The 143,513-nt window shown below is 45.8% G+C and overlaps 4 protein-coding genes across 6 annotated transcripts; 2 read left to right on the forward strand and 2 right to left on the reverse strand.

Moving 5' to 3' along the window:
• Nucleotides 1-2,877: 2,877 nt before the first annotated feature.
• CMPK2 (cytidine/uridine monophosphate kinase 2) lies at nt 2,878-10,813 on the reverse strand. Of its 2 annotated transcripts, XM_035110611.3 has the most exons (5): nt 9,924-10,813; nt 8,909-9,023; nt 7,354-7,555; nt 6,234-6,467; nt 2,878-4,742 (listed from the first exon to the last, which is right to left on the reverse strand). In XM_035110611.3, the coding sequence occupies exons 1-5, from the start codon at nt 10,572-10,574 to the stop codon at nt 4,619-4,621; spliced, it is 1,326 nt and encodes a 441-aa protein (XP_034966502.3). In that variant the 5' UTR covers nt 10,575-10,813; the 3' UTR covers nt 2,878-4,618. The 2 variants fall into 2 exon arrangements, with proteins under 2 accessions (XP_034966502.3, XP_088521829.1); XM_088665703.1 differs by lacking the exon at nt 6,234-6,467 and having other exon boundaries at nt 9,924-10,787.
• Nucleotides 10,814-11,897: 1,084 nt separating this feature from the next.
• Nucleotides 11,898-21,173, forward strand: RSAD2 (radical S-adenosyl methionine domain containing 2). Its single transcript, XM_088665704.1, has 6 exons — nt 11,898-12,338; nt 13,305-13,466; nt 14,564-14,793; nt 16,108-16,257; nt 17,374-17,406; nt 19,403-21,173. The coding sequence occupies exons 1-6, from the start codon at nt 12,041-12,043 to the stop codon at nt 19,565-19,567; spliced, it is 1,038 nt and encodes a 345-aa protein (XP_088521830.1). The 5' UTR covers nt 11,898-12,040; the 3' UTR covers nt 19,568-21,173.
• A 5,085-nt stretch (nt 21,174-26,258) lies between these two features.
• RNF144A (ring finger protein 144A) lies at nt 26,259-75,765 on the forward strand. 2 transcript variants are annotated; one of them, XM_035109891.3, is made up of 8 exons: nt 26,259-26,679; nt 60,563-60,708; nt 68,856-68,960; nt 69,155-69,215; nt 69,968-70,175; nt 71,618-71,765; nt 73,581-73,670; nt 75,178-75,765. In XM_035109891.3, exons 2-8 carry the CDS (start codon nt 60,574-60,576, stop codon nt 75,307-75,309), a joined length of 879 nt encoding a protein of 292 aa, XP_034965782.1. In that variant the 5' UTR covers nt 26,259-26,679; nt 60,563-60,573; the 3' UTR covers nt 75,310-75,765. The 2 variants fall into 2 exon arrangements, with proteins under 2 accessions (XP_034965782.1, XP_088521831.1); XM_088665705.1 differs by lacking the exon at nt 26,259-26,679 and adding an exon at nt 41,786-41,849.
• Nucleotides 75,766-130,867: 55,102 nt separating this feature from the next.
• Nucleotides 130,868-138,438, reverse strand: LOC148686190 (uncharacterized). The gene is made up of 2 exons (XM_088665700.1): nt 136,154-138,438; nt 130,868-133,192 (listed from the first exon to the last, which is right to left on the reverse strand). Exons 1-2 carry the CDS (start codon nt 136,962-136,964, stop codon nt 132,618-132,620), a joined length of 1,386 nt encoding a protein of 461 aa, XP_088521826.1. The 5' UTR covers nt 136,965-138,438; the 3' UTR covers nt 130,868-132,617.
• Nucleotides 138,439-143,513: the final 5,075 nt, after the last annotated feature.

Genomic DNA, 143,513 nt, shown 5'->3' on the forward strand with positions numbered 1-143,513 from the left:
TATTTAAAATGCATCTCTGGGTTATTTGTGGGGCCTGCCTGGTGTTTTTACATGAGTAGAATGTGTGCTTTTATTTAAAATGCATCTCTGGGTTATTTGTGGGGCATAGGAATTCATTATTATTTTTCAAAATATAGTTCAGCTCCCCACAAGGTCTGAGGGTCAGTGAACCGGCCCCAGGATATTCCAAGGGGGCCACAGGTGAAAATGCATAAATGGGGGGCCACAGCACGTGGATAGACTGCCACAGAGGGAAGTGATAAGTGAAGAAAATATATATTATTATTATTTTAAAAAAATCCTGATTGGCTGGCTATCCTCTTGGCCAATGAAAAGCAAGTAAGGGGGCAGCCCACAAGGGCCCAACACTATTTGCCATGTGCATTTTCTTGGAGCAGTCCTGGCTTGTTTCCGGTGGGAGAGGGCAATCGCTCAGGCTCCTGTTTCAACTGTTAGAGCCTGCGATCCTGAACCCCGAGGTCAGGTAAGTGTGGTGGTGGGGCGGCAATGGGAAAGGCTGGGTGAGCTGGAGCTGCTTTTTGCTGCTACCAGTGCTGGGCCCGGTGGTAGCCTGGGCCTGACTCTGCAAGGCGCAGGGTGCAATCCACTCCAGTGGATCAGGGCCTTCAGATGTTGCCTTTGAATGTTGTGTCTGCCCGGCTCCGCAAGTTCACAGGTTAAAATCCACCCCAGCGCATAGCCAAGGGGTGCTGCAGACTTGCATCTAGTAAATAACGGTCTACTCAGAAGAAAGCCGCCTTACTCCCAGGTAAGGGTGTGCGGGGCTAGTGTTTTATCTAGGCAGCCAGCTTTCCTCTGGAGGACAATATCTTTTTGCAACAGGTCAGTGAGGACCACTTGCTTTTTATGATTCTCCAATATATACAGAACTCCCTTTTGGACTGCATCTGTAGGTTTCCTCCTCTGTGTCAAATAACTTGGGTCAAATAAGTGTTTACTTTTTAATAATCCATGGAAGATGGATCTCCCTCGGGAGGTTCTGGTCTCTCCTTCCCTGGAGGTTTCTAAGCAGAGATTGGATAGCCATCCGTCATAGATGCTTTAGCTGAGTTTCCTATGTTGCAGGGGGTTGCACTAGAAAGATGACCCCTGGGGTCCCTTCCAGCTCCATGATTCTGTTTTTCAGCTTCCACAACATTTCATTATGTTCCCGAGAGCCAGTGTGGTGTAGTGGTTAAGAGTGGTAGACTCATAATCTGGTGAATCTGGTTTGCGTCTCTGCTCCTCCACATGCAGCTGCTGGGTGACCTTGGGCTAGTCACACTTCTCTGAAGTCTCTCAGCCCCACTCACCTCACAGAGTGTTTGTTGTGGGGGAGGAAGGGAAAGGAGAATGTTAGCCACTTTGAGACTCCTTCGGGTAGTGATAAAGCAGGGTATCCAATCCAAACTCTTCTTCTATCATTTTGTGTAATTGCATTGTGGATAAATTATGAAAATTATAAAACCTGTTCTATTTGAAAACAAAACATTTAAATAGCTACCTTTCTACCGATAGAACAGGGGGGCATGAGCGTAGCCAGGATTTTTGTCAGAGGAGGCAGGCTTTTGTTGGGGGAGGGCAGAACCTCAGATTTGTATTGATTTTTACCTATTTGGGGAGCAGCTGTCCCCCTTGGCTACGCCCATGGGGGAGCCACAGGAAGGAAACAAGGTTGGAAGGGGGCCACAGTCGGAAAAATGTTGGGACACACTGCTTTAGTCCCATTTAAAACAGTGGGGCTAATTTAAGTCCCAATGAGACTGAAGTTTGACTGTCTGGATCCAACCCACAGTATGAACTTTTGGGAAGGGGCATCTATACCACTCAGGAGCAGTGTGCAATTGGCTCCTTTGTGTGTAATTTAGAAAATTTAAGTACTGTGCGGAACTACAGGCTAAGAATTTTATGAGTTACCTTGTGCCCAGATGTAATGGGAGATCGGGGAACAAGCTACTCAGAAACAGGAGATATCAAATCACATTACTCCTTACACAGCTAAACTTTAGGTGTTAGCTTCTTGAGGGAACATTAGGATACTACTAGCTATTAAAATTTGGTTTGAGAAAATCTGGTTCTTGTTTATCCTGGACAAAATTCTGTGATCAGATGCATTCTAATGGCTTCCTGGTCAACTGTTAGCCTTTCGTTACCTTTGCCAAAAGTGAAGGAGTTATTGTCATTATTATTTATTGAATTTATATACTGCCCTATACCCGCAGGTCTCAGGATAAAATCAGAATATAAAACCACAAAGCACACAATCAAAATAAAAACAACAGCCCAATAACCCTCCCCCTCAACCCATTTTAAAAGCGCATAGGACGTCAATCAAATCAACCAAAGGCCTGGTTAAAGAGGAACACATTTTTGCCTGATGCCTAAAGGTGTATAATGAAGGCACCAGGCGAACTTCCCTGGGGAGAGCATTCCACAGATGGGGAGCCACTGCAGAAAAGGCCCGTTCTAATGTTGCCACCCTCCAGACCTCTCGAGGAGGCACAAAAAGGCAACCGTAAATGGTTATGGTTGCACAACAGTAAATGGTTAAACATAAACTTCAAATTGGGTGCTATATCCCGGCTATGTTATCTTGCTTCCTAATTTTTTTCTTCAGTTCTGTTTCTTAAGCTTCTCCTTAGAGTATTCATCTTATTTTTGCTCTTAAATTTTAGTGAATTGAAATATGCATTAAAATCGCAAAAATCCGCTGGTTGACATTTTGAGGCTTTCTTTCAATTTACAGCACCAAGCCATTTGAAATAGGACCATTCCTCTTTGTGGAAATGCAATAACAAACATCTATTAGTGACTACTAATAGTCATGTTGGCAACTACACAGAGTTCTTCTTAGGCTCTCATGTTGTCTGCCCTGGATGAGTAGTCTGGTTTATTTTATATGCACACGCATAACCACCTAGACAACAGGTGCACAGCCAAAGTTTTGCAAGAGAAATGACAATTTTAATCCATGTAAGATACATTACTTCTCCTGTAGGACAGTGACAAATTCAGCTGATTAAAACACAAGAAGTGGGAGAGTAAACTGGCCCATTTAAGTGAAAGCTAGAGACCCCTCGGCTCTACCCACTACAAGTCAAAGTTTTGGATTACTTTCCTACCTAGAGTTTGCTTGAAGAGACATGAATCTTCTTCATTTGCAATTGTTCAGGTATCAGCCACTCCAAATGACCATTGGTAATATAGGCCAAAACTAAAAGTTTACATCTAAACAATATTCCTTATGATCTTTTGCTGAAGCCAAAACCCAGCCCAGCGGGCTACGCATAAATATTCCTGTTTCCCCAACTTCTCTTTTTAAAACAGTGAGCTGCTGCACCTCTCTTTGCTGCCACATGAGTGTGCCAAAAAAAAGGAAGGAAGGAAGGAAGGAAAAACGAAGTGGAGCGGTGTGAATTACTTTGTAAGCCACAGAAGAGCAGCAGTGTGGCACGAAAGGACTTGCACATCCACCATTCCGTGCTGCCCCCCAGGGCAGAATTATATCTCTAATTATCAGAGGAATCAGCTCTCAGGACATCATTTTACATTTTTATGGACTATGACTCATTGGGCAGATCGACTCTACAAAAACGCATTAGTGTTATAATGGCTTAATTGTCATAGCCTCCCTGCAAAGAATTGTAACTGAAGTTTGGTGAGAGTTGGGAATTAGGATGATGCCAAATTGTACGTGTGTGTGTGTGTGTGTGTGTGTGTGTGTAATTCATGATCACCACCTCTTTACCTTTTTGGTGTACCACTTTGCAACTTTTCAGAGCTTCTGTCTTCCCTAACCCACAGTTCCAGCTCCGTATTTTTTTATTAAATGGGCTAGCAAAGCAGAAATCATGTAGGCAGCATAATGAGTTTGCTAAATTAAGTAACCCATCAGGTTTGGCCCTGTGATATTGTCACAAAGCCAAGTCAGAGAAAGAGCAGGAAGTAGTGCCCTCCCTCTTACCTTGCAGTCCCCTGAAAGACTGGGGAAAACGAGAGGGAGGGCAACAAATCCCCTGATTTGCCTCTGGTTCTACTGAGATTTCTGCTACAAATCCCTGGTGCTCTTCAGCAAACTATAATTGACAGGATTTTTGGCTAACCCACGACAATGTGGCATCTCCCCCTATAATCCAATATGCTTCTCACTCTTTGAGGAAAATGAAGTTGTTAACACTCCTACTCAACACTTACAGGTAAAACTCGGAAAATTAGAATATTGTCGAAAAGTGCATTTATTTCAGTAATGCGACTTTTTATTTTTCATTTTTCTTTTAATTTTTACAAATGCTTTCTTTTGAAAATTCCACAGTAATAAATAGTTACAATAATACAAAAATAAACATCGCTATTACATTTCATGAATTACATTCCATTTATAATTGACCTGCCTAACGACAAATAATTACAATTACAGCAAATAAAGGCTTGACATATCTTGCTTTGCATGTCATGCATCTATCTCATATATTGGTTTCACCTTTTAAGTTGCATTACTGAAATAAATGCACTTTTTGACGATACTCTAATTTTCCGAGTTTCACCTGCATCTGCTGGGAAGTTTGGGGTCAACCCCTTATATGCCAAAGCAGCCTGGCACTACTACATTCGCAACCAATTATGGTAAACGACACTGTTTTTTAACCAGGTGCAGAACAGCTTTGAGAACCTCTTCTCTAGAGGGACTGGCGTCAACTGGTTGACACGTCGGATTCTCCATCCTTCTGTAAGATTCTTCAACTCTATCAGAAAAGAGTAAGCAAGATTTCAAATTTAACCCACACCTAGAAGTCAGTCACAATGTTTCCATTGCAATGCTACTCAGTTCGGTCCTTAGGAACTTACTCCCCAAACAATGTATTTAGGATTGACTCCTGTAACAGATTTCAGCTATCCACTGATATGTTTATATAGTACTATCCTCCCAGGGTGGTGGCACAGTCGGAGCCATGTAAGTGCACCAGCGGGGATGCCTGATTGGCTCTGCCACTGTGTTTCTTCAGCTCCAACCTCACTAACCCCACTGTGCCACTCTCACACCATCCCAGTAACCAGCAACAGTGTTAATGTCAAATGGGTGGCTCCATGGCGCCACCCCACCTGTGTTTACCCAACATGAATCACACCAAGCTGAACAGGCCTTTCACACTAGAAAGTTTGTTTGGGGATTGTAGCCTTAATTGAGCTGTTTTAGATGCATCTCTCCCACTTTCCAACTGGAGTCAAAGGACTTCACGACACATCTGAAGTACAGCCACAATTAAAACATCAAAAGAAATGGATTCCTAAGGAGAACTAAGGGACGGTGTGGCAGGGTGGAGAGAGGAGGGTGAAAAACAGCTCATAAAATGGGCAGGGGGTGTAATTGTCAGGTTGGTGGAGGGGTCAAGTGATCTGGTTCAAGAGCAAATGGGTAGCAGGATCTTTACCTGCCTGCCTCCTTCTCCAGGCTACCTCGCCTGGAGCAGATGGCCTTATCCAAGTCTTTAAACATGCCACATGGTGTAAGCCATGGGTAAGCAAACTAAGGCCCATGGGCCGGATCCATCCCAATCACCTTCTAAATCCAGCCCGCGGACAGTCCGGGAATCAGCATGTTTTTACATGAGTAGAATGTGTCCTTTTATTTAAAATGAATCTCCAGGTTATTTGTGGGGCATAAGAATTTGTTCATCTCCCCCCCGCAATATTGTCCAGCCCCCCCCCCGCAAGGTCTGAGGGACAGTGGACCGGCCCCCTGCTGAAAAAGCTTGCTGGCCCCTGGTGTAAGCCATGAAGTGGGAACTTATGACCCTCCAGATGTTGTTGGACTACAACTCCCATCATCCCTGAATATTTGCCGCACTGGCTGGGGCTGATGGGAATTGCAGCCCAACAACTTCTGGAGAGCCACAGTTAAAACAACTCTCTTTAAAAAAATGTACAGCTCAATTCTTCCCTTCTTCCTTCTCTGTACAGGGTGTGGGTCCCCTCTGACAGCTATGCTTTCTCTATACAGGCATTCCTCCTCAACCAACACCTAAGCCTTCTTCAGCCATCTTGGTTCCCATGGCAACATATCATCAGGCTGTTGACCTAAGAAAGCAATATGCCGGGATAGAGCTGACCGACTGGTTTGTCCATTTCAGCAGTACCTTACAAACATAGAATCAAGAGTTGAAAGGGGCCCTTGAGTTCATTCACTCCAATTCTCTGCCCACGCTTGCAACAATATTATGGGTAGCAATACATACTTTTGACGGAAAAAAGTATTAGCTTCTAGCTCAGTCTCCTCCTCTGTTTTCTCCATCCCTCGTCCCTGCAGTCTCCGGATTCTTTCCTCAGGACTAACAGTTAGCAGTAGAACAACATCTGGTTTTAGGAGGTCTTCGGGCCAGTGGTATACTTCGTGATGCAGCGGAGGGAGATTTTGCACTTTCCCGCTTATTTCGGTGGCAACTGCATACGCGGCAGTGCTATGCCAATACCTATCAAATTATGGGTGTGAGCGAAACTCGAGGCATTTGAAATTCAGGTTTCAAGAAAATTCAACACTAGGTGTATAGAATGAGCTGTGCACATAGGCGACTCTGCATCTAACAAAAATCCGTTTTGTGGCCTCCATGCTCATTTTGGACCACATCTCTTCTCAAGAGGCATTTAAAGCAGTCTATACGAAGGGCCAGCCTCACAAGAACCATGTGTGAGGTAGGTTAGTTTAAGGGATGGTGACATTGGTCACATCTATGCCATGCACATTTAAAATACGTCTATACAGTGGTACCTCTACTTATGAATTTAATGCGTTCCAAATGCACATTCGTAAGTCAAAAAAAAAATGTAAGTCAAATCCCATAGGAATGCTTTGGGAGAAAAAAATCCTAAGTCAAAGCAACCCTATCTAAAAATTCGTAAGTAGAAAAAATCCTATCTAAACCGCATCCAAGATGGCGGACGGAGCTCTGTTTGTAAGTAGAAACATTCGTAAGTAGAGTTATTCGTAAGTAGAGGTACCACTGTACCACTTTTACAGTCATGGCTTCCTCCAGAGAATCCTGGAAAGGGTAGCTGCTGTTGGAGAAACACATGTTCCATCTTCCTTGAGTGCAAGCAACAAGTTCTCTGGATTCAGGCCTGTTAACTTCGGGTAAGAGTGAGATCCAGCCAATCAAAACAAGGGGTGATTGACTGGTTACATTATACATGCTTCTGCTTTCTAAGATTCTAAAGCAGAACAATGGCAATTAGGGCAAAAGCAATGCCAATGGTGGGCCCATACAGGAAACAGGTAATGTAATTATATACAGACAGAAAAGGGGCTCCCAAGTTCTTTTTGATAATGTGCAATGAAGGGGATATTTCGTTTTTACCAACCTGTCTATGATCACTGGTGACTTAGATGATGCTTTCGCTATTTCGGAAGCAAGGATGTAGTTGGTCAGAGCATAAAATGCCCTCCGTATGAGCGTTGGTTCATCATCAAATATCTTTCTCCACTGGCTGACGCTAGGCGGAGGAGACTTCAAGAGAGCAGCATTTAGTGAATCCTTCACAGCTTGAGTCAATGTTGTTTTGCCTATACAAGGAACAGCATGTCCTTTATTCATGGCACTTGGAGTTCCTCTAAGAAGTTCAACAGAAACAAAAGCATCCTCTGAAAGCCTCTTGAATTTTGTAGCAGCTGCATAAGTACTTAAAAAATGCATAATGTTCAGCCAAAAATTGCAGGATGCAATGTATTATTATCATCATCATCATCATCATCATCATTTGATTGATTAAATTTGTATACCACCCTTCTTCCAAAGATTCCAGGGTGGTTTACAACAGAGAAATACAAAATGAGAAGACAAAATACATAACATAACAAATCCAACCAATAAGTCCCCTCCCACAGACACATTTAAAAAGCCACAGAATGCCTGGTTGGAGAGAAACGTTTTTGCCTGGTGCCTAAGAATATGTAAAGAAGAAGCCAGGTGAGCTTCCCTGGGTAAAGCATTCTACAGATGGTAAAGGGACACAGGTGGCGCTGTGGTCTAAACCACTGAGCCTCGTGGGCTTGCCGATCAAAAGGTCAGCGGTTCGAATCCCTGCGACGGGGTGAGCTCCCGTTGCTCGGTCCCAGCTCCTGCGAACCTAGCAGTTTGAAAGCGCGCCAGTGCAAATATATAAATAGGTGCCGCTGTGACGGGAAGGTAAATGGCATTTCCGTGCGCTCTGGTTTCTGTCACGGTGCTCCATTGTGCCAGAAGTGGTTTGTCATACTGGCCACATGACCCGTTTGTCTGTGGACAAACACCGGCTCCCTTGGCCTGAAAGCGAGATGAGCACCACAACCCTACAGTCACTTTTGACTGGACTTAACCATCCAGGGGTCCCTGACCTTTACCTTTTTACCTCTACAGATGGGGAACTACCGCAGAAAAGGCCCGTTCTTGTCTTGCCACTGTCCAGACTTCTCATGGGAGAGGGACATAATGAAAATGTGCCTGAGGAATTTAACGGCCTGTTTGTCCCTCCTTCCTGACACTTCTTTTGGCGAGAGGAAGACACCAGTTGTCTCCCACCCTACTGTGATTCCCTTCCTTCACCCTCAAGACATGTTTTGTGGCCTGTGCTCTTGCTGCTCTTCTCCCACCCCTGACAGGTTAGGGTCATCCTGAACTGTCAGTGTGTGAATAGGATTGCAGGATTAGCATCATCACCAGAGAGACCCAACCTTCTTGGAGCAGCCCTATTAAGGGGGAGCCCCAAGAACCGTCCAATGAAGACCAAATGTGCTCAGTGGCCACTGAAAGTTGACTATTGGGGATGGACAGAAACTTGGGTGGAGCGGCTAAAGCCCTGAAACACTTCTCACTGCAACATCCTGTTGCAGAGCTCACAGGTTTATTCACGCCTTTTGAGTTTTGCCTTAAACTCTTACCTGTTGCGTCCAGACCCTCGATAACTATCACTGGGAAATCACCCTTCTTTGGATGCTGAGGGCACTGATCCACCAGATCAAGGACTGCTTTGGCCTCAGGAATGAGAGAAGTGCACTGTAAGGAAAGCATGTATTTACTAAAGAAAAAGTTGCTTATCAGTAACTCGGGGGCTGAAGCCTCAGCAATGTCTATGGGGGAACATTTAAAGGGCTGTCACAAAAGCCTTGCGAGAACTCTGAAAGGTAGCATTTGTTTCCTGGGGTTCTTTGAAAAGCCCCAATGGCAGTCTGCCCAGTCCCCTTGCTGGGAGGCCAAGATATGTTTGAATTCCCTGAAAAGGGGCCAGTGCAGAGAGAGATTCATTTGGGCATTCAAGGAAACAGAGAGGGAAGAAAAAATGCTACTATAGTAGCTTCTGGATAGCTCTGTTAGCAAAGCATGAGACTCTTAATAATCTCAGGGTTGTGGGTTCAAGCCCCATGTTGGGCCAAAGTATTCCTCCATTGCAGGGGGTTGGACTAGATGGCCCTCGGGGTGCCTTCCAACTCTTTGATTCTATACTTTTCCAGCAGGTGAAGACCTTGTTCCAACAGGCATTTTGGACCTGACTGCTTTTAACGAGGGAGGTGGTGCCATGCTGCTTTTGTTGTGATTGTGATAGATAGAGAAAGAGAGGGGGATTCAATTCTATGAATTCAATTGTGTGTGTGTTTTTTAAAAAAACTGATTGATTTCTTTCTATGCTTTTCAGCTGTTTTTAGCTGTATGCTGACTTGTGCCCCTCTTGGGGGGGGGGGGAGATACTGTAAACAAATGCACAACAGTGATGGGTGTTTTCAGGGGGTACTCAAAGGTACGCAGTACAGGCACCTCTTTTTGTTGTTGTTAAAAAGTGTGGCATTTATTGTAGCAACGTGATGGTTTGTGCCGGCACCTGAAGGCTGCCCATTCTGTAAATCCTGGGAGTTATTTCATTCGCCTGAGCAACAGATGCACATGAGAAGCAACACTCACCTCCTCCAGGACCATCCGGGCAGCTCCCCGAGAGCGGAACACGGCGTCGTCCAGGAGGTGCGCGACGGCGGGATGCAGCGCCGGCTCCTCCTCGGCGACCACGCGCGCCCTGCGCACCAGCTGCCTGCCCTGCGCCGCCCCGTCAAGGCGCCACAGTGCGCAGCGCACCTCGCCGCCTTCCGCCACCTCGTATACCGCGAGGTGGACCGGTGCCGGCAGCAGGTGGCGAAGCAGCTCTTCGACGGAGCGCTCGGTCTCGGGAGCCCGCCGCTCGTCCCGCACAAGGAAGCCTCTCTCGAGCGCAGCCTCGCGGCGGGGGCTGTAGGAGAGGAGCGCCAGCGCTGCGCTCCCGGCCCCGAAGGGCTGCTCCTGGCTCAGCCTCCGCTGCAGAAGCCGGTGCAGCCGGGCAGCCCGGACTCGCTCCCGGGGGCTCCCCGCCGCCGGGAGGCAGAAGGAGTAGCATCTCCCCGGACGGGGCGGGAAGGACCGAGGAGGCGCACGGTTGTTGTTGTTGTCGTCGTCGTCGCTAAGGGAGAAATGGACCAGCTCCGAGCCCGCGAGTTCCACCACGAAGCGGCGATCGGGAGGCGTCGCCATGGCGGAGTGGCGTCTGAGCGGCACCAGCAGAGCGAGGGCGCCCCGTCGCAGCATCGCTTCGCCACAGAGAATCGAAACTTACCGAGCGGGGCGCGCAACAGGCAGGGGAGCGAAAGTGATCGAGGAGGAGTGGGGGCGGTTTCCGCCAGGCGGCGCATGCGCTCTCTCTATAGTGCCTTTGCTCGGGGGGGACGAGTTGCTTTCTATTTCTTTTCATTGGGCTTCTTTCAAAAAGCAGGTTCGCTTCATCATCAGCCGCTCTTGCAGAGGGAGAAACGAACCTGAACTTTGGCAGGGAGCGTTTTGCATGTCACGATTGGGCGGGAGCTGAGGAAAGGGGGCGGGTGTGCCCAGGCAGCACTGATTTGCCAAGCGGAGCAAGAATCAGATTCAGAAAACGGAATGGAAACTGACGCAAAGGGAAAGTGAAGCCGACCCTTCCCCTGGGCATTCTCAATTGCTGGGGCGACACAGCCATAATAATAATGATGAAGGCGCTTTCGCAGATACATTTTGGAATAAGCTTTCATCAGCTCACATTCGCGGGTAGGCTATAAGGAAAACGGAAGCGAGGACCCCACAAAGACCCCCAAATTCTAGGAGGGAAGCCTGAGACGTTTCTAATACAAAGCTCAAAAGTGGAACGGAGCGGCCGTTCCCTGCGTTGGTTATTGATGTTTACACGAACTTCCTAATATCATGACTTGATCGAAGTTGTTGTTTTTCAAGTGTGTAATTGGTGACAAAATATGGAATTGGTGTGGGGATTAATGTGCGCTTGGTAAGAGGATACTGTAATACGCAGTTTTAAAAATGGGGGCGGGTGGTTTGAGCATTCAAATGACAGGCAGTATCAGCAGGGGCACAAACTATTTGAGGGTGGAATGTGCTCCATTTCTATACTGTACTTCCAAATCATAATAAACACCAGCTTCACTTTCGCAGTCGGGACAGGTAACATTCCGCATGAAAAGTTAGGGCCCTCCCTCTACCTTTTGCACAGAAGTAGAGTCATGAATGAATCACGGCTGTATACTAGCTAAGAACTAAAGAACTAGGTGTGTTCTCTCTCTCTCTCTCTCTCCCCCCCCCTCTCTCTCTCTGTGTGTGTCTAGTTACAGGTAGGTCTGCCGTAGTCGAAACAAAATAATAAAAAATCCTTCCAGTAGCACCTTAGAGACCAACTTAGTTGCGCTCTCTCTCTCTCTCTCTCTCTCTCTCTCTCTCTCTCTCTCTCTCTCTCTCTCTCTCTCTCTCTCTCTCTCTTTGTGTGTGTGTGTGTGTGTGTGTGTGTGTGTTGTGTGTGCGGGGGGCTGCTAGTGGGTGCGCCTTTGCATAGGCAGCCGAGCGAGTACTCGCGCCCTTGGCAACCCCGGGCCAATTTTAGTTTCTCGGGAAATGGAAACCGAAACTCTCCTCCTCCTCGCGGCCCCGCCGTCCCGTTATCTGCTCGCTAAAAAGCCGCCGGCTCGCTCTCCGCCGCGCACTGAAGCCTCGGAGAGGAGCGCTTGTCCGTAACGATGATGATGATGCTCTCTCCTCCCCGCCACCTGCTCAGCCTCCTGCTCCGCGCTCTGGCCGCGCTCTGGAGCAGCCTGGCGCCCCTCTGGCACTGGGGGGCTCCCGGACGCCGCCAATGCCGCCTGCCCGCCCCGGAGAAAGGGCGCCCCTCCGGGACGCCGGTGCCGCTCAGCGTCAACTACCACTTCACCCGGCAGTGCAACTACAAGTGCGGCTTCTGCTTCCACACAGCCAAGACCTCCTTCGTGTTGCCCCTGCAGGAAGCCAAGAGAGGGCTCAGCTTGCTCAAGCAGGCAGGTGAGTGAGTGGCCCGAGGCTGTCTGGCTAGCTAATAGGGCTGCCAACTGGAATAATATAAGAAGTAAGTAAGCCAAGTCATAATCGATTACAAGATGCTGGGTGCGCACACTATTTGAATAGCAATGCCCATCAACTTTAGACGGGGTGGGTGGGTGAGCAGACATCTCAAATATTTTATGGGGGACTGGAAGGGACCTTGGCCCCTAGGAGTTGGCTCCTATACTGGCTAGATAGCTGGTGCTTTTCCTCCAGGAGGGAGTCGTGCCGTTTGTTGTTTAGGCAGACGGTAGTTCAACCATGCAAAGCGGCAGCAGTGGTGGGACCTCTTGATGTTTGCCTCCCTGGCAAGTTCAAGTGAATTTATCCCAGTGTGAATATGTATAAGATTGCAACCTAGATTAATTGTGCACAGTCTTTCGTTTGTAATAATTAAGACAATACAATTGCATTCCAAGACTCCAACCTTTTTTTTTGTGTATAAAATTTTATTAAGCTTTCTGTTTTTCAATTTAAAATTGTACTCATTTTACCTTTACATTTACCTTAAGATAACAGTGACTTCTTTTCTTCTCTTTCCGTGGTTCATTTTACATATCACAAATCCCTGCATATTTTACAAAAACTGTACCATTCAGTATTCAATTATTGCATCCATCAAAACATGTTTACACTGTTGAATGTATCTTAATCCTGCCAACGTTTTTTAGCTGTACACATTTATTTTCCATATATTCAATAAACGTTTTCCAATCTTGTTTAAACACGCGTTCTTCTTGTTCTCTTATTCTATATGTTAAGTCTGTGAGTTGCGCATATGCACGACTCCGGCCTCTTCTTAACCTGCAGGGGCCCCGCACTTTCCTGTGAGCCCTTGTGACAATACACACACACACTCTGCATGTGCAATTGTTAGAATATACTTTTGACTTTCTCTCTCCCCGCCCTCCTTATTCTGCATCCTAGGCATGGAGAAAATAAACTTTTCAGGAGGGGAGCCATTTCTGCACGAGAGAGGAGAATTTGTTGGGAAGCTGGTCCAGTTCTGCAAGGAAGACCTTCAGCTGCCAAGCGTTAGCATTGTGAGCAACGGCAGTATGATTAAGGAAAGATGGTTCAGATGCTATGGTAAGAGAGAGCTCTGCAGGAGAATCTTAGAGTTGGAAGGGACCATTAGGGTATCTAGACCAACCCCCCCTGCTGGGCAGGAATCTTTCTCCTAACGTAGGGCTCGAACCCACAACCCTGTACCTACTGAGCTATCCGGCCATTCCGGTATGGATGCTTTACTTGAAGCCTCATGAGGAAACAAGTAAAATAAATAATCTCCCATTTACCACAAAATGATAAACACTAATACTAATAGGGACCTTGTTCTCTGAATGTAAATGGAGCCAATGGAAACAGTCTATCCACGCACAACAGGGCAATGACCTATCCCCCTACAACAGCTTATGAATCAGTATGGCTAACCTGACCCAACAACCTACCCCCACCTCCACCCCCTGGAAATATTTTTTCCAGTGATCATATTTTTTATGATTGTAAGATTGCAATACTGTATGGTGGTACCTCCGGTGACTGACGGGATCCTTTCTGGAGCTCCAGTTGGATCCCGAGGTTTCCACAACCGGAGGGACGGCTTCTGCACAACCCGAAGTTTACGTTACCCGTAAGCCAAGGTGCTACTGTATGTATATACACTGATGGAGATTGGATCTGTAAACGGGTGTTTTATGCTAGCTACTCCATCTGCTTTTGCTCAATAGCATTTGATGCTGAATACACGACTACTCCCATAAGTTGAATTTTCAGTGCAGCCTTTCCGTGCACGTTTTGGTTTTTTTGTGTGCATTTTGGTAGTCAAGACATTAATTGGTAGTTGTTGGAAGAATGAGCTCATTCATTGAATAGGATATGAGTCATTGGCCCATAGTGTGGATCAAGACATTTTGCTACTTGAGGCAGACCCCAAAGTAGCCCCAGGAAACAAGGGGTGAGGGAAAGCTCTACATCATGAACAAGGAGGGAAGAAAGATCAATACCAGGAACTGCTACCCTGGTGGATCCTGCTGCCTGAGGCAGTCACCTCACCTTGCCTCATGGGTGGGCCAGCCCTGAAGAAAGATCTACATTGGGATCTGCTGCCCCTGGGGCTCTGGCTACCTGGGGCTCTTGCCTCACCTTGCCTCATGGTGTTCATGGGTGAACGTTGTCTCTTTCAGGGAAATACTTAGACATACTTGCAGTGTCTTGTGATAGCTTCTGCGAGGAAGTCAATGTTTTGATTGGCCGTGGGCAAGGGAGGAAAAGCCATGTTGAGAACCTCCAAAAACTGAAGAAGTGGTGTCAAGATTATGGTGTGGCTTTCAAAATAAACTCCGTGATTAACAGATTCAACATGGAAGAGGATATGAATGAGCACATTAAAGCTCTGGATCCTGTCCGTTGGAAGGTAAGAACCTCTTCTTTTCAGCAAAATGCTTTCATTTCATTATAAGATTTCTTACTTGCCCTTCACTATAAGGTCCCAGGGCACATTAGAACATAATGGCTGTGTTTTATCTCCACTGTTTGAGGCAGCATATCCCTAAATACCAGCTGCTGTGAATCCTGCAGAAGCAAAAATAATACATGGTATATACAGACCAAAAGTAAAGTAGGAAGAAAGGATAATGTGCTCAGTGGCAGGTTTATATCTCCCTGTCTCTGAGCACCGACCTTGAGTTCTCGCATGACTCAAAGGAGAAAAACACCAGCTGCGGTCATGTTAGCCTAGAAAGTGCAAGAATGTGCTCAAATGTTCTAGTCTAGTGAATCCAGGAAGATTCTGCACCTATAAAACTCCATCCCAGACAGGATTGCTCCAATGCACTCAGGTTCTGCTTACAAGCTTCCTATAAGCATCTGGTTGACGACTGAGAGCAGAGTTCTGGGCTAAATGAAAGTTTGACCTGACCCAGTCTTCTTTTTCTAGAAAAATAGCACTGGTTGTGCGGCTCCTCCCAGTTCTGGGCCAGGAGCTTCCATTGAGAAAGCAGACTCATTGCTTCAGAATTTACGCCCGACACAGTGGTGATGATGAGGCTGGACATGCAATTGCACAGCCTCTTTCACCACATTCATCCTCTTCACACGAATAATCCCTGAAGAGACTAGTGATTCTCTATTGCTGCTCTAGGAGGATAATGGACCTACTGGCTGGTGGGACAAAATGCTGTGGGTGCATTTTCTCATAGTTGACAGCAAGTGAGCCTCCAGTCACTATCATATTGTTTAAAGGTAAAGGTAAAGGGACCCCTGACCATTAGGTCCAGTCGTGGCCAACTCTGGGGTTGCAGCGCTCACCTCGCGTTATTGGCCGAGGGAGCCGGCGTATAGCTTCCAGGTCATGTGGCCAGCATGACAAAGCCACTTCTGGCGAACCAGAGCAGCACATGGAAACGCCGTTTACCTTCCCACCAGAGTGGTACCTATTTATCTACTTGCACTTTGACATGCTTTCGAATTGCTAGGTTGGCAGGAGCAGGGACCGAGCAACAGGAGCTCACCCCGCCGCGGGGATTCGAACCACCGACCTCCTGAACAGCAAGCCCTAGGCTCTGTGGTTTAACCCACAGCACCACCCGCGTCCCATATAGTTTACCCGCGGTCTATTACTGTGTAAAAAGAAACTACCGAGAGTCTCTCCATCAGATCATTGTTTTGCCATGGTGGTTGTGTGACTGACAAGCAGCCTCTCTTAATCATACACTTGGATGTCTCACAGGTATTTCAGTGCCTGCTCATCGAAGGAGAAAACACAGGGGAAGAGGCTCTGAGAGAAGCGGAGAGATTTGTCATCAGCGACGAAGATTTTGAACGATTCCTGCATCGTCATAAAGATGTCTCGTGCTTAGTGCCCGAATCTAATGAAAAGGTAAAGTTCTTTTAATGCGGACTATTCATCAACTCTGAGAAAAGACCTTTTTATCTTGAAAACTAGAAATGCTGTTTGGTTTTGTATTTTGAAAGGAGCTTGCTAGCAGAAAAACGCAGGCACAAGGTTTCTTGCTTTCCCTGGTTGGAAATGGGGGCCACGTTGGCTAGAATTCTTGTAAGCTTGCAGCGCTGTATGATAAGCACTCCAGATGGATAGGGCTTGGACTGATAGGTCTATCAGTGGAAAACATTAAGCCATAACATTATGCTGGCATTGCAGCAGTGTTAAAGCAGCTTCTGAAGCAGTGTTTCATCAGAGAGGGTAAAAGGTAAAGGAACCCTGGACGGTTAAGTCCAGTGGAATTCAACTATGGGGTGCAGTGCTCATCTCCGTTTTCAGGGAGCCAGCATTTGTCCGCAGCCAGCTTTTCCAGGCCATGTGGCCAGCATGACTAAACCGCTTCTGGTGCATGGAGCCCTGTGATGAGTGCCAGAGCACACGGAAACACCATTTAACTTCCTGCTGCAGCGGTACCTATTTATCTACTTGCGCCGGTGTGCTTTCGAACTGCTAGGTTGGCAGAGGGGGTAGCTTTGTTGGTTTACTCACTTCCTAAACATTAGCTCATTTGTTTCAAAATAGTTAAGAAGACAAAATTGTGGTAGTAATAGAGCTGTTGCTGATGAATGCTCTCACCAGGGCCATGTGCTGTATTATTTTATTATATTATTGTGAGGTGTAAGAGAATAAACTGGGATTGGGTATAGAATTCGGCATTCTGTAAATCTTAGGGGGTTCACCCCCTCACTTAATGTTTGAAGATAGACCATCCCCTTTATCTGTTTCCTCTCTGTTGAATTTTAGATTGAAAGCACTTTAAGACAGAGAGCTGTCCTCTTATACCCAATGAAGTTGTTTTTGTCTTAAAGCATAGATCAGTTCTATGTAATTTATATACAGGTTTAAGTTAGTAGAAAACCAACAATCCTAAAACTATAACAATTTCTTAGGTAAAATATTCATTATTACTGTTAACCAATCTTCAAACCTACAGATATATTTTAATATTATTATTTTTTTCTCCACCCCCCTCCATTTTTCTCCATTTAACAGATGAGAGATTCATACTTAATTCTGGATGAATATGTAAGTTGTTTTCTTTTGTTGTTTTATTTACCCCACAACCACAACTTGAAATGTCCATTCAATCTATGGGGCACAATGCCAGCCTTTGCCCTACACTTACTTGGCTGGCCGAGTCTCACTTTTAAATCAGTGGGGATTGTTCTTTCACAGCCCCATATTTACCGGTCCCACATCTGATGTCACATATGGAATCTGTGGTGTGGTCTGGGGAAAACTGCCTCACAGGCCAAATTAGGAGACCCACCCCGCCACTGTTCAAGATTAACCACATTTTAGGGTTTGAACAGAACAGTAAACTGTGCTTAATCCAAAACAGAAGTGAAAGCTTTTGATCTTCTTGTGACCATTCTGGTGGAGAGGAGAGGTAGGCTTACTGAAGCTTATCCCTGTAATGTGTGAATGGCACCGATGTAAGCAAGTATTTACAATTCTAGTTTATATTTCATTATGAGAAAAGTAAAGGAAAAAAGAGGGAATGCTACATCCTGTGGAGGAACCTAAGGAAGTGCAGCGCCCCAGTGAAACAAAGCAAAACAATATTAGGATACTGCACAAATACCCACCATGTTTCCCCCCACACACTTGGATACCAGAAGTATTTATTTATTTATTTATTTATTTAATTTATATCCCATCATTTCTCTGTGGAGTTCAAGATGGCTTATATAGTTCCCCCGATCCTCATTTAATCCCCACAAGAACCCTATGAGGTAGGTTAGGCCAGTGTGGTATAGTGGTTAAGAGTGGTAGATTCATAATCTGGGGAACTGGGTTCGCGTCTCCGCTCCTCCACATGCAGCTGCTGGGTGACCTTGGGCTAGTCACACTTCTCTGAAGTCTCTCAGCCCCCCTCACCTTACAGAGTGTTTGTTGTGGGGGAGGAAGGGAAAGGAGAATGTTAGCCGCTTTGAGACTCCTTCGGGTAGTGATAAAGCGGAATATCAAATCCAAACTACTCTTCTTCTTCTTCTTCTTCTTCTTCTTCTTCTTCTTCTTCTTCTTCTTCTTCTTCTTCTTCTTCTTCTTCTTCTTGGCTTGGAGGGAGTGACTGGCCCAAGGTCACCCAGCGAGCTTCATGATTGAGTGGGGAATCAAACCCTGGGGTCTCCCAGCTCCTAGTCCAACATTCTAACCATTGCACCACCAGCTTTTAGATGGGCTTCGTGAACAGATGACTCTGCTTGGCTGTGCAGTTCTGGAATATAAATTGATTCAGCTTGAGCCTTCCTGTACAGTGGAACCTCAGTTTACGCCTACCTCTGTGTATGAACGCCTACGTTTATGAACGCCGCGGACCCGGAAGTGTTTACATCTGGGTTCCGCGGCGCTTGGATGTGCAGAAGCGCTCTATCAGCGCTTCGTGCATGCACAGAAGTGTGCCTTCGGCGAGCGAACACCTCCGCGAGCGAACGCTTCCGCGGAACGGATTGCGTTCGCAAACCGAGGCACCACCGTATTTTGATGGAATACAACACCTATACCTGAGAGGATGGGTAGATCCCCTGTCCCTGAACATTTCCTGGTGTGTGTCTAGTGGTTGAGATTTGTACTGTCAGCATCTTGAGGTTTTAATTCCTGACCACACAAATGTATCAATTCGTTGTTGTTGTTGTTAAATGTATCAATTCGTTGTTGTTGTTGTTGTTGTTGTTTACCCTACCTAGGAAACCTGCAGCCCAAACTGCTCAACCATAAATGCTTTCTGAAAGTGTGTTTTACATTTCTATTACCTGTTCTATTTCACCTGCACACTTGTAGTGCAAACAGGTCTCAAAGTGGTGTGCAAAAATACAGTGTGGCAGGCTAGGAAATGCATTTATTTAAAATGTTCCTGTGTGGATCTTCACTGCATACTTTACAAACATTTGGAGTTAGGCACCAGGGGTTGTCCCAACAACTTGAATCTCAAGTGATTGGGATGTGGGTATTTGTTGTGTGGGATCTGCTATACAGTATATGTTCTTAATTCTCCTCTCTGTCCGCCGCCCGCCCCCAGATGCGGTTTCTAAACTGTGCAAATGGCCGGAAAGAGCCTTCCCGATCTATCCTGGATGTAGGTGTAGAAGATGCAATAAAATTCAGTGGATTTGATGAAAATATGTTTTTCAAGCGAGGAGGAAAATACATCTGGAGCAAAGCAGATATGGCACTAGAATGGTGACCCAACCTGCCTATTTACACATGTGCACTGAAACCATGAACAGTATCCATTTCTTCCACCCTCGAGAGAGAACGATATGATTTTCTTTTTTAAAAAAGAAAATTTCCTGCATTTTAGCTTCTTTGGGTGTTTGGCAGGATTTTAATGACTGTGGACTGCTGCAAGCAAAATAGATGTACATTTCCCCACAAGTGGGAATTGGCTTTCAGTCACTGTATATTTAAATAATGGCTTGCACCAGCAACAAAAGCTGTGTATACATTGACTTGGATAAAACATCTCCCCAAAGACTCAAACCCAGAAGAAGATTTGAACTGCCACACCAAGTCTTCCTAAGCCTTTGGGTTTGTGGAGGACGACTACATATTAACCAGCAATACCTAACGTCGGTGAGGCTTAAATGTATAAAGAGGAAGGCCCATGGTGTCAAGGACACAAGCGCTCAGGTACTTTTTTACATGCACGCAGGCAGCTGTCATCAATAAGTTCAGATAAATGCTGTTAAGCAAATCGAAGATATAGCCGGGCATCAAGCAGAGACAGACATCACTGGAGCATTACTAAATTACCAAGAGTGAAAAGACTGTCTTCGGCGAAGACTTTAGCAATACGGTACATATGAAACTAAATGTGCTACCGCCAAAAAACGGGGAAACTCTCAAACGGACTAATGGCCCAACAGTGGCTAATGTGGCATTGGAACTCAACAGAACAAATAAAATGGCACAATCTTTTTAAATATATATATATATAGGTGTGATCGCCATTTATTTAATACACCAGCAACGATCCGTTAACTCTGGCTGGACACACAGAGCTTTATTATTTTGTAAAAGGAAACAAAAATTCATAGAATTGTAGAGTTGGAAAGGACCCTGGGGGGTCGTCTAGTTCAACCCCCTGCAAATTCAGGAATAGGCAGCTGTCCCATGCAGGGATCGAACCTGCCACGTTGGTGTCATCACTGCCATCCTGAGCTATCTGGTAACTTCCAGATTATAGCTCCAGCTATTGAGAACACAGAAGCTAGACTACTGATGGGGGCAGAGTGTGCTGGCAGTGTGTGACTACGCTGCTAGATCACCTGCACTGGCTGCCCAGGTTCAAGTCTCTCATATTAATATACAAAGCCTTTGAACTACTGTACTTGTGTTCAGGATACCTTAAGTGCTCCCTGAGTCCATTCATCCCAGCTCCATCACTGAGATCATGTGGAGGAGCAAGATTTGTCCCTTGTGTTTCAGAGATCCAAGTGGCGTCGGCTTGAAGTCGGGTGTTTAGTGATGCTAAATGTGTGGGATTTTTTTTTGGGGGGGGGGCTATAGAGTTGTTTTTATTTCTATTATGTATTTTGTGGTTTTATATCTTGATTTTATTCTGTGTACAGCCCTGAGACCCCCGGGTATAGGGCGGTATATAAATTCAATAAATAACAATAATAGATGCTATGGAAGTTTTATTAAGGTTAGGCAGGCACCTTGAAGATTATTTTGTCTTGTTTTGTTCTGTATATATTGTTGTACACCACCTTGATGTTTCTGATGTGACATATAAATACTTTTGTAAACTAATACAGGTGAATGGTCATAAAACTGGAAAAACCATTGCTTGTTTCTAGTGCTTATGTATTTTTTGTGTGTGTTTTTATATTGTGATTTTATGTTGAAACCACCCTGAGAACTGTGGGTATAGAGCAGTATACAAATGTAATAATAATAATAATAAAAAAACAAGTACAGTCATACCTCGGTTTAAATATGCCTCGGTTTGAGTACTTTCAGTTTAAGTACTCAGCGGACCTGTATGGAATGGAATAATCCATTTTCCATTACGTTCAATGGGAAAGTTTGCTTCAGGTTAAGTACAGACTTCCAGAACCAATTACATTCATACCTCGGGTTAAGTAAGCTTCAGGCTGAGTACTCCGCGGACCCGTCTGGAACAGAATAATCCACTTTCCATTACTTTCAATGGGAAAGTTCGCCTCAGGTTAAGTACGCTTCAGGTTAAGTACAGACTTCCGGAACCAATTGTGTTTGTAAACCAAGGTACCACTGTAGTGTTGTTGTTTTTAATAAGATGGGGGATTACATGCGCTTGTATGTGTGTGTGTGAGGGATGGAAGTAAAAGCAATAAATAAAAATGGCTGTTAAAAGAGAAGGTGGTGCCATGTGCCTTGCTAAAGCATAATAAATCTCCTTGCGCAACATAATATTCCCTCCCCCTCACCCCACCACCCCTAAACCAAGGAAGGAGAGTCCACCCCAGAATAGATGCCAAGCACCTCCACACTCATGCTTAGAAACAACCTTAGAGGGTTGCAGGAAGGTTCAATGCTTAGAGGGATGCAGGAAGGTTCCTTATACTGAGACAAACCATTGGTGCACCTAGTTCAGGATTCCTAACGCTGGATAACAGTGGCTCTCCAGGGTTTCAGGTAGGGACATCTCCCATCCCTACCTGGAGATGTCGGGGACTGAACCTGGGACCTTCTGCATTCAAAGCAGATGCTGTACCATTGAGCTACGGCCTTTCCCTCCTCCCCACAAATGCCCCATGTCCCCTCTACTTCCATACCATTGGCGAACTAGCTTGGAGACAGGACTTTGCCAAAATGATGCAACAGATGGTAGCCCCAGTTCATCTGGGTGGGAGAACTGGATGCCTACAAGACCAGGGACTCGAAGAACACTGGGAGGCTGATGCTCCTCTGCACTATTTCCATCCAAGAACTAGGGCTGGGCGATATCTGGTTTTCAACATTGCAATATGTATCACCATTTAAACATTGCAATATACCCGATATAACACAATGTCCAAAATAAGGATGGAGCTGATTTTCAACATTGCAATGTATCGCTAGCCAAACATCACAATATACTGATATATCACAATGTCTGAAACAAGGATGGAGCTATGTAACGGCATCTGCTGGCTTCATAGTTGCCCCCACATTGTTATTTTTGCATAACACACACACACACACACACACACACACACCATGACTGTAATATGTTGCCAGGTCAAAAATCATGAAAGCAACATCATGATATGGACTTCAAACCAGTTTTGGTTGATATATCGCCCAGCCCTAACACATATCCCGATTCACGATATATTGCCAGGTCAAAAACTATGAAACAGATATCACAATATGGAGTTCAAATTGATTATTTTGAACGATATACCGGTAGCGATATAGCGCCCAGTCCTACCCAGGACAAACATCATGACAAGGGGGAGACAGGGCCGTCTTAAGCACCTCTGGCGCCGTGGTGCGACGGATCCCTCCGCCGCCCCGTTTTCCTGCGCGGCGGGCGGGCTCAGCGCGCAGCGCGGTCGCCGAGGGTGCTGCTGCACGACGGGCGGTCGGCCTTGCTGCACGGGGGAGTGGCCGGCGGGTGGGCAGGCGTGGCTGCGTGGCGCCCCCCCCCCCGGCGGGCCGGCACCGTGACACCCTGCGCCACCCAGCCTGGCCGTAGAGCCGGCCCTGGGGGAGACCAGCTTGGCCCTCGCCCATTAGTCAGTGAAGGAGCCGCTGTAGGGAGCTTGCTCCCCTCCTCTCCCACCACCAGAAAGAACACTGGACTCTCCTTCCTTGAGATTCTTGCATTGCAGGGGGTGGACTAGATGACCCTTGGAGGTACCTTCCCACTCTATAATTCTATGATTCTATGGATAGCAACTGCCGGAGACCATGGGATTGCAGGCTCTGACCATCAACAGGGCTGTTGGCCTGCATGTGAGTTTTTGGAGCTTGTTATCGCTGCTGTCAACAACTTGTAAGATGCCATGAGAATAACTGCATTTCAAAGACAGGCTTAAAATCCTCAAAATAAATGAAGAAATAATAAATACTCCAAATGACAATGAACCTAGGCAGGTACTGTAATGCACTGTTATGCAACAATCGCTTTCATTTGAGAGGGATTTTATTTTGTCCATTTAACCACACAGCCTTGTAATATTTTGAAAGATGAATTTTAAGTTGGTTACGACGTCCTGCGTTACATCGGCAGGACACCAGTTTAGACCAAAGCCACAGGCTCTATATAAAGATGTATCGTTTGCTGCCGGGACAAAATAAATATATATATAAAAGAACTACTTAAATGGTAATTCTCTGAATCACTATTTTTATTGCCATAACCATAATCATATACAACAAAGTGTGTCCAGAAATTCTCCCATCCTTATTATTTCTTTTATATAGGCCTTTGACATTAGTTTCCCCCCTCCCCGCCTTCAAAATATGTAAGAAGCAATTATGGGGCTTGATTCCACAGCAGTTTAGCCAAATCTGCCCTCTCTTCAGATGGAATCTTGCCTAAATAAAGTTTGCAAGTCTACACCCAAACCACATATCTTTCATTATGGATTGCATTGAGCCTTAAAACCTCAAAGCCACCAGCACACATGTTGCAAGAAGCGTGATGGCATCTGTTCCAGCCTTACTACTGTAGCAATGCTACTCTACCATTACAACCGCTGCCTGCTGTTCATCCAGAATATCTGCTACTTAGCAGCTGAATGTATTACAGCCTGTAGAACTGAATCTCCTAGCTGAGTTAGTCAGCAATGTACGGTAGTTTTCCTGGGCAATTCTGCACGGATATTCTTCCTGATGCCCCAGAGAATGATCTAATTAGTGTGTTGATCTTGCACATAATTAGAAAAAAAATAATTCTTTTTTTTTTAAGCTATACACTTTGAAACTGCCAGGCTTCCATTTGCAACTGGCATTCATGGTTATGAACAGATAACCCACTCATGTCATCACCAGACAGTTAAAAAATGCTGCCCACTTGATTGTGCTTGATGGGAGTGTGAGGGGAGAGGTAGTACCTCTGGTGGGGGAGACGTTGTGGTCCTTCTGGAGTAGTTTGTCCACTTTTGGTCCCCCCCCTGCACTCAGCTGCTGTCACCTGTGGCTCCTATAAGCTGTCAGAATGTGACAGCAGCCATACCCAGGGAATGGCTTCAACTGGCTGGCTAAACCAAGCGAGGGCAGCTGATTGGTATCAAACCCTTAATGAGTGAAGGCAAGCTCTGGAGGATTGAGCAGACAGACCAAAAGTGGGTCCAACAGCCGAGAACACGGTTTCTGCACATGCTGTAGAGCAGCCCCCCCCAACTTGCAGCCCTCCAGATGTTTGGGCCTACAACTCCCATGATCCCTAGCTAACAGGACCAGTGGTCAGGGATGATGGGAATTGTAGTCCAAAACATCTGGAGGGCCGAAGGTTGGGGATGCCTGCTGTAGAGGGAAGAGAGGAGCAGATATGGGTCATCAACTTGGGAAGGTAGCCCATCTAGAAGAAACGCCTGTAAACCTGAACTGCCTCAGGAGAAGAAAAGGCTACACAAATCCAGAGTGGAGTCCCTAAGGCGGTTGGATGGCACTTTGTACGCCTCCTTCCGGCAACTCCTGCAGCCAAACTGGTGCTAAATGTATTGCTCTGCTTTCCTTCGAACCACATCAGTGAGGCTTGGTTACAGGTAGGTAGCCGTGTTGGTCTGGGTTGAAGTAAAATAAAAAAATTCCTTCAGTAGCACCTTAAAGACCAACTAAGTTTTTATTTTGGTATGAGCTTTCGTGTGCATGCACACTTCTTCAGATACAGTGAAATAGAAGTCCCCAGGCACTTATGTAGAGAAGGGGTGGGGAGGGGTGGGGATGGGGAGGGGAGGGGGGATCACTCAGAAGGGTGGTGGAAGTGGGTGATTGACTGACTGATAGCTGTTGATGACCGAAAACGACTGCAAATGGTTTTGCATGAAAAAGCAAGGGTTGAGATGGCTGAAGATCGCTTATCATGTATAATGAGATAAGAATCCGATATCTCTGTTCAAACCAGGTCCCTCCATGGTTTTGAGCTTGGTGATAAGTTGTAATTCAGCAACTTCTCTTTCCAGTCTATTTCTGAAATTCTTTTGTAGTAAGACAGCTACTTTGAGATCTTGTATAGAATGTCCTGGGAGATTGAAGTGTTCTCCTACTGGTTTTTCTGTCTTCTGGTTCCTGATGTCAGATTTATGTCCATTTATCCTTTAGCGTAGGGTTTGGCCTGTTTGTCCAATATAGAGAGCTGAAGGGCACTGTTGGCATTTGATGGCATACACAATGTTAGAAGATGGGCAATTAAATAGTCCTGAGATGGTATGTCAGTGAGGCTTGTCATCTGGGCAGCCCGGGTGCTCCATACACGCTGCCCAGGTGAAGCAATGAATGTGCCTATTACCTTTCTCCATCTCGGATTCCTAGATGATGTTGTACTACAACCCTCACCCATCCCTAGCCAGCAGGGACCAGAAGACAGAGATGACGGGAGTTGTAGTCCAACCCCACCTGTGTACGTACTTACAGTACTTAGGCTAGTTTTTACTCACACTCATCTTACCTATATTGGCCAGGGAGGACACAATCTCTCCTCGCTTTCTGTCACGGGTCGACGGCAGGCATTCGCACACAGCCGCACAACCCACCCAGAGGCGCTTTTTCGCAATGGGTGAAGAAACCGCCCTCCAGCTCCTGGAGCCCTCTTCCCCGGAGGCGCTTCTCTTTCCCAAGCCGGAGAAAGGAGACCCCGCACCACGCCAAGCCTCCGCCCCGTCTGAGCCAGGCGCGAACTGGAGCGTCCGCCGCGGGCCGGCAGGGGGCGCCTCCTCCCCGCTCGCGCGCCGCGCCCCGACTTAAGCGGCGCGCTTCAAAGCCCAGCCGCCGCGGCTGCAAAGCCGCCGGAGCTTAATGGCGTCCTTGCGCTCAGATTAGCTGCTCCCTTTTCCTTCCTTCCTCCCCTCTCCTCCTCCCTTCCTTCGGGGAGGCGGGCGGCGGGCAGGAGGAGAAGAAGAAAAGGAGCGGCGGCGGGAGAGGGAGAGTCAGAAGCTCCCAGGCGCGCGGGCAAGACTTCGCCGTGAAAGCAGCGCGGGCGGAGGCAGCCGCACACAATGCGCCAAGAGGCAACACCCGGGCAAGGCAGCGCGGGAGACTGAGGCGCAGCGGTCCAGGCGAGCGGGCGGAGGAGGAGGAGGAGAAGCAGCAGCAGCAGCGCAGGAGGGAAGAGGCAGCGGCGTCCACAGTCCCACCTTCTCCCCGCGCGACGGCAGGAGGGTAAGGCGGCGCGGCGCGCTCGGCTTTGTGTCTGCTTGCATCCGACGGGGATGGCGCGCTCGCTAGGCCGCTGGCTCGGGGAGAGGCGAGAGGCGGCTCCTTCTCCGAGGCGTCCGCACCGACGCGCGCCTTGCCCGCGCTGCCTCTCGCGCTTTGTGTTTCCTTCCCGGTGACGAAGATGCGGGCATAGGAGCCCCTTCCTAGGGCCGAGGTCTCCCCTTCGCTCCCCTCTCCCAATAAAATATTGGAGGGGGCTGCCCCTTCCCCCCCAGTTTATGGACATTGCCATTCAAATGGCGTGTGCGCACCGCCACGTCTTGTGATGGATTACGCGGGGCGGAGCTTACCTGGTCCCCCATTCCCAATATTTTGTTCAAGTTGGCACCCCTGTGCAGGGTTAGATTTTAGCCCCCCCCCCCCCAAAAGAGGCTGAGGCGGTGGCGCCTTGGAGAAGTTCACTTTGCCCTCCCGGGGCGGCTGGGAATGCGGATTCCAGATTCTCGCCTGTCCCTCCGGCTGGGTCGGTGGGTGTGCATGCACTCTGAAGGGTCCTCTGCCTCTTGGGTGATGGGCATCATTGGCTATTCTCCTCACTCTTTTCCGCCAGGCAAATGAGCGTAGGAAATTGGATCGGGCTGCCTCTTAAAGCTTCTTGATTTCTAAAGTGCTATATAGATAGCATCTCCCTGGGGGGGGGGGGGGAACCACGCAAGTCCTTGATCGCCAAGAGGCACAAATTGGTTTTGTGTTGGTTATTTATCTCTCTTGGAATTGGTTTTAATGTCGGTTATTTATTTCCGTTAGCTGGCCTGCACACTGGCCAATAAATGAGGGTGTATGGGGGAAAAACCTGCTTGATTGGCACCCGTGGCAGGTACTGATGGCTGTGGAAGTACTTTATTGGATAGCTTTTTGGCATCATGTGGCACAATGGGTCATTGCATCTGGCTGCTGACCTCGAACCTTGGTGGTCCGAGCCTACCAAGGCACGGCTGTGCGCAGGATTCCTGTATAGCAGGGGGTTGGACTAGATGACCCTTGGGGTCCCTTCCGACTCTATGATTCTTTGTACGCACACAATTTAATATAATCATGGGCTTCTCTCCTGCTGTCCACCTACCGCATTTGGCATCCATCCTGACATTACCCTCCATTTATAAAGCCCTCTGTGCCCATGGGGCAATTTTTTTCTTTTGCTTAGTTTCCCCCACCCTGCCCCAGCCAAGAAGCAGGTTTGTAGAGACAGTACAAAAAGGCAGGGGGATGCAGCCAGCATCCACAGCCTCCACCGACACTAATACTCAGGCAGCCTTGGAATCCCTTCAGATGGAGAAGCAGCAGCAGGGAGAGCAATCTCCCAACTTAATCCTTTCCACTGGCAGATTTTCTGCAGGGGGGAAAAAGGGCGAGATCTGACAACCTTTGGCCGCACTTGAAGGTCTGAGTATGTGGGGAGGGCTGCCAGAACAGAGGGGAAAGCGTTGGGAGAGTATTTAAGAAGCTTTCCGAGGATTTAGGCCTGGGATGGTGCTACGTGTGGATGGGTGGATGGATATGATTATAACGCCGAGAGATTCCCCTTTGCTGGTTCTCTGATTTGTTGAGACTGGATAATATTATGTCCCTCGGGAACGTCAAGGCTGTAAGGCTGTGATGGGGAACCTGTGGTTGTTGAACCCCCAGATGGTTTTTTTTTTAAGGACTCCTAACTCCCATCATTTGAGAGCATTGGCCATTCTGCCTGGGGCTGATGGGAGTTGGATTCCAACAGCATCAGGAAGGCGGTAGGTTCCCCATCCCTGCTGTTGGGTAATTGACTTATACCTGTGGACATTTTCAGATGAACTTGCCTCTTCAGAATACATTGTTGGGAGCAGCTGCACCTGTTGTCATTTCATCCATCTCACACTTATGGGTTCTGCTTTGTGATGCAAGAGTGCTATCCAGCCACGTCCATCCCCTGTTCGAAAGCCATTTGATCCAGTGGAGGCTTCCATTAGAGCAGGGTTCCCCAAACTTGGCTCTCCAGCTGCTTTTGGGCTACACTTCCCATTATCCCTGACCAGTGGTCCTGCTACCTAGGGATGATGGGAGTGGTAGTCCAAAAGCAGCTGGAGACAGCCAAGTTTGGGAAGCACTGGTTTACACACCCTGGCTTCCACCCCTTTCCTGAACCCATGCTTGCCGCTTCTTGTTATGGGGATCTTGTGTGTGAAACCCCCAATCGCTCCGGCTAGAAAAGCATTGGCATTGCTGCTGGCTATTGCTGCCTGAAGCCACTGTGGATCTGTTGTCTGTGCAACCCTTATAACCAGGGAAGCCTTGGGTGAGGCCGCTTGAGAGATGGGTGGGGAAGAGAAAGTGGCCGGCTCGCATGTGTGAACCACTTCCTTGTGATCATAAGGAACCAGATGGCGGAGCTTGCCTGGACCAATTAATGGACAACATAAGGGGGCATTCTGGTTTATGGAGTACCTGGTTCACAATCTGGGAACGCTTTGTACCTCCTGTTCACATGTTTAGCAAACATCCTGATACAACAAACAACAACAACAATTCTTTTGCAATACATTCTTTGGGCACTTCACAAGTGGGTTTTTCAAAATGCAAGTGTGGAAGTGTTGAGGCTTAGAGTGCAAGCCCCTTTTCCCCATTCCCTCTGTCCGCTGGAGGAGCCAGAGTTACGTGAATGTCAAGTCTCTCTCTCTCTCTCTCTCTCTCTCTCTCTCTCTCTCTCTCTCTCTCTCTCGTGTTGCTACTGGCAGATGCCTTGCTCTTGGAAGTTCAGATCTGCTAAAATGGCTGAAAGGTGGCGTGTGCCTAAAATTAGCCTCAGAAGAAGCAGCAGAATTGTGCAAATACCAAGTGTAGGAGGAACTGGTATGTTGCATCCTACCACCTCGAGACCACAGAACTGCACAGAGGCCCCCTGACGTGTTCTCTAAAGGAGCTCCGGCCATCTCATCCATAGGCTGGCCTGGCGAATATTCCACTCCCTCCAACTCTGCTTGCCTGGAGAGGCTCATATGCTATTCTTGGTATGTTTTTTAAAGCGAGCCTTGCTGAAGCTTCTGGCAAGAAACCCACACAAATTGACTCAGGATACTCATCATTTGCTGCAGGGAAACATAAAGTAGATAGATGGGGGCAGGGAGGAGGAATGGTACCCTCAAGTATGCTGTCAACGCAGCAGCGCCGGGCATTTATCCATAACCTTGCTTCCCGTAAAGAGGCGAAGAGGGAGATCGAAGTGTAAGAAATAGAACACGGAGAAAGAAAGGCAATAAGTATTGCTTGGCCAAGTCGTCGTTCAGAATTGCTGTATGCAAGCTTTCAGGCGACACAGGTTCCTTCCCTGCGTAAATCAAAATTTAGGAATATATGTGCATGTGTTGCATCGTGTCTGGGCTGTACTTATTTACTTATAAACTTATTTATCGGCTGCCTTTATGGGCATAGTCCTTACAAGGTGGCTTACCTATCATAAAAACACAATACAGTACCATTTAAAGCCAAACTAGACCATTTTAAATGCTAGCAGCGCAAAATTACCCGAATCATAGACCAGTTAAAAATAAATGGAACAGCAGCATGAATTCCAGAAGCTAAAAAAGCTATGCATTCCAAAACAGCTATTTAATTTTAGCTCCTAAAGTAAAGGCCTAAATTTAAAACTGGTTGTGTGTTTTCTTAAGCCTGTAGATTTTAAAATCTGCAAAGTTGAAGCCACCTGCAGTTGGGGATGAAATCTGGAATTTTAATTTTTGAGTATCTGTAACGGATGAATTAACTGGGTGGCTTATCATGAGGGAGTCCATCCTTTGCTAGCTAAACACTGACAGCATGAAAACTTCTTAGTTGTTGCTGTTTTGCCTGCATTTTCCATAATTTGATGGAGTTCTCTGCGTCCTTTCCATCTTGGCTTATATTTTGGGGCAGATTTCATTAATGTCATGATTCACCCCAGGCTATTTCAAATCTAGTTACATCATAGGAATCTTATTTTATTCCAGGAGATCTTCCGGTCTAATTATATGAGCCTCCCTCGCTGACTTTTGACCTCTTCACATCCTTCAGAATTCTTGTTCTCTTTTGCTTCCCAGCCATTTCTTATCTGTAGCAGCACACCAAGCCTTTATGGGGAGTAATGAGGATCCTATAGTTTCTCTTCAAGAGATCTCTCCATCCTCTTAGCTTTTTTGCTTGTCAGTTTAAATGTGAGTATCTACTGAGGGTTTCCTTATTATCTATAAGAGGGGAAATAACAACAAACAACAACAACAAAATTATTATTATTATTTATACCCCACCCATCTGGCTGGGTTTCCCCAGAAACAGAAGGTGGGGGGAGTTGGGTGAGATGGAAGGAACATTGCTGTAAATATTTACAGCACCATGAAGTTAAATCTGCAAAAGAAGGAACTTGCTTGTGGCCTTTTGTGCAAAATTATCTGCAGCTTCTCAGCACAACGGTGGAATAGCTATACCTTTCAGCACAGGGGTTGAAACAGCTCTTTTATATGAGAGAGAGAAGGCAGTGTAAGCTGATTAAAAATAAAGGCTACCAACTTTCTCTTCTTTTTCTTTTGCTCTGGCCGGTTCCTTTGCCTTTTAACAGCTGTCTGACAGGCAGAAATATAGCAGATGAAGCTTCTCCTGCCATGAAGATGAATGGATGGCTAAAGCTGCACCTGCTACATTTCTGCACGCCAGGTACCGTATATTCCGGCATATAAGACAACTGGGCATATAAGACGACCCCCAACTTTTCCAGTTAAAATATAGTTTGGGATATACTCGCTGTATAAGAAATACGACCCAGCGTATAAGACGACCCCCAACTTTTGAGAAGATTTCCCTGGGTTAAAAAGTAGTCTTATACGCAGGAATATACACTAGGTATTAAAGACCCAGAAGTCCTATCAGGAAACATTTGGCAACCTTGGCTGGGGGGTAGGGGTGGGAATAGAATTAATTGTACTGCTCACTCGCTAATCGCTTATGCTGGTGTGATCTCAGTGTCTTTTTTATTTCTTTTAATGGGGCGCCAGTGTTTGGTTAATTGTACCCTTAGGTATAGTGTCCATTTCATCATCAGCCCTCAACTGCACACTGTACTTCTGAATCACAAGGGAGAAACTGGCTATTTTGAGGGGGTTGGGAACAGTGTTAGAATCTCAGATATATTAGCTAGGCACTAAATGGCTCCTTAAACCAGGGTTGCAGTCGCCAAAACAGAATGTTCATTTGCCATTTTGGGGCAAGATAGCTCTAAAGTCTTATTTTCCAAATGATGGACTGACTCTGATTGATTATATCAGTTAAACATCGGGCTAGTGCAGAAGCCAACCTTGAGCTTGGTTAAGAACTTTGAGAGTAAAAGTCACTTGATCCAGCGACAGTCCACATAGATATTGGCCTATTCCTACCTCTTTTTTCTTAATGGTGACATGGACCATTCATAACATAAGAATAGTCTTCACAACTGTGAGCAGGGCAGTGGGGTGGGGTAAGTGGAGACAAGCTACAACAATTAACTATGTCGTCATTCACTGCACAGCAAAAGCCAAGTTTGGTTCCTGAAATTCGTTCCGATTGTGCAGATAAAATAAAACTGATAGAATTCTGCAGGATGTGAAATTAGTGTGTGGAAACAGTCAAGATCCAATGATCCCCAGGCAGGCACCTCCAAATGATGGAGATGTCAGGCGCCATCTTGGCAACCAGGAATCTTCACTTGGTCACAAGTGGCCGATAGCCAGGTGCAAAAAGCACCTGGCACCTGCCTGATGTTGAACACTGGTTGGAAAGGCCTTCCCAACACTCAAGTAGGCATCTGCTGAGCAGTAGTTACTTTCTTCTGTTTTAGGGACCACATTATCTCTACCTTCAACACCACCCACCATGCAGATAAGCAGCTAGCATAAAGCACAGCATGGGCATGGCTTTATAGAAAAGGCTGCTGGTACTCCTGCCTCACCAATTTTTCAGAATTCTTTGACACTGTCAGCAAACATGGAGGAAGTCACCCATTGGACTTCCAAAAAGGTTTCAACATTTCTCTTCATTAGCTCTTGGGGAAATTTAGAAGACTTGGGGGGAGAGGGTGGATTCTCGCACGGTTCAGGAACGGATTAAAGAAAGCAAAGAATCTATGCGACATTTTAACAAATAGCAAGTTTACCGTGGCATTAGCTTGCATGGACTGGAGTCTACTTCATAAGATGGGGGAAAGGGTTATCTTAAGAGGCACATTTATACATGGGTGGAAGAAACAGTGGGGGTCAGATGGCAGCGGAATGGATAGTGGAAGGCAATTTAATGAGTAAGCTAAGGGAAGGAATCACAACAACAGTAGCGAGTGAAAACGAAATAATCTTAGATTTTCTAGGTTGCTTGGCACTAAATTTGTAAGCTTTTGAACTAAGGAGATCCATTCTTAAAAATTCCTGGAAGTTAATTGTTTTGAGAATGCTTGGCCACATGTTTCTGTCCAGGGTAACTCCAACAGCAGAGGTGTCAGCGGATGATATCAAGCGTGTGGCTATCCCTCCAAATATTTTAGGGAAATGTTTTAAAGGACCATCGTCTGACACCTTTCCCCAGCTGGTACAGAGGATGACTTCTTGCTGTTGGTGTCTGTTGGTGTTGCTTGGGCAGGCTGACAGAATGAGGCTGTTTGTTCAGAGTTCCACTCAGCACCAGGGGCCTGTGCCCCCATCCTTAAATTTAAGGAAGGTGGAAAGTTGTTTCAGCCTAACTGAGTTGTCCTTCGATGCCGTCACTTGCCATCCTGTGTAATATAGAACATACATACATCTTTGTTTTGGCTACTCATACTTCTGGACTGCCCGTTAAATGCAGAGGCCAGCTTCTCCAGAATAATTTGGTTCCATAAAAAGACTGACCTATGCCTCTGAGAACACCTGAGTAGTGTTTCAGAAATGCTGCTCTAAATTGTGCTTTTTATGGAAGGTATTTGGCATTTTTGCTTTGCAGTACTTTTGGGGAAAATGCTCACGTGCCACCAATTATTATTGGATTTTCCGAAATTAACTGGTTTGAAAATTCTATCTGTTTACTAGAACCTACAGTACAGTATCATTCCTAGATTTTTATAGGGAGGTAAAAAGAAGCAGCAGTCAGGGTTCTTTTTATCTATTTAGGTCTTTTGGCGCATTATGTTCCAGACATTTCAAAAACAATTGTAACCATAAAGGGCTCAGTTGCTCCCTCGAAAGCCTCTAGATAATGTCTCATTCAGGAGCTGCCCATGTAATCCATTCTTGCTGTCTTCTCCAGAAGTATGTGAAAGAAGAAGAAATAAAGCAGCATATTAGCAGGATATTTCCAAGCTCCAGTACACTAAAAGCAGAACACTGGGTCTTTTGGGGTCCAGACTTTTGAGAAATAGGAACTCCAGCCCAGGTAGACATTTAGCTAATATTTTGAAAGGGTAGCTTTTGGAGGTTTGGAGTTTTCAACAGAAAACTGCACTCAAAATAATATCCTTTAAATTCTGCTGCAATTTCTAGATAGCTTTGCTACCGCCTCTCATGCGGGAATTCTTTGAACCTGAGGTGCAAAATTCTCATCTGAGGCCTGTTTCACGCATGATTCACATGCATCCTTGATCTTTCTGTCAGCTCTTATTTGATTGACTGTTAAATGTGTCAGCTACTAAAAAGCCCTCTGTTGGTGATGGCAACTCTTTGCTGCCTGTGGTGATGGTCCATTATGAAGTCTGACAGTCATGAAGTAGGGAAGAGCATGCATGCATGCATGTATGTATGTATGGATCAGCCTGGAGATAGTTGTGACTCCAGCTAGATATCCAACTTTTAGAAAATACTTCTGTCTCAGCTACTTAGCTCCTGGCTGTCACATATGTCTATGGGTTAGACTCAATCTGGTTCTCTGTGTTGGGAGCAACTCCAACTGTGGCTTGCTTGGAGTATCTTCCCACAGCTGTGGTTGTACTGCTCTAGCACATTTTTGTTTGCTTGTAGGTTCGGACTCCTGGCTTTGACTCCTGGGTTAAGTGTCTCCCTCGCCCCACTAAAAAACACCCCCCAGCTGACCACTTTCTCACTCCATGACCCTATTACTGACATCTGGTTCCCATCTCCTGATTTCCCTCTGATATCTGGTTGTGGCTTAGCTCTGATACAGAGCTGGTTCCTAACACACACACTGAGAACTAAGTATTTCCAGAGCCATACTTGACCTTGGAGAAGCAGGCAGCACAGATGAACATTGAATTGGGTACCACACAGCAAGGGGGTCTTGGGCAAACTGTGTACAGCAGCTTGCAAGTGATGTGCAGGTGTCCTGGCATGTGCTTTCTCTACCATTAAAGGCTTTCCCTGGGCTGGACAGAGGCAGGAAGTTATTTGTAGCCCATCTGAGGTGCCAGCCTCCCAACAAAGCCATGGAACTCCCCACCCGAGAAGCACTTGTAGCTGCCTTGGAAGAAGCAGAGGTGAAGTACCACCAACAAGCTTCTTCCCGTCTGGAGAGAACTGTGGCTCCTGGGAGCTGCTACTAGACTGCACCTGTGCCCTCCGAGGCACCATGAGATGTGATGTCAGGGTGATCCTTATCCCTGGATCTCTAAACCTTTGTTCGTGGGCACCTAATCCTAGCCGTAAGGGCCCACTTTGTGTACTCCCAGTGCTGCCGACAACTGAATGTTATTCAAGCTGGGAGCAGAACAACAATCCCCTTGGGATGGTGTGAACTAGTCACCGTCTCCTCCAGTGATTCGGTAGGGGAGGGAGCGGGAGGCAAAGGAAACAAACACATCAACATAGAAAAAGAAAGCATCGTTTATTATTTAGAGGGACTCGAGATGTTTGGAGATGCTGGGAAATGGTACAAAAGTGACTTGCACTTTCTGTTCCTGCACTTCCTCAGTGCACCCAAAGTGGAACTTTTGCATCTTTCCACACACTAAGATGCTCAAGAAGATGCCTTTCTATTCTGTGGGGAGATTGATCATCCTGAATCTTTGTGTTATCCGAAGGTGATTTCTTTATAATTTTTTTAAAAAATTAGGATTTATAAAGAAAAATACAAAGATTATTATCAAATAGCTTTTTTTTTGTCCAAACTAAAACAATAATCTAAGGGGGGGGGGAAGAAAAAGAAAGGAAAGGGGATGAAGGAAAAAAGAAAGAGGGAGAGATAGAGAAAAAGGAAATGAAAAAGATTTCAGAGAGAGAAGTAAAGAAGCTAAACAACTTCTGATTCTTCATCTGACTTCTATATATAATTATTTACTTCATCCATTCCAGTAAAATTTCAGTTTTTGTCTCATTTCATTCTGTTTGAAATCCATAGCCCAATTCAGTCATACAATTTCTCCCCCCATTTTCATGCATGCTGGATACATTTGAGGAGGACTGATCAGGCCCGATAGCTCTGTCTCCCAAACTTTTTGTGTTCAGTGCAAACATGGAAAGGGGTTTTTCTACGTGCATACAGCTGTACATACATTGGCTTCTCCAAATGGTTGGACACCCAGATTTCATGAAGAACCTTTGTTAGCCTCCAGATGTTGCTAAACTACAACTTGCATCATCCATGGCCATTGGCCATGCTTGCTGGGGCTGATGGAAGCTGTAGTTCAGCAACATCTGGAGCGCCAAAGGTTGTCACCCCTGGCAAGGCACACAGATCTCCTTTCAACTTGCACAGAACCATGGAAATCTGATGGATACATATAGTTTGTGAGAGAATAAGTGAAGCACTAATACTTGCTGTCAGTGATATCCTGTTGGAACAGATGAGACTTCCCATTTGAAGAAGTCTGAAGCTCATTATGTGTGGTGTCTCCTGTGCTGGACAAGGAAGAGCATTTCAGAGGGTCGGTAATACCACAGAAGAGACCCACATCTGAGAAATTGTTAAACAACAGTTTGCCAATGATGGTATGGTTAGCGATGCCCCCTCTGAAGATCTTACAGTTCAGCTGGGTATACAACAGAGTGGCCATGTTTTATAACTTCTGAGAAACTTCTGTTGTGTTTTTCTTTCTCGTATCTCCCTTTTAATTTTGCGTTAACAAGCTTTTATGGCCCTAGATCATCTGCTTGGTCCACTAACACTTAGTGTTTTGAAACACGGGGAATTTGAAGTAAATGGCATTTTGACAGGTGTGGTCTCGTTTTATCTAGTAGAGTACTTCTTGTGGTTTTCATTATGCTCAAGATGAGATGAATGGGATACTGTTTTAATGTGCCTCGGAACACTTATTTCTGAACTGTCAATGCCAGATGCTTTCTGCAGCCTTGGATGGATGCAGACCAAAGTTGGTGTGTGTGTGTGTGTGTGTGTGTGTGTGTGTGTGTGTGCGCGTGTGTACAGGAAGCTTTCCAGTACAAATGATTCAGTGCCAAACTGCTCTACACAGTTTGTTTTTAAAAGTGATTTGACTTCAGTGAATTGATAAAATCTCAAGTATGTTTTGAGCACCTACATCTGAGGCCCTCCGGATTTTGATGAGCTACAACTCATCATCAGCTCTGACCATTGACCATGCTGCTTGAGGCTGATGGGAGCTGGAGTACATTAACATATGAGGGTCACAGGTTCCCAGACCCACGCATACACACTAACTTTTACACATATGCTGGTGGCTTTTGGGAATCGGTGTGGCCAGCCCCACGTAGACAGCACATAGCGGATTTCGAAATAAATCTAATCCGGGACAAAGAAAGGTGGAATTCCAGACTGTTAGAGCCACACCCCATAGCTGAACATTTTGGGGGGTCATTCACATGCAGGTTGAAGTCAGCTCATTTCTGCATACAGTAACTGCCATGTTATTGGAAGAATCTTCACAAAGTTACTTCTCATGGGGTGAATATTTCATTTGAATATGCCTGTTTATGATTGAGAGCAAATATTTGCACCATGTGGGGAGCGGGGGGGGGGGGAGCCAAACAAAAAATGATTTGCCCTGATAGGTAAGCGCCAACCTTTGCCAACGAACAGGGCATACAAACAAAATATGTTCAGGGAAGCTTTTAATGTCTGATGGATTTCTGTATTTTGACATTTTGTTGGAAGCCGCCCAGAGTGGCTGGGGGAACCCGGCCAGGTGGGCGGGGTATAAATAATAAATTATTATTATTATTATTATTATTATTATTATTATTATTATTATTAACCCCAAATATGGTAAAATTGCTGTATGTTGACCTTTCTGTGTCAAAACAATGGGTGGAACTGGGCGTTGTTTTAAGACCATTGAGAAACATGAAGAGCCCATCATTCCGCCAGGGGTTGTTGATCCTCTCCTGATTTCATCCTCTAATTTCAGTAGAAGAGCTAAAAGCATGCATGGACGAAAAAATGAATAGCGAATCACGAAAGCAGAAATACATACAGTGGTACCTCGGTTTATGAACACAATTGGTTCCGAAAGTCTGTTCATAAACTGAAGCGTTCATAAACTGAAGCGAACTTTCCCATTGAAAGTAATGAAAAGTGGATGAATCTGTTCCAGACGGTCTGCGGAGTACTTAAACTGAAGCGTTCATAAACTGAAGCGAACTTTCCCATTGAAAGTAATGGAAAGTGGATTAATCCGTTCCAGAAGGGTCCGCGGAGTACTCAACCTGAAGCGTACTTAACCCGAAGCATGGGTGTAATTGGTTTCAGAAGTCTGTTCATAAACTGAAGCGAACTTTCCCATTGAAAGTAATGGAAAGTGAATTAATCCGTTCCAGATGGGTCTGCGGCGTTCGTAAACCGAAAATTCATAAACTGAGGTGTTCATAAACCAAGGTTCCACTGTATGTTGCTGATAAGGAGAGGAGCTGCTATTTGGCAAACTGTACAAGACTAGGTAAATAAAAAGGTTTTCAATTGGTGCCTGAAACCTAACCATGTGGGAGACAGACACGCCTGAGTCGAGGCCACCCCACAGAGAAGGCTGCCCTGTGTATCCCCTCACCCTGAATCTTGGCAGGGTCTGCAAGCAGATTTAGTTGTCTGGTATTGCAGAGATTTGGGTCCCAAGCTGTTTAGGACTTGTATGTGTCACTAGCACTTTAAATCAGATCTTGAATCGGAAGCCTTGAATTGAGGTTAGAATAATATACATGGCAACTGTTGCCTCAGCAGCTCAAGGAAACCGGCATGGGTATAGCCAGCTAATCTTCTCTGTCCTGCTGTTCCCCGGAATCATTTTTTTTAAAAAAATTTTATTACTGAGGAAAACAACTGGCTTAAATTTGACACAGTTCCTCCCTCCCCACCAACAGTGCACTCTGGAATCATTGGGTCTGTTTCCTCAGATTAATCCTGCTACAACAGAACATCAGCTTCCCTCTCTGGTTTCTAGCAAACCTTTTATTGATTTTTACGAAAGCTGTGCAGCAGAATAGTACTGTGCTATAGGATCTGCTTAGTTTTCAGTAGAGATAGTAGGAAGAATGGTGAGTCTTCTACCTAGCCTGGAACGTCCTTGTATCTTTGTTGGCTGAGGAAGGATGAACTTGTTGCACTGCTGAACATTGGAGTGTTAGGCCTTCCATGTTGTAATGCCCCCCCCTTCAGTCTGACGATTTCCCAGCATTGGAAAGTGAGACAGGCTTGCAGGTATGTTTCTACTAGCCCACAAGACATCTACAACTACCTCACTCTTCCTCTGAGGAGGTTACGGTCAGGCACCGTATATTCCGGCGTATAAGACAACTGGGCGTATAAGACGACCCCCAACTTTCCCAGTTAAAATATAGAGTTTGGGATATACTCGCCGCATAAGAAATACGACCCGGCGTATAAGACGACCCCCGACTTTTGAGAAGATTTTCCTGGGTTGAAAAGTAGTCTTATATGCAGGAATATACAGTGTATATATAGTTCAGAGCAGCCCCTCTGAGGCTGAGAGGTGGTGATTTGCCCAGGGTCACCCAGTGAGCATATCCTCGCCCATTTATGTTAGCTAATTACCTGTGGCACATGGATGACTTGAAAGGGCGGGGGAACTGTTTTTACTCATCAAATACAACCAGAATAATAGCTCTTAATAAGGCTGAAGAGAGAAGTGGATTTTGATATGGAATACTCTTGCAAAAAAAGAGGCAAGGAATTTTAAACGCTTGACACCCCATGATGGGGTCCATTTGTCCTGGAGTTGTTGTTTCCTGGCAGGGTGGTTGTTTAGTTGCTGTTTTGCCATTATTGTGATAACAAGTGGCTATCAAGTGAGGTAGTTTCTGATCTCAGAAGCTGACAAATCTAAAACCAGCCAGGGCAAGTTTAGGACAGTGGTATCTTGTGGTGGCGATCTGTTGGGTTGAGACAGGCACCTCCAAGCTTTGGCCCTCCAGATGTTTTGGACTACAATTCCCATCATCCCTGACCACTGGTCCTCTTCGCTAGGGATCATGGGAGTTGTAGGCCAAAATATCTGGAGGGCCGCAGTTTGGGGATGCCTGGGTTAAGATCTGTGTTTTCTCACTTGACATCCAGTCTGGTGGGCTAGCTAATAACTGCACATGGCAAAGTGCCCAGTTCTGATCTGCTTTGAACTTGCACAGTAGGTACATTTCCCTTCTTAGCCTCTAAAATAGACTTTCATTCTTCCTGTCTTTCTTCCTGGCTTGTATTGCATTTTCCCGAGGTAGCTGTCATAAACTGAAGCAAACTTTCCCATTAAAAGTAATGGAAAGTGAATTAATCCGTTCCAGATGGGTCCGCGGCGTTCATAAACCGAAAATTCATAAACCGAGGTGTTCATAAACCGAGGTTCCACTGTATATGCAGAAGTTCATTCAGCAGTAATGTAAAGATAGAGCTTGGTATTTTTGTCATTTATTTTAACCTTGCACCTGCAACACACAAGTGCTTCTGGGTTGAGAGAAGACAGTTACAAACAATACAAGTACAAATAGGTACAAATAATAACATTGCTGTTGTTGTTTATTGATGTTGTTGTTATCATCTCAAGTCCAATAAAACGACTGCCTAGCTGATAAAATACAACAGATAAAGATATTTAAAACTGTGTCTACTCAGAGGTAGGGATGGGGGACAAATTAGATTTAATTCACATTGAAAGGCAAACCTACCTAATTACAAAACATCACACAAACTGAAATTCAGGCATCGTTTGAATTCACACTTCTTCAATTTTTTGTTGCGGTTCTCCAGCCAAGCAGTGTGTACTAACACACACTTATTATGTACTTATTAGTGGAAGCAACATTGGAAAGGCATTGAATTAGGGGAAATTGATTTACAAAATGTGTAGATTATGCAAAACAGCATAAAAAGCCTATATAGTAGGATAAATTTGCTGATGAATTTTCACGAGGACTTAAAACAATACAGTGGAACCTCGGTTTATGAACACCTCGGTTTATGAATTTTCGGTTTATGAACACCGCGGACCCATCTGGAACGGATTAATTCACTTTCCATTACTTTTAATGGGAAAGTTCGCTTCAGTTTATGAACGCTTCAGTTTATGAACAGACTTCCGGAACCAATTACACCCATGTTTCAGTTTATGAACGCTTCAGTTTAAGTACTTCGCGGACCTGTCTGGAACGGATTAATCCACTTTCCATTACTTTCAATGGAAAAGTTCGCTTCAGTTTATGAACGCTTCAGTTTATGAACAGACTTCCGGAACCAATTGTGTTCATAAACCGAGGTACCACTGTAATCACCAACTTATGTGAGAATGTGGAGAACTGAACTAAACATTAGAAAAATGAGAAACTGAATTTGACCGAATTGCCAGTCCCTACTCAGAAATCAACTCCATACTTTCAGGCCAGTAGGTATATAATTGCAGCTTATATTCCTGGCAGAGATTTTGTGCCCCCTCCAAGTTTTCTCCAACAGGCCCCTGGGGTTAAAACCCTGGGGTTAAAACCCAGAGTCCTGCCTGCTTCAAGATAGGACTGTCACCTAGATCCAGCTTTTCAGTCTGCCCCTGCAGCTATGCCTTTTCATAGCTGCACAAAAGGCAAGAATTAGCCGGCGAAACTTTTCTCCTGTATGGAGATGAACATTATCATATGCAAATTGCAATAGATCACACTGTCGGTGTTTTGTTTTTTTTTAAATCATCCTTACAGGTGCTAGTCGCAAAGTTGGCTGCCTTAGACAGACAGGATCTGGCAACCCTCCAGCTGGGTTTCATAACTGTAAGTGATGATTTGCAGCCACTTTATAAAAATTGAGGCTTTTTATTTATCCAGGTTTATAACGGGCTCATAATTGCTACCCTTTGCTGGGTTAGGATTTTTTATTTATTTTTTGCCAGGATACTGAGGTTTGCAGAGGTTTTTATTATAATAATAATTATTATTATTCCAGAGATCTAGAACCTGGATGTTGGGCAGGGGAGGAGGATAGAGGAGAAGAGACTGACTTGCAGTCTTGGGATGGGGCTGTATTAGGTGTTCCCTCTCTTGCCTTTTTGTTACTTTGTTTGATCTAATTTTAACGACATGTACTGGGTTGCGCAAACACTGTCGTTTGACATTTTTGTTGGTTATTTTCATGCACTGCTAATTGTTCCTTAAAACCAAGGAATCTTCGCTGTTTTTACACACACACACACACAGAGAGAGAGAGAGAGAGACACTCCTCTGCTAGAGTTGCCAATCCTTTTCCTGGCAGACATTCCATGCCTTTAAATAGCTCCTTGGCTTTTAGAAATTTAGCAGGGGAAGCTTTTTCCCATGACTTCTTCTCCAGGCCTAGAAAAATTTCCTCTGCGGAAATGCTGTACACCAGGCAGTCCTCCCTTAAAGGCAGAGGATCATTGCCACCCATGCAGAACTTCGTGCTCCCTCCCTCTTTCCTGCCCAAACAAATGCCTTAGATTTATTCCTACAATTGCCAGCTTCTCCTTGCAGGTGTCAGGTGCCTTGAGAAATGCGTGGCAAGCAAGCTTTCAGCTAATGCAGCTTTTCCAGATTAGAGGAGCAGCGATAGCAGAAAGTTTTGCTTCCTGCACACATGCCGACCATGCAGCTGCAGGCATTGGAGTGCTTTCAGAAAACATGGTTGCAAGCAGGGGCCCTTGTTGCATTGGTGGGAGCACTTGCAGTTTGCTTGTCTCAATATCCTATAACAGGCACCCCCAACCTGCGGCACTCCAGATGTTTTGGCACTACAACTCCCATGAACCCTAGCTAACAGGACCAGTGGTCAGGGATGATGGGAATTGTAGTCCAAAACATCTGGAGGGCCGAAGGTTGGGGATGCCTGTCCTATATGTTGTTACGGGTTTTCTCTACCTGTGTTGTAACACATCTAATATAGAAATGTGAAACATCCCGTCTCCCTATACATATGCACTCACATTTAATGCCTTATTTGTAAATAAATAAGTAAATAAATGGGCAGTTCCATGCAGATTGTTTCCATTGTCTCATCTGTGTGTACAGGCAACCCCTGATTTGTGTAGGGGGTCACAAGGCTGGTCATCATGTGTGACGGCCACTTCCAAGTCACCACGATGCCTGTGGGGGCATCAATTAGACGTGCATAAATCTGTCATTGCCTCTATGGAAAAAGGGAGGCAGCACAATACCTACTAGCACTCAAAATCTGTCAGCCAAATCAGGCTGCTTGCACAGTTTCTTCCCGTTTAACCCCCGTCTTTTGTTTCAAGGTGGGGGCTCCATTTTAGAACTCCCAATGTGGAAGACAGATTTCACACGGAAGAGAAAATTAATGTTAACTGCAGTTTGTGTTAGAGGTTTATCTTGAAACGAGGCTTTGACAAAATACCTCAAAGACTTGCAGAATCAAAGCACTTGGATGTCTCTTTGCAGACTGTCAGCTGGTGCTAAAATATTTTCACCAGCCATTTCACATTTCATTTAAATCATCAAACAGCTCCAGTTCACAGTTGCACATAAAGCCTAACACTTCCCTCTTGTTCCTTACTTTTGATCATGTATTAGCCCTGGTTGTATTGCCACTGCAAAGTTTTCACCCGGTGTTGCTGTTTAATTGTTTTTTAATTGCCTATCTCTCTAACTACCAGACAGTTGCTCTTTTGAAATAGTGCAGGCTGCTCTTCCTTTTATTCATCTGCCCTGTTCTTTGCTAAGACTGTTTCATGCTGAACAATTCACTTCAATTTTTGCCAAGTGTTCCAATTTTTTTTTAGCTCCTATTATTGCTAACCCTAACCCTAAGGATGGTTATGAGTTTGAGATTGGGGAGGAAGCAAGCTGTATTTGAGATCCTTAACCTCTGGATCCACCTAATTCCAAAGGAAGAATACAATTACAAGATAATATATGAATAATCGTAGAAAGTTTTAAAAAGAATGAGTGGCGTAAAATATATTCCATATTGAAATACACGGTTTATATTTGTACCAAATATTCATGAATGTTGCCAAATAAAACCGTATTTAGTTGTAATGTGCCAAGCCAAACTCTATTTTAAAGGCTTTCCTCCCCTCTGCCAGGCTTAGGTCAGCTCAGCCAGCGCTTGTGATGTAGCAGAGTTTGTCTTTTCTGAAAATGCATCACATATGCAGGGGGCATAAATGCAAAAAGGAACGGCTTCAGGGTAGTCTCTCTCAAGGCACAGAGGAATGATGGCAAGCCATGCATGCAGAGAACCCATGTTCCTTATCAAAGTCGCAAGGATTTGACAGACATATAAATAGAAACCCCCTTTAAAAAAAAAGACTTGCAGAAAGCAAAAAATGCTTAATGACAGGCAGGCTGTGACTTTTGATAGGTAGTCTTTCTCTCAATGCATGGCACCAGAGGGCGTCCACCATTGCTTATGGTGAGAGCTGATTCCTGCAAAATTGCTTTTAGATGCTTTGTTTATACTGTATGCTAGAACTCAGCATAACCTGCTTTGGCAGAACCAGGAGGTATGTGGGAGAAGAGAGATGGAGGAAGACATCAATGTGTTCATCCATATTAGCTTGAATGGGCACTACTAGCATTCCTGGTGAAGGCATGCATTTCTTGAATTTCTTCAGTAATACAAAATACCTGCGTTTTAAAAAATCGAAATATTAAAAGTATATTTACTAATAGTTAAATGGTGGTACATTGCTCGGTTATGGGGAGAAGGGAGGTGTGTGTGTGTCTCTTTTTCTAAGTATACTTGCAAAGTGATGTAAAAATTCAGCTCTTTAAGAAATGAAGCATTTCTTCCAATGGGGAAAAAAGTGGTGGTACGTTAAGAAAACAGAGATAGCAACACAGTAAGTTTCTGGTTAATAGCAAAGCCACATTTTGTCCACAGGGGCACCTGATGACTTCGCCCTGGTTTTGACAAGCCTCAGATCATGCGATAAAAGCTGTTCCTGGCTCTGTTATTTGGACTAGCAGCAGAGGATTTGCATGTTTGAATGTGTGTGTGTGTTTTTTGAGGGGGGGAATAGCGTGCCAGAGTGAATGCTAGGCTGGAACCCTTTTCCTCGACCTCCAGTTCTTTATGAGTAGAGAGTTTCTTTAAATACAGGAAAATTCAGTCGGGCTGCTGCAGCCTTTTGATAGCTCAGTCGGTAGAGCGCGAGATTCTTCATCTTAGAGTTGTGTGTTCAAGTCCCGCCTTGGGCCAAAGATTCCTGCATTGGAGGGGGTTGGACAAAATGACCCTCGTGGTCCATTCCAACTCTTATGATTCTATTATCTGTGGAGAAGGTGCTGCCCATGTGATTTGTTCTTTGCCCACGTGACCCTGTCATCAGCACTGCATATTCGCCAGTTAGGGCCAAACCGAGATGTAGCTGCAGCATAGCCAGATGCTTTAAAACCTGGATTTGCCCGAACTGCATATAAAGGGGTGGGGAATATGGTTTGGAAAAGAGGTGTGGGGTGTTGCACCACTTGCCAACTCCAGCAATAGGAAACAAGTCATAGAATCATAGAGTTGGAAAGAGACCCTGAGGATCATCTATTCCAATTCCCATCACCCTTGACCATCACTCGTCCTGCTAGCTAGGGATGATGGGAGTTTTAGTCCAAAAACAGCTGGAGACCCAAGGGCACATTCTACTCATGTAAAAACACACTGTTTCCCAGACCGTCTGCGGGCCGGATTTAGAAGGCGGTTGGGCCGCATCCGGCCCCCGTGCCTTAGTTTGGCCACCCATGCATACAGGGAACGAACCTGTGACCTTAGCATGATGAGTACCACACTCTAACCAACTGAGCTATTTCCTCAATCCTCAATGGTATGAATGAGGGCTGAGGTGGGCAGAGAACAGCCATTGCTTCCGAAGTTCAGATTATGCCCAGAGGGACAAATCCAGAGCCTTGAGGTTTCAGCGTTAAGAGTTAACTTTGGGTCTTTCCTGATAGCAGCGTGCACAGCCTAGTTCCATTTCCACCTAATGTATTCAGTGGCAGCAGACAGTTGCCCTTTCTTCCCATTCAAAAGCAGCTTGCTATTCAGAAAACCTGCGACAGCTCATTTAGCTCTTTGGTTACCAGCCTCATAAAGCCCGAGGTATAAGAGAGTGACCCTTCAGACACGAATAATGGTGGTTCCACGACTCAATGCTTTTTGTGCCTCTGTTTTAGTTTAGTAATCTAGATAAGGTTTGGTCCTCCAACTAGTTCTTCTGTTAGATATTTGGCTCACAGTATTCTAACGTTCCCCCTGCTGCCCTTCTTGTGGGATCGACAGTGCAGACAAAAGGGACATTGTTGTGCTGGACCTTGCATTAGCTGTCTTGACAACGGTTGGCCTCTGCACACAGTTTTCGCTTTTTATCCTTTTATTGTCGTCCGGTGCGAAGAAGAACATTTTACTGTTCTTAAAAATAAAAATAAAAATTATGGCAAGTTCCTTTGAACGAATCTGAGATACAGTACAACTTTCTATTTATGTATCTACCAACCATGAAAATAATTCAATTGCTTTTTTTAAAAAAAAGAACCGGAAAGATGTATATGATAAAATGAGTGCTCATTACTAAACTCTTGGCAACAAATCTCAGCTCAAAAGAAAGGACAGAGTTGACAAGATTTTTGGCAGTTTGCTAAACAGGACCAGGGTAAATTGCTTTTAAAAGTGATTTTGGGTTGCTTTTTGTCATTTTAGCTGGAATTCCCCCCCCCTGTGTAAAATGCTTAGATTGATGTACTTTATCAGTTTAATATATTATTTTAGTGTTGCATGAGAAATGCATTTTCAGTTTTAAATACCGCGAGAATGGCTGCTATCCAAATAATGAATTAGTGAAGCAAAATGTCAAATTTCCTTTCATACTGGAGAAGCTCTGTACATTATATCATTAAAAGAGAATCCTATATTGCAGTGATTCCCAGTTTGCTAAGCAAGGCAGGCCTGCTTGTTTTTCAAAAGCCAAAGCATGGACCTCCTACTTTGGAAAATTTTGATACCTCTGTGGTAGTTTTTGTTACATTTGAATGGTGCCACAGACCCCCTGGGTGGGTTACGTGGAGTTTCCAAATTAAAACTCAACTCCTTCAGCACTCCAGTTCAGCTGTACTTTGAGCAAGAGAATAAATCTGTAAGGTCAGCTAGTGTGTTCCTTCTTTCTACATACAAAGTAGACCTAAGTTGTGCCACCGTGCCAGAGATAAATAAATGTCCTTTCTGGGAGCTTCATAATTAGCCACAGTATGCTTCAGGTCTATTAAGTGATGAAATAAGATTATATTGTGTAGACTAGGGTTCTAACAGCAAGCCTAGGGTCTGTTCTTGTCTGAATTTGCCTATGGCCAGATTACAGGTGCCAAATTGCTGCCTACCTTTCCCGACCCTATTGAGTCCCACGAGCAGATTTGTGTGTTAAGTTCAGTAGATCAGTTGAGTTCAGAAGACAGTATTGCAGAGTACTCTCAAAAGCACTGCACCACACAAAATGGCTGCAAGTGCATTGAACATGGGCAGATAAACATGGGTTGAGTTAATAAGGGGCACGTACTAAATCAGTGTTATAACCCCTTAGAGCAGCTTAGAAAGCTAATTTCCTGGATTCTGAATCACAAAAGGAGACTCTGTGAGTGCAGGGTGCTCCTAACTTCAGAAGTTCACCACCCAGTTTGCGGAGCAGGGTGGTGACAGAGGGGAATGTTCTCCCTCTCAAGATGGTACTCGTGTAGCGGGCTGTAACGCCTATAGAGGCCTAATCAAATCGCCCGGTGCCCAAACTCAGATGCCCTTGACCTAAACATTTGTGACCAACTCCACTTAGGGTCACATGAATTGGCCACAGCTCCCTCTTGTTTCACCTTTTGAGTTTTCCTTCACAGTTAGATTTGGCCAGTGTCGGAGGCAACTGCATAACTCATTCCTTTCACCCAAACGGACTCGTGCTTCCAAAACCGCAGCCTTCCCTGCCATCCCATGACTGTGCCAAATGGCTTTTAAAAATGAGCAATTTATGATATAGCCCAGGCGGAGGTTGCTCTAAGTATGACTGACAACTAAACAGTAGCTTCTTGGATCCTGGCCGTTTCGTGTGCCATGCTCTCTCCCTTTTCTGCTCACATTTCTGGTGCAATTGTGATGAATGTGCCATTTGTTGCTACTTTGTCGTAGTTAGACGGAGCCATTTCTTTCAACGCAGAGAGGGCCGCTATAACAATAGTTTTCCACGAGGGCAAGCGTAACCTTGCCTACACAGGTCAAGCGGTTGTTTGTTTTCTTTAAACTGCCTCTAAAGGGAAGGAAGAGCTCTATCATAGGAATGTGGTGAAGGCTAAAGTACATTTTAATTGTGTTCTGTGGTCGGGAATGGGCAAATTTAGAACTGTCCGCAGCAGGTCTCCCACTGATAAAAAAACCCCGGGACTTGGGTGGGTGGTATCGGGACAATGCAGAGCTAACTTCATTTCCAGTTATGCAAGGTCTGAGAACCATCAGCCCTTTGGTTTTCTGGCATGGTGCTGCAGCCGAAGCCAGTTCCAGGAAGTTGTATTGAAATAATATGGACTAAATTTCTAGTAATTAATTGGGTTTGGGTGTCAAGCAAATACAGTATTTTCCGGCGTATAAGATGACTGGGCATATAAGACGACCCCCAACTTTTCCAGTTAAAATATAGAGTTTGGGATACGCTCACCGTATAAGACTACCCCTCTTCCTACAATCGTCTGTGGGCTGGACATGCCCGCGCTGCCCATATCCAAAATGTCCGCAGAACCAGAAATCGCTTCTGCACATGTTTGGGATCCGAAAATCACGTCTGGACATGCACAGAAGCGATTTCCGGCGCTGTGCTGCCCATTTCCAAAATGTCCGCAGCGCCAGAAATCGCTTCTGCGGCTGCATATAAGACGACCTAGCGTATAAGACGACCCCCGACTTTTGAGAAGATTTTCCTGGGTTAAAAAGTCGCCTTATACGCCGGAAAATACGGTACTAATGTGGGACGTTGTGACTCATGGCTTTGAAAGTCCTGACCTGTAAAATCCTAAACGTTGCCAGGTGCATTGAGAAGAATGGATCACATTGCTGATTTGATCCTCATTTGGAAGGTTTCATCAAGTCATGGTTCACAGGTTTAGACGTAAAGGCGTTTCTGTTTTATTCTTTGTGTAAACTGCCCTGCGAATACAACTGAAGGATGGTAACAGAAATACTTACAATGCATAATATACGAAGCTGGAAGCAGACAGAGAATGTGCAGACATAGGGCTTGTTCCAGATCGTCCAAACCAGGACACCTGAATCTCACCAACGGGAACTGAATCTCACCAACGGGAATTAAGCCAACTTGCAACTGAGATTGGTTTCATTGATTTTGGTGTGACTTCATAGCTCAGTGCCAGCCATGTTTGCTCAGCGGACATAAGTCCTATTGAATTCAGTTGGACTTACTCCCAGGTCAGTAGGGTTAGAACTGCAGCCTTAGTCATGACTGACGACTTTTGATGTATTAGTGACTCACACTCATGTTTTTGCCTCAAGAAGAGTTCCTTGGCCAATTCTCTCTCTCTCTCTCTCTCTCCCTCTCTCTCTCTTATGTGTCTTTGTCTTTTACAGGACAGAATATTTCCGCACTATGGACAGTCAGGGATGGAGAACCTTTGGCCTCCAGATATTGCTGGCTCCAATCATTCCTGACCATAGGCTATCCTGGTTAGAGCCAATGGGAGCCAGAGTCCAACAACATCTGCAGAGCCTTGGATTTCCCATCTCTGAAATACTGTTTTTTGTTTTTAAATACATGTACAGAAGAATAGGGAGGAAATCGGGTGATTCCTGGGTAGAAAGAGACGTTGTTTTCCTCATGGGCAAATAACATTCAGAATGGGTGGGATTCACCTAACCAGCCCCATCAACGGAAACCCCGTGCAAGTACTGCACAGCAAGGACCCCCCTCTCCATATTGGCTCAAGGGGCTGTCAGGAGAACCCCAGAACAGCAGGGGGAGGGGTAATTTTTTAAATAAAAAAATACACCTGGCAATCTGGAATGCTTGCACAAGTAGAACCATTGGGAAAGCGCAATGTTGAATTCCACTCAGGACCACTTTTAAGAGCATTTTTCTGCAAGGCTCCTCTTCAAGGCTGAGATGTGCTATTCCAAAATGTTTGATCCTAGCGAGCAACCAGCCCAGCCCAGCTAGATAGTATAACCGACCAAGGGTGTGGGGCTGTTCCTTTGGAGGCCTACATTTCAGTTCCCTATTTGCAGTTATTCCTATTCTCCCCACCTCGACCTCCACCAAAGGCCAAAATACTCTTAAGTATTTTCTGTTTTCATTTTCTTCCTATCTGAGGACTGCATTTGGTTAGTACAAGTGTTGTCATAGAACAGGCATCCCCAAACTTCGGCCCTCCAGATGTTTTGGACTACAATTCCCATCTTCCCCAATCACTGGTCCTGTTAGCTATCTGGAGGGCCGCAGTTTGGGGATGCCTGTCATAGAATCATAGGGCTGTAGAGTTGGGAGGGACCCGAGGATCGTCTAACCAGTCCAACCCCCGATTGAACCCACAACCTTGGTGTTATTGGCACCAAGCTCTAACCAACTGAGCTATTCAAGCTCTGGATTTATACATTCTGCTCAAGCGCAGACCTCCTTGGTGCTACTGCATGTGAAACAACAACAAAAAACAACCTCCCCTGAAAAAAGGAGAAAGTTTATGACTTATTAAGATTTAATCTGCTGCTGGAAATGTCCGAGAACAGCTTGGACGTCCTAATTTAAGCATTCCGGTGTAATTTAGGGTGTACAGTTTTAAAATAGGAAAACCCGAGGTAGTGCCCTCTTAGAACCCAGATCCTATTTTTGTATCTGAGATGGTAATTCTGGACTATAAGGCTGCCCTTAAGGAAAGAGCGGTCATTAAAGTAAATAGGAAAGGACAATAATGAAAGAGAGTGACCCAGAAAAAGATTCACTGTTGGAACAGTGGTATTGCTTTAAATAGACATGTATGTCCCAGGAGCCGATTTTCTTTTACCACATGACTCAACTGGGCTACTGTGGAGGAATCTTCATCTATGATTGTCCCAGGAGCTTGAACAGAGGACAGGGCCCTGTGGGTTTTGGACTGGTTTGATCTCTGTCAGCATAAGTTCAGTTTTGAGATTCCTACCTTCTAAAATATTCAACAAACACTCTCTTTTGGAAACTTTAGAACAGGCTTCTTCCTCTTTAATCACAGTCTCTTTAGTAATAACTTGATTTTTCCACCAAAGCTTTTTATAAGAATTTATTTGAAGCGTTTACTTTTTGTGCATGAGGTCTTCTAAGTGTATCCCAAGAAGAACTCTTTGAGAGAACAGTTTGCAGAGCAAAGTCCGATTCAAGCTGTTTTTAACCGCCATAGTTAAATGGATCATATTACTGCAAGGATAAAGATTATTGCAAGAATACAAAATGCTTATTTATAAAATTGGTGTCAAGGGAAAGGGGGGGGTCTGCACTTTTCATTTAATTTTAAATTTATATACTGTTTTTCATCATCACTGTACACAAGGCAGTTTTTCAATTGATAAATGGGTATGCATTAGATTTGTTTAGTATTCTGCAGGGCAGTATTCTGAATTGGCAAATCCCCCCCCCCAATTTTACCCAAGTCCTGCTTTGGGTATACAGTGGCACCTCAGTTTAAGTACACAATTGGTTCTGGAAGTCTGTACTTAACCTGAAGCGTACTTAACCTGACGCGAACTTTCCCATTGAAAGTAATGGAAAGTGGATTAATCCGTTCCAGATGGGTCCGCAGAGTACTTAAACTGAATGTACTCAAACCGAGGCGTACTTAAACCGAGGTATGACTGTACTTCAGTAGCAGTGATGTGACTTTCTCTTACTCTCTTCTCCTTTGTGCATATGGCATGTGCTGGTGGTTGTCCCTCCCTCCCTTTTGGCCAGTTCAAGCTAATTTCAAGCCACACTGCTCTACGCCAGAAGGGTCACACAACTGCCACACACTGAAGTTGCACAGCTAGACTTTTAGGGCCCTCCCACAACAGAAGCTTCTATGCTGCACTATGCACATATTCACACAACCCTGCTCCGTGCAGGCAAAGCCAATCCAAGCAGAATGAACAGTGCAGCTGTTGAGCACAGATGGATTTGTTAGAATGGGTTCCTTAATCCTGCGAGGAAGCTAAAGCCTTTCCTTCCCAGTTGCATTGTGTGGTTCTGCGCAGATTGACTCTAAAGTACTGTACCTCCTCCCCCGCAATCTCTTTTGTGTTGTGTCTTTTAGATTGTAAGCCTAAGGGCAGGAACTACGTTTGTAAGCTGCTCCAGAAGCCCTCTTTAGCTGAACGTTGAGATTTCTTTTTAAAAGCTTTAAATAAGTCTTTAGCGCAGCTTGCACCTTGATAAGTGTGTTTAGGAGGATTGCAGCCTTATAGAGGAGTCCCATGCATGGTTACTCACAGGTAAAACGTATGCACACTTACTTTTTGCCTTGCCCCGCTCTTTTTTTGCCCCAAGCTTTCCTCGCAAAAACCTGCTCTTTAAAGCTGAATCGGTGCAAATGTCTGCTCAAGTTTCTCTGTGGATTGACGTTTGCTCCAATTGAGCTTTAAAGAGCAGGTTTTTGCAGGAAACACTAGGCACTCAGGCACGAGAGCTTTAAATCGTGAACTGTGCTAGGAAAGAGCAGAGGAAAGGTAAGAGTGGATAATCTCCCTGTGGAGCTGAATGGGACTTAGTGCTATGTAAATGTGGACAGAATTGACTGGAATTTGCAGGCACTAAGCTTTTTATGGAGCAGGGAAAAAAAGCATTGAAATCCTCAGCTTCGAAAGTTTGTAAGCAAACCAGAGGTTTGTTTTTGGTCTGGTTTTTTAAAGCCCTTAATTCCCTGTTTCTTTCTTGCATGATGGAATCCTCACAAGGTAAAAAGTAAGAAAGCAGTTTCTCCCTTCTGATAACCACTCACAGCTAGAAGCTTCTCAAGCAGGCAGGGACATGTTGGGTGTCACATCAGGACATGGCCAAAGGAGGATTTTGTTTGATGTTCTACCAAAACCACTTCACTGCTTGGAATGTGGAGTTCTGAGACACACAAGCAGATGCTTTGTAATGAGCACTAGGATTTATTCAAGACGCCTCTATGTTTGAGCCCTTCACGGAGCCCTGAATATTATTAACACCGACATAGGTAGGCTCGCAAAGGTAAAATAGCCCGAAAGGAAAATTCCTCCCAGAATAGTTTCCTGGCAGGACAAGCCGTACTCCTTCGTGGAGTATGGTCAGTACAATATGGCGTGTGTTGTCTACTACCTGGTGCATGCAGTCACAGATGCCAGCAGGCACCACAATCCATTGGGAGGTTTTCCAGCAAAAAGCCCCATTGTAGTGAATGGAAGCTGTGCAAGATTCCACGGCAGGAAAAAGATGGTGGGCATTATTTCTGGGTAAAGCGAAAGTCTGCAATAGCATTTTCATAGCTTCTACCCATTTACCTGTAGGTAAGGAAAAGGTAAAAGGGACCCAGGTGGCGCTGTGGTTAAACCACTGAGCCTAGGGCTTGCTGATCAGAAGGTCGGTGGTTCAAATCCCTGTGACGGGGTGAGCTCCCGTTGCTTGGTCCCAGCTCCTGCCAACCTAGCAGTTCGAAAGCATGTCAAAATGCAAGTAGATAAATAGGAACCGCTACAGCGGGAAGGTAAACGGCGTTTCCATGTGCTGCTCTGGTTCGCCAGAAGTGGCTTTGTCATGCTGGCCACATGAACTGGAAGCTATACGCCGGCTCCCTCGGCCAATAATGCGAGATGAGTGTGCAACCCCAGAGTCGGTCACGACTGGACCTAATGGTCAGGGGTCCCTTTACCTTTACCTTTAAGGTAAAAGGTAAAGGACCCCTGGACAGTTAAGTCCACTCAAAGGCAACTATGGGGTTGCGGCACTCATCTCACTTTCAGGACAAGGGAGCCGGTGTTTGTTCACAAACAGCTTTCTGGGTCATGTGACCAGCGTGACTAAACCGCTTCTGGCTCAACGGAACACCATGACAGAAACCAGAGTGCACAGAAACACTGTTTACCTTCCCACCACAGCAGTACCTATTTATCTACTTGCACTGGTATGCTTTCAAACTGCTAGGTTGGCAGGAGGTGGGACAGAGCAATGGGAGCTCACCCCGTCACAGGGATTTGAACCACCGACCTTCTGATTGGCAAGCCCAAGAGGCTCAGTGGTTTAGACCACAGGCTCTAACAATAACCACAACTTGTTTAACTCTTTCCCACCCCTAGGCAGTTCCAAGGGAGAGGTGCCTCCTCTTCCCCCTCAACCTCCTATGGTTGGATGCCTGCGTTTACTTGGAGACAACCCAGTCCCCCCCCCCAAATGCACCTTATAACATAGTCGCAATCTGGAAGTTAAAAATAAAACTTGCAGTTCTGAGCATGCTTACTTGAAAATTAATTCCATCAAAATCAATAGGGCTGGTGTTTTAAGAAGAACGTTTAGCATAGTATAAGAGAAGTGTATTATTACGGTACAGTGGTGCCTCGCAAGACGAATTTAATTCGTTCCGCGAGTGAATTCGTTTTGCGAAAAATTCATCTTGCGAATCGCGGTTTCCCATAGGAATGCCTTGGAATTTCTTTTTTTGCCCATAGGAATGCAGTAATTAAATTTCAATGCCTTCCTATGGGAAACCGCGATTTGCAAGGCAAATTTTTCGCAAAACATATTCGTCTTGCGAGTCACAATCAGATCGCAAAACGCATTCGTCTTGCGAAAAATTCGTCTTGCAGGGCATTCGTCTTGCGAGGTGCCACTGTATTTCTCTTTCTGAAATCTGATATGAGGAAGGAAGCTTGTCCTGACCCCTGCAGGGCACTTAGCTTCTTTGCTTCTCTGTGCTGTGTTCCACCACACGAGTTATTTGTGGTCTCATTTGCTGTCCATGCCAGCCATCAGGTACTTGACAAGTTGGGAGAGCCAGACCGTCAATGGATCCCTGCGTGCCCAGCTTGATGTGGCATTGTAGTATCTACTTAGTTGGTTTATGCAATGGCCATATGGTACACGGTTGCGTAGAAAAGCAGGCTGCCCATACATCACCCCTCTTCAATTTGTGCAACTTCATTGGGAGCCGTGGCTTATGATGGGAAGCGTAGAAAGTATTGCTGGCTCTAGTATCTTGAGATACTTTCAATTCTTCATTCAGTTTATATGTCCAAGCTATCAAGGCTATGTATGCTTATGCACACCACCCAACATTTCTCTGATGAAAATAGGGATGTCCTATTCCATACCCTCCAACACTTCTCTGATGAACATACCACACCCTTGAACGTTTCTGCGATGAAAGTAGGAAAAGTAGGATATTCTGGGATCAAATCAGAAATCGGGACAGCTTCTGTAAATCTGGGACTGTCCCTGGAAAATAGGGACACTTGGAGGATCTGATTATGTAAAAGGGACGCAGGTGGCGTTAAACCACTGAGCCTAGGGCTTGCTGATCAGAAGGTCAGCGGTTCGAATCCCTGTGACGGGGTGAGCTCCCATTGCTCGGTCCCAGCTCCTGCCAACCTAGCAGTTTGAAAGCACGTCAAAGTGCAAGTAGATAAATAGGTACCGCTCCAAGCGGGAAGGAAGGTAAACGGCGTTTCCGTGCGCTGCTCTAGTTTGCCAGAATCGGCTTTCTCATGTTGGCCACATGACCTGGATACGTCGGCTTCCTCGGCCAGTAACGCGAGATGAGCGCCGCAACCCCAGAGTCAGTCACGACTGGACCTAGTGGTCAGGGGCCCCTTTACCTTTACAAATGTTTGGCATCTTTTTGTGTATCTCTCGCTTGCTGTCTGCCCACTGTGGGCCCAAGTGCCACTCATTACCTTTAAAAACTCTTAATGCCTTTAGAGAACTGTCCCCAGGTGTTACAATCTTCATCAGAGGCCCTGTTCTGTATTCTGTTGCCCTCTGAAGGTGGGTGGGTGGTGACCAGAGAGAAACTTTTAAGTACATAGTGTTGCTTGCTTAAGAAGCGCAGGACCATCTGTAACGGGAACACGGATTTGTTTTAGTTCCAACTGAAACAGAAAGTTAATTTCTAAATCTGGCATTCCTCTTCCTTAATTTGCTTAGCTCGCTAGAAGTACTAAACCACTTTCAGAGAAGCAGCTGAAACATGGAGGGAATTAATCAGTTTACTAACTCAGAAGTTAATTTTCAGTTTCCGCTTGAGATCGACATGGCAGCAATAACTATCTTCTGGTTAAGTTGCTTCCCTCACCCCCCTTGTTTTTAACATTTATTTTTAAATAAGTGGACCATAAAATATTCACGAAATGCTTCCTAAATTACAAAGTACATTGTAATTTTCTTTGGTATATTAGTACCGGTAACAGATGCATTTTCATATTTTTCATATTTGCCAAAGGGGGCAGAAATTGCCTGACCAAAATTAGGGTTTACCTTGCAATTCTCACCTGTGGTACTAACAACCTTCCACCTGGAAGGAAGGTCCAACTCACATGCCTTCTGTCCGGAACAACGAAGACTCTTCTTACACATTACAGCTGGGAATATATGTTTTTCAGTGGCTCCCTCACATTGTCTGCCGCACTGTAAAATGTAGCAGCTAAGGCTCTGCCATGTTTCATTGCTATTTTGGGTGGACTTGTACATACTAGAACAATAATTTACCACAGTGAAATAGCCCGCAGGAAGCTTGTGGGATGTTTGTGTTCCTTTCACCTATTGTAAGCTGTGCCTCATGATATTGTTTTCATGGTTTCTCTGGGACGGTGCTCCTGTTCTTAACACAGGTTAACACTTTGCTGAATGGGACTCGCTCACAGTTAAGTTTGTCCAGCTCTCCCACAGGCACTGGAGCAGCCTATCTTGATTCAACACATACATACATACACACTTCATAATCTTCTCCCTTAGGAACAATGTTTCCTCATTCAACCTCCCGAATAATATATAAGCAGGCCTCTGTTGATCACCTGGCTTGGGGATTAATTACATACTACAAGTGGCAGCTGCATATGATGGGACTCTTCAACATCATAAAGCTCTGAAACTACTCGGCCAATTTGCACACTGTTACCAAACAGCATCATGTCTGGGTAAGGGTAGTCCATTGCTTTTGGACCTAGGACACTTCTAAGGCAGGTCCAAGAACCCTTTGGCCTTCCAGATGTTACTGAACTACAGCTCCCATCAGCCACAGCAGACGTAGCCAGTGGCCAGGGATGTTGGGAGTGTTAGTACCGTGTTTCTCATATTATAAGACACGTCTTATATTTATTTTTTCCTCAAAAAAACACACTATGGCTTATTTTCAAGGGATGTCTTATTTTTTTCCTCCTCCTCCTGCCGCGGCCGGCATTTCTGCTGCGCCTATCACTATGTCTTATTTTCGGGGTATGGTTTATATTCCTTGAATGCTTAAAAATCCTGCTATGGCTTATTTTATGGGTATGTCTTAAAATGTGAGAAACAGGGTACAACCACATCCGAAGGGCCAGCACTTCCCCACACTCGTTCAAAGGCAATCCGGTGCCCCTCCAGATGTTTTGGACTCCAACTCCTATTGGCTTAGCCACTGTAGCCAATGGGAGTTAGAAAAATAGAACTGGACCCTAGTTGGACTAGGCTCATCTAGTCCAACACCCTGCAATGTAGGGATCTTTTGCCCTACATGGGGCTTGTACCCGCAACCCTGAGATTAAGAATCTTATGCTCTACTAACTGAGCTATTCGGTGAGACTTCATAGTTGTATAGTCCAAAACATCTGGAGGGCACCAGATTGAGGAGGGCTGTTCTAAGGCACTCGGGTCCAATTAAAAAATCATTACAATGGAGCTATGCTGCTTACCCCTTTTGAAACATCTTTGGGAAGGGGAAGCTTGTAGCAAAAAGGGGGGCAGAATGGGAAGAGGCTAGGGTCTTTCATTAGTGGACTATCTTCTCTTGACACTGTCCTAAGCTGTCTTCCCCACTCCCCACCCTGCAGGGTTCCCGACTCATATTTAATGAAGGTTCCTTTACAAGGGAGAAACATTTACTGGACTGGCATTACGCATGATGTGTAGTTTTGCTCAGCGTGTGAGTTATTTGCAGTTGAGCTAATGGCAGCCGGAGCATCTGTGATGTCATGCTGCTTTGCAGCTGCAGGTGACATCAGAGTAGATTGGCCAATGTACCAAGAGGGCAGTTAGCGAGGGCAGAGTTGGAGGATGAGGCTGCAAGAGGGATGAGGTCAGCAGAGAGAGAAGAGATCTTATGGAATGGTGGATATTATACTGATGGGGTTTTTTTAAATAAAAAAATTAAAATTAGCTAACGGTACAAATCAATGTTGTATTGCTTGCTTCTGCACGAGGCCCAGCCTCTTCGAAAGCTTCTCTCAGAGATGATGTCTCTCCTGTGTAGCATCCCTGACAATAATAGAAGAGATGGACACCCTTTTCTTCCCTGGACGGACTCTGCGCCTTTAACGGTTCTGTGGCCTGCACACAGCCTGGCCCTATAGCACTTCCCAACAGGAAATAACACAACCCTGGATTTCAAAATATTAAGTGTTCTACTCCCACTTGGCTCCTGACAAGTAAACAGGCCTCTTTGTTCTCTGCTTCGCACCAACCAAGTGCCTGCGTTTTTCTCACCCACAGACAACAGACTTCCTCTCTAAGGGCAGCTTGTTGTGTTGTGTTTTGTAATTGGATAGGGAGCAGAGCAAGTAGAAAACACACTTGCCTCCACATCACTTGTGAGAGTGCACATATGTATAAATAACCACTTTCTCCTTTAAAATCCACAGACTTGGCAACTGGGGAAGGCTCTTCTCTGCTACTTATGTGTATCTTGAGAGGAAAATAGTATAGTTGAGCCACCCTGGCATATTGAAAACAGAGCAGCGCCTTGAGTAGTAATAGATGAAATGGCATCTCTTGATGTTCCCACTTTCGGTGTTGTTTTTGTTTTTTGTAATGCAGCAGTAAGTGGTACACCCGATGCATCACAATGCTTAAAAATGTACTGGTAAGCAAATTTCATTCCCGCATAAACTCAGGTAGTTCAGTGTCTCTCAGTTCGGAAGCAAAAAATGGAGCCATCTAAAAATAAAGTGGTTTCTACATATTCCGGGAAATCTCTAGAGAGACATTTGTGTGAACATTTTTTAAAACCAGCACTGAGTTGATTGGTTGGGGGGGGGGGAGTGAACCCCAGTAAACCAAAACCAACATAAAGTGTGGTTTAATACACACACAAATATCTCTACCCTCCTCCTTCTGCCTGGTTCACACACTCTTGCACACCCTTAGAACTTCCCACAAGGAAAATAGTTTGTTCTGAGGTCCGCTGTATCTTTGTAACAACATGATTTAGAGCTAATATCCTGTTCAGCGACTTTTTCTATCCCCCCCCCCCCGAGCAAGGTTCATGCCGTGGATTTTCAGACGAAATGATCTGGGACGCCCACCCCAATATATGATTGCTTGATCTTTTCTTGCTTTTCTCTCTCTCTCTCATCCAATTCTTGCCATTTCAGTGTTAGCTTTGCCCGATAACTGCTTTGTGGCGAAGAACTGAAATATTTTGTTTGTTTGTTTCCTTGGAGACCTGAAGGCCAAACTATAAAGCGGTTTTTCGTAACCGTTGGAGGGCTTCAAGCCCACAAATCGATAGTGACAGGAAAATGCAGCCTTTTGAGCTGAGATGTGAATTACGAAGAAAGCTAAAACTGTAGCTCGATATAGGGATGAATCATGTAATTACACTGTTCGTTAGACTGGTGGGAGTGCATGGGATTTTATCCCTTTTGGTATTAAGGTGCAGGTGTGTGTTTGGGCATTTAAAAGAACAGGGGAGCTATATGTTACGGATTATGTAGCCTGTGGCAGAACGCTCATGCTCTGTTGCTCTGCTGCCCACCTCAGCAGAACAGAACTAAAAACACAGCAAAGCTCTGAGGGGATGTCCAACTCAGGATTCACTAGCATGGCACACACAGTCCGAACCTTGGACTCAGCTTACAGTCCATTTGCCAGCAAGGCTGGCCATTGCTGAATAGAAACATCCTCTTTGGCCTGTGCCTATGAGTTACGTGATAACATAAAACCATTTCTCCTGAACAGGATTATGTCTTAAGTGTTCACTTTATGCATCATTGCGCTTTGCAGTTTGAAAAACGGGAATAGTGATTGAGCCCATTAGCACTGTGGTGGAAGTGACGAACAGCCTGATACGATAAACTGACCTGTGGCGCGGACACTGTGGGCAGAACACCCAGTTAAGTAGGGTGGCCATGCCTGTCCCCTTTCTATGCACATTTCCCATTCCGGAGGGAAAAATAAGGCTATGCACAGCTTTGCATCAAGGATGAGGTGTCTGATAAAGTTCGTTCTCTCTCTCTCTCTCTCTTTCTCTCTCTCTCTCTCTCTCTCTCTCTCTCTCTCTCTCTCTCTTTTTCTTTCTTTCACTGATGCATCTCTTCTCTCTCATTTCAGATTATTCTGCAATGACTACAGCAAGATACAGACCTACTTGGGACTTGGTGCTTGATCCTCTTGTGTCCTGCAAACTCTGCCTTGGGGAATTTCCAGTGGAGCAGATGACAACAATCGCACAATGCCAGTGCATCTTCTGTACTTTGGTTAGTAAGCTTCAAACCATGTACAATGGTACCTCTACTTACGAATAACTCTACTTACGAATGTTTCTACTTACGAACGGAGCTCCGTCTGCCATCTTGGATGTGGTTTAGATAGGATTTTTTTCTACTTACGAATTTTTAGATAGGGTTGCTTCGACTTACAAATTTTTTCTCCCAATGCATTCCTATGGGATTCGACTTACAATTTTTTTCGACTTAGGAATGTGCGTTCGGAACACATTAAATTCGTAAGTAGAGGTACCACTGTATGCGCCTCGGCTGGAATCAGTTCTGTTGTCCACACCACACCCGCCAAGATCTGTGCAAAGCCAACAAGAGTTATGCTTAAGGATTTGTGGGTTGTACGTGCCACGCATGCGTACCTAGTTAATGCAGGTGTGTGGTGTGGACATAGTCCCAGGGTTGTTGTGGTGCCTTTGCACCTCCTGTTGTATTTACCCTGTGGGAAAATTCTGGGCTGCTTCAGGGAAGACTGAAGTGGTGAGGTTTATTGGACAGAAGCTCCCAAGATGCACCTTGCTGGTTCATTCGCTGGCATTTGGCCTAATCTCACTTGCAGCGCCTGTGAGAGGATAAAACTGAGGCAATCCTTATAGGTGCCACTTTCTCAGAGGGATAAAAATATTATAATGATAATTATGTGCCTGTTTATGGATGAGCAGGCACCTGGGGCTTATTCAGACCCATATTGTTATGACCCATTACCAGTTTGTGAGGTTGTGTTTATTAAGTTGTTTGCCTTTCTTCATAAAAAAGCACACCTGAAAAAAGAGGGGAACGGAATGTGTGTGTTTGTGTGTGTCTGGGGAGGGTGTCTTTGTGCTACACCAGCGACATTTCAAAGAATAGAAGCCAAAGAGCAATCTCCTAAACGGCTGCGTGGAGCTTTTGACGTCCGGGTTTTGAAAAGCAGCGTGCCACAGAAAAGAAGGAGCCATCTGGATAAGGTCATAAGTGTATTGAGAATGGCATGGGCGGGAAGCGAGTGGGCGTCGAGCTTCATCCATCTCCAGTTAAAAACAAAAGCCTAAAGTAGCTTCAGTATGTATTTACACTGGGAGAACTTGGTCGGGTCTAGAAGGGTAGTAAGGAAGAAGACTAGTTTCAGTCAAAGAACACCACCCAATTCCACAGTCCCCCCCCCTTAAAAAAGAGATTAATAGGACTGAATCTAAGCAACAGCCAGCAGAAAATTCTTCAGAGATTTTGGGGGTGGGTAGAGGGTGCAAAACTCACCCCTTGCTTAAACAAAAAAATGCAACCCAACTGACTTTCAGCTTCATTCTTCTGCAGCTTCATTCTTCTTGCCCGGGTGATGACTCTTTATTTCCTTAAGGCCAGCGCCTTAAGGCCAGCACACTTTGCAGCACAGGAAGGCTTAAGGGCAACTCTGTGTTCCCTGGGCAGTGAGGTAGTCTCTCCCCCCCCCCCAACACACACACATTGCCTCAATAGCAACAAAACCCTTAGTTTGCTGTATTGTGTTTTTAAAGTTTGGTTGGGAGCCGCCCAGAATGGCTGGGGAAACCCAGCCAGATGGGCGGGGTATAAATAAATTATTATTATTATTATTATTATTATTTATTATTATTGTTATTATGCTTTCTGCTGCTAGTCGCAGGAGCAACTTCTGCACTCATACAAATTGCTGGTAACAAGCAGCAATCATGCCTTATAGAGCAGGTAAATGGCAAAGTTTTATCTATTTTCTGGACCTCCTTTTCCCGCTTACCCCCTTGTATGGTTGCGGCTGCTCAAGATACCTGTTCCAAGCTTTCCAAATCCACGACTGGCAGCGTGACTTGCCCCGCACTTCACTTTTCAGCCTGAAGGACAGCACTGGGCTGGTCCACACAGTCCTTTTGCTAAAGCAAGGTTGGGGAATCTTTTTCAGTGCCATGTTCCGTTCCGAGCAACCTTTCAAGGGGCAGGGGAGGGAGCAAAAGAGAGCTGAGCAGCAAATGTTAATTGACTCACGCAGCGCTCCCTTGGCAAGCAAGGCCTATTCTCAGTTCACGGGCACATTCTAGCTCCAGGAGGAGGCGAAGCAGGGTTGGTGAGCGGTGTGGCCTGGAGAGAAGAGGTGGCTGCGGAGAGTTCTGAAAGCCAGACAGAGAGACCTGGAGCGCTGCCCTGCTCAGGTTTCTCATTCCACATTCGGCTGTTTTTGAGGTTCTCTTTCCTCCCCCTCAACAACTTTGTCTCCCCCAAAAAAGCTCAACAGCTTTGGCTTCCCTAAAAGAAAGCTCAGCAACTCCAGCCAACCCAATGGGTAGATCACTGCCAGTTTTTTTAATAGTGGTTGTAGATTGCAGTCTCTTGGAAGTTGGACAGCCCTGCTCTAAAGCTTGCATTGTACTTCCATAAAACTCTGGGTTCCCCCAAGCTGCCTAACATCTCCCTTTGTGTGTGCATGGGAGCCTTTGGGCTACATAAACATAAACTGAAAGCCTGAAAGTTGTAAATAAGGGGAAGGCTGGCAAGTGCCCTTTAAGGCAGGGTTCCTAGGAGCGATCGAGCCTAGGTACAAACTTGACTGTTCTTGACTCATTGTTGTTGTTGAAATCGCTGGGTTTGGTTTTACTTCAAACTTTTTTATATATAGAATTGCAGCTCTGAGCAGCTTCCTTAAACTGGGGAGGACTAAATGCCACTGTTAAGAGATCTGCCATTTATTACAGTGCAGTGCAGTACATTGTTAGGAACTGCTGGAAGATCTCTTTCATTTTTGTGGATGGAAAAATGAATGGAAAAAGAGCCCCACAGAGATCTTTCAGAACTACATAGTCAGAACGAAGTGCACATCCTACGCCAACGCTTTAGTCTGCACCAGTAAAGGAGCATTATATAACTGAATAGCCCTCACTACACTGGCAACCCCTGAAGTGTTGCTGGAAAGGAGCTCATAAAGGATAATCTCCTTGACACATTAGCATCATGTTGTCGTTTTTCGGTTGGGGGGGGGGGAGAAATAGATCGGTCAGCTTAATTCACAATCTCATATTTTGGAACAGTTTCTATTACAAACCACCCCAATCACCTGTAAGCCATAGCATGAGAGTCCAGGGGTGGGTTGAACATTTAACCAGGGTTTGTGTTTCCTTGTTGTGTCCTGCACCCATGCCTCTCCCTGATTGCTAACTATGTGAGGGAGAGCAGCTGTTGGGCACTCAAACCATCTTTAAAATAAAACACAATTCACGAGCTGAGAAGCACCTAATAGTACTGCTAATTAATCCTCTCGGCAACCATTTCTGAAACTGCTTTCCTAGAATGTATTCCAGTTTCTTGGCTATTAATCTCACCGTCCGCAGCCAGTCACTTCCCCTAGTCATGCTTATCCCAGCTTCTTTTAACGGGTAGCCAGCGCTGTGCTCTCTCTCTCGGGGCAGCTTTGCGAGAGCATCTGCTGCCAGTGCCCTTTGACATGTTCTCCAGCACACATGTAGCCCTGTGTCCTTTTTTAAGGAAGCATGCCTCTCAGCTCCATCTGAGGCCTTGTATAAGCCACAGCCGTGATTAAAAATGCACTGGTGCTTTGCAGGGGAATTACTTGCCAGCCGAGCAGGATTAGCACGGTACGAAGGTTGCAGAAACGGACCCGTTTCCTCAGCCCACGTTTCTCCGCTGTGTGGGAGGGAAGAGCTTTCCAAGGTTGTCAAGCTGCCTGTTATCTTCTGGCGCAGAGGGGAAAAAACCACACACATAGTGCTTGTCCTAGCATAGTTGGCCAGCCTTGCTTGTAGAAGAAATGCAGTTGAAACGAGTTTGCAAAGAGGCAGATAGAAGAGAGCAGGGGGTCCTGTTCAGAGACATAGCTGCCAAGTACCCCATTTTTCTCGGGAAACCCTGTTTCGTGCTGGTCTCCCAAATTGATTTATATCCCGTAAATCCCCCGGAAAGCAGCTCCTGCCGGCGGCCATTTTTCTGGTGCCGCTCTGCCCATGTATGGGCACCGGAAATTGGGCAGCGCCGGCATCGGAAGTCGCTTCTACGCATGTTCAGAAGTGCGTAGAAGCGACTTCTGGTGCCACTCTGCCCATTTCCAAAATGGCCGCAGAGCCAGAAGTTGCTTCTATGCATGTCCGGAAGTGTGTAGAAGCAACTTCTGACGCCGCTCTGCCCATTTCCAAAATGGCCGCAGCTCCAGAAGTCGCTTCTACGCATGTCCGGAAGTGTGTAGAAGCAACTTCCGATGCCGCTCTGCCCATTTCCAAAATGGCCGCAGCTCCAGAAGTCGCTTCTACGCATGTCCGGAAGTGTGTAGAAGCAACTTCCGACGCCGCTCTGCCCATTTCCAAAATGGCCGCAGCTCCAGAAGTCGCTTCTACGCATGTCCGGAAGTACGTAGAAGCGACTTCTGGAGCTGCAGCCATTTTGGAAATGGGCAGAGCAGCTCCAGAAGTTGCTTCTACGCATGTCCGGAAATGCGTAGAAGCAACTTCCGACGCCGCTCTGCCCATTTCCAAAATGGCTGCAGCTCCAGAAGTCGCATGTCCGGAAGTGTGTAGAAGCGACTCCTGGCGCTGCAGACATTTTGGAAATGGGCAGAGCGGCACCGGAAGTTGCTTCTGCGCATGTCCGGAAGTCGCATAGAAGCGATTTCCGGTGCCGCGCCGCTGCTGGTGCCGGATCTTTCAATCCGGAACTTGGCAGCTATGTTCAGAGAAGGGCTCTAGAACCCTAGATTCACGCATGCAGAAGACCCTAGATTCAATCCCTGGCATCTCCAGGAAGGGCTAGAGAGCAACTGCTGGTCATTGTAGTCAATATAGAGCTAGAGAGAGTGGGGGACCTCTCTGGTATAAGGCTGCTTCCCGTGAATAAACTGGTCCCCCACTCCCTTGCATTTGGAAGTGGAATGAGCAATGACATCCATGTATGGGTGTTGTTCCTCTGTACTCAATTGGATGCACATCCTCATGCAAGGGAATTATTATCGTTGTTATTGCTGCTGCTGCTGCTGCAATTTATACACCACCCTTTATCAAAAGATCTCTGGCAGTGTACAACATTAAAAACACATTAGAGAACAACGATGATAAAAACATAATAAAAAGCATACTGACAGACAGCCTAATAATCAAATAGTCATCATAATAACAGCCCTCCCCACCACCACTTTCACAGGCCATAAGTTATTTAATAGCCATAGACCTGGGTAAAGAGGAATGTTTTGCCTGGCACCTAAAGACATGTAATGATGACGCCAGGCAAGCCTCTCTGGGGAGAGCATTCCACAACCGGGGAGCCACCACAGAAAAGGCCCGCTCTCTTCTTGCCACCCTCCGAACCTCTCTGGGGTGGGGGACATAGAGAAGGGCCTCAGATGACAAGCACAGGGCCAAGGCTGGGTTTGTATGGGGAGAGGTGATCCTTAAGGTATTGAGGTCCTGAGCTGTGTAAGGCTTTATAGGCCAACACCAGGACTTTGAAGTGGGCCCGGAAACTAATCAGCAATTGCACCAGGATTGGAGTTAAATGGTCAAATGATGTCCTAGTTACTTTGACAATAGTGATGTGCACAAAGTTCCCCTGCCCGTATTTATTTCACTGCAGAAGGCTGCTCTGCTTACACAATGCAATTTGTGCATATATATATATTTCTTTATTCATTCCGAATATTTATATCCCGCTGTTCAGCACGCAAGATGATCCCGCAGTGGGTTGCCAGTAAAATACATAACCCAACAACCCAACCCGCAGGGAACACATCAACAAACTATAAAAATATAAAATAGCAGCAAGATAAATAAACCACACAGCAGCAGGCATAGAGGCCAATAAATCACCCACAGGGCTGTGCAAATAAATAAGTGTTTAATTGGTGCCAGCAACTTAAGAGTTGGCATTGTTTGGGTTTGCGAGGGAGGTTGAAGTGCCTGAGAATACCCTTTCCCGTGTCACTGTATGTCTCATTGGAGGAAGAAGAGGGGCCATCAAATGTGCAACAGAGCAGCGCTCTCTGTGAAAGCGGATGGGAGAGCCTAGTCTCAACTGAGTAATTTGTAATAGGACTGGAATCTCTCAGAGCAGATCCAGTCACCTGAACAGACAATGAAATAGTCCCATTCTACTTTAGGGTGTCCAGGTGGGGTGCCTTGGAAGGAAAGATATCTACAACTTCCATCATCCCTAGCTAACAACCCGTGGTCAGGGATGTTGGGAATTGTAGTCCAGAAACACTTAGAGGCGCAAGTTAGGGAGACACTGCCTTAGTTCCCTCCTCTGAAGCCAAAGTGAAATTGAAATGACCACCTGTTCGTCTCCTGCCTAGCTGTGCCTCTTATTCCCATCACTACATTCTCTTTAGAGTCTGTAGTTCTTAGCCATTGGGAACATTGGGAGAGAGAAAAGGAAGTTGGCCTCAGAGGTACTATAAAAGGAAAAAAGAGCACAGCACCAAGTTCCCACATGTGGACATACGTGTACAAGTTTGTTTGCTTACAGTCCCCATTCAGCATACCCATTCCCTCCCTCCCTCCCATCGAGAGAGGCTGAGTGTGAGCAGAACACAAACCTATATGCTTTCCATTTCTTCTGCAACCATTAATCTCCCAAAACCTGGATTCTTACTTAAAACCTATTAAACGTCAAAAGAAAGAAAGCTATAGCAATTGGGGGGCGGACGGGTATCTGCTGGTGTGAGTGGAGGCTGCCTGAGCATGCATTTAGGTAGGTAGGTGGGTAGATACTGTATATGTTTAAAAAACAAACAAACATGGGTTCATTTATGTAAAGCACCGTGGGTGGAAACAGCTATATAAAGAAAACGATTATAGCAAAACGCTCTAGTATTGTATCCTGGAAGATGGGAACGGCTTGGTAGTTGCTAAGAGCATCATGGAAAGAGTTGTGGGATTAATCCACAGTTCACACCACAAAGGATGAAAACATGTTATCGGTCTAGAAAATGAAGCTGCCGCAAACTTGTCTTTTAAATGTAGCTGTCAATAGGCCCTGTGTGCTAGGCTCTGAGGACAAAGGCTGGGAAGGGACCATAGAGTTCCAAGGATCGTATGAATGAGCTTAGTCCATAGCAGCCCCCCATGCCACAGTTGTTTCTGGTCATGTGACAGGCTGCTGTTGAAAGGGAAAGAGTTCAACACATCCCACTGGGCGAGCTGAACTGTAGCCCTTGGGCTATCCTTAAATAGGTTTTTGGATCCCTGGTGTCTGATTCTGTCACTCATCAACCTTCTCTTGAGTCTGGTCAAGTCTGAGTCTGGTTCAGTCATTCCTGCCAAACTATAGTTTGGTCATCAGGAATATGTTGTATAGACTTGCATGCTGGGGGTGGGGGAGGAAAGACCCTCATGCACTTTCTGCTTCATAAATGAATATAATTTGCCATGAGGTCTGAATCAGGTAACCAATCACCATTGTTTCCCCCAAAACCAGAAATGGAAAGCACTTCAAACCATGGTACTGGTCCTGGTTTGGAAGCAAACTATAGCCAGTTACAACCATTGTTACTGGTCTGTCATGAAGGTAACAGCAAACTATGGTTTACCCTGAACCAAGGATGTGCAAGAGGGCATTAACACAGAACACTGCTTACTCTAATAGGCTAGTGACTTGTTCACCAAATGAAGGTTGGCTTTCCTTTTAAGATGAAGGGTTGGCCAATCCTCATGTGGCAAACCAAGCTCTAAATAAACTATTCATAGTTTCCCAGCTGGTGTCCAGGAAGTTGGGAGTCTAACCAACCACACGACTGTTTCCATCCAATATATTAGCAGCCTGGTTAAAAAAAGGAATGGGCATGTGCAGAGGAAAAGGAGCATGAGTCCCCCACTGCAAGCTTGGCATCCAAACTCTGGTTCCGCCATATTGTCTCAACTGGGCCATGGGCAGGTCAGATTTTGTAGGAGCTGTCCAACGGGTGCAAATATACATTCAAACCGGGGAGCAGAGGCAGGGGTCTTCTCTGGTGAGCAGCCAGGTATTGGAGAAGGAAGATTAATAGCGTGGAAAACGCTCAAGGAATATCTGAAATAACGTTGCTCACGTGAGTAGACCCATCAAGATTTGCACCTTTTGGATGACAGAACAACTGTTATTGTTTAAGCATATATTTCAATGGTGAATAATACTGACAGCCACTGGGTCTGACTTTCTTACAGTGCCTGAAACAGTATGTGGAGATTTTGATCAAGGAAGGCTTAGAAACAGCCATTAGCTGCCCTGATGCTTCCTGCCCGAAGCGAGGTCATCTTCAAGAAAATGAAGTACGTTTCCTGACACGAATTTGTCTTACGTAAAAGCTCAACTCAGTTGTCATTGCAGATATTTGTGCGTGTTGCCGTTATATAACTTCTGCTCCAAGCTCATTGTCTATCTTTGCCTGTTATCCCTTTAGTTATCGCTATCATTAATCGGATGCTTGTATCTCTCTCTCTTTCTCTGTCTCTCTTTAAAACAGATTGAGTGTATGGTTGCATCAGAAATCATGCAGAAGTATAAGAAGCTACAGTTTGAAAGAGGTATACAGCAGACATCCCAGGTGGCCCCAAACTGGGGGTTGTAACCAACTAAATTCCACTCACAGTAGACCCACTGAAATTAATGTGCCCATGTTCATTAACTTCAAAGGGTCATCTCTGAGCATGACTAACATTGGATTCAATCTCGTGTGTGGAAAATACGTTTCCAAGAGGCGCTTTATTTTTATTTTTTTAACCACGTGGGATAGTCTCCCCACGGAAATTCGAAATGTGCTGTCAATATTGTATTTCCAACAGATGTTAAAAACTTACCTGTTCATCCAGGCATTTTTTGATCTTGATTGCATGCATTACCACCTATTGTAGACTCTGTTTTAATGAGGCTACAGATACTATTTAACAAGGTTCTTATTTATTTTTCTTATGTCTTCGTTATATGGTTGTACATCACTTGGAACATTTTTAGAAATAAAGCAGCGTAAAAATGGTATTCAAATTTATTTATTAATTAAACTTCCTGCTCCCCGTTGATATTCCACAGCCATGCCATAGATAGAATAAGGTATTGGATATGATCATTAATTGGCATTCTACTGTGTGTGGCTTGATTCAAGATCAGTTCTGCATCTTAAAAACCTTTGCCTTATGCTTGATTCAGACCATTATCTTGCAAGGACAGGGATTTTCCAGCCCTACCTTGAGATGCTGTGAATTGAACCCAAAAGCATATTATATACATGCTCCTTCACTGAGCTGTGGCCTTTTCCAATTGCAGTTTGTTTCCCCCGCAGAAGTGCTTTTGGATCCTTGTCGGACTTGGTGCCCATCCTCTTCCTGCCAAGCGGTTTGTCAGCTCCAGGAATCAGGCCCCCAGAACCCCCAGCTGGTACAATGCAAATCTTGCGACATAGAATTTTGCTCGGCGTGCAAATCCAATTGGCATCCGGGACAAGGCTGTCAAGAAAATATGCCAATCAGCTACCTTCCAGGGGAAACAAGGTATAGAACTGTACATTACCAATTGATGCTGGCATAGTTTTAACACATTAACAGCTTCGCTCAGCAGTTGTTGTTGTTTTTTTTTAAAAAGACTGATTTTCATTGTGATAGCCTCAGGTGTCTCCTTATTCACCTGTTATTTGAAGCCGTTTCTCCCTCCTATCACAAGACTGAAGCAGAGAAATCCAACTCTGGCAGATATATTGCCCTACTTCTGAAACCAGGTATATGCTAGGAATTCCTTAAGGTTCTGGAAGTTATAAGATGTCACCTTGTCAATGTGGGTTACCTTTTGGACTGTGGCTCTTTGCCCTGCTGTTTAGTAAGAAGTCCATGTTCTGGTGGAAATATTCCACACCATGGCTCTATCAGCACACCTATATTACTCAGTTTCCCTGTGGAATTCTAATGCTGCTGATTAGCATGACAAAAAGTCCACCACCGTAAGTAACGTTGGAAAGAGCCCATAATTGTGTACACAACTTAGCTCCCCCCCCCCCCATTCCTGGGTTTATACAAATCAGATCTGTTATTGGCGGGCAGACGTATTGCTAGGCAACCTGACTTATTTGAGGTTTGTAGAAGCTATTAAGATTGAACGATAAAGATGAAGGATGTGTAGCTTCAATGGAAACGAAAACCTGCCTTTGGTCTTGTGGCTGTGTGACAAATCCATGCAGACATAGGAATAGCTTCAGTCTGCGAAAGGGTCAGAGTGTTTTAAGAAATGTAGCTTTTAAAAATCAGGAGCATTTTGTCAGGAATGATCCAGTTCCAAGTGAAGGTTTGCAGCCAACTGCAGAAAGCAGCCAGGAACAGAGAGGCTTAGATTAGTGGTGGCCAAACTTGGCTCTCCAGCTGTTTGGGGACTACAGCTCCCATCATCCCTGACCGCTGGTCCTGTTAGCTAGGGATGATGGGAGTTGTAGTCCAAAAACAGCTGGAGGGCCGAGTTTGGCCACTACTGACTTAGATTGTACTTAGGCTGAGCAAAGACCACAGCAGACAAGGGTACATTGTACAAACTGGACATTGGAATGCCAATTGCCAAGGGAACAACAGAGCGGGCTGGAACATAGCCAAAGCTCTCAGAAAGCTAAAACAGCCGCAAACAGAGATGGAAGCAGTCTGTCAGAACGGGAAGAGGTTGGAGCTGATCCAATCTCTCCTAAGAGTCAGCGAATGGGAGGGCTGCTAGACAGGAAACAAAACAAGAGACGTAAGGTGCGACAGTTCAACATCTTCTGTAGAAACTGGAAGGGGTCTTCAGAAGGGTCATCTTGATTGATGATGCCAGAGGCTTTGTTAGAGCCGTCCGGAGCTATCTTTGTTTTTTCAATAAATCCTCCTTTTTTAATTAACAATGCTTACTGTGTTATCAAGCCGGGAACCTGGACTCATGACACATTTCTCCCATAAAATTTCCAAAACGTCTCTTCCAGCTCTGCTTATAAAATGGAAGAAGATGATGCACCAATCAAACGCTGCCCGAAATGCAAAGTTTACATTGAACGGGACGAAGGCTGTGCCCAAATGATGTGCAAAAACTGTAAACATGCCTTTTGTTGGTACTGTTTGGAATCACTTGACGTAAGTATACGTAGCTGAGTTTAAGATTGGAAGATGAAATTCCTTGAAGCTATCCCTGTAATAAATTCCTGTTAATAAGGCATTCGAAAGGTCCATTGCTAGAATATTCAAAAACTCTAAAGGGAAGCATTGAAATGTTAAAAGTCCTAGAAAACTAGGTTGCCTCTGTAGACATAAATACAAACTGTGGCATACATTTAGTTGTACTGCAGCAAAGAATTAGAAAGATACAATTGCATGAACTAACATTGTTACAAAAAATTAAGAGTTCATACATTTAGAAGTGACATTTAGGTTGGAGTTACTTTGGCCATATCAGGGTTTAGGCTCGGCTTAGCTGCTATTGAAAGCAAATTTAGCTTTGTTTTAGAGAGACAATTTTTGTTGCTAAATTTAGGGCTGTTTCTAGGTGGTGGTTGTTTTATAAATTCTTCTTAATATGATGGGCTGTTTAATCTTAAATTATCGTACTGAATGTTTCATAATAATAATAATTTATTATTTATACCCCGCCCATCTGGCTGGGTTTCCCCAGCCACTCTGGGCGGCTTCCAACAGAAATATTAAAATACACTAATTTCTTAAAGATTAAAAGCTTCCCTAAACAGGGCTGCCTTCAGATGTCCTCTAAAAGTCTGGTAGTTGTTTTTCTTTTTGACATCTGATGGGAGGGCGTTCCACAGGGCGGGTGCCACTACCGAGAAGGCCCTCTGCCTGGTTCCCTGTAACTTGGCTTCTCGCAGCGAGGGAACCACCAGAAGGCCCTCGGCGCTGGACCTCAGTGTCCGGGCAGAGCGATGGAGGTGGAGACGCTCCTTCAGGTATACTGGACCTGAATGCAGGATGTTTTTGAATCGGCCTGTTAAATGTTGATTCTCTGCTGCTGTAAACTTTGTTGTTACGGTTTTTGTGTTTAAGGAATGAAAAGTTTTGGACAGTTTGAAATTTTTTGTTACATAACATTGTTTTCCTGTTATACCGATGATGGCACTTTGGGAATGGTTTACTGCAGAAAAAAGGCCACAAGAACAAACCCTGGCATGAACTCATAGCCCTGAAAGGGCTGCTGCCAATTCTGTAGATTGCACGATGGCCCATTTCGGCCTATTCCTGTGAAATATGTGTTTTTGGGTTCCACGGGGCCCTTTCTGCGGTTAATATTGACTTTGCGCTCCGTGCCATAGAGGTGAGCGGTCTGACTCATTTATGCTGGCTGTTAGCTGCTCCCTGTTCCAAAGGAGCCAACTCAGTGATGTCATTGCACTTGGCACAGCAGCGGAATCCATAGCTTTTGACGTTGCCATTGCATTGTGAAATGTGGCTGATGTGCCAAAAGTAGGTAGGAAAAAGAAAAAAGGAAATTGACCTCTGGGGGTGGGGGTGGAAAAACAGGGAGAAGTACCACTCACTCATCTCTCTAGCCTGTGGCAGGATCCTGGAACTTCAGTCCTTTGCACGTTTACTTGGGAGTAAGCCCTGCTTGCTAAACCCAGTAGGACTTCTTTCTGAGTATAGAATTCAACTCCCAATCGAAATTATTCAGCCCTCATCACAAACCAGGTTTATTATCAAAATTTGCAGACTTTCAGCTGTTTGCTGAAAACAAGAAGCAATTGAAATAGCTCAACATAACAGGTGCTTCAAGTAGTTTCGGAAAATTCAGCTGAAATTGCAACCCTGCCTGTTAAGGGGAAAAGGTTTTGTAACCAAAAGGTTTTGTAACCTTTGGACTGCTTGTCAAGAGTCAAGTTCTCAACCACGGCTGAAATAATATGTATGCATATTCCCCCCTCTCCTTTTATTGACACTTTACAGGATGACTTCCTACTTATACATTATGACAAGGGACCTTGCCGAAATAAGCTTGGTCATTCCAGGGCATCAGTTATTTGGCACAGAACGCAGGTAGGTGTCAATGTGACTTTGCGTATCTGCTGGTCCGCCCCCCACCCCCTCTAATTTTCGTCTTATTCATTAAAAAAAGTGAATGTGGGGAATTGTGTGAGTCAGAGGAGGGGGAATGGCATGAGGAAAATGGGAAGGTTTTAAAAAAGCAATGTTAGCTGGCTTGCCTCACTTACAAGTATTGCTGATGAAAGCTGATATGAGGTGCAGAAATAATAGTTCCTCTTCAGGGTGGAGGGACTACAGAGTCACGTTGCATGAAAATGGGGGCAATTACCCAACTTGCAATGAGGTGGAGAGTAAGGTAAAATCGGGGTCTCAGTCAGTTAATCTCTATAGTTTCTGCGGGTCTGTAGCTGCTGGATTTCTGCAGGGCAAGAAACAAAAAAAAAACCTAAGAGTGGTTGCAGGATTTACAGACATCAGTCTGCAAACCCAAGATGACATAATTTGATGGAGCTGGCCCACAAGACAGATTGATAGCCATTAAAATCTACCATGTTTATTTTGACATAGAAGAATAATATTAAAGAGCAGCAGAGGTTTTTATTACTACATCAGGCATGCTGTTGCAATGGGGAGCTGTGTTGCTCGTGCCAAAATGACACTTCGCAGATGATGTATAGCAGGAGATTGCAGAGAGGGAAGCAGACATATTTTTCAGGGGATTCAGGGGAAGCACATGTTATAAGCACAATAATAAATTCGCCACTACACAAAAATATAAGTATTTAAGGAATTATTGGGGCGGGGGGAGGGGGAGGGAAATGAATTGAAAACCTCCAAGTATACTATTATATAATACAGTAAGTAATGCATGCTATTCCTTATTTTGAATGTTGTTCAACAGTACCACCTGCTGGCCAAAAACAAATTGACTTTTTTCAGGACCAATAAAGAGAAAGTTAAGTAATCTGAATCCGAAGCCAAAAGAAAGAAAGATTATTATAAAGTGGCTTTTAAAAAATAATAAGAAGAAATACCCTCCACCCAAATAATCCCTGTTTAACTTAAGAAACTTATGTTAATGGATGTATTACGACAAACACTAAAGACTGCACCTGTTGCACTTTTCTTTAGCTGGACAATTTTATAAATCACTGGAACCATACTTTTCAAGTAGGTCAGCAATTTGGAGATTTTGGTCCTCCATGAAACCGAATCCTTAGATGCATATTGAACAATACCCTATTGAATCCCATACCACCTCATAGGCTACCCTGGGGAGTGCGTAATTCCATGGATAAGCTCAGGGCCTTTCATGAGACAGGTGACAGGGGTGCAAAACAGTTGAAATTGCAGTCGCCAGCCCATTATTCTTTTGTGTGTGTGTGTGTGTGTGTGTGTGTGTGTGTGTGTGTGTGTGTGTTGCAACAATGTGCAACCCCTTGCCACAGAACAGTTTGGAAGGGGGCAGGAAGAACTCTCCCCCAGTCCCCCTTAAAGCAGACTATTTGAGAACAACTGCTGGGATACGTGATCTTCTTTCTTTTTCTTTTTTATCCAGGTCGTGGGGATCTTTGCAGGGTTTGGTCTGTTACTGTTAGTGGCCTCCCCTTTCCTTCTGCTCGCTACCCCATTCGTGCTCTGCTGCAAGTGCAAATGTAGTAAAGGAGACGACGACCCCCTCCCAACTTAAGGTGGAGTGAAAGTGGGACTGGCTCATCATCGCAGTGCATTTCCTAACCCACCCACCCCCTTCTTGCACTTGACATTGCGTTGGCCTTACTCACCCTGATTCCCGACGTTGCAGGAAACAGGAGGAGCCACGATTCCCAGCGATCTTGCCCGCAAGTCAGTTTACAGAGTGCAAGGCATATCCTGGTGTGTTTTTAGGGGGGGCAGCGTGAAGCAAGCTGGGACGTCGGAAACATCATGTGCCAGTAACGCAAAGCTATGTTGGCAGATTTGGAACTGAGACGCTACGGTGTCGAAACAAAGCCCCGTTCAGCATATCTATTTGCATCAAATTGAGGTGTTAGACATGTGTGTTTTAAGAATCGCTTACCATTTAAAAAAAAAAATCAGCCCATTTTAAAGTGTGACTTTAAATATCTGTCTAATGAAACTGAAGTCTTTTGCCATGGGGAAATATTGAGCATCCACACACCCCTGAAGCTGTTCCCCATGCAACATTATAAGAACAATCTGGTCACGTACGTATAGGCCAGGAATGTTTGAGGGTGGGGGCTAATGCAGCCCTCCAAGCAAATGTTTCTGCACCCCTCATGCCACCCAAATTGGTTGTGACAGCAAAAAAGTAGACACGTCCCGGGGGGGGGGGATTGAAACATTTCTGCCCACTCCAGCACCTGATAGGGATGCAAATCCCCTTTTCCCCATAATAAGGACTTGGATAGGATTGGGCTGTAGCCCCTGCTTTTCAGTTGATCTGCATGTGTATGTGTGTTGTCTGTGAGCATGTGAGAGTATTGGGGGGGGGGCGAGCTGCATCCACTGCTGGCATGGAGGGTTAGCAAAGTGTGAATGTGTCCATAAAAAAAGGTTAGCCACCCCTGATACAGGGCATCCTATGCCTTTGGCTTTTCAACAGGATGTCTCCTAACATTTTGGGAAACGTGAACTATTTGTGTGGATGCACATTTGTCTTTGGAACAGAAAAATAAACTGCAAACCATTGAGGCTGAGATACACAACCCAGACCTGCTATTATTGTCAAGGCTCTTTAAAAAAAAGTTGGCATCCCTTTTCTTTGAAAGTCTGCCCAACAGTCTTTTCTACATCTCTCTCACCTGTTACGTGGCTACGTGTTGCATAAATAGGGCTACCTCTGGTCAGGTATCTTTTTATGTACCTATATGTCTGTTTAAGCCAAATAGATCTTCTCCTGAATAGAATGAAGAGGGAAGACGGAAAGAGAGTAGTATTGAGCCTTACATCCATCTCAGTGCATGAGATGTAAATTTATTTGTACAATCATCACCCTATAGAGTATGCAGATTTTTAGGCTCTCTTGAGTTTGTTTTCACTTTTCTTTGATGAATGCAAGCGCCCGCATATGTAATAATATAAAGAGTCTCTTGAGATCGATAGGTTTTTCAGTCCATTTTTAAAAGAGTTATATCTCGTGCTGTATGATACTGTGACAACAAACATTTTGTTCTGTTTGTTTTTAAGCAGCCCTCTCCCACTTTCGTCTTTCCTTTGTTTATCATTTTGCTGCTCTGTTTAGGGTCTTGCCTAAATCAAGGTGCTGCCGTTATCCTGAAGGAGAACGATGTAGACATCAACTTACTATATCGATAGGCTACTCTGTGTGATTTTTTTCGTGCTGCTTTGGGTGAGAACTGTAAACGAACTCTCTTAAAAGTGCATAAGTTTCCATAGTAGGAAAACGTATGAGATGAAAATGTAGTATACAATCAATATGAAACGTGATCCCGAAGAATGAAAAGAATGGGAAGTCTTTCGGTGCCTGTGCAATGACAGTGAACAGGAGCTAGGCCTATGTCTTAGGTAGGTAGGTGACAACCAAAAATTTCCAGGCATTAAGTACACAGCAGTAGGGACTGAGCAGTTAGCGTGTGAATCCACTGTACACCTGGTTCATCCTCTTCCCCACATGCCAAATAATCGATCCATTGATTGCAGGAGGGAAAGGAACCTGTTCTATCTATCTTAGGACCTGGTTTTATATACTAATTCGCCCGATCAGCAGCAGCAGTATATGTTGCTCTGGAGGTGCCCCCTCAGACATCAAAATGAGGGTGGTTTGCCTGCTCCTGTCAAGTTGCACAGGCCGTTAATGTATGGATACACTTAGTCCTCTGCTATGTTTTCAGCTATTCCGCTTACAAAGTTAACAAATTCACTGCCTGGCTCTCCCATTCCTCCCCCTTTCAAATAAAGATGGAGCTGAGGTGAAAAGTGGGAGAGACCCGCTGAAGTGGGCACTCGTTTTTGTTCTCTCTGGTGACCTCAGGTTGCTGACTGCGACTTTGTTTTGTGAGTGCTTGCACGTGGGTGGGTAAAGAACCTCCAGAGGCGTTCTGTCCATCTGACGCCGTCGGACGACAAAAAAAAATCCAAAGTTGCATCGCGATAGAAGCAAAATGGCGTTAGAGGCACACTTCTTTACTTGCCTTCAGGTTGCAGCCTCCGTCTTATCTTTGGAAGCCATGCTCTTCCTAACATATCACATCCTCAAAGAATACTTCAATGAGGGGACGGACGGACCTCCTTTAACATTAAACTAGACACTGAAATCGCTTTGGCATCCTGCATATCAGACACATCACACTGTATTTTAAGTTTGGGTCCTTTGCTTTGAATCAAGGAGTTGCCATTTGTTGGGAATCACATCTTTTGACTGTCAGTATTTCTTTGAAATGGGGGGTGCGGCGTGATATAACATGAACTTATTTCAACTTTAAATTTCAAGCCTCTGTAGAGGAACATCAGTTATTAGCATTTTTATTGTCATTCTAAAGAAGGGTGGACCTCGTCTCCTGCTATCACTTGTATTTTATTTCTGTACTGTTGCTGCTTTTAGTGCATTGCCTTAAATCCCTTTTTAATGGACATACAGTGGTGCCTCGCTAGACGAATTTAATTCGTTCCATGGGTCTTTTCTTATAACGAAAAATTCGTCTAGTGAATCCCATAGGAATGCATTGAATTTTTTTATTATTTTTTTGCCCATAGGAACACATTAATTGAATTTCAATGCATTCCTATGGGAAACCGCGATTCGCTAGACGAATTTTTCATAGAACGAATTTGTCTAGCGAGGCAACCTCCGCTCGAAAAATTCTTTCGTTAAGCGGAAATTTCGTTAAGCAGGGCATTCGTTAAGCGAGGCACCACTGTAATGTGTTTTCTTTTGGACGATACTGATGTAAAGCTCATTCCATGACCTAGGACATTCCAACCCCTACCAGCTGACCTGGGTTATACTTCTACACACGCTAAAAATGAAGAGTGGCAACTAGCAAAATGTTCTGCTACACCTGGTCACTAAACTTTAGGACCAAACTTCTGTGTATGCCAGATTGAGCTTCATCCATGTGGGGCAAGTCATTTTGACTGCATCTTTCCTCATTTTGGAGATGTCTTGTGTCTTTCAAGCTTCTTTGGGAAGCGCTTGGGGTACAATTCTAGTTGTCTTCACCTTCAACCCTTGTACCATACAAAGTCACCGTTTTCCCAATGTTTGGCATGGCAGTGTTTTAGATAATGTTTTATTCTGTGTACCTTCGGGCTGCAAAAAAAATAAATAAATCAGAACTATTTAGACCAATTCTTCGTATGCAACGAATGGTCTAGTGTAGTTAGCACAATATCTTTTTGTCTGAAGCAGAGCGACAGAAATTTTGGACATATGAACCATGTTAAGAAATAATATACATACAAATACTTGTTTGCAATTGTAAATATTTGGCAGGGGGAGAAAGTAATAGTTTATTCCCTAGAGCTGCTTCCTCTGTGGGTTTGGGTTTCTGAATTACTTGATCTTCTTTGCAATATCGCGCCAATGCATTAGTAATCCATCATTGTTCTCCATTTTTGATTTTCAGGCTTTGTTTATGCTGCTATGCATGCACACAATGTATCACAGTTTTCAGTTCTTGTTCATTTGTTTTTAAAGAATATGAGTGCATATACATGCTTGTTGATTTTTCTTTTTTTTTAAGTCCACCTGAGGCAATGCTATGATTGCACCAAGATCCTTTGAAGGCCTTGTTTTTATCCATACTTCAATTTAAGTTCCTGCGCATCAGTAACCTGTAGGAGAGAGGGTGGTACAAAAAGAACTGATAACTGCAGCAAATTCCAAAAATAACGTTGAAAAAAGTCTTAAGTTGAACAAGAAAAAATGGTGAGGAAATGCAAGACAGAGCCAACCCATGGAACTCATCTCTGGTGTGTGTGTGTGTGTGTGTGTGTGTGTGTGTGTGTATCAAAGCTCTTTGGCCTGGTTAGCTTTACAAAGAGATTTCTCCCAGGGACTCTACTGAAGATGGACAATAATGGATTTGGTTGATGGTGATGGCATTAGGGATTTCCAAACAGCTTGTAATCATGCTTACTTACTAATACTCTTCCACAAAGTAAACGCCTGCCATTTGTGTTTAAAGCCCCATGATGGTTCTGGCTTTGTTAATGCGTGTATCTGTCTTAACAAAGATGAGGAGCCTTTGGTACAGGTGTAGGTATGTGCCCTATAAACAAATCCCTCCCTTACTCATTTTACCATGGGTGTATTTTTAACCTTGTATAGAGAAGCACGGAGGAGTCATGCATATGTACAAATGATGTATTTGACTAGTGTAAAAGGAATTTAATTTTTGTTTTCTGTATTTGAAATGTAACTACATTTCGTGCCACTAACACTGTGATGTATAAAAGAGCTGTTGAATGCCTTTGAATGTTGTTTTGTACTTCGAATCATATTGAAGAGTTTTATTTGTAATTTCAATAGATATTTTAAACGAACCTGTCTCCTGTCAGAAGTTTGTTTGTTTCCTCTCCCCTTCCCTCTCAGCGTAATAGCCTTCTCATGGGCTTGTTCTCAATGAGAACTCAACACAAAGTGATTTTTTTTTTCAACTGCAAGAAAAAAAAACACATTTAAGATTTGCATCCTGGTCAGCAATGAGCCACAGGGACTACTGGTTTGTTTCAGCTAAACTATTTTCTTCCGTCACATGCAATATGTGCTTCATCTGTCTGGCTGCTTGCAAGAACAGTACAAAGAACGGTCCACCCCCCTCCATGGAACTGAGCAATGATAGAGATTCAGCCACCAGAATCTCTATCAGCAACTTTAGCTGACAGAGATTCTGGTGGCTCCAATCCTTTCTGTTGTTCCCAGTCAACCCATATCAGAGTGACAAGATCTCAATCTTGCCCAATGTTTCACGAACATCCTACTTGCTACTTTTGCTTCGCATAACCCAACCCAACCAGTCCTGCGACTGTCAAAAGGCCCGGTTTAGGCCCGGTTTAAACTTATAAGCCTGGGATGTTTCCAATGATATTTTGTCCCAAACACCCCCTGCCTGTATGTAGGGCCTGGTTGAACCCCTCCCCAAGCTGGCATGCTTTCTCCCTGCACTTCTCTACAGGCTGATTTTGTGTGTGTCATCCCCACTGCTATATTTATTTTTTAGAAAAATTGGTGCCAGATCTTACCATGAATGTCTCCCTTGTTCTCTTATGTTGCCCATCTGGGAGGAGCCAGAACCAAATTCTGGCTGTAAAAAAACCCACTGGTCATCCTTATGTTTAATCCTCAATCACTCAGTTGATTTTCCATTGGGGAATAAGCTATATCTTTGAAGCTTGCATGTGCTGGATTCTTTGCGTGCAGGATCGCATTTTGACAGGAAGGTGAGCATGGGCACAGTGACGACAAGTGTGCCTTAACTTTGATCTGCCAAATCGAGATGAAATTATCATCTGAACTCACTCGGTCCTTTCTTCTTCTTCTTCCTGGAATCAAAACGCAATCATTACTGCTTTTTCCCCATTAACGAATCTCTGCACAAGAGGCACTGCAAAGCAACTTAAAAGACCCTTAGGATAGTGCACATCTCTGTAACAAATACCCCAGAGGACAGGATCACACTTCAGAATGACCTTAACAGATTAGACAACTGGGCCAAAGCAAACAAGATGAATTTTAACAAGGAGAAATGTAAAGTACTACACTTGGGCAAAAAAAAAAATGAAAGACACAAATACAGGATGGGAGACACCTGGCTTGAGAGCAGTACATGTGAAAAGGATCTAGGAGTCCTGGTAGACCACAAACTTGACATGAGTCAACAGTGTGATGCAGTAGCTAAAAAAGCCAATGCAATTCTGGGCTGCATCAATAGGAGTATAGCATCTAGATCAAGGGAAGTAATAGTACCACTGTATTCTGCTCTGGTCAGACCTCACCTGGAGTACTGTGTCCAGTTCTGGGCACCACAGTTCAAGAAGGATACTGACAAGCTGAAATGTGTCCAGAAGAGGGCAACCAAAATGGTCAAAGGCCTGGAAACAATGCCTTATGAGGAACGGCTTAGGGAACTGGGTATGTTTAGCCTGGAGAAGAGAAGGTTAAGGGGTGATATGATAGCCATGTTCAAATATATAAAAGGATATCATATAGAGGAGGGTGAAAGGTTGTTTTCTGCTGCTCCAGAGAAGCGGACACGGAGCAATGGATTCAAACTACAAGAAAGAAGATTCCACCTAAACATTAGGAAGAACTTCCTGACAGTAAGAGCTGTTCGACAGTGGAATTTGCTGCCAAGAAGTGTGGTGGAGTCTCCTTCTTTGGAGGTCTTTAAGCAGAGGCTTGACAGCCATCTTTCAGGAATGCTTTGATGGTATTTCCTGCTTGGCAGGGGGTTGGACTGGATGGCCCTTGTGGTCTCTTCCAACTCTATGATTCTATGAACTTTTGTATAGTAAATTGAAAGTTCAACCTGTGCCTTTGGAGATGTAAACAGAAACGAGGTCAAAATGCCAGCATGCTCAAGACAGCCATAAGATTTGCAGACATCTCCCTGGAAAACGCTTTGGGTGATATCTAACCCGAGGAAGAATTCCTAGCTTCCCTTGCCTGTCCCTCCAGCCCTCTCTCCTAAAACACATTTCGTCCCATCCATTCATATATCTGGTAAGCTGGAATGATAGTGGCCAGGCACACAAGGCTTTCCCCTCCATCACCCTGACCTAATTGGTAGCAGTGTACCAGTGTCTAAAGCCCAAGTGGCTGTCAGAAATGTACCCAGGAGGGCTGGGTAAGTGTCATTGCTAAGTATACTGAGGAGCAAGAAAGGGAGGGAAAAGAAGAACATGGGAACCTCGCCTCTGCTGTGACCCCTTGTCGCTGTCACTTATGGAGGAAAGGAGAAGTTGTTGGAATTTTATTTTGGTGGATTGCGGGTGAAGGCACTGGCAGAGAAGGTTTTTTGGTATGGGCAAGGGTAGATTTCCAAACCCTTATATTGGCTTAGAAAAAATATCAGATTCCCTTGTTTCCCCATGGAAATCCATCATTTCCACAACAGCACCTTTGAGAAGTGATTCAATCTGTTATTTGTGTACACCTTTTTGTGAAGATGAATTGATCACTCTTGTGCTATATCAAGTTTAATTTAAAATAAGAAGATTAAAGGAAGATGTGAAAAGAACGGCCTTTTTGTTTTCAAGCTATGGATAAATAAGGCCTGCTCAGTTTTCACCTCTCTAAACTGAATGCAGCCTACCAGCCATAAATTCACACTGTAAACATTTTTTTTTAAAAAAAATCTGCTTTGCAATCTCAGGCAAGCCACTAATAGCAAGTTTACTGAACCACTAATAGCCCCCAGTTTTGATATGAGTTGTATTCAGCCTGGTTTGGCAACACTTGAACAGGTCTCAGTTAAATCAAACCCAACAGATACACAATGAGGGGATTTTTTTATGAATATTTGGCAAGTAAAGTGTTTAAAAAATGAAAAAAATGTGCAGTGTTATTTTTGTCATTATAATAAATATTTTGTCTAGCCATGCTAGAAAATGTGAGCTACCAACATGAAGATTTCCAGGCATGGAATACATTTTATGCCTCAGTAAATGTTGGTTGTTCATGCTGAAAACTGAATGGCTAAAGGCTCAACGATTGTTACTTTAATGATGCAATTCTGCCCGTTTCTTTTACAAGCAAGCGGGGTTTTAAGCATCTCATATTTTCACTTATTTTGCTAGGAAACCAGCAGGGCGCAGTCTTTACACACATTAAAGTATGTCAAACAGCTTCCTTGATCAAATATTTAACATGCATCACATAAGAAATAAATTTATGGTAGTGCAGATCCACTAAACATTATTTTGTGTAATAAACATTTATCAGTGATCACGTGATCCTTGCTGAAAATGAGGCAGGGACATGCTTAGGCCACTGCAGAATATTGTTAACTCGTATTGCATGCTCTGTTTTAGGAAAAATACACAAATGAAAGCGGGCGGGATATTACTTTAACTGAGGTCAAGCACACAAGCACTTTTTGATAAGCTGGAAGTGTCCAAAGATTTATTGGAATAGAATGAGAAAGTATACAACCTTTAGAAGACATCTGAAGGCAGCAAGGAAGGGTGGTTTTGTTTTTAATGTTTTACTGTGTAGTGGAAGCTGCCCGGAATGGCAGAGGCAACCCAGTCAGATGAGTGGGGTACAAATAATAAAATTAATATTAATTGTTATAAGACTGGGTGGTGATGGTCTAAAATAGATTCATTGTGGGGGAAATTGGGAGCAGGGCTTTTACAAACACAACTATAATGGAGCAACAAGATTTAAAATGGAATGTGCAGCCACAACAGAAGCGGATTCAAGGGGTGTGTGTGTGTGTTTTTCTTCTTCTTTCTGAGGTAAAACATTTGACTTTTAGTATGTAAAGAATGGCTACCCTTTTGAGGTAAAATATTGGACCATGAAGCATGACAATAAATTGGGTCCTCCCTTAAAGAGGGCATGGGTTGCGGTGAGACCTGGCAACCAAACCCTGTGCCGTGGGTGGGTATGATTTGATAGCCACAACACCCAATTGGTAGGTCCCTCGATGCAGGGACTCAAGCTAAATGGATCGAGGGACCTATATATACCTATGCATGTGACCCAGAGCTTCCTCTTTCGGTGCATGCATCGGAACACCCGCCCACCTCTCCCTACTTTTAGGGCTTGTGCGCTTGACCTTGCTATGGCATTGTGTGTCATCTGTCATTGGGACAGGGGCACAGCAGGAATTTCCCCCTCTTGGCTAATTGGCTGGTGCCATTTGGGTTTTGCCTGCCACGTAGCAAATCATCACAACTTGTAAGGTTGCGGAGAGTCTCTGGTTCGGGTAATAGGGATGGGAGAATGGTCTCGCCATCCCTATGTGAAGGGTATTCCGTTAAAGGAATCCAGGGACTCGATGGTTTGGCCAACCCTGAGAGAGGTTGTGCCTGAGTCCAGGGGGGACATCTTGGTGGTGGACATAGCATGTTCCCGGATTTCTGCCTATCCAGGTGTTCACCCTAGACGGACCTATGCTGGGACACTGGGTCAGCGCTACCTGCAACGGTGCAGGGAGCTAGTCGAACCAGAGCCTATGCAACCACTCACTTGCTGTAATTAATAAAGTTGTGGCCTAAATTCTGCCAAAAACCAAACCAAAATTTGAGTCTTGTCTGAATTTATTTAAGGGGGAGGTTTAAAGGTCTAAACATGCAATGGGTGTTACCACAGTGAACCCTTTTTTTAAAGTACTACTTTCCACCAAGTAACAAATTTCCAAACCCCAATAATCCATTAATCTGACTTTGTGGTGCTGCATCCACAGCCAAAGGAGATGTGTGAGGACACCTACCGGTATCTCTTTCCTTTCCATATCCCTCCTAAGCTTGCTGTTTGAGGCAACTGCCTCAGCGAGACAAATGGCCAGGCCGGCCCTGAAAGGATGGAGACTTATGGCCCTCCTGATGTTGTGGGACTCCAACTCCCAACAGCTTCAGCCAGAATGGTCAGAGGGGATGGGATTTGTAGTCCAGCAACATTTGGAGGACTACAGGCTTCTCAAAACATAGTCTAAGCTAACTAAGATGTTTTTGTTGCTCTCCTCAAATGGAAAAGAAGAAATGGATGGGTGTGCTGTAGGAACCAAACAGGTTATTAACTGGGCACAGAATTGAAAAGACAAACATGATAGAAACAATATGCCTGCTTTAAAATTGGAAGTAGTAATGTTAAGTAATTAACAGCCTTGTTAATTAAGAACTAGTAGGCTTGTAGACCTCCGCCCTACCAAAACACAGTGAAGCACCTTTCATTCTTTCGCTTGCTCATTGCCCATCAGGTATACATTTGCTACATTTCTTCCCCTAGACTCAGAATTTACAGATGAGATCCAAATGTGCAAAGTACACATGGACACTCAAATCAATAACTTTTTATACATATTCCGCCTAATATTTAATGTCCGTGGGTTAAAGCCAGGCTTTAAAAAGAAGCCATATGTCTGCACTTTGAATATTTATAAGTGCTCAATCAGCCCTTTGTTCTTATGGTTCTGGGTGATCTTTATTATTTTAAAAGCAATTAATCACGTTAAATGTAAAGTAATGCCTTCGATTCGAGCATCAGGATGAGTGCTTTGATGATGGCCTTGTACTCAAGTTGCGCCTGCTAATAATTTTCTCTCAGCTGTCCCTGTGTAAGAATTATCGCTGGCACTTATCTCTTCCTGAACATTTCCACAGACTGAGCTGGTATTTTATTAGCGTACAGGGAGGGGATGATCACGCTGTCAGCATTAACACATTTTTGGCAAAGCACTTGCTCTCCAAGGTATTTCAAGATAAAAACCTCAGTTTATTCTTGTATTTAAGTTTCTGCTTTTTGTCTGAAATGCAAACTGCTAAATAGAGAAACTCTTCAAGAGCGAGAGTTGTGAGATCGAGGAAAGCCCGAAGGAAAGGAACATAGATGGGTTTTATATATATATATATATATATATATATATATATATATATATATATAATACATGGGATTCCTCCTATATAGGAAGTGCCTGTTTGCATCTGAGGTGAGCAATACTCTATGCACGCAATGTGAAATCTCTGTACAGACATGTGTGCAAGACTCTTTAACAGTATATTGTCTCTTAAAGAGAAATGTGTTTGATGGCACCTTGAGACCGATTTTTAATATGCTTCTAATACAAATTGGCATGGCAGGCAACCACCTGCTTCTTCATATGCTGAATTGGAACTGGAGGAAGTAAAGTAAAAAAATAAATAAAAGCCAGTTAAAAGCAGATCAAGATAAAGCATTCAAAAGCTCTTAAAGGGACAATATTAAATACAGAAGTGCAAATTACGCCGTGTCTTTATAGTGTGGAAAGAAACCACGATCTCTGTTAAACCCAAGAGATTAATATACTTCCATTTCTGGATGAACTCCTGTCCACATATTTTTGCATTTCATGTGCCCACATGGTTTTTGCCTTCCTAAGAGTAGCTCTGAAATCGGCAACTCTGTGTTTAGGGTTCGTTTTGTTTTGAGTGTCCTCTGTATTCATATCTGACTTTGGTCCTTGAGTCTTTGCCTTCAGGTTAGCCCCACTTGCCCAATGTCAATTGCTGGTGCACATTTAATGCACATAATTAAGTACACAACAATGGCGGACATGAAGGTATAACGTGTAAGTCCTATGCAGTGCAATTTTCCAGAGAAAGAGCTCACCATGAACTTCTCCTTTGTTCTCTTAGAATGGCAGTGGCACCCACCTGAGAGGTGCCAGAGCTGAGCACCGATGAGCTCTGGCTGCGGGGGGGGGGGGGAGCCCTGGTCCTATGGATGTGATGGATGGTTCACACAGCAATTATGGGTATTGACCTGGGCCTTGAAATCTAGTTATCAAGATTTGTAGTTATCTGGCTAGGGTGCCGTTTAAGGTTTTAAGAAGCTAAGAAAAATGATACAAGTTGTCATCGTGATCACATGGATTTGAAGATACTCAGCCATTAACAGGGACCCAGGTGGCGCTGTGGGTTAAACCACAGAGTCTAGGGTTTTGCTGATCAGAAGGTCGGTGGTTCGAATCCCTGCAATGGGGTGAGCTCCCGTTGCTTGGTCCCAGCTCCTGCACACCTAGCAGTTCGAAAGCACATCAAAGTGCAAGTAGATAAATAGGGACCGCTCCGGCGGGAAGGTAAACAGTGTTTCCGTGCGCTGCTCTGGTTCGCCAGAAGCAGCTTTGTCATGCTGGCCACATGACCTGGAAGCTGTCTGCGGACAAACGCTGGCTCCCTCGGCCTATAAAGCGAGATGAGCGCCGCAACCCCAGAGTCGGACACAACTGGACCTGATGGTCAGGGGCCCCTTTACCTTTACCTTTACCAGCCATAAACATTGAACTTATTTACAGTGGTACATCGGTTTAAGTACACAATTGGTTCCGGAAGTCTGTACTTAACCTGAAGCGTGCTTAACCTGAAGCGAACTTCCCATTGAAAGTAATGGAAAGTGGATTAATCCATTCCAGACGGGTCCGCGGAGTACTTAAACTGAAAGTACTCAAACCGAAGCGTACCTAAACCGAGGTATGACTGTATTTATTTTTATATTGTTAACTACGAGTTTAACCCACCATTGATCATATGAGTCCAGGGCAGGTTCAAATGCTGCTAAAAATAAAGCCATTCTAATGATAAAGAGCAGGTAAGATGTCATATTCCTCCTAAAATAAATTATCCATTAATCCACAGCTTTTGTTTGTTTGTTTGTTATTTGTTTGTTTGAAAAATATGCTGCCCTATACCCGGGGGTCTCAGGGAGGTTCACAGAATAAAATCAAGATATAAAACTACAAAATACCTAATAAAGATAAAAACAACAACCCAGTAGCCCCCCCCCCAAAACAAACATTTTAAAAGGGCATAGGATGTAGGTCAGATAAACCAAAGACCTGGTTAAAAAGGAACGTTTTTGCCTGGTACTAAAGGTGCATATTGAAGGCTCCAGTTGAACTTCCCTGGGGGGTGAATCCCACAGATGGGGAGCCACTGCAGAGAAGGCCTGTTCTCGTGTTGCCACCCTCTGAACCTCTCGAGGAGGGGGCACATGAAGGAGGGCCTCAGAAGGTGATCTCATGGTCCAGATAGGTTCATATGGAAAGAGGCGGTCCTTGAGGTATTGCGGTCCTGAGCCGTTCAAGGCTTTATAGGTCAAAACCAGCCACAGGCTGATCTCATCATCCCACAAATGCCCAGGCAAACAGCACCAGAGCCAGTCATGCTTTCAGGGGAAGGGCACTCCCAGGGCCGTCTCGAGCAGGTCGGGTGCCCTGGCGCTGAGGCGTGGAGATCGCTCCAGCGGCCCCGCCCTCGCAGTGCGCAGCACGGCTTCCGCGCGGCTTCGTCGTGCAGCACCCCCCTGCCGGCCCGGCGCCCTGGTGCCCTGCGCCACCGGGAGTGCACCTAGAGCCGTGCCTGGGCACTCCAAAATCAGGGGGCCACTGCTGAAAAGGCCTCTATCTTGTGTCGGCTCATGACATGTTTTACTATGGTGGGACACAAGCCCAGGGCTTTATAGATCAATGCCAGAAACTTAAACTCGGCTCATGATTGGGGTAACATGATCTCTACCTCCTGCCCCAGACAATACACTAGCAACTGCCTTGGAAGCTAATTGTAGCTAATTCCAGTTAGGAAGCAAATTGGAAGGCCGCCACCCTGCAGAGTATGTTACAGTAATCAAGGTGGAAGCGGCCAGAGCATGGGGTGCTGTGCTCAGGCTATCTCAAGGAACAGCTGAAATGGGAAAACCAGCCAGAGCTGGGAAAAAGTAGGTCAGCCTGTCACCTCATATGACAGTGATGGGTCCCGGTCTACCCAAAGACCATGCACCTGTTCCTTAGGGGGAGTGAAACCCCTTCCAGAACTGGCTGCCTAACCAGTTACTGGATCCAAGAACCACCCACCCACAGGCCCTCTATCCTGACAAGATTCAGCCCCAGTTTATGGGTCCTCATGCAGCCAATTACTTCATCCGAAATGACCTTGAACAACCGCACCTAGTGTCCAGAAAATTAATTACAGGTAGGTAGCCGTGTTACCTGAAGAAGTGTGCATGCACACGAAAGCTCATACCAAAATAAAAACTTAGTTGGTCTTCAGAAAATTAATGTTAGCGGTGGCATACGAAATGCTCAAATTACATATGTGGGATGTAACATAAGCAGTCAAATACAACATTTCCTGTTTGCCCAGAGTGGGCACACAATGGAAGCATAGCTGCCAAGTCTCCCGTATTCTCTGGGAAATCCCCGTTTTCCCAGCTGTTCTTAGCTGAAAAAATGGATTTTTTTGTTTTCCCCCGGTTTATTCTGGTGCGGCGGTCATTTTGGAACTGGGCGGAGCATGCTCAGAAGCGACTTTTGATGCTGCTCTGCCCAGTTCCAAAATGGCTGCAGTGCGACTTCTGGCGCGGCGGCCATTTTGGAACTGGGCAAAGCAGCATCAAAAGTCACTTCTGAGCATGCTCCGCCCAGTTCCAAAATGGTGGCAGCACTACTTCCGGTCTGCTACTTCCGGCCCGGTCCCTTACTTCTCGGACAGCAACTTGGCAGGTATGAATGGAAGCCAGGAGGACTTCCTGTCACACCTGGTCTGGAGCATCCTCCCCCTGTGTGTGACCAGTTAGATGGGTGGCAGACCCTATAAAAGGGCTGGTCAAGCACCCACCTTCATCCCCTTTCTCCCTTTTTTGCCTTATCCCATCTTGATGCCTTTTGCTGTGTGCTGGCTCTCAGCCAGCAGCACATGGGTGTATCCCTCACAAAGGATGAACTCACACTTTTCTCTGTAACTGTAACTACAAGCCTGCCTTCAGGATCATACTGTGAACTGACTGTAAGTAAACCTTATCATTACTTTCAAAATAAGACTGTTGTGTCATTGTTATTTTTAAGAGGGAACTAAAGGGGATTTGCCAGGAACACTCCAATCAGGACAAGCCAGACTGGATTGCTTAACTCAAATGGTTCTAAAGAATCTATCAACTAGCTTCCTGCTATGTACAAGGGAATGTGCTCTGCTACTATCTCACTATATCCTCTCTTACTATCCACAACATTCCCACAACATATTGCCTCTTGGATTTTATATTGTATTTATTTGACAGTTATTGTATTTTATAGTTGATCTTTATGGCTGCTCGCCGCTCTGAGCTTGTGCATAAGCCTTTGTACACATCACAGGCTCCGAATCGCTGTAATTGTCTTTTGAGATGATGTGCTGTTTCCTATTTCTGTGTTAACTCCAGTTGTAACTAGATTGGTTTGGTTTGCCTTCCGTCCTGCTGCAGCTGCAAAACTGGATGCAAATAGCTAAACTCCTTAACTCAAGAAAAGTTAGACAAGTCTTACATATGAATCTTCCAGGCTGCTTTAGAAGCCCCACAAAATTGTGCCTCAAACTCCTATCTGATGCTTTTCTCGTGATGAAAGAGTTGTGTTGGCTTTTCGCCCAATTCTCTAGTGAAAATATGTACAGTGGTACCTTGGTTTACAAACACAATTGGTTCCGGAAGTCTGTACTTAACCTGAAGTGTACTTAACCTGAAGCGAACTTTCCCATTGAAAGTAATGGAAAGTGGATTAATCCGTTCCAGATGGTCCGTGGAGTACTTAAACTGAAGCGTACTTAACATGAAGCGAACTTTCCATTGAAAGTAATGGAAAGTGGATTAATCTGTTCCAGACAGGTCCACGGAGTACTCAACCTGAAGCGTACTTAACCCGAGGTATGAGTGTAATTGGTTCCGGAAGTCCGTACTTAACCTGAAGCGTACTTAACCTGAAGCGAACTTTCCCATTGAAAGTAATGGAAAGTGGATTAATCTGTTCCAGACAGGTCCGCGGAGTACTTAAACTGAAAATACTCAAACCGAGGCGTACTTAAACCGAGGTATGACTGTATTGTTGAAGTCATCCATCGTCTTCAGCAGCAAGTGAGCAGGTGTGTGGGTGAAGCACAAAAATGTAACGATGCAAACTGACCTCTGGAAAAAGACAGATTTGCTGAAAAGTTTATTCTAATTGGCTTGTTTTGCATTAATCTCTCTTCATCTTGCCCCTATCCTTTTCCATCAACATAATAAAGCCCCCTCTGTGCCTAGCTATGTTGTGCTGGAAGTATATCCCTGGCTAACTCAAATATTAATGAACATTCTGTGACACCTCAGCAGGTAGCCAGTGGCTGAGAATTGGTGCTCATTTCAATAAACTTGAAGGTAGAGCTCTCTGGCACCAATTGACTTTCAAGTTTGCAGCTGAGAGGCAACAGCAAGCCGAGTTTACCTCACATTTGTCTTAATTTTCAACAGTCCCTGTGACTTTTTCTGGTAAATTGCTACTAGTTTTCAGGAGATATACATTTCCAATATTTTAATTTGACGCCTCATTCATATATATCAAATATTTTGGAAGGGAAGATTTTTGCTTTTTTAAAATAAATTTTTCTTGGCGGGCTTTTAAGTATCTCCTGGTGTCTTTGCATGTTTTATTGCTGCCTTTTTCATTGTTTTGTGGATAACAATCCTCGATTATTGTTGTATGTTGCTTTGGAAAACAGCACACAAATGGAAATGTGCATATTGATATGTAATATGCATCACAAAAGTACATAATCTTTGAGCAAAGATATGCATATTTCCGTTGTGCATATTACGTATCTATATGCACATTTCCATCTGTGTGCTATTTTCCAAAGCAACATACAACAATAATCAAGGATTATTATTTTATTGAATTAACATCCTGGGATTTTTCACTGAAAGGCAGTGCAGCAGCAGTATTTGAAATAAAACAAACCAACTGTGCCCTTGCAAAGCCATATTGCAAGAGGCAGCATGGCATGCTAGATGTGACACAAACTCATTTGAATTGAATTGAGCGCAGGTATATTCAGGGCCGTCTTAAGCTCATCAGACGCCCTGGTGTAGGGATCCCTCGGGCGCCCCCTACCCCCACTCTTAAAAAAAAATAAATCTCAACCTCCAGCTCTTCTCCTCCATTAAAAAAAGAAAAGAAAGCTCTTATCTTCCCTGGAGGCGCTCACCGTCTCCCCCGCGCCGGAAGGCCTTGGGGCTCTGCCTCGGCTGAGCTGAGAGCCGCAGGGCTGGGAAGGGGAGAGCGCGGCTTGCGGAGAGGCCCGGCGTCCCGGCCACTCCGTAGTTTTAAGAGAGGGGAAAGGACAGCCCTTTCCCCTCATGCCCCCCACCCCGCAGAGCCAGCAGGGAGAGCCCCGCTCCTGCAGTCCAGTCGGAGCCCTCCCACCGGCAGTGGAGGCCAGATGGGCGCCATGGAGAGCCCCGCTCCTGCAGTCCGGTCGGAGCCCTCCCGCCAGCAGCGGAGGCCATGGGCGTCATGGAGCCAGCAGAGAGAGCCCCAGACTGTGGGAAGGCATCCAAGCCTTCCCGCCAACAGGGATGAACCTGGTGCTGTGTTTCATTGGTAGAGCTGCTGCCATGTGGCGTCGCCTCTACCAATGAAACACAACACCAGGGTGAGGGATGACCCTGGCGCTGCAGAGCGGAACAGGGTCCTAGAGCCCCTGCTTCGCTCGCTTACCTCCGTGCTCTCCCCTGAGCGGCGCAACTGGCGGAGGGAAAAGGGAGGCCGCCGTGCACCTCCCCCACTTGCTGGGGCGCCCCTCAGCACCCAAGCGCCCTGGCGCCCCGCACCACTAGAGTCAATGGGCAAGATGGCCCTGGGTATATTAATCTGGTAAACTCATAAAAAATCACTGCCTTCTGAGATACCAGATTTAAGGCATTTTTTCCCCCTGTTACAGGAATGGAAACATCAGCATGTCAAACACTTGACTGATTTTGTGGCAGGAGGAGATTTTTATTTTGCTTGTCATCTCAGGAAAGCGAGTGGGGGTTGAGTCTCGAAAATCATGCCACACTGTGATGCTTTGAGACAATCTCATCTGAGCATGAATTGCGTTCCCTGCTTATGGTAGGGACAAGATCAAAGCGAAGATGGCATCCATATGGGTATATTGGCAAGCCACTATTTTCCAGGTGTGTGTTCTATTCTCTTCTGGTTCCTTGGAGCTGCCTGTGAGCTAGATAATTATACAACAGAACAATGAAGACTCTTGAGGACCAGTAGCCAAGGGCAACAATGCTTATGCAAATCTTATCCACTCTGATCACACTCCTGCTGCACTGGCTTCATGAACCAGCTGGACCTAAAGTTTTCCTTACAAAGGAAGGAAATGGGACCCTGCTAATTTAAATCTGAGGTTCCAAAAGGGAGTGTCAGCTGCGTTTTAATTTTCAATGCACTCTTTTTTAAAAAAGAAAGGAGGAGAGAAAGTCGCTAGAAGAATTAACAGAGAAGAGACAAAAGGACACCTCACAGAAGAAACAAACCCAATAATTTTAAATGAATGGTTTGTGGGCATTGTTAAGTTATTTTAAATTCCTGCCTCTAAATAAAACATTCTTGTATATCAGCATATGACAAAAAATGACGTGACAGTACATCGTCAGTTTAAAACAACATCAAAACTTGCATAAATACAGTAGCATGACATGTAATATGTAAAACCAGAATAACACTCACTTATTAAATAAAGCTTGCACTATTTTTCAAAAGGTGTAATAAAAAGTTTGTTTTGGTGTGCAAATTAGTGTTCTTAAATTGTGCCTCATAGAAAATTAGAAACAGTAAAAAGTATATATTTATACTTTAAAATATATACTTTCAAAAGATAGAATGTTGATCCAAATTATAGCATTTCAATGAACAAATGTGAAAACTAAATATTTTGCACAACAACAACGTTAGTGGATGTGTGTATCTCTCTTTCCCCCTCTCTGGCTATATACACAGAGTAATGCTAACAATAAAGTTCAGCTAAAACATCCATTTTAGCATTGTAGTTTTGTACTGGTGCTACTACAGTAAAAGTGCAGTCCTGACCTACAGCGTGATAAATGCTACCGTAACCATCTGTTGTCGATGACCTATACTAGTAGCCTTCTATCATCTCAGACCAGCAGGACCCACATTTAACCTCATCCTGCAACATGCGCCCCACTTTTCAGTGTTTACTATAAGTCTGTCCCTCCATTTTCCTCAGCAAAAGTAGATCAAGACAGAGGATCAGAGTGAAGCAAGGCTAACATTCACCAGCATCAGATTGCATTATACAATGAATAAAACATTGTTACGGGGTATTTTTTTAAGTAGAGGCTAAATGGCCATGATCAGGAATGCTATAGTAGTGAATTTCCTGCATCACCAGGGTTGGCGTGTTAGGGGTTTTTGGAGAGAGGTAGTACTTTTGGTGGGGGACACGTTGGGGTCCTTCTGGGGTAGGTTGTCCACCTTTGATCCCCATTCTGCACTCAGCTCTCACCTGTGGCTTATAGAAGCTGTTCATAAGTGACAGAGAGAAAGGTAAAGGGACCCCTGATCATTAGGTTCAGTCGTGACCGACTCTGGGGTTGCGGCGCTCATCTCGCATTATTGGCCGAGGGAGCCGGCGTACAGCTTCCAGGTCATGTGGCCAGCATGACAAAGCCGCTTCTGGCAAACCAGAGCAGCACACGGAAACACTGTTTACCTTCCCTCTTGGAGCGGTACCTATTTATCTACTTGCACTTTGACGTGCTTTCTAACTGCTAGGTTGGCAGGAGCTGGGATCGAGCAACGGGAGCTCACCCCGTCACAGGGATTCGAACCACTGACCTTCTGATCAGCAAGCCCTAGGATCTGTGGTTTAACCCACAGCGCCACCTGCGTCCCTTGTGACAAAGGTATACACCAGGAAATAGCTTTGACTGGCTGCGTAAACCAGGTGAGGGTAGCTGATGGGTCTCAAACCCTCAGTGAGTTTGGGACTTCCCCTGCGTGTGAAGACAGGAGACGGAATAAACCCTACACAAATCTGGAGTAGAGTCCTGATTGGATGGCGCCTTGTACGCCTCTTTCCAGCAGCTCTTGCTGCTAAGATGGTGCGAAACATATTGCTCTGCTTTCCTTTGGACCACATCAGAGAGGCTGAGAGGCGGTCCTGTTGTCTGTGCAGCTCAGAACCTCCATATGCTCTGCCCAGGCTTGTGCCCCAGGGCATAGCTGTCAAGTTCTCCCTTTTTAAAAGGGAAATTCCCTTATGCTGAATAGGCTTCCTCACGAGAAACGGGAAAACTTGACAGCTATGCCCCAGGGAGGTCCCTTTGGTGCTGCTAACACAGTTGTTTGACTTCACCACCCGGAGGTGTACTCCATTGTGTCTCGACATGGTGCCTAGCAAACAACTTGCACATAAATATCAGTAAGACAAAGAAGATGGTGTTGGACTTTCAGAGGAAGAGAGGGGAACTAGCCCCGTTGTATATCAGGGGGGGCCTCATAGGATTATGCAGCTTGTGATTGCAGTGTCCAGAATTCTCTTGTAAACTGAAGTGAATTAAAGTGATTTTTATTTATTGTTGTTGTGTGGCCCTACTCCTTCCCTCATCCCTCTGAAATGATCCACGTACAATATGTATGACAGGCAGGTTTACAACAGGGATAGCTCCTCTGTCCATAAACAACAGCATCCAATATATTAAAGCCTACTTCACGGTTCCCCTAAGGAGCCAGAGAGGGCAGCTTTCGCCTTATTTTTAAACCTCAATGTGTTCGTTGATGTACAGGAAATCCAAGACTATGGACATCTGGCTTTCCTTCCCTGCTTTGCCACAAAGGTCCATTATGGTCTGTGATGAGCACAGCCTCTTCTTTATATGGCTCCATTTCCCGCAGAAGTTAAGGTGCCCCCGCTTCCCCCCCCAACAGGGATTTGTTTCAGAACAGACAATTGCAAACCATTTTCAATATTAAAAAGAAAACGTGTCTTGTGGAATGGCCGCGAGTGTGTTGGAGGGAGGGAGAGCGAGGCGAGGGTACTTGTCTTTAAAGCAATCTCTTCTAATGGGGAATCCTAATGAGAAAATGTAACAAGCAGGAATGCTAACACAATTTCAGAGGAGTTGTGGGAGCGAGGGATCAGTCCCAGCTACTAGTTGCAAGAAGTATCGCTAGCAAGCCTCTCTTTTGACTGTGTTGCCTCACCTTTCCTCACTTACCTGGGTGTTAGTCCAGGGCTCCGTTCTGGTTGCTGCTGCCAACTCCTTCTTTCCTCACGAAAGAGGTTTAAAGACTGTCTCAAGGCAAATCTAAAAAAAAATGTAGTATAAACACCGGCAACTGGGAAACACTGGCCTGCGAGCGCTCCAGTTGGAGAACAGCCTTTACCAAAGGTGTCATGGGCTTTGAAGACACTCAAACTCAGAACACAAGGGAGAAACATGCTAAGAGGAAGGCATGCTTGGCAAATCCACACCGTGATCAACTCCCGCCGGGAACCAATGTCCCCACTGTGGAAGGATGTGTGGATCCAGAATTGGCCTCCACAGTCACTTACGGACTCATTGTTAAAACCGTGTTTATGGAAGACAATCTTACTCGGCTACGAGTGATTGCCAAAGAAGAAGAGTCCAGGGCTGGCTCCAGACCTGGACAAGTGCTTTCGATGCCCCCTCCATATGAACTATCTCTTGCCATGACTCCCCCTTGTGGTACATACACCATTTCCCCCAGCTTCTGGCACTGCATTGTGTGGCACAAAAATGGCAGCTACCTGGTTTATTTTTTTGTCCTCCTTTTGTTGCATGATAGTCCCTCCATACTACAATAATGTAGCATCATTGGGAAGCACCACAGAGCAACTGATAAAGCAGAAGAAATCCACCACTAATGCACTATTATTGTGTCAAGAACACATTGCACATAAAGCTGGCACTAAAACACAGGTCTGAAGGGGCCTTTCACTTCCAGACTAAGCAGTTGCTCCCAGCTCCTCCTGGGTAACTTACCTACAGTAGAATTGGTCCCTACATGTTGCCCAGGTACCAGCATTTTTAAATATAATTTAATTTTAGTTTTAAGAGTCAGCAACCCAGCTTTCAGGATAGCTCACACTCCTGTTTGAAAAGGCAAGGTTATCTTTGAAACTCCCCCCCCCCCCAGCCAGAACTCAACTGAACTCCGTTCTGGCACCTCTCAGGTGGGAGCCATTGCCACTCTAAGAGATCAAGCGAGAGGTTCATGGTGAGTTCTGGCACCTCTTTTCCTAGAAAAATAGCACTGCCTTCAGTGTTGGTGTAACTATCACACCACTGTCCAGTCAGGAAGAAACAAAACATCCCCATGCTAAATTAAATTAAACAAAGCCAACACCACCGTAGTCCAGGAACAAAATAGCCCCAACAAAATGTAGTAGGTATAGAAGGAATTCCAAAAAAGCTGAAGTACATTACCGCTCTTTGACTTCCTGAACAACATGCCCAAAATCCCAAGCAATCCCACTTTAGCAACTGCCGCCATCTTGGAAAAATGGTGACCATTCTATGAAAATGGAATGTGACCATTTCATGGGTTATGTAGAACCTAGAATCGTTATTTTGGAGTCTACAGCCAGGATGTCTTTCATGGGAGCGGCTGGATGACATTATAGATGGCAGCAGTCTTCAAGAGCTGTGGGAAACTGTGTGTGAAGAGCACAGTGGTGCACATGCTTAGTGGCCATGCTTATTCTGGACTATTAGACATATATCTTGATAAAGGAAATTACTGCAAAGTTACTGAAAATTGTAAGCAAGATATCACAGCTTGCAGCTATGCACTTAACTGCCGAGCTGGTTCTATGACAGGCTAATCAGGTGGGTTTAATCCTATATGAACCTATCTGGGAATAAGCCCCACTGAAATTAACAGGACTTTGGAGTACACCTACCGATTCCCACATAAACCAGAAAGTCTGGATCACAGTCTAAATGGAACGATTACAGTTCTAGCAGCAGGCCCAGCCTCAGCCCCACATCCGAATCTATTAAGAGAGACACTGGCACCTTTGTGGAATTCTGCTGCCGGAGTCAGCTGCAGATCTTGGAATAATCACCAGCAAATATTTGAGAACAGCCTTAGCCAACAGGCTGCACAGAAGTTGTGTGGCAATACCCGAGTCCTCCCCGAGAGAATAAAGACACAAGACACTTGGTATAAGGTTAATGGGCATAGAAGGCCACAACTTTATTGATTACGGATGAAGAGAGGTATTGGCATAGGCATTGGATCTAACCGACTATATCTGACTCCAGCCCGTTCTGCTGGCAGTCTGTGAAGGGTTAACCCCTATTGGATGAGTCCTGCGATGCACATCAACTAGGACCCATCCTGAGGCCACCATTAAGGGCGTGCCCGCTGGCCCTCACCTTCCACGGCTTCGGACTTGGCAACGCCCCGGACTCCTTAAGGGAGTACCCTTCCGCCTTTGGGGGGAGGTGATGGCAGCAACCTCCCCCCCCCGCACCTGTACCTTCCAGAGAATCCAATGCCTACCGCCAAACCCCAAGTTGTGACGATTTGCATACGCGGCAGGCAAAAACCACAAGGCCAGAGCCAATTTGCCAAGTGGGAAAAAATCCTACCAGGCCCCAGATGGTGGCCAGTAAATGTGCGCAGCAACGTCAAGAGCAAGCCTGCCTGAAAAGAGGGTGGGTGGGTGGGGAAAGCAGGAGCCGGGTCGAAGAAAAGAGGCTGATTCCCCGCCGCGGGCCTGCTTAAATGCGCAAGCCACGCCTACGTAGGGGATCTTGATTGGTTGCGCCAACGGCGCGTCGCGGCGGGGAGGCAACCAATGGGCAAGGGGGAATGCTAGCCATTCCCCCTTCCGTGGAGCCCTCGAGTGCCCACAACATCTCCTCCCCCTGAACGGGAAGAGATTTTGTGTGGCAATACCCGAGTCCTCCCCGAGAGAATAAAGACACAAGACACTTGGTATAAGGTTAATGGGCATAGAAGGCCACAACTTTATTGATTACGGATGAAGAGAGGTATTGGCATAGGCATTGGATCTAACCGACTATATCTGACTCCAGCCCGTTCTGCTGGCAGTCTGTGAAGGGTTAACCCCTATTGGATGAGTCCTGCGATGCACATCAACTAGGACCCATCCTGAGGCCACCATTAAGGGCGTGCCCGCTGGCCCTCACCTTCCACGGCTTCGGACTTGGCAACGCCCCGGACTCCTTAAGGGAGTACCCTTCCGCCTTTGGGGGGAGGTGCACCTACCGATTCCCACATAAACCAGAAAGTCTGGATCACAGTCTAAATGGAACGATTACAGTTCTAGCAGCAGGCCCAGCCTCAGCCCCACATCCGAATCTATTAAGAGAGACACTGGCACCTTTGTGGAATTCTGCTGCCGGAGTCAGCTGCAGATCTTGGAATAATCACCAGCAAATATTTGAGAACAGCCTTAGCCAACAGGCTGCACAGAAGATACTAACAGTAGGAAAGTGATTTGGGATTATTACCTTTTGTTGTTTGCTTTTTGAGATGCTGAAGTTAGAGCTCATTGCCACTGAATAAACAGTATATTTAGGCCTATTATTTCCCTTCATTATTGCCGAGCGGCTCAATAAAACCAAATGTGTTATTTGTCCAGCACAGTAACAGTGTATTTCCTTAATGACACAACATCATTGTGTGCCTTAGGAAACAGCTGCACAAGCCAGGAAAGTGATGACACATACTTGGAATTTTCTCCATCTCTCAACCATGTTTTTGATGACTATCCCATGAAATGAATAAAAGCTATCCGGTGTAAATGTTAGGCAGGTGCTGTCCAGCTGCACAACAAACACGGAAAGTGTCGTTCATGAGAACATTATCTATCTTCTCTCCCTCAACCCCTCCGGTCGCTCCCCACACCCCACCCCCGCTCCCTTCCTCACCCAGGCACTGGAACGTATTGCAATGTTTTTCTGTTGGGGGCGTAAAAATGTGATTTTGCCAACCATTTTGCTCCAGATAATTTCTTCGATTTCTTTCCTTCTGTAAGGTGGTTGCTTCTGTACTAGTTATCTGTGCTTCATTCCCTTCACGATGCTTCTGCATCATTACAGACTTACGTCATTGAATGGTAGCTGCTGTGCTTCTTAAATATTCCTTGATAGGGGCAGTGGTATATGTTCATCCACGGGAAATCTATATGGCAGGAATCCATATAACTCAGTGGCAATGGTTCCTTCTCAGATTCAGTGCTAGGAAATGGCTGCAAGCACATACCCTCCAACATTTATCCGAATAATAATAATAATAATAATAATTTTATCAATTATACTCCGGCCATCTGACTTGGTTGGGCAGCTTCCAACACATATAAAAACATACTAAAACATTAACTATTTTTTTAAAAAAATCCCTGTCTTCAGATGTCTTCTAAGACTTGATTAGTTACTTATCTCCTTAGCTAGGGGGTGGGTCGCATAACTCCATACCCTCCAACATTTCTCCGATGAAAATAAGGACATTCTGAGGAAAAGTGGGACATTTCGGGATCAAATCAGAAACCAGGACGGCTTCTTTAAATCCAGGACTGTCTATGGAAAATAGGGGCACTGGGAGGGTCTGCAAGCAGAGTTTTGCAAACAGAAAGCTCCACATTCAATTTCTGGCATCTCCAGGTAGGGCTGGGAAATCCTTGGAGACGGATCCTTGACTGAATCCCTGGAGAAGTGCCGCCCATCAGTGTAGATCAGGTATGGGGAAGCACCAACCCAGCTTGAATTCAAAGTGCCCAAGGGCCCCATGGGGGTAGGACAGCCAACAGGATCCAACCTGCTGTCTGGAAAAGGTCCCCTACCCCTTGTGTATAAAATGCTGATCTAGGAGGACCAATGACAGCTGCCTAACAGAGCAATCCTAACTACAGTGGTACCTTGGTCCTTGAATTTAATCTGTTCCGGGAGTCCGTTCGACTCCCGAAACCATTCGAAAACCAAGACATGGCTTCTGATTGGCTGCAGGAGCTTCCTGCACTCAAGCGGAAGCCGTGTTGGATGTTCGGCTTCCAAAAAAGTTCACAAACCGGAACACTTACTTCTGGGTTTGCGGTGTTCGGAAGCCGATTTGTTTGGGAGCCAAGTCGTTCAAGTACCAAGGTACCTCTGTATAGGAAGCTGACGTGACTTATCCCTATATCAAACCCACCCAGCTTGGACGGTGAAACTTTTAAAATTTCACAGTTGTAAGACATATGTGTCATTTTGTATTTGTGACTATAGAGAGTTTGTGGATACAATGGATGCTCGGGTTGCGAACGTGATCCGCAGCGCCACATCTGCACAAGCGTGGGTCGTGATTTGGCACTTCTGCGCATGCGCAAAGCATGATTTAGCGCTTCTGTGCATGCGCGAGTGCCAAAACCCAGACGTAACCCATTCCTGGACTTCCGAAGCATCTGTAACTCGAGGTATGACTGTATAGTTTGAAATACACATTCCTAGTGTATTTTTTTAAGGGTTCTATAGGTAAATGGTATGATATAGTTTATCATGCTGTGATATTTATCTTAATTGTATTAAACTATAGGCAGTTTTGTAATGCTATAAGAATTATTTTATACATTCATTTGTGAACTTATAATAATTTTATTTTAAAAAATTTTTTTATTCCCTGCACTTCTGGCTGGGTTCCAACTCTGGGCGGGTTCCAACACATATAAAAAACCTAACAAAACATCAAAAATTAAAAACCTCCCAATACAGGGCTGCCTTCTGATGTCTTCTGAAAGTGGTATAGTTATTTATATCCTTGGGAGGGTGTTCCACAGGGTGGGTGCCACTGCTGAGAAGTAGTGTTGAATCTGCAATTGTAATTCTCTCTCTCCTATTTGTTAGTTTCATTCTGCCCCTTCTGCTTATTTACCAAAAGAAGTGCAATTTGTGTTAAAACGCCACTTTTATATCAAAATCATAATTTCAAAGGTGACTGTGGGAATTAAAAGCTTAATTCAGGGTGTAATTCAAAGTGATTTTAGCTTTGCTTGTGACCATGCTTCCTGCAGATAGAGAACTAGTAACTTTAAGGTATCCCTTAAAATGAAGAATGTGAATGAGTCGGAAATGCAAATCTTTTTAGATCACTAGTGCTATCCTGAAAGTATAGGAGAGAAAGAGACCCTGAATACTTCCTATTCATTCAGTCCATCTGTGACCCGATTTGAACCTATATATCCAGATGTCAGAGGCTTGTGAATAAGTATATTGTACAAGCGTTGTTCCTTTTTCGCCCTTTCACTGTCAAGGACTGCTTGCCCAGAACTGGTGTTTTTAAAACTTCAAGAGTCGGCTATTTAGAATGAAGATTCATCTTTTCAAATAATCCCATTACTCTGATCATTATGAGTCGCTTTCATCCTCAGAAACTGAACAACTGCTTCAAATAAGTTCTCGCAGATAACTCTAGTACAGACCTGGCGCCGACATTTATGGCAAATATAAAACCAGAGTTCAGGGGGGGGGGGGAATTGCCCTTCAACTCAGGTTCCGTTCTCAACAGTTGGGTATGCCGTACTAATATCCACCTTGTCCTCAGAGAATCTCTTATATGTTCATCCCAGACCAGGAGAACTTTCATTGTTCCGTTTGCTCAATTTCCCCACTCTTTCCTTTCGAATTATGTATGTGTTATGTACTGAGCTGAATCCTAGAACAATAGGATTCAGAATCAGCGGGAGCTACCCAATCCAACTCCAGGTGGAAGGGAATCCGCAACCTGATTGGCCTGCTGGAGCAGCCAATCAGGCGGCTGGCAGAAGTGAATCTGCTACCTGATTGGCCTGTAGGAGCAGCCAATCAGGCTGCAGGCAGAAGTCAATCCACAATATAATTGGCCCACAGGTGTAGCCCTGAAGTAGCCAATCACGCAAGGCCCATTGTGTAAATAATGTATATAAGCAGATGGTTTGGGGAAAAGAGCCATTCGTCTTCACTTCTCCTCCTTGATGACTATGAGCTGAATAAAGAGCATGAAATTCACTCTTGACTCCGAGTATATTTCACTGGCGACGAAGGTGGGATCCTGCTGAGCTGACCGCCACCACGCACTGCACCGCAGCACCGCCACCTGCTGCACCGCTGCATCGCACCGTGCATCCAGGCTTCAGCTCCAGGACCCAAGGAACCCAGAATGGCAACCGACAGCAGCTTCTCGCCATTCAAACCAGCATCAGGAGACTGGGAAGGGTACGCCGCCCGTTTCAACTTCCTCCTGCAAGCGAAAGAAGTCACCAACGATGCCATGAAGAGGGCAACATTCTTCAGCGTCTGTGGAGAGGAGACGTTTGAAATCGCCCGGGCTCTCCTTGCACCTAGAGATGTCGCTACCGTCTCTTACAAAACAATAATGGAACGGCTGAAGGAGCACTTCTCACCACAGCCCTCGGTGGTAGCTTGCCGAAATGCCTTCTACGCAAAGCGGCAAGCCCCGGGGGAAACCATAACTGGGTTTGTGACCTCCCTCCGCCAAGCCGCCCGGTTATGCAACTTCTCAGAATTGGAGAACATGCTTCGTGACCGCCTCGTCGGTGGCCTGAGGGACGAGATGTTGCAACGACGCCTCTACGCCAAAAAAGACCTCACGTTCCAGATTGCTCTGGAGGAAGCCCTGGCAATCGAAGCCGCCGAGAGGTCAACGCAAGAGGCACGACCGGCCCCGCCATCCCAACCGAGGGTCTACCACGAAGACCTCACCGACGAATCCGAATCTGACAGGGAGGAAGTACACCGAGTACAGCGGCGCACTCAAGCAGCACACACACCACAGCAGCCTCGACGAGAAGGAGGGAACTGTGCAAGCTGCGGGGAGAACCACGAGAGGAGGACCTGTCGTTTCCGCAACGCAGAGTGCAGGCAGTGCAGAAAATTGGGACACATCGCCCGGGTGTGTCGGGCTCGACTCACCCGTCGACAAGCATCAGATGACCGACCCAGGAGCCCCAGGTCACACGGCACCATGCACCAAGGCAACTCGACGGAGTTCACGGACTACCAGGTATTCCAGTTGCCCCATCCCAGCACAGAGAAAATTTATATAGAGGTACAGATAGAGGGAGCCCCATGCCGCATGGAGCTGGACACGGGTTCAACTCTATCCATAATCTCGGCACGAACATTAAGGGAACTGTGCCCTAATGGGGGTCCCAAACTAAGGCCGGCCCCATTCACCCTCCGGGACTTCCAGAAACGTAAGGTCCCTACTATGGGGGTGGGGACCTTCAGGGTGCAATATCGAGGGCGAAAGCAACAATTGGACTTGCTGGTAGTTAAGGGCCCCTACGTTAGCTTACTGGGACTGGCATGGTTTGGACCTCTGGGGCTAGCCGTTACTGGGGTGAACCGCACTAGCTTACAAGTGGACGTGGACGCCATATGCAAAGAGTTTCCAGGGGTTTTCGATGGGGCATTGGGACGATATACAGGACCCCCCATTGCCCTACAGCTAGACCCCGCTGTACGACCCATCAGGCACAAGGCCCGCCGGGTCCCGTTCGCCCTGAAACCCCGCATAGACGAGGAATTGGACCGGCTCGTGGAGCAAGGAGTGCTGGAGCCGGTGCCCAACGCCCCCTGGGAAACTCCAATTGTCACACCCGTCAAGCCTAACGGTTCGGTCCGCATCTGTGCAGACTACAAATGCACCATAAACAAGGCTCTCACGGCCCATGCATACCCAGTGCCAGTGGTCAGCCATGTCCTCGCCACCCTGGCTGGGTCAAAAATCTTTGGCAAACTGGACTTGGCCCAAGCGTATCAACAGTTGCCTGTGGACGAAGCCACAGCAGAGGCTCAGACGATTGTGACGCACAGAGGGGCATTCAGAGTTAAGCGGCTGCAATTTGGCGTTAGCGTGGCACCAGGCATATTCCAGAATCTAATGGACTCTCTCCTTAAAGGGATTCCTGGCGTCACCCCCTTCTTCGATGATGTACTGATCGCCGGGCCCACACCAGAGGAATTTGAGGACCGCCTCCGCTCCGTCCTGCACCGTTTCCAGACGGCGGGCCTCAAGGTGAAGCGGGAAAAGTGTTTACTGGGAGTGCCGCAGGTGGAGTTTCTGGGATTTAAGGTGGACGCAGAAGGGGTCCATCCAACCGGTGACAAGGTACGGGCCATTTGTGAGGCCCCAGCGCCCAAGAGCAAGCCCGAACTTCAGTCATTCTTGGGACTATTGAACTTTTACCATGCCTTCCTTCCCCATAAGGCAGCGGTAGCGGAGCCCCTACACAGACTCCTAGATAAAAGGGCCCCTTGGGTGTGGGGCCAGCGACAAAGGGCCGCATTCCAGGCAGTCAAGGACTTGCTCGTCTCGAACTCGGTCTTAGCACACTTCGACGAGAGGCTGCCAGTGGTGCTGGCATGCGACGCCTCTCCCTATGGCATCGGCGCTGTCCTGGGACACCAACTCCCGGATGGAAGAGAGGTGCCGGTGGCATACTTCTCCCAGACGCTTGCTGCAGCCGAACGAAACTACTCACAGATTGACAAGGAGGGTCTGGCAATCGTGAAGGGCGTAAAAAAATTCCATGATTTCTTGTACGGGCGGCCCTTTACCATAGTGACTGACCACAAGCCGTTGCTTGGCCTGTTTGCCCCTGAGAAGCAGACCCCCCAAGTGTTGTCTCCACGTGTCCTCAGGTGGTCAATTTTCCTTGCCGGCTACCAGTATGCACTAATCCACCGCCCTGGGAAGGCGATGGGCCACGCAGACGCCCTCAGCAGGCTACCACTACCAGAAACAGGCCCCGACCCAGCGCCTGCGCAAGAGGTTATGACCCTGGAGCTGCTTCCCGACCGACCCATTCAGGCACAAGAAGTTGTGCACCATTCCACAAAAGATAGGGTCATCTCCCGGGTCCTGGACTGGGTGTGGCGAGGATGGCCCAGCAGCAGCCCCGGGCCAGAATTCGCTGGCTACACAAACCGCAAACATGAACTGTCGGCCCACAAGGGGTGCCTGTTATGGGGAAGCAGGGTTGTTGTTCCCCAGCCCCTCCGCAAAAGGGTCCTCACAGCCCTACACGAGACACACCCAGGGGTAGTGAGGATGAAGGCCCTTGCCAGGAGTTATGTGTGGTGGCCGGGGATTGACAGAGAGATAGAGGCCTGGGTCCAACACTGCCAGACCTGCCAAGAATCCCGCCCGGATCCCCCAAGGGCCCCAGTCCAGCCCTGGGAGTCCGCCCGACATCCATGGTCACGCTTGCACGTGGACTTCGCTGGCCCCTTCCAGGGAAAAACATTCTTCATAGTGGTGGATTCCTACACCAAATGGCTGGAGGTCGCACTGGTACCATCCACTTCTACGGCGGCAGCCATCCGGGTACTACGTAAGCTGTTTGCGACCCACGGGCTCCCTGACACCCTCGTCTCGGACAATGGAACCGCATTCACGTCAGAGGAGTTCCAGACCTTCACAGCGCAGAACGCCATCCGCCACATCCGCTCAGCACCATTCCACCCTGCCACCAATGGCCAAGCGGAGCGCATGGTGCGGACCACCAAGGACAGCCTCCGCCGCATGACACAAGGGGACTGGGAATACCGCCTTGCCGCATTTCTTCTAGCACAGCACAGCACCCCAAGCACAACGACGGGCCGGAGCCCAGCTGAATTACTAATGGGCCGGCGCCTTGCAACTAGACTGGACCGACTTCACCCCGACAGAGCTCAGGATGAGGTAGTGGTGGGGAAAGGCAGGAACCCCCGGACATTTGTGGCCCAGGACCCAGTGTATGCAAAGAATTTTGGGGCAGGCCCAGCATGGGTACCCGCCACAGTCACCAAGGTGACCGGTCCCGTGTCGTACGAGGTACTAACGGAAGGGGGGCAATGTTGGCGCCGCCACTGTGACCAGCTACGGCGACGATTCCCAGGAGGAACCCGGGAGGAGAGCGGGACAGAGGGGTCCTAAGGGGACAGCAGGGCAGTGAGGCCTGTAGAGCGAGAGGGGTGGGCAGGGGAAGCAGAAGCAGTAGGCACAGAGGGGCGCCCCGAGGCTGGAAGGACACCGGAACCAGAGCTACAACCTAGTGGTTCAGTGGCGCCAGACCAGACAGCCCTGGCACAGCCAGCAGCCTCGGAACACGAGCCAGAACCAGAACCCCTGACCAAGGAACACCCCAGGCCACAACGCACACGGAGGCGGCCAGCAGACCTTGGGGACTACGAATGCAACTTCCCGGGCAGGACTGGAACTTAGAGGGGAGGGGTGTTATGTACTGAGCTGAATCCTAGAACAATAGGATTCAGAATCAGCGGGAGCTACCCAATCCAACTCCAGGTGGAAGGGAATCCGCAACCTGATTGGCCTGCTGGAGCAGCCAATCAGGCGGCTGGCAGAAGTGAATCTGCTACCTGATTGGCCTGTAGGAGCAGCCAATCAGGCTGCAGGCAGAAGTCAATCCACAATATAATTGGCCCACAGGTGTAGCCCTGAAGTAGCCAATCACGCAAGGCCCATTGTGTAAATAATGTATATAAGCAGATGGTTTGGGGAAAAGAGCCATTCGTCTTCACTTCTCCTCCTTGATGACTATGAGCTGAATAAAGAGCATGAAATTCACTCTTGACTCCGAGTATATTTCAGTATCCATCCCATTAGGGCTCATGCAAAACTCTTTCAGGCCAAAGCCAGATACATTGGCGATTGAATGAAAGTTGGCATTGATGAAGACTATAAAATCCATTATGCTGTGCAACTGCCAGGAAAACATACTTGTGTGATACCATCTGGGGCAAAGTGATAGATAGTACTGAGAAGTGAATTATTGGAACACACATGGAACTTTATTTCCATTGAGCTGAGTGGTGGATTTTCCATGGAAACTCCAAAACAGCTGTAATATCTGCTGGTTATTTTCATGCTGAGCTTTTTTCTTTCTTTCTTTCTTTCTTTTTTTGGAATGGCTGCAATTTTGTAGGAATGCATTCCTTCCCTCCATCCCAGTTATCTACAGGAAGGAGACTGCATTTAATGATTTGAACCCGCCCGCCCCTATAATGTCATGTAAACTGCAAGCACCTGTTACTTCAAATACCATTACGAAGGCTTTCCTCATTAAAATAAGGCCATGGAAAAGCAACAGGCTGATGTATCCTCAAGGGAGTCAGATATCTGTTGAATGCAGCTTGCCTATCAGCATTCGAGTGATCGCTAAATTGCCATTGTCTACTCTACAACAGCACATGACTAGGAGAAAGAGAAGATTTTTCTGGACTAAAGAACCCATAAACTGAATTTATTATGATCTCAAGTGAATATGGCTTATGTTAAATAATAAATCTGATGTCTGCATAATTCATCACTTTTCTTTTCTTTATTGTAGTTAGAGACACAGGCAAAGATTCCATTTTCAGCAAAAAACGGGGTTGCAGTGGTGGTTTTCTACATTACACAAAATACTGTACAATAGGCAAGATTTTTGAAATGTTAGATCTTTGAGATACAGTGGAACCTCGGTTTATGAACACCTCGGTTTACAAATTTTCGGTTTACAAATGCCGCGGACCCATCTGGAACGGATTAATTCACTTTCCATTACTTTCAATGCTAAAGTTCACTTCAGTTTATGAACACTTCAGTTTAAGTACTCTGTGGACTGTCTGGAACAGATTAATCCACTTTCCATTTCTTTCAATGGGAAAGTTCGCTTCAGTTTATGAACGCTTCAGTTTATGAACAGACTTCCAGAACCAATTGTGTTCATAAACCGAGGTACCACTGTACTGAAGTCTGGTTCACACGTGGTCCCACAGTTTCACAAGTGCTGGGGGTGGGGTGGGAGGAAGCCTTACCCACATGTGTATAGAACTATCCCTGCAAAGCAGAGCTCACTTTTATAGGAATAAAGGAAGCTGCCTTATACCGAGTCACATCATTGGTCTATCTAGCTCAGTATTGTCCCCAATGATTGGCCACCAGTCTTCAGGGCTTCAGAGAAGGTTCTCTCCTAGCCCTACCTGGAGATGCTAGGGACTGAACCTGGGATCTTGTGGTACAAAGCCTTGCTTTAATCCTGGACTTTGTTGCTTGATATTTCACATAGGGTTCCCATATGAATGGGCCAGCTTTCATGAACCCTTCCCACTTTTAGCTGTCAACAAATACTGCATTTTTATCCTACTCTTTTCTCCAAGATTCTCAAGATGATGCACATGGTTCGCCCAATTCTCATTCCACCGCTTTCTCTGACAAATAGTTTCCGTGCCATCAACAGCAGAAAAATTAATAGGAAATAACGACTAACTCAACATTACAATCCCAATGTATAGTTAGCAGAGTAAAAACTTAAATGTGTTGCAGGATTCCCCAAAAAAGACCAGAGGCAATTAATATTTCATCCAGCAGAGCTTTACTCACTGCTACTGAAGGCAAATGTGCATAATGCTCACAAATTCAATACATTCTGGATTGGCACTGTCCATAAGAAATCCAGTTGCAGCAGACTTAACTTAAACTTACAATAACTTATAATAAGTCTAACCTTTAACACTCAGCATACAGTCATACCTCAGGTTATGGCCGCTTCAGGTTGAGTGTTTTCGGGTTGTGCACCGCGCCGAACCTGGAAGTCCTGGAACGGGTTACTTCCAGGTTTAGGCACTCACACATGCACAGAAGCGCTAAATCATGCTTTGCATGCGCAGAAGTGCTGAATCACGACCCACGCATATGCAGATGCAGTGCTGCGGGTTGCGAACGCTGCGGGTTGTGAACGTGCCTCCCGCACGGATCATGTTCACAACCCGAGAGTCCACTGTACTATGTACAGAATACCACACCAGAAGGAAAAGAGATAGCAAAAGAAAGTGAAACCCAGGCTCCCTCTGGCCCTACTTTTATAGTCAGCAGTTCGAAAGCACGTCAAAGTTGCAGCGGGAAGGGAAACGGCGTTTCTGTGTGCTGCTCTGGTTCGCCAGAAGTGGCTTTGTCATGCTGGCCACATGACCTGGAAGCTGTACGCCGGCTCCCTCAGCCAATAATGCAAGATGAGTGCCGCAACCCCAGAGTCGGTCATGACTGGACCTAATGGTCAGGGGTCCCTTTACCTTTGCCTTTATGAACTTGACAGAAAGAGATAAGAAAACCAGTTAAAGCCAGCTGTATTCAGCTTCTCTGAAGGAATAACCCAAACATCACGAACCTCCTGCTTGTTTCTTTCACACAGAGAAGCTTCTAGAACCCTCTTGAATTAAATAGAATAGGAAAGATCTCTGAAAACAGGAGTGCCTGGCGTGCTATGGTCCATGGGGTCACGAAGAGTCGGACACGACTAAACGACTAAACAACAACAACAACAACAACAGGAAAGATCTCTACACATCAGATCAATACTTTCTGCATGAAGAAATGCAAACTGACTAAGTATTCCACCCCGTGATATTTTGCCTTCTCCAGTGACCATAGCATGGGTCTAAGAAGGCACCAATCCCTATGGAATTTGGTGGAATTCGCTGACCTGCATGGTCCCTTCCAACTCTACAATTCTATGATTCTATAATTTAAAATAAAAAGAATTGAGTGAATCCTTAAAAACTAGTAAACTAACAAACAAACCTCTCTCAGGTATCAAAGGAAATGACATATATTGTGTAAGCTATTCCACACCATAGATTTCAATGCAAAGGAAACACATTGATAATGCAGGGAAAGTCATATATTTGCAGACTGAGAACAACAGCAACCATGTCTACTGATCATATTCACTGAGTGGATTTCCAGTTCAGACATGGTACAAATAAGCAAACACTGGCTATTTCCACTCTCCTTTTCATTTCCACTGGAATTTGCTGACATCCTTAAAAGTAAAGGGACCCCTGACCATTAGGTCCAGTCATGACCTACTTGCACTTTGACGTGCTTTCGAACTGCTAGGTTGGCAAGAGCTGGGACCGAGCAACGGGAGCTCACCCTGTGGCAGGGATTCGAACTGCCGACCTTCTGATCAGCAAGCCCTTGGCTCTGTGGTTTAACCCACAGCGCCACCTTAGTCCACAGCAATGCATGTGCTAATGGCTCCATTTCCTAGTTTATAATTGCTTGTAAGATGGCCCAAGAACCATATAGTAGAATTAACATTGGAACTTATTACAGAGTATTCCAAGGTATGTTGCAGAAGACTCCCAAGATATTTCCAGGGATGCATGCCGTAATAAGAAGCGGCTGCAAAATGGCACCAGCCCTGCATAGATGTCAAACCTCATAGCAATTTCTTGTTTGGCTCACGCTGCGGTCAGGATGATCCGGCCTTTGTAAATATGCTTCATACTTACCCACGCTCATTTCTCTGGTGGCAAAATATGCATACAACTAATCCGTTGTGAACGGGCACCCGTCCACATTCATATAGTTTTTTTTTTTTTGCAAGGTATTAAAGCTGTGAAAACAGGGGTATGAGCGACAGATGAAGCATAATAATTTTAAGAATGAATTATTAAAACAGCCAGGCATGTAAACTACAAATCATGGTGAAACCCAGGCCTCTACCTCGAAAGATGGGGAGTTATGTGGCTAAGTGCCATGCAACTGTAAATCCAAAAGGACACTTTCTACCTTCTGTATCTTGCACTTCAGCATGATGTGCATTCAGACATAATTCATTACCTTCATGATGGGTATTAGAGAGATTTACAGGATGCAATTTCGGTTGTCATGAGGTAATGGCAACAGTTAAAGGAACATCTATCCAGGTGGTTTTGATATATAAAACGTGCAGAGGTTCAAAAATTCCTTGCACTGGAATTTGACAGAAAACCATCTAAAGCACAATCTACAACTGTACAGACATGTGCATTGCAATTAGTCATGGTTATGTCGCAATTTCAGCTCGGAGAAGCTTTGTTCTCCTTCCCAGGTGTTTTCTGGCTTCTCATGACATTATTTACAGGCCAGCAATATGGAAACTCCTTGTGCATATGAAGTATTCTTTCAGTTCATTTCTTTTGCAAGAATATATATTTAGAAGGGAAGGCTTTTGTTTGTTTTGTGAAGGATTAAGAGAGCCACTTAAAATGATACCTTTTGAAGAAAGGTCTGTCAGAGTGCTTCTTCCCTAGTCTTGTTCTTCTGATTGTTGAGAGGCGGGGCTCCTTGTTGTCCCAGCGATGGGTGTCACTACCATTTGGTAACACAAGGTAGGGCCTTCTCTGCAGTGGCTCCCGGCCTCTGGAATTCTTTCCCCCTGTAGGAAGACATAGCAATTACAGCTTGGAAGTTCTGTTCCCAGTTAAAACTTGCATATTTTCTTCCTTTGGAGGAAATTGATTTGGTGGTGAGGGCCCTAGGTTCTGCTGATTTTTAAAAAATTGTTTACTGAAAAAATATTTTTATTTATTACAAATGCTTGTTGTTGTTTAGTCGTTTAGTCGTGTCTGACTCTTCGTGACCCCATGGACCATAGCACGCCAGGCACTCCTGTCTTGCACTGCCTCCCGCAGTTTGGTCAAATTCATGTTGGTAGCTTCGAGAACACTGTCCAACCATCTCGTCCTCTGTTGTCCCCTTCTCCTAGTGCCCTCAATCTTTCCCAACATCAGGGTCTTTTCCAGGGAGTCTTCTCTTCTCATGAGGTGGCCAACGTATTGGAGCCTCAGCTTCACGATCTGTCCTTCCAGTGAGCACTCAGGGCTGATTTCCTTCAGAATGGATAGGTTTGATCTTCTTGCAGTCCATGGGACTCTCAAGAGTCTCCTCCAGCACCATAATTCAAAAGCATCAATTCTTCGGTGATCAGCCTTCTTTATGGTCCAGCTCTTCATGGATCAATGTCTTGTCGTGGCGAAGGGGCTTGAATAACTCAGAGAAACTATGAGCTATGCCATGCAGGGCCACCCAAGATGGACAGGTCATAGTGGAGAGTTTTGACTAAACGTGATCCACCTGGAGAAGGAACTGGCCACTCAAGTATCCCTGCCAAGAAAACTCCATGGACAAAGACAACAGGCATATAAAAGTTACAAACGCTATGTGTGTTTTAAGATTTTTTAAAATAATATATTAGAAGGCTGATATTGTTATGTGTGATGAAGGGCAGTCTAGAAATTCAGTCTCTCATTTTTTACTCTCTCTGCCACCCACTGACTCGATGGGGTATGCATGTTAGAAGCCACTTCCCAGAGATGCTTGGATCACCTTTGTGATGAGGCATGCAACAGCTTGATCTTCCCCTCTCATATGGTTCAGGAACCCTGTTGTGGGCTGCATTAATTTGAGCTCCCATGTGTCCTGCAGGTTCCCCATTACTGGCCTAGATATGCAGTTTAAAGAAATGGCTGGGATGGAGAGAGAAACCACCTTTCCCCTCATCAACAATACATATTCCAGCTAGATTCCACACTCCACAACTCAACTGAAAGCCTACACTAGTGGCCAAAATTGTGGAAACCTTTTGGGGAAAGTGCATTTCCGAGGTTTGATGGCTCATAACACTACTTTTCTTTTGGAGTAATACCATAAAATTATATATCAATGGAAAGATAATTTAATGAAGTATGAAATGCAACAATTATCTGCATTCTATCAAAGGTTATAGCCAAATAACCAGAAAAAGGAAGCACAATTTGCTTAGATTGATATGCAGTAGCTTTCCTTCATTTGAATGTAGCCAATGAGCAAGAAGAGGAGGAAGAGGAGGAGGAGTTTGGTTTTGATATCCCGCTTTATCACTACCCAAAGGTACTCACTATGCTTTATCACTACCCAAAGGAGTCTCAAAGCAGCTAACATTCTCCTTTCCCTTCCTCCCCCAAAGCAAACACTCTGTGAGGTGAGTGGGGCTGAAGTGTGACTAGTCCAAGGTCACCTAGTAGCTGCATGTGGAGGAGCGGAGACGCGAACCTGGTTCCTCAGATTACAAGTCTACCACTCTTAACCACTACACTACACTGGCATGAGTGTTTAGAGAGTCAATCAGGTGTCATCTTGCTTTGGCACTGATTCAATCAGGTCACAGTAGGATTCAGCTATTGATGTTCTGGAGCTGAGAGGAGGACATTTGTCAGTGTGTTATGTGATTTCTATCAAGTTGGTTGGTTTTTTGGTGTTCTTTTATTTAGTGAGCTTGCAAAATGTAATAAAATTACATAGATATTCAGCATGTCAATGAGGCTGGGCAAGCAACGGGATAGGGAAGGTGTTTAGAGAAATTAGGTGGGTTTGAGAAGGGTAGGATTTGTCTGATTGAGATTTATGCTTTGTAGGGGAGAAGTGTCTCCTCTTCTTCCAGAACTTCCCCATCAGTGAAGGGAACTTCACCTGGAGTGAACTGGGAAACCCTTCCACTTTCAGAGCATCAGATCTCTGCACTCACAAAGGATCACTGCCTCAGACAAGCGTCTCCAACTTGGATCTTAAAATAGAAGCATCCACATCTAAAATTGCAACCTACATACAAACATTTGTGGTTTTGTCAATGATGTAATTGTGTTACTGCAATGGTGCATATTTGCCAGAAGATGGAGTCGCAGCACTTTCTTGCTTACGTTTCCTCGGAAATTGGAACTAGCATGTTAAGACTGCAGTGATGGTCCATGCTGCTTGCTTTCCTGTACATTCTCTGAATTCCCTCCAAACTTTAAATAAAATAAAATAAAATAAAAGTTTTTGTTTTTAAGCACTCAAGCCAGGCAAGTGCAGAGCAATGCTATACTACTACATACATGGGTGGGTGAATGCATTGTGGGGTAGGTAACACTTAGATACACACACAGCTGAGTAAATTGAGCTTGAATTCTACAAGCATAGATTAATCTTTCTGCCTGCGACTGGAAATCTTGGCTACTTGATTCAAGTGTGCAGGGAGAAGAGAACTCCTAAAGACCAAAATCATTTCCTCTAATAGCAAACTTTCAGATTAAAAATAAAATAGCACCACTTCAGGATAATGTTGTCATTTCTATTTTCTACTTTAGACAGTCTCCTAATTGAATATATTGCACGATCTGCTTCATGCTTCACGTTGTGTATTCAGTTTGGAAAAGTGTGTGTGTGTGTGTGTGTGTGTGTGTGTGTGTTTAAATGGGCAAGCATTTAGAGATCACAAATGCTGTCCTTTAAGAAAGGGACTTCACTTGGTATTAGAGTGCAAACTGTGCATGCAAGAGGCTTCAGGCTGAAACTTCGACACCTCCAGGTAAAGCTTAGAAAGACATGGCTGGATCCAAAGCGGGGTCGCAGGCAAAATCCATCTTCCAAGCACAGAGTTTTGCAAACTTGAACAATCAGCGCTGTGTACATTATACTATAGAGTAGGCTTGCCACACGTCAGTGAAATTCCTGACATGTCTTGGTTTTCAGGTGTAAAAATGGCGTTGGAGGGAATGTTGCCGAATTGGCAAAACATCAGGGAAAACCTGGATGTATGGCAACATGATGGAAAAAAAGCAGCTGAAACAGCTCCAAAAACTTAAAATCACTATTTTGGGGTTAGGTTTCCCCAGAAAAGCTCAACAATTTGGCTGTCAGGGTGCCAATTTGTGGATGTCAGTAATTTTACTTTTTGAAATACGGCAACCCTAACTATAGAGTGGCAATGGTCTAGTTCACTATAAGGCAGCAACAATGGAAGATGAGAGCAAGTGCTGAATTTTGGCATTGCCCAGGGTGCCCCAAGACCACCACAGCTGAAGCTCACTGTATAACTTTGAGCCAGTCACTCTCTCTCTCAGCCTAGCCTACATCATAGGGTTGTTGAGAGGTTAAATTGGAGTGTGGAGTGTGGGGAGGGAATAACCAATCTGAGCTACTTGGAAAGAAGAAGTAAATGAAACAAGTAAATGAAACATTTCCCATCACTGTACCAATCAGATCTACATTTACCTTTTGCTGCGGCGCATCCCTTTATGCTTCCTGTTCAGATAAACAGAACTAGTCTAATCTGAACAGAATTTAGGATTTAAATGCGCCTGGGTTTTTTATTTTTGATTTTGGTCCAGTGTAAGGAAAGGGAACATAATATGATGAGTACATGCTTATATGTACAGTACACAGAGGTGCCCTGAGCCTTGGTTACAGTAAATTAAGTCCACGTAAACATAGCTAAATGATCTGCAACTCCCTCAAAGTTCAAGGTCAATGATAAATGAAAGTACTGAAGGCAAGTCTGGTGACAGCCAGTGTGGTGTTGGGGTGAGAGGCCAGACCTCAACTCCCCACTCAGACTCATTGTGTGGGCCTTTCACCATCTCTCAGCCTAACAGACTTTAAAGGGTTGTTGTGAAGATAAAAGGGACAAAGGGAGAACCACAGGGAGAACCTTGACCTGCAAAGAGGAAAGTTAGGGCATACATGTTCTAATAAAAAGAAGAACAAGGATTTCCAGGGACAACATGGGTCATAAACCTGTCTTGTGTTATGTGTGAAATCAGCCAGTCTTCTTCTTTGGCGATCCCTCGTAGCCGAGTAAGATTGTCTTCCATAAACACGGTTTTAACAGTGAGTCCATAAGTGACTGTGGAGGCCCGTTCTGGATCCACATGTCCTTCCACAGTGGGGACATTGGTTTCCGGGCAACCTTTCTCCCTCCTCTATATGACATCCTTTTATATATTTGAACATGGTTATCATATCACCCCTTAACCTTCTCTTCTCCAGGCTAAACATGCCCAGCTCCCTAAGCCATTCCTCATAAGGCATCGTTTCCAGGCCTTTGACCATTTTGGTTGCCCTCCTCTGGACACGTTACAGTTCGTCAGTATCCTTCTTGAACTGTGGTGCCCAGAACTGGACACAGTACTCCAGGTGAGGTCTGACCAGAGCAGAATACAGTGGTACTATTACTTCCCTTGATCTAGATCAGGGGTCCCCAAACTTACCCGGCTTCGGGCTGGTGCCCACCATGCTGATCACACGGTGGGCCGGAGGGCGGGGGAGTGCACGCCCGTGTGCATGCGCACACACTCTTACAGGTGCAGCGGCGCGCTTCCGGGTCGGAAAAAAACACCGAAAATCGTTTGTGTGCATGGGCCTCCCCTGACCTGGAAGTGCACCAGAAATGACGCTTGCGCAAGCATGCAAACGTTATTTCCGGTGCACTTCCGGGTTGGGAGAGTCCCATGCGCATGCGCACAAACAATTTTCGGCATTTTTTTCTGACCCGGAAGTGTGCCGCCACGCCGGTAAGAGCGGGTGGTGGCAGCGGGCGGTGAGGGTCGTCGTGGGCCGGATAAAAGAGGCCTTCGGGCCGTATGCGGCCCACGGGCCTTAGTCTGGGGACCCCTGATCTAGATGCTATACTCCTATTGATGCAGCCCAGAATTGCATTCTGGATCTTTCCATTTTGATTGGGATCAAATGATGCCCTGCCTAGGGAGACACTGTGCAACTGCTGGGCAAAATGATTTGCAGCTTGGCGAAGGATAAAGGAAACCACTGGATGCAAATATTCCAGCTTCCCAATGGTTTCTTATAATCAGCATAACTTAGAGTGAGTCCAGAGCTCACTGGTAGCAGGTTGCATGTTTTTTTGTGTGGGTGGGCTCAGGTGCAACCCTCCCTACTTCCAGCAATGCTAGGAATGACCTCTGCCTTAATCTTGGTGAGATGCTGCCGGTCGGAATAGGCCATGCTGGATTGAAATGGGCCTGTAGTTTGCAGTCAGTACAAGGCAGCTCCATGTGACCCAAAGTGGCCAAGATAATGTGCAAAGATCCAGAGACCTCCCCCCTAAAAAAAAATCACAAATTTTAGTTTTGGTTTTTGGCAGAATTTAGGCCACAACTTTATTGACTACAGAAAGTGAGTGGTTGCATAGGCTCTGGTTCGACTAGGTCCCTGCACCCTTGCAGGCAGTGCTGACCCAGGGCACCAGCATAGGTCAGCCAGGGATAGGCGAAAACCCAGGAACAGACTATGTTCACCAGCCAGATGTCCCCCTGGACTCAGGCACGGCCTGAGGGTTGACCAAATCATTTGAGTCCCTGGATTCCTTTAACGGAATATCCTTCACATAGGGATGGCGAGACCGTCCTCCCATCCCTATCACCTGAACCAGTGCCTATCCGCAACCTTACAAGTTGTGACGATTTGCTACGCGCCAGGCGAAACCCAAATGGCAACAGCCAATCAGCCAAGTGGGGAAAATTCCTGCCGTGCCCCTGTCCCAACGACACATGACGGCATAGCAAGGTCAATCAGAAGAAAGCCCTAAAAGTAGGGAGAAGTGGGCAGGTGTTCCAAATGCACGAGCTGAAAGGGAAGCTCTGGGTCACATGCATGGGTATATATAGGTCCCTCAATCTGTTTAACTGTGCCCCATTGGCCAGATTGAACCCAACATCGAGGGAGCTACCAATCGGATGTTGTGGCTGACCAATCTTAGCCACCCACAACACAACATAGGAGGTCAAGTCTCCAGGTCTCACCACAATACGTGCCCTCTTTGAGGGAGGACATGATTTGTGGTGGTGCTCTCTGGATTCTGATGGGCTACAACTCCCATTAGCCCTAGTCAGCACAGTCTGTGGTCAGGGATGAAGCGACCTGTACCCGAAAGACAGCTGGATGGCAGCATATTGCCTGCCTCTGGACAGAAGGAATATGCTTGATATAATTTTCCCCATTAGTATTATTGTGGTGGCATTGTTGCTGAGTATGCACCGATAGCATGAATAAGTTTCCTTGGCAGTGAATGACTTTTAATTGATCCGACTATTGCAGGGATGGGAAGCCTTGCCGATGGAGGGTCCCTAGTTCCCCATTCCAGGGTTCCTGGAAGGGAGTAACTCCAAAGCAGAAAACACCTCCTTGCGGAAGGCTCATAGCTTAGCAGTAGAACTTACACTTCCCACACTGAAGGCCCCCAGTCCATTGAACAGTCAGTGTCAGGAAAAGGATCTCAAGTATCTGGGCTGGGGAGAGGTAAGGACCTCTGCTTTAGACAAGGAGACCTGCTGTCTATCAGAACAGACAGTAAGATCAAGAGTTGCCTCTAACATAAATGAACACATAGTTATTTCGCTCTTAAAAAAAAACACGAAGTGCGGGGGCGGGGGGAGAATCTCCTTTGCTGTCGCCTTCCTCCGAAACTGCTAAAATTGTGACATTTTTCTTTTCAAGTGCTTTCCTAGCTGCACACTTTTCTTCACATGCCTTTAGGTGACAATCACACTGTTGCACTGTGGGTAGGCTGCCTTTTTTTTCCAGCTGCCCCACTTTCTTTTTGTTAAGATGTTACCCTCCTCAGCAGTCTGTTCACTGATGGCTGCTGTTCTTGTTTTTGTTCCCTCACCCCTGAAATGACGTCCAAGCAATTCTTCAGACAATATACCAATTACGGGGGAAGAGATTGTTACCTGATAGGTAGACGTTGACCTTTGGGTGTGTGTGTGTGTGTGTGTGTGTGAGAGAGAGAGAGAGAGAGAGAGAGAGAAGGTTTCTCCTTAGTAGCCATTGGTTAGTTAATGATTTTATAAGGATTTGCTTTACTAAACAGGTGCTCCTTACTAAGCAGTTGTTAGTAGTCCTGCATGTTGCAGAAGGCTGCAGGATGTTGCAATAGCTGGTTAAGAGATGCTGCAGGCAAACATCCCAACTGCTCCAACCTCAACAGCCTTTGACCCCTGAGACTTTCTCCATTCAGACTGTACTCCTTTTATTGCTCTCTCTCTCTCTCTCTCTCTCTCTCTCTCTCTCTCTCTCTCTCTCTCTCTCTCTCTCTCTCTCTCTCTCATTGATTGAGGAGTGGGCTGTCAACAGAAGTAAATAAATGATCTCAATAATTCAGCAACATTTCCTATTGCTTGCTAAATCGAATTCTCTCGCTGAGATGATGACTTCACACCTTTGACAATGCTGGGTCTTTTGTTTGTTTGTTGTCATGTAAGCAGAGGTTTGACAGGCATATGTCAAGAATGCTTTGATTGTGTTTCCTGCTTCGCAGGGGGTTGGACTGGATGGCCCTTGTGGTCTCTTCCAACTCTGTGATTCTATGATTCTATGTAACCATAACTTCCTTGAACTATTGACACCACCCTTGGCTCTGTAGTGGAGAGGGACAGGAGAGAAAAAAAAAACTAGTGCTATGCACAGCGATTTCAGTTTTCGGACCCAGTCACCCACATTGTACAAGTGTAAACCATGGGTAGGCTACCTAAGGCCCGGGGGCTGGATCTGACCCAATCACCTTCTAAATCCGGCCCATGGACGGTCTGGGAATCAGCATGTTTTTACATGAGTAGAAAGTGTCCTTTTATTTAAAATGCATCTCTGGGTTATTTGTGGGGCCTGCCTGGTGTTTTTACATGAGTAGAACGTGTGCTTTTATTTAAAATGCATCTCTGGGTTATTTGTGGGGCATAGGAATTCGTTCACCACCACCCCCTAAAATATAGTCCGGCCCCCCCACAAAGTCTGAGGGACAGTGGACCGGTCCCCTGCTGAAAAAGTTTGCTGACCCCTGGTGTAAACTTTCATGTAGTGCAAAACCACCACCGGATACAGTGAACTTTATAAGAACACAGAAGAACCTGCTGCATCAGGCCAATGACCCATCTAGTCCAGCATCCTGTTCTCACTGTGGCCAACCAGATGCCTGAAGGAAGCCCAAATACAGGACCCCTGTAGGTTCCAGCAACTGGCATTTGGAAGCATTTCTGCCACCTTCCATTTCCCCACTTCTCTTCACTACCTCACTGGCTTGTTTGAGTGCGGAAGGCAGATGAACTATATGCTGCCCTAAGCTCACTGGTGGAAAGGTAGGATATAAATGTCATAAACAAACATTTGTTGTTGTTGTTTAGTTGTTTAGTCGTGTCTGACTCTTCGTGATCCCATGGACCAGAGCACGCCAGGCACTCCTGTCTTCCACTGCCTCCCGCAGTTTAGTCAGACTCACGTTGGTAGCTTCGAGAACACTGTCCAACCACCTCGTCCTCTGTTGCCCCCTTCTCCTTGTGCCCTCCATCTTTCCCAGCACCAGGGAGTCTTCTCTTCTCATGAGATAGCCAAAGTATTGGAGCCTCAGCTTCAGGATCTGTCCTTCCCGTGAGCACTCAGGGCTGATTTCCTTCACAATGGATGGGTTTGATCTTCTTGCAGTCCATGGGACTCTCAAGAGTCTCCTCCAGCTCCATAATTCTTCGGCGATCAGCCTTCTTTATGGTCCAGCTCTCACTTCCATATATCACTACTGGGAAAAGCATCACTACTGGGAAAACCATTCTGGGAAAACAAACATTTATGGTAATGGTGTGGGACTGTTGGTGTTTGACAAATGCCATGTTTGTATAAGGCTAGGTGGTCCAATGGTCTGGCTCAGGCAGCTTCCTCTCCTCCTCTGAGTTGATGCTACATCATGGACTTAGAAGCATTGTGAAGAAAATGGCAGCAGAACAATGAGTAAATGAAGGATAACCCTGAAGGATATGTCACATCTTCAGAGTCAGATATACCACTTTCTGGAAACTGCAGGAAGGGAGAGTGCTCAGATCCTGCTTGTGGGCTTTCCATGGGTTGGCTGCTGTTGAGAACAGGATGCTGAACAAGATGAGCTACTGGCCTGATCCAGCAGGCTCTTCTACAGGTCTTCAGAAAGGCTGCAGGTCCCGAGGACACTAGGACCAGGGCTATTTTTTCAGCCAGAAACTCACTGGAACTCATTTCTGGCACCTCTCAGGTGAGTTGCCATTGCCATTCTAAGAGGACGAGGGTGGTGTTCATGGTGAGTTCTGGCACCTCTTTTTCTAGAAAAAAACACAGCACTGACTAGGACCCACTTTTTCCTTACATGCCAAAATACCCAAGGCCTCTCTTGGATATTTTGGCATGTAAGGAAATATTTCTCTAGCAACTATGCTGTATTTGGAGGTTCTTGTCTCTGATGCTGCCAAGCTTGACCAATTCCTGCTGCCAAACCGATATAATTCTGTGTGTGTGTGTGTGTGTGTGTGTGTGTGTGTGTGTGTGTAAGAGAGAGAGAGGAAAAAACAGGACACATTATCCTCCCTTTCACAGGTAGTCTTGCCAGTTAACAATATTGGCTGGTCAGCTTTATTCTTTGCAAGAGGTGTTAGCTACACTTTTGAAGTCTTAACAACAGTTCTGCACAGGAATATTCATGTATGTTTATTGAAAGTATGCCAGAGAGTGTTTTCTCTTCTCTTCTCTTCACTCCCCCCCCCCCCCGCCACCCATCCTTTCTTTTTGGTCGTTCTCTTCTCCCCTTCTGGTAGGTGGCTCATTACTTCATAAATCTGAGCCTGAACAGGAATTGGAGCTGGGGAGCAACTGTGCTGCTTCATGCATCACAAGCCAGCGCATGTGTGTGGAAGGCAGAAACAGCACCTCTTTGGACCAGCTGCTACATCCATCTGCAGCTGGGTCTAGGTGCAGTGATCTACGGTCAAGATCTGTACTGGGAGTATTTTTATAGCAGCTTTATAGCAGCTGGTGTGACTGGCAATAGGCAGAGAGAGAGAAAGGGAGGGAAAGAGGGAGAGGGAAGGATGAGGAGGAGGGGGAGGAAGAAGAAGATTAAGATCCCAGCCATCAGGGATAGTTTAGAAGACACAAATAAACAGAAAAGTATTTTTATTTGTTACTGTTTTAGGGAACAGCACTCCTTATGAGTGCCAAAACATGGCATAAAAGTAAAGCTAAAATATGCCTGAGGGCAAGTGGAGTTTATAATGTTTCTGTATTTTCTTAAAATGGGCAACACACACACACGTATACCTCCTACTCAGGGCCGGCTCTAAGGCAAGGCTGGGTGGCGCAATGCGCCAGGGTGCCAGTCCGCCAGGGGGTGCCGCGCTGCGCCCAGCAGACAGCCGCGCTGCGCCCGCCAGACAGCCCAGCCGCCCTCCCGCTTGCCCTGCTCCTTGCCTCCCTCCCTCCCGCTGCGGGTTCAAGTCCCGGCCTCAGCCTGGCGGTCGGGGGCATGAGGAGGACAAGACACCGGGCGCTTCGCGGCACCTCCCCCCCCAGCAGAGGCCTCCGTGCAGGAGGAGTGTTGCCGGCGCCCCAGAGGACAACCAGGCAGCTTGGCCCACCTGCTGTGGCACCCCTGAACCCGGCCCACCCTCAGCGCCCGGCCCGCCCATGCCATGTCCCTCCTCTGCGTCCGCGGTGAGTTGGGGGGCGGTGGCAGAGGGACCTTTGCGCCACAGCGCTCGATGTGGTTAAGACGGGCCTGCTCCTACTATGGGAAGATTGCAAAGGAATAAAATAAGAATGGAATTCACATATGTTGATACTGTACAGAGCGGATTGAGGCTGCCTTGCAAGTACCAAGACTTATGAGTGTAGCACATTATGATTTATGTATTACGTGAAATGTGCCCTCTCAGAAACCCACTAGCCCGTTTTTTAACCGTACGAAGCACCTCGAAGGATCAGACCAAAGTTCAATCCAGACTAGGGTTAGGGATTCTGTTTACAAAAATAGCCAACCACATGCCTCTGAGGACATGAAGATAACAACATTTGTTTCTGGCATCTGGTACGACCTGTGAAGCAGGAGGTTCTACTTATCTATCCTGGTTAGTAACTACTGTACTGAAAGGTCTGCCCTCTTTAAATTAACCTTTTCTTTTGAAAAGCCTGTCTTTGGTGCCCTTCATATGTACATATTGGAGTTGTGTGGCACCCACTTTTCTATCAGTGTCTCCTGGGTACGTGAGTAACTTTTAAGCGATCCAATCTTATAAGAGCCAGTCAGTTGGTTCATTCCCACAAAATCAGCAACCCAGCTCTTGACAGGGTATTGATTCTATGTTTGGGACCCCACGTAGGGTGGACATCAGAAAAGAGTACGCAGATTTGCCAAAGATTTGCCAGTGCTAATTCATACATATAGATAAACAATTTAAAAGTGCTTACAGTGATTTAAATAGGTAAGGTAAAGGGACCCCTGACCATTAGGTCCAGTCGTGACTGACTCTGGGGTTGCGGCGCTCATCTTGCGTTATTGGCCAAGGGAGCCGGCGTACAGCTTCCAGGTCATGTGGCCAGCATGACAAAGCCGCTTCTGGCGAACCAGAGCAGCACACGGAAACGCCGTTTACCTTCCCTCTTGGAGCGGTACCTATTTATCTACTTGCACTCTGACATGCTTTCGAACTGCTAGGTTGGCAGGAGCTGGGACCGAGCAACGGGAGCTCACCCCATTGTGGGGATTCGAACCACTGACCTTCTGATCAGCAAGCCCTAGGCTCTGTGGTTTAACCCACAGCGCCACCTGCGTCCCGTGATTTAAATAGAGAGACAATATATCCCACCACAGTAGTGAACAGAGAGAGAGAGATGACCTATGTGCCTTCTCATTCTGCTGACCCAAAACGTCATGGCCAATGGGCAACTTCAAGATGCCCAGATTTTATTTGGTAGATGGCACTGCAAACAGAGGGCTGCCCTCTGTAAAGCAGAGCCCTCAACCACTCTCGTCCCACACAGCTGGGTCAATTAAATATCACCCAACCACAGGGAAGTTGATAATGTGAAAAGAGAAACATTTCTGTGTTGCTTGTGCAGCATCTAAAGATCATTACCACATCTTGCACTAGTGAAGAAAGTTAGCCATGTTGTGAGAAGGGTACAAAAGAGGGCATCATCATCATCAACAACAACAACAACTTCTATCCACTTTTGCTTCTGCAGGTACAACACCACTGACAGCCTCATCTTTTCTGTACTTCCTGCTCTCTTCCTCTTCCATCTTGGGAATCTAGTGGATCACCTGGCCAACAAAACCCAAGCCAATGCTTCTATCCCCAAGGGAAGTGTTTGTAACAGAGAATGTCTAGAATGCAACAGAGAGCAAGTGCAGTACTGCTTTTGAAAACTTCTCAACTGACTGTTTGGGTTTCTAAGATTTTACGTGAGGTAGGGTCGATTTAAAAATCTTTGCAACTCAGTCTTGAGTCCAACAAAGTTTTGCGTAATTCCACTGGAGTTCCTGTCCAAGGATCTGTCTTTTCGAATTTCACAGCAAAAGCTGTAAAGCTCTGGCCTGTATGCTGCTAATGCTAAAAACACAATGCCTTGGACTGGGGGCGGGAAGGTGATTGCAATATATATGTGCCAAATCCTTATATAAAGGCTTTTGAGAAAGCATTCTGGTGGCAGCCATGCCAAGGATTCAAAATGCCGTGTGCCTATTTAATAAGCGAAGGCAGAAGAGCAATATTGGTAAGCTGCAAGATTGCATGATGAGGTTTGATAACAATTTTTTAAAGAAACACCCTCTTATTTTTCATTGCGGCGAACAATTTAGAACAGAAGAAACTAGAAAATGCTACTGTACATTACATGGGAAAATAAGGTCCCTTTAGTGTTCCCCAGTCAGTGGTGACAGTCTGTCTTTCCCAGGCTTGGTGCAGAGGGTCAGTTTAAACCCTCCGAAGTGCCAAAAACGCCATCTGCTCTTCCATCTGAAATGGGAATATTTTTTGCTCTTTTTTGTTGTTGTTTTTAATCTTGATTTGGTCTTTTGGTGTTTGTGATGGAGCACGCAGCCCAGATGCCAATAACGAGGAAAACGTATTAAGTGATAAAAGCGGTGTGTGGGGGTGTTTTTTTTGGGGGGGTGAGGATAGGAGGGATTGAGGGCGGATGGAGAAATTAAAACGAACGAGGTAGGGAAAGGGTACGGAGAGAAAAATAAAACGGAGCTGATTGCAATATTTGAACCAGGTGTGGCTGTGAATCTAAAGCACAATCTTGAGGGGCTCCAACAGATAGAGCCTATAATCCAACACATCTGGGAAAGTGTTGGTCAAGGCAGTCCCAAGCATTGTGCCAAAAACACCTTAGAAGATATTCCGTACAAGGATCCAGCTTGTCATATTGTACATCTGCTGTTTATTAGGGATGCTCATATTTTATATATACTAGCAGGTCAGAATTTTCTTACATGCTATGGGAACCAGCAGGTTCCCCCCCCCCTGGTATTTTTGTTTTAAACGGCTGCTCTCTCATGCACCTCCCCTTACGCAAGCCCTTCCAAACATTTTCATGAAACGGTGAGTCAGATTGCCGTCATTTCATTTTTGACACAATTGAATAAATCTAACCTTTAAAATACTAGGAACTCTTTACTTTTCTACAAGGAAGCTGAATGTTGGCGTGGCATACTTTATCCCCCCCCCCCACGGCCAAGACATGTTATTAGTTTTACAAATAAAAAGTACAAATAAACACACATCAATGAAGTCATACTGTATGTGGAGATTCTCGCCACTTCCCCCATCCCATCCATGGAGTCTTATTTTAAACATCTACAACTGCATATTAGTCTGTACTCCAGTTTTTATATCAAACCATCTTGTCCATAATGTTTTTTGCACTACAAGCGAGTCAAAATCCTGCTCTTGTTTCCATCTGCTTACAATGGTCTCCTAGATAACTTATAATTCTGTCCCATTCTTTTATAAAGTTTTTTATCCTCTTGGTTTCTGAGTTTTCCCATCAGCTTTGCCATCTCGGCATAGTCCATCAACTTGGTTTGCCATTCATCTCTGGTAAGGACTTTGTCATGTTTCCAATTCTGGGCCAATAACATCTGCACGGCTGTTGTTTCATACATAAAAAGTCTTTTCTGCTCCTTCGGAATGTTGTTACCTGTTGTTGTTGTTGCTTAGTCATTTAGTCGTGTCCGACTCTTCGCGATCCCATGGACCAGAGCACGCCAGGAACTCCTGTCTTCCATTGCCTCCCACAGTTTGGTCAGACTCATGTTGGTAGCTTCGAGAACACTGTCCAACCATCTCGTCCTCTGCCGTCCAAACTGCGGGAGGCAGTGGAAGACAGGAGTACCTGTAATTCATAATAAAAAAGCTTTGGTTTTTTTTAAAAGTTATTTTAAACATATTTTTTTCTCATTTCATTATATATCATCTCCCAGAAAGTTTTTATTACCTTACAAGTCCACCACTCATGATAAAAGGTACCTTCTTTTTCTTTACATTTCCAGCAGATATTTGAACTTGTTTTGTACATTTTTGCTAACTTTGTAGGAGTCAAATACCACCGGTGGCGTGGCATCATTTTTACACCAGTAGTAGAGGTAGGAACGCAAGCACCAGGAAAATAAATATTATACTTTTGTCTTTCTTCTCCCTCCTTTGTCCGGATAACCAGCCAGCAGACTGGGCTTAGGCATAATGCCTAAGCCAAGACAATATGCCTCTGTAGTCAATAATCCCAGAGCAATTCAAACCCAGGGCTGAAGCAGGCCCTCTCCCTGTCTTGCCCTTGGGATTCTCCCCTGGCCACAGGGAGTTTTTGGATCACAACACTGTCACCAATTTATATATAGTGCGTTCCACCCCTACCACCAATGCTTGGTGCACATGTGCTTTTGCCATTGAAATGTGACCTTGTCTCTTGCTAGATGGAGTATGCACATAAATGTGGGTGTGCTTCCCTGCCTTGTACTACAGCATTAAGGGGGTGACGGGTGTCAAGCCCTAGCAGACTGTTGGATTAGACTTTGGTTGATCCCAAATTGCACACTCCTGCCTTAAAGCAACATCATTCAGTAATGCATTGGTGGGTTTATAGGAGCGGGTGGCGCTGTGGTCTAAACCGAAGCTCTGCCCCAGCTCCTGCCAGCCTAGCAGTGCGAAAGCATGCCAGTGCAAGTAGATAAATAGGTACCACTGTGACAGGAAGTTAAACGGTGTTTCCGTGCGCTCTGGCTTCCATCGTGGTGTCCCGTTGCACTAGAAGCAGTTTAGTCATGCTGGCCACATGACCCAGAATGCTGTCTGTGGACAAACACTGGCTCCCTCGGCCCGAAAATAAGATGAATGCTGCATACCATAGTCACCTTTGACTGGAATTTACTGTCCAGGGATCCTTTTCCTTTACCTTTTACCTTGGAAGGTTTATTATAGCTGTGCCACTGTGAGCTTTAGCATGCTTTGAACCAAATGCATTGTGTATTTTTTTTTGTTACACTTGTTCACTTCCTCTTTGGTTTGGACAGCTGCCTTTTCCATGCTGTCGCTCTCCTTTTAATGTGTTTTGAATATCAAATATTGCTGAAGCACCTGAATGCAAAGATGGTCTGTGTTTTACTGTATGAGATGCCTAGAATGTGTTATATTTTAAACAAAAACCTTCTGCCTTTTCAAGAAAGGGTTGCCCACCATTTAAGATTAATCTCAAGCGCTAGGAGTGTTGGGTTCTGCAAGATTCCACCCTAGGAAAATAAGGTTTTGCCATGTTACTGCCATCGAACTGTATGGGCAAATAATATGGGGTTACTGGGCTATAAACACATCAGGGCCAGCCCTCCCAGGAAGCAGGGTGAAGCAGCTACTTAGGGCCGCCCTCTGCCAGAGAGGCAGAGCCAGCATTGGCACCAATTTTCGGTGAGCTCTTGAGAGCTCTTGCCAAAACATCACAAGATCTTGCTAGAACCTGCTGCTGCTTTTTGCCACCATACAACCCAGATAAGGAATGCTTCAGCAGGGGTGGTATGGCATGGCTGGTGCAGGGGGGAACTTCCTGTTTCACCTCAAACAGAAAAATTGGGCACAACACCCTGTAAACACACGGTAATTGAGGGCACTTTGCAGATATGGCATTATGCTCACTACTACGGGCAGCCTGTTATAATGGATAGCTACTGTATGTTCTTTGCCCACTTTTCTTTGCAAAAACCGCTTGGCTACAGTCCCAATTCATTTTGAACGTAGGCACTCCATTGGAATAGGGTGCACCTCACAGTGTGCATACCTGGAAACCAGGGCAGTTCAAGGATGAAAAGCATTGTGTGGAATTTTGTCAGTAGAACGTATTTTAATACTAATTGGCGCAACTATTTCTATTGCAATAAGAGGATAAAAACACATGTTGTTGTTGTTTAGTCGTTTAGTCGTGTCCGACTCTTCGTGACCCCATGGACCAGAGCACGCCAGGCACTCCTGACTTGCACTGCCTCCCACAGTTTGGTCAAACTCATGTTCGTAGCTTCAAGAACACTGTCCAACCATCTTGTCCTCTGTCGTCCCCTTCTCTGAGTGCCCTCAATCTTTCCCAACATCAGGGTCTTTTCCAAGGATTCTTCTCTTCTCATGAGGTGGCCAAAGTATCGGAGCCTCAGCTTCAGGATCTGTCCTTCCAATGAGCACTCAGGGCTGATTTCCTTAAGAATGGATAGGTTTGATCTTCTTGCAGTCCATGGGACTCTCAAGAGTCTCCTCCAGCACCATAATTCAAAAGCATCAATTCTTCGGCGATCAGCCTTCTTTATGGTCCAGCTCTCACTTCCATACATCACTACTGGGAAAACCATAGCTTTAACTATACGGACCTTTGTCGGCAAGGTGATGTCTCTGCTTTTTAAGATGCTGTCTAGGTTTGCCATTGCTTTTCTCCCAACAAGCAGGCGTCTTTTAATTTCGTGACTGCTGTCACCATAAAAACACATAAAAACACTGCTGTCACCATAAAAACACATATTTCCCCATAATGTTGATCCCTTTGGTGCAAAAACAAACAAACAAAACCCCTTACCATCATCAATACTTCGATCGGGAACCAATTCTTGCTAGGAGTGATGCAGACAGAAGTTTTTAATCGTAGAAACAAAATATCCTCACATGTTGCCATATTATATTCCCTTCTTGAGATTTGTAAACCTGTCGGAGACGCTTGTGTGAAATGGTGAATAAATGGAATACATATAATCATAATAAATAATGATTATTATTGGTTATAATTAAATACCCTGTTTCTCATATTTTAAGACATACCCATAAAATAAGCCATAGCAGGATTTCTAAGCATTCAAGGAATATAAAACATACCCCGAAAATAAGACATAGTGATAGGCGCAGCAGCAATGCTGGCCGCGGCAGGAGGAGAAGGAAAAAAATAAGACATCCCTTGAAAATAAGCCATAGTGTGTTTTTTTGAGGAAAAAATAAATATAAGACATGTCTTATAATATGAGAAACACGGTAATGATTATAAAAGAATAAGAAGAGGAAGGTCCCCCCCTTTGAATGAATCAAGGCTGCTATCCCCAAATTAGCATGGCTCCACTTAATCCAGTTTAGTACCAATGAAATATGTAGATTTAAACATCTTTAAACATCTGTGCTGGATTAAGTAGTTTAATTTGATTGGATTAAGTGATTTGATTTGATTGACTGCCCCAGACAGGAATATAAGAATCTGCTCTATACAGAGTCAGACCATTGATCCATCTATCCTGGCATTGTCTTGTCTACAGAGAGTATATCAGGAAAACGCACATCCCAGTTTTGGGACTCAACATGTTGGGTTGATTTGTCAGGTATTTTATTTGTAACCAGGAAAAGGTGTCATTAGAGTGGAGTTCAATGCTCTGTTTTCCTCCATATGCATCTGACTCATGTTAGAGCCAAACTAGTATGAAGAGCATTTGAAAAAGAAAGTGGGGGAGGGGGGGAGAGAATCCACCACAACAAATTTGGCTTTTGGCATGACACGGCCATGACACTGAAGCCATCTGGCAAGGTGTTAACATGATTTAATTAACTATCCTTTGTCCTTTCACTACAGTAGCACTCCAGGGTGCCTTCTTCTTAATAAGAACTCTCTACTAAAATGTTAATAACCATCAGAATGGCACATCCGTTAAGGCAACTTGAAAAAAAATTCACTGAGCAATGGAGTTCCGGCGAAAGTAATGGAATAAAGTAAAATTCAGAAGATGTAACGTGACTGTTCGTGACCTAGTCACAACCGTGTGTGACCTTGTGTGTCGAGGCTTCCCAGAAAATTACCTTAAATAACTCACAACTGACAACAGAATTATGGTTTGGTTTTTGGCAAATAATTTAGGGCCACAACTTTATTAAATACACAATTTAATCCGAGTGTTGGCTTAGGCTTTTGGTTATTCACTCGTCCTTCCTAAAGAAGGACTATCCCCATCTGTCCATCCAGGACAGGACTCAATCAGCTGTCCCCTTAGGACAGGACTCACCTCATCTGCCCCACGTGGCAGGACTCACATCAGCTGTCACCATTGGACAGGACTCACCTCATCTGCCCACGTGGCAGGACTCACATCAGCTGTCACCATTGGACAGGACTCACCTCATCTGCCCACGTGGCAGGACTCACGTCAGCTGTCACCATAGGACAGGACTCACCACTGTCCGCTTGGACAGTTCCTGCTCCGACTTCCGCATGGAAGTCAAGTAAACATACCTGGGAGTGAGGAGGTGGCTGCGCCCAGTCATTCCCTCCTCACCTTCACCAAGAATGTTCCTCAAGGCTCTTGCTCTTAAAATTGGGCCCACCATTCCCGCCAATGGCGGGATGGTAAGGACAAGAGTGTAAGCCCCGAGATTCCTTTAACGGAATACTTCTATATGGAGCAAACGGAGGTGAGGGTAGGCATCCGTGTGCCACCCCCTCTACCAACCGATTAACCAACCAAAAGCCTAACCGCCAACCTAACAAGTTGTGACAATTTGCTAGCGCAGTAGGCGAAAACCAAGAGGCACAGCCAATCAGCCAATTGGAAAAATTCCTACTGACCCCTGAATACAGGCGGCCCCGAAGGCAATAGCAATGTCGTGCTAACCTGCAAGAAAGAAAGGGCGGGTGGGAGGGGTTCAAACGCCAGGCAAAAATGTGACCAGAAAATGGTGGACGCAGCTTTAAGAGGGGCCCCACCAACCAATCAGATCCAAGGAATTTGCATACACACGCCCCCCATTACTCAGCATGAGCTGTGGCCTTACACAAACCAAACCCTAAGCTAAATTTCTTAACAGCCCTACCACAATCCGCTTTATATTATATGATATAAAGCGCTTTGTGTGTCGAGGCTTCCCAGAAAATTACCTTAAATAACTCACAACTGACAACAGAATTATGGTTTGGTTTTTGGCAAATAATTTAGGGCCACAACTTTATTAAATACACAATTTAATCCGAGTGTTGGCTTAGGCTTTTGGTTATTCACTCGTCCTTCCTAAAGAAGGACTATCCCCATCTGTCCATCCAGGACAGGACTCAATCAGCTGTCCCCTTAGGACAGGACTCACCTCATCTGCCCCACGTGGCAGGACTCACATCAGCTGTCACCATTGGACAGGACTCACCTCATCTGCCCACGTGGCAGGACTCACATCAGCTGTCACCATTGGACAGGACTCACCTCATCTGCCCACGTGGCAGGACTCACGTCAGCTGTCACCATAGGACAGGACTCACCACTGTCCGCTTGGACAGTTCCTGCTCCGACTTCCGCATGGAAGTCAAGTAAACATACCTGGGAGTGAGGAGGTGGCTGCGCCCAGTCATTCCCTCCTCACCTTCACCAAGAATGTTCCTCAAGGCTCTTGCTCTTAAAATTGGGCCCACCATTCCCGCCAATGGCGGGATGGTAAGGACAAGAGTGTAAGCCCCGAGATTCCTTTAACGGAATACTTCTATATGGAGCAAACGGAGGTGAGGGTAGGCATCCGTGTGCCACCCCCTCTACCAACCGATTAACCAACCAAAAGCCTAACCGCCAATCAAGCCAGCCCTGGCTTGCCGCCAACACTCAGAGACCTAACCAACTTTTTAAACCCTCAGACACATCACGCAGCCAAATGTCATACCCATCAGGGGATAAGTGAACCCCATCATCCCGATATAAAAGCGGGGCTCTAACATTAATTGCGGGATGACGAATCAAACTCCCCCCGATTTCGTACACCCGTTTGGATGCTGCGCTGTTAACCCTCTTCCTAGCTCTTTCCCCAGCCAGAGGAGGAATATCACCCCGCCATTGCATCCTCTGCAACATTTGGGACCAAAAAACGACGGTATCAGGGAACCAAGTCCTTATCTCCAACAAATCTCGTAGGATAGCCAGGCGAAGAGATAACGGGTCCACAGCGGGGATGTCATTTTCTCCCAGCTGGATCACCAGGGCGGACGGGCACCCGAGCAAGAGGGCTTTGCGCCGCAGCAAAGGGAGAAGCTCCCCCCAGCGCATGCCCCTCTTGCCCATCCAGGTCACTTGGATGTTGGATGGAAGGCCAAGTCGAGGACCCAATGGCGTTTGGCCAGCGCGAAGGCCTGCCCAATGGACTATGGAATGTCCCACCATCCATATGTGCACGTCCGCGAGCCCTGGGAAAACATTGGAAAACAAACGACAAAGTTAGGAGCGCTTCCGAACATAAGATCTATACGCTGCAGATTTCCACCTGCCCAAATCCTTAATAGCATCAACCGAAATACCCCAGTGGGCCGCCGTAGTGGCGGCCCCAATGCGAAAGGAATGAGGAGCGTAATTAGCGGCCACGCAACCGCATGCCGCTATCACCTTCCTCATAACTCTAGTAAATTGCAGCCTAGTCATCGGGTTACCATCCTGATGCACAAACAAGGGGCCCTCCCCAGCTGGCCTTTCCGCCAAGAATTTGGCTACGTCCTTAACCGGGCAGGGGCCCGTCTGCCCCGTAGCAGGCAGTCGCATTACTGCTCCTTTACCAGCCTGGTCGGTCTTGGAACTCCGAATCGTGATTAACAATTCCGTTGGTGACAGACGTATGTCCTGGAGTAGCAAACCCCCTGGCACCCCCTGACGCATCTGACCCCCTACAATTTCACCAATTCTCAAAGCGCCAAAAAAGGCCACTGAGAAGGCGGCCGAAAACAAACGGGCCTCATATTTAGACCAACACACCACCCTAAGCTTCAATCTCATTTTAGTGAGAAGATCAAAAGAAATCGGGTTCCTGGTAGGGGAACGGGGAGGACAAAGCCTACCCCATCCCTCCATGGCCTTACGCACCACAAATTTGGCGCAAGGGTCCCTATTAAAAAAAAACAATTTCGAGAAAAATGAAATGGCCGCAGACTGGAGCTTTATGGTCCTGGCAGCCCTTCCCAGGTGAAACAGGTGTGCCAAATATTGAAGCACCTGGGAAGAAGAGGGGCGGGCCGCTCCCTCCACCGCGAGCGACTGACTGCGAAAAGTTAAAAAGTCAGTCCAAGCTTTTTGATAAGCCCGCAGGGTAGAGGGGGAAACAGAAGCAGCTACTCCCTGCAAGACTAGCAGCTGCCAAGGTTCCAAAGACGATCCGGGAAAATCTCCGGCTGATGTTGTGCGTCTGGAACCAGGGACCTGAAGCGCTCCATCTGAAATCGTGACAAAGCGTCAGCTATATCGTTGGCCACGCCCGGGACAAAACGCGCAGAGAAAATAATGTTAAAACGCAGGCACTGCAGCACGAATGCCCGCAGCAGAGCCGATACCCGAGTTGACTTAGAAGATTGTTTCGCAAGGACAGTCACCACAGCCTGGTTATCTGACCAAAAGCATACGCGGCGGTCCTTGAAGTCGTCAACCCAAATATGGACTGCAACTGCTATAGGAAAGAACTCAAGAAAAGTTAAATCCCGCGTGATTTCAGTGTCCCGCCAAGCAGGGGGCCATCTTTGTGCGCACCACCTGCCATTCCAAAACAAACCAAATCCCAGGGAACCCGCCGCATCGGAGTGCACTTGGAAATCGTTGTGCAGGTTTAAAACATCCTGCCACAAGGATACCCCATTGTATTCCTCCAGGAATACCAGCCACATCCTCATGTCAGCCTTCTCACCCTGCGATAAGCGCTCGAAGGCCGCACAGGCTACGGAGCAGCCCATTGGCATGGCCTTATCAAAATAATAGGCGCCTTCCAACTGAAAGCCCAGCAACCAAAAATCATGCGGATGAATTGGTAATAATCGGAAAGCCGATTCGATATCACATTTTGCCAACAAGGCCCCCGGCCCAAACTTTCTGATCATTTTAATTGCCTGGTCGAGAGAAGCGTATTTGACCGTACAAAGCTCCGGAGGGATCACGTCGTTCACGGACGTGTCCCTAGGGTGAGACAAATTATGAATGAGCCGAAACTCACCCGGAGCCTTCTTGGGGACGATTCCCAAGGGAGAGAGGTGCAGATTGGGAAAAGGCGGAGACGCAAAAGGACCAGCCATGCGCTGGAGGGCTATTTCTTTATTAACCTTCCGCCTTGCGACCTCGTGCATCTCTCTCACCGACTTCTGGTTCCTAGGATTCCTAGCCAGGGGAACCGAAGCTATCGGAATCCGGAACCCGAAGGAGAAACCATCCCGAAGATATGCAGCCGCCTCAATATTGGGATAGGAGGCTAACCAATGTTTAAGGGCCGGTAACTTAATGGGAGAAAAAGCTAACTGAAGCAATTCACTTTGATGTGGAAGCTGCGGGGGGAGCGGGGAGGGCAGGGGCGGAACCCCTTGGCGCCTGCCTGAATCCTCCCCGACCCCCACGAAAGGGCCGCCGGCCCGCATAGCAGTTAACAGCCGGGTGGCTACCGCCACACCGGTCACAAGTGTGCGCATAAATACACCGCGGGCGCTGACACATTCCTTTATTGAAATCCCAGCAGCGCAATTTAGGTGCCGCCTTAAAAGGCTGGGTCTTAGCCCTTTGCTGCTCGGCGGGTTTCCGTGAAACCGACGGAGCCACATACGTGGTCCAAAGGTCCAAGTCTTTCCTGTCAAAGCGGGCGGTGTCAATTTTTGACGCCCGCCTGCGAAATCTTTCATCATAAGCAATTGCGGCCGCTTCCCCTGCCATGTTATATGCTGACCTTACGATGGACTGGTACACGATAAGGTGTAGAGCCCTGCGGGGATATGCCGCTACTACTACCCCGGAAAAAACTTGATAACAATCGAGCCAACGCTCGAAAGTCCGCTCCACCTTTCTCCCCCTGCCTTTCTTCTTAGTACCAACGAGGGCGTTTTCTTGCTCAGGGACCACCTCCTCTGGTGGAGCTAAATCAAAAATGTCTACATATTTACCATCCAATATCCTAGACCTCAATTTAGAGGACAAGTGACTGCCCGGAATAATATCCCTAGTACTGTTGGTGGAAACCGTGGTTTCCGGGACCAACTCTCCGTCGAGACATTCTTGAACAGCTCCATAACGAGCACGATGCGAATTCGCTCGACGAGCCCAGGCCCAACGAGGAAGGCCAGAATCCACTTCCCCGTAAGCCCAGTACAACCCCATAGAGTGATCAGAACCCTCGGAGCTAGAGGACGAACCTGAGGTGGTCGAAGCCGAGGTATCGTCCTTGCGCCTCTTTGCCCGCCTCCTGGAACGACTTTTGTGACGACGTTTTCCGCCACTCGACGCTCTAGCCGGCACTGGGAGGGCTTCCTCGCCGGATGCCGACGAAAGCCCCTCGCGCCGCGAGGCGACGGCAAGAGTCTGGGATGGAGCAACGGGCGAAACAACAACATTAGAGGAGGCCCCCGTCCGCCCCCCCTGCCCTTGCCCACTTACTCTGCCCTTAGCCTGCCTCGCCCTCCTGGTGCGCCGAGGCTGCTTCCCCTCACTTCGTCGTTTGACGGGAGGGGGCGCCGGCACCACCATAGGAGTGGAAGAGGCATTCGGCATCAGAACACCAGAAGGCCCCACGAAGTCGTCATCCGACGAGTCAACTGGCCCAGACGTGGTGGTCTCAGGCAGTCCCAGAATGGTCGCCATGGGGGACAGAGGCTGCGACGCCGCCACCGTAGCTTGCCCGGGGTCCAGGGATACACCTGCAGAGGTAGAGGGGGCAGAAAGAGGGTCTGGGCCTTGCCGGTCTGGAGGCATGGCCGTAGTCGCCGCCTCCCGCCCTGCTTCCAGAGGTAAACCAGCAGAGGTCGAGGCGGCAGGATGAGAGGCCGGGTTCTGTAATAAGGCATCAAGCCCAGATCCAAGCTGGGCCAGGGCCTGTGGGTCACCAGCAATGCTAGCGATGAATGCTTCCACGCGACCCGCTGCCTGCGAGGCTGGCGAACGCAGCTTCTGCGAAGCGCCCTTAATGACCCTCTTAGATTTCCCTGAAGTGGATGGGTGGGCCGCCATCCTGAACTATTAACTACTTGGAATAACAAGCAAACACACGTGGAATCACACAGGGGTGCGTATTACCACTTTAACCACTAGGCGGCGTCACCCCACCCCTCAAATATTGGAGCCTTCCCAACCAATCTGCAAAACTAACTGCAAAATATTTGGGGACACCCAGGCCTCTGAAAGGCCCCAGGGAAATCAGTTAGACTTGTATTGCAGGCTGGTGTAGGCCGGACCCCGGCACACGCCCCGGCCCCCCCCCCTAAAAGGGGGGAGAGGGAAAATGCGCAGGCCAAAGCCAAACTCCCACCCACGCAACCAAATAGAATCCTTACCCAGAATACGTGAAAACTAAATTAACGTGAATTAAAATTAAATTGAATTAAACAATGGACATCAATTAAGCCAATTAAACAATGCAAGAAACCCAAAACGCAGGCCAAGCAATGTATTCCCTATCTATTGGGAAGGAACAGTATCAAAACTAACAAGGTGCGATAACCCCCTTGAGGCCAGCCGATGGCATAGAGAACCTAAAGTAGGCTGCAGTACTCAGGCCTCCAATTAAAGGCAAGGAGTAAAAGTTTTTTCCTTTCACTTAACCAAAGCAAGCCCACGCAGGTCAAAGCCAATTATAATCCAATTGAATCAATTAAGATTCCTAAATAAAAGGATATAAATTAAATCAAGTAATTAAAGGAAACCAATAAGTTAAAATGACCCAATAAGCTAGTCAGGCAACACAATAAAGTCAAAGCCTGTTCAAGGGACTTCAATATAGGCTGAGGGAAAAGGCAATTAAATTTGTAGGTGTAGTAACAACTCGTGGCCAGTAGATGGCGCCAAACGCCCAGAAACTGGCTGCAAGCACTCAAGCCTCGAAATAAACTGCAGCCAGGAAAAAATTTTTCCTCAGCTAAAACAGATGCAAACAGAAAACAAACGCTATACAGGACACAAAAACTAGAGGCCCCCCAGGTGAATCAAGTGAGGGGACCCCCTCCCAAGGTCCTAAAGACCCAGCAACCCCCCTCAAACCGCTCCCCCCAATGCACAAGCAGCAGCTCTCTGCTTAATAGCAAAGGGGGTTGCAAGCATTAAAATGGCGGACGCAACGTGCAAACCAGGCACAATAACGGCCTGGCGCCCTCCCAATGATGCACCCCCACCCCGCAGGCACCCCAGGGGGGGCGGCAAACGCCACAGCCCCCAATAAGCCAAATTAGAGGCCCCCAGCAGAGCGCAAGCAGCCTCAATGCTCCTCAGCCGGCAACAGCCCTATTAACCACCCACGTGGCTCCAGCCCAGCCCAGCCCAGCCCCAGCAGGAAAACGGCCAGGCAAGGAGCCAGGAGCCAAGGCTCCCTCAGGGTACCAAGGCCCCCTTGCCCACCAAGAGCCACAGCAGGCTAGCCAAGGCAAGCGGGGGGGGGGGAATTTAAAGAATTTAAAGGAATCTAAAGGGGGGTGCACCCTTTAAATAAAGTGGGATGCCTGTGCGGGGGGGGGGGACTCCCAACGCCCCCAGCCGAGGCCGAGCCGTAGGGGAAGGGAGTGGGGAGGGAGGGGAGGGGGAGAATCAAAACGGAGCTAAATAAGGCAGTAAATGAAAGCTAAAAATCAAAAGCAAGCAATAAGCTGAATAAATCAGCAAATTAAATAAGCCAGATACAACCAGACTCCAGGAATCCAGGAACGCTCTCTTGCCAGACAGGAACCGATAGAAACACACAGTTCAAACGCCAGGCAAAAATGTGACCAGAAAATGGTGGACGCAGCTTTAAGAGGGGCCCCACCAACCAATCAGATCCAAGGAATTTGCATACACACGCCCCCCATTACTCAGCATGAGCTGTGGCCTTACACAAACCAAACCCTAAGCTAAATTTCTTAACAGCCCTACCACAATCCGCTTTATATTATATGATATAAAGCGCTTTCTCAACCACAGCTATAGGATTGACGTTTGGAGAATTCATCTGGTCTTGGAGGGAATACATGATTAGGGGAATACATGGAAATGTTCTTCTTGGTTTCAGTGGGCTTTGCTGCTGCAGAAGCTCCTTTAGCAAAAGCCACTCTGGTTTAAGGCCAGAGTTAAGGCTTTCTCGTGTTGGCTCAAGCTCCACAAAGCTGAGAAATTGGAAGCTAAGGCTGATACCTTAACAAGTGTGCCCTTTGATTAAGGATGGGGAAGAGAGTCAGATATACAGTGGTACCTCTACTTACAAATAACTACTTACGAATGTTTCTACTTACGAACGGAACTCTGTCCGCCATCTTGGATGCAGTTTAAATACCGTAGGATTTTTTTCTACTTACGAATTTTTAGATAGGGTTGCTTTGACTTACGAATTTTTTCTCCCAATGCATTCCTATGGGATTCGACTTACAATTTTTTTTGACTTACGAATGTGCGTTCGGAACACATTAAATTCTTAAGTAGAGGTATTCTAACCTTGATGTAGCTGACATATAGCTTGGATCCATGCATGGCAGAGTGTATTGTGAAAGACCAAACCAAAGCAACCTCAAACCTTATGTCGTCATAGTTAGGTGTATAATTTTGAAATAAATGGCAGAAAAGGTTCAGAGAAACAGTCCAAACTTTAGAAGGGCAGTCCATCTTTTTAAAGCTGTTTTTATACCCAAATCTGACTGGTAATTTAGCAAGCACATCTGTTTCTGCTCAGACAGGTAGTCCCTGGTATATTTGTCTGTGCATTCCATACTTTGCAAAATCAGGCACATTGGTCTGACATAAAATGCCTGCCTTATCCCTTCCTTAATGCCTACTGTAACAAAAGTTGCTGTTCCTTGGTGCCACATTACTATGATTACGAATATTTTTATTTCTTACCACAAGATCCTGTGGCGGGTTGCAGCAATTTAAAACAAAGTGTTAAAACCAGTTTAAAACAAACACAGTCCGAAGAGTTGGTTCCTAAAGAGGTGGGCCCTAAAAAAGATGAGATCCCGGAAATCTCAGCTGTCAAATGCCAAGGTAAAGAAGTACATATTCAGCAGGTGCAGTGGTAGACTGGGGGGGGGGGTGTCTCAATTTTCAGCAGTGCCCAGAGTGATGCTAAAATTTGGTGCTCCCTTGTCTCTCACACTCAATTCTAAATCATAGTTGTTTTGCTCCCTGCAGCACCCTCAAGGCTCTGTACCCCCAGCATGACCAAACCAGCCACACTCCCCTAAACCCACCTCTGGCAGGTAACAGAAACTACAAAATGAAGGTACCAGAAACACCTCTCTTTAGAATTTGGGTTCCCACATCAATAGTTTGGTGCATAATCATCCGCACTATGAATTGCAGTTTCATTCCTTCCCCTTCCTACATGCTCAAAAAATGCGAGCTCCATTGTTATCATTGCCAGTCCAGGTCCCTTAGCACAGGAATGGGGAGTCTGGGGAGTCTCCAGTTCCCATCAGCCCCAGCTAACATGGCCAATGGTCAGGGATGATGGGAATGGTAGTCCAAGAACCCCTGGAGTGCCTGCAGCCTGGCACTATGGCAATACGTGGATCCTCTCTACCCACAAATTCAGCTCAGCTCTAGAAAATGTTCTGCTGGAAAGTATCACATTATGATTCATAGAATCATAGAATTGTACAGTTGGAAAATCTCTGAAGATAATCTAGTCCAATCCTCTGTAATGCAGGAATATGCAGCTGTCTCATATGGGCATTGAAACTGCAGCCTTGCCGTTCATCAGCACGATGCTCTAACCAACTGCAGTATCATTGCAGAATGGGGGCCCTAGTTTCATAATTAAGCAAAGGGCTGGAGCTTCCTGGGAGGTTGACAACATCAGGCTAAAAATTATTCAGCCTACCCAGCTGGAATACCTCAGAGGGAATATCAAAGAAAATTGCCTGCAGTGCCACTGTGAAAGCAAGATTGTCCCTTAGAAACAATAGCCATAATAGCATTACCTGATCTTTCACCCAGTGAAGGGATTTATCTAGCAGATTCATTAGTTCCTACGGTAGAAAGCTCACTGGCTCTTAGAACAGGATGCTGATTAGAAGAGGGAGAAGATGTCACGATTCACTGACTTTTCAAAGAGGCTGATCAGTTTCAAATACCAAAGCACACAAGGACTATTTCCAGGCAGGGTGTATATGGGTTTGCGCATTGTGCATAGCATTAGCCGACCAGTACAGCAGTGCTGATATTGTTAAAGAGATCTTATTCACAGTATTTTGCCTCTGGGGCCATCAGAAGAGATGCTGTCTGCCAACCTAGAGACCTGCCTAGTAAGAACACGATTCTCCCACTGCCATGTGTGAGCACAGAACCAAGAATGACCAGGGCGCATTTAGCCAGGTCTCTGTGGGTGTCTGTCTATGTGTGTGCAACCAAAAAACACTTCATAGTTGGTCCATAGTGACCCCAGCTGTAATGAAGTTCTACCCAACGTTCAGGTAAGCCTTTTATTGAGAAAAAGGATTGAACAGAAATTCTCCTTTCTGACTGATGGCAGGGGCAGACTTTGGTCTTTCAAATTTCAGCAGTTCCCTGTGTGAGGCCAAAATTCGGTGCCCGCCCTTCCACCTTTCACCTTCTGTTCTGTTCAATTCACTACATCAGGGGTGGCCAACTCCCAAGAGACTGCGATCTACTTACAGAGTTAAAAACTGGTAGTGATCTACCCCCTTTTGGGGGGTTCAGGTCAAAGTTGTTGAGCTTATTTGGGGAAGAGGAAGGCCCTTTTTTAAGGCATTCAGATCAAAGTTGATGTTGAGCTTTTTTTAGGGAGACGGAGAACACCATTGGGGGGGGGGGTGCAGGGCAAAAAAACTGAGCTTTTTTTAGGGGAGCCAGAGTTGTTGAGCTTCTTTGGGGAGGAGCCAATGATCTACCATTGATCTACCACAGGCATCCAGTGATCTACCAGTAGTTCACGATCTACCTGTTGGACGTGCCTGCACTACACCATACCGGTAGTTGTTATGCCCTGCAGCACCCCAAGTTCAGCACCCAGTGGGATGGAACTAGTCATTCTGCCCCAAACCAGCCTCAGATGGTGGGTCATATTTCTTTGTGCTCTGGTTGTGTGTGGGTATGTGTGAGATATTTTCTGAATATATAGTTGATGGAAAGGATGACTAACTTCTGGGTTCTCATGATGGGCCAGAGGTCTATTTTGCCAGAAAAATCACTTCTCCAGGGGTGGTTCGGATCCATCATAAAGCCAACTCTACCTAGTTGCCAGGGCTAGGACTGATGGAAGTTGCATTCCAGAACATCTGGTGGGCACCAGGATGGGAAAACAAATCTGCTGTATAACCCCCCCCACACTCCTACAACATTTATAAAAAATATTTCAGAATACTCTCTGCCATCCCATAGGAGGCAGTGATGGCCAAGAACCCAGATGGCTTCAAAAGAGAATTGGAGAAATTCATGGAGGAGAAGGCTATCACTGGCCACCACCCATGATGGCCAAGGTCTACTTCCACCGTCAGAAGTAGATATGCCTCTGAATACCAGTTGCTTGGAATCACTGGTGGAGAGAGAAGTCTTGCACTCCGTTTCTCCTTGTGGGCTTCTCATGGACATCTAGTTGGCTGCTGTGAGAAGGAGATGTTGGACTGGATGGGCCACTGGCCTTCTCCGGCAGGCCCTCGTTACGTTCTTACATTTTCCCAAAGCCAAACCCAGAATTCTATCCATGGCACCCAAGTTGGGCTAATAATGGCATTATCTCTTAGTATTTCCTTTGTACAAGTATAAAATGTGGTGCATGGTGAATGAATCCCACCCCACATCTTGAAAATATGTACAGTCATACCTCGGTTTAAGTACACCTCGGTTTGAGTATTTTCAGTTTAAGTACTCTGCGGACCTGTCTGGAACAGATTAATCCACTTTCGATTACTTTCAATGGGAGAGTTCGCTTCAGGTTAAGTACGCTTCAGATTAAGTACGGACTTCCGGAACCAATTACACTCATACCTCAGGTTAAGTACGCTTCAGGGTGAGTACTCCGTGGACCCGTCTGGAACAGATTAATCCACTTTCGATTACTTTCAATGGGAAAGTTCGCTTCAGGTTAAGTACGCTTCAGGTTAAGTACTCCACGGACTGTCTGGAACGGATTAATCCACTTTCCATTACTTTCAAAGGGAAATTTCGCTTCAGGTTAAGTACGCTTCAGGTTGAGTACAGACTTCCGGAACCAATTGTGTTTGTAAACCGAGGTACCGCTGTACTGCGACCTGGTAGACTTGGGGTGGGGGGTGGGGTGCAGCAAGCCAACGTTTGCTGAAACATAGCGACGCCGAAGTCTGCTGTTGCTGTATTTGTGCTGTTGCCAAGTGTCCAATTGTTGCTCACATGTGTTTTGAGTGTTCGAGGGCCCAGGGCATGACTGCATTCCGTACAACTTGTGGAACACATTGCGCTAGTATCAGCATCTGGCGCCACTGCATTCTTTATAGGACACGGACCTCTGAGCATTCAAACTGCCTTAGGTGCAGCATGCAAAAACATTCCTTCTTTTTTTTGGGGGGGGGGAGGCTGCCATGACTGTGAATCAAATCTAAGCCT

The sequence above is a fragment of the Zootoca vivipara genome, chromosome 3, assembly GCF_965207765.1.
Source record: "Zootoca vivipara chromosome 3, rZooViv2.hap1.1, whole genome shotgun sequence".
NCBI lineage: Eukaryota > Metazoa > Chordata > Lepidosauria > Squamata > Lacertidae > Zootoca > Zootoca vivipara.

Bases quoted from the DNA above. Each gene is read 5' to 3' on its own strand.
- CMPK2 (XM_035110611.3), bottom strand. From the start codon at position 10,574: ATGCTGCGACGGGGCGCCCTCGCTCTGCTGGTGCCGCTCAGACGCCAC. The intron at 9,024-9,923 runs GTGAGTGTTGCT...CTTTCCTTACAG, and splicing joins CCCGGATGGTCCTGGAGGAG to TGCACTTCTCTCATTCCTGA. The intron at 4,743-6,233 runs GTATGTATTGCT...CTTTTCTGATAG, and splicing joins AATACTTTTTTCCGTCAAAA to AGTTGAAGAATCTTACAGAA.
- RSAD2 (XM_088665704.1), top strand. From the start codon at position 12,041: ATGATGATGATGCTCTCTCCTCCCCGCCACCTGCTCAGCCTCCTGCTC. The intron at 12,339-13,304 runs GTGAGTGAGTGG...TCTGCATCCTAG, and splicing joins CAGCTTGCTCAAGCAGGCAG to GCATGGAGAAAATAAACTTT. The intron at 16,258-17,373 runs GTAAAGTTCTTT...TCCATTTAACAG, and splicing joins TGCCCGAATCTAATGAAAAG to ATGAGAGATTCATACTTAAT.
- RNF144A (XM_035109891.3), top strand. From the start codon at position 60,574: ATGACTACAGCAAGATACAGACCTACTTGGGACTTGGTGCTTGATCCT. The intron at 60,709-68,855 runs GTTAGTAAGCTT...ACTTTCTTACAG, and splicing joins AGTGCATCTTCTGTACTTTG to TGCCTGAAACAGTATGTGGA. The intron at 70,176-71,617 runs GTATAGAACTGT...CGTCTCTTCCAG, and splicing joins TACCTTCCAGGGGAAACAAG to CTCTGCTTATAAAATGGAAG.
- LOC148686190 (XM_088665700.1), bottom strand. From the start codon at position 136,964: ATGGCGGCCCACCCATCCACTTCAGGGAAATCTAAGAGGGTCATTAAG. The intron at 133,193-136,153 runs GTTCGTCCTCTA...ATGTTTTCCCAG, and splicing joins CTCGGCTTCGACCACCTCAG to GGCTCGCGGACGTGCACATA.